Source organism: Marmota monax, unplaced genomic scaffold (genome assembly GCF_021218885.2).
Source record: "Marmota monax isolate L192 unplaced genomic scaffold, Marmota_monax_Labrador192_F-V1.1 WCK01_AAM20220418_F8-fsc00109, whole genome shotgun sequence".
Taxonomy (NCBI): Eukaryota; Metazoa; Chordata; class Mammalia; order Rodentia; family Sciuridae; genus Marmota; species Marmota monax.
Window position 1 is genome coordinate 699,958 of NW_026695229.1, and position 144,179 is coordinate 844,136.

A 144,179-nucleotide genomic window follows, 5' to 3' on the forward strand; every position below is an offset into this window, starting at 1 on the left:
ATAGCTGATATCAAATCCACAGTCCTGTTCCCTAGAAGAAAATTATCAGCAGCTTCCTGTATGCTCCTCTGGAGATCATCTTTATGCAGACATCCAGGGGTTGCTCCATGTTTTTTACACCCTGTCTCTGTCTCCACCTCTCTCTACTTCCATCTCTCTATCTCTTCCTATCTCTGTTTCCCTCTACCCCTTCCCCATCTCTAGCTCTATTCCTATCCTTAATCTGTATCCATATCTGTATATCTCTCTCTAACTCTTTATCTTTTACTAGTTTTTAAAAAACAGGTTGGGGATACCTGCTTTAGACTCTGCTCTAAAAAGAAGTAATCACATTCCTCAAGTCACCCGCTCCCACGCCAGCTCACGTTGACACGTTTCATTCCTTTTTAACACTGTCAGGAACTTTTGTGGATTTCATAGATCATGATTAATCCCCAGTACTTCATGACCATGTGCTCCTTAAAAGTATTTTGATATTACACAAAAAAGCTTCCTTGCTCTGCATAGCTCCTGTGAAATTTATCAGGTAATTTCAATGAATTGGAATCACAGTGCCACAATAGCTTTTAAATCTTGATAGAAGTTAATGCAAACACTATAAAACTTTTTAAAATATTAGTAATGTGAGGGATAAAATTTGTTATCACATCATTGTGAAATTTAGGCTTTTCTTTTAGTGGAGGTCTATTTTTATATAAATTTTATTCTTTTATAAAATTCATGCGTGAAATTGTCTGGCCTCATTTAGGAAAAAGAAATCTGAAAATTTAAAATTTTTTCTTCACCATTAATGCCCCACTTACATTTTATCTTTCTCTCTGCTGGGATGATTCTTAATATTCAAAGGTCTCTAAAATGACACACAGGGTTTCACGGCAATGCCTACAATTATTTGACTTCTCCCAGGGAGATTTATATTTCTCTCTTATTTCCTCTCTTGAATACTTCATCAACAGACTGCTCTTTTTCTTTTCTTCTTCTTCTCCTTCTCCTTCTCCTTCTTCTTCTTCTTCTTTTGTATTTTACTTACACACAGGGTCTCTTAAGCCCTTGGTAAATTGCTGAGGCTGGCTTTGAACTCCTGATCCTCCTGCCTCAGCCACCTGAGCCACTGGGTTTACAGACTTGTGCCAACACATTGCCCTCTGACTGTTTTTCTTATGCTAACTACAGCTTAACTTCTCTACTACCATTTTTGTCTTTCTCACCTACAGTTGTTTTTTCTTTCATTCATGACAGCTAGTCTGAAGAAAACATTCCCAGTCCAAATGTCTCTCACTAACACAGGAACTACCTGGGTAGATGCTCAGCCACCCTCTGTGCCAGATGTTCCCACTCTTCCCTTTATGTCCAGATGAGCAACTAACCCTGTCTTGTTCTTTATAAATACTTCCAAGTTTCTGCTTATTATAGAGAAATATCAACCTTATTTAAAACCTCTGCAAAAGAGCATCTTTACTACATGGATATCTGATTCATGGCTAAACACCCCAAAAGTGCATCAATTCTAAGAGCTGACTCTACCATCATTCTCTTCAGGGTTCACAGAATAAGATTCAGTCCCTGTCTCCTGTTTCTTGCCTGGATGACCTCAGACACATTCCTTAATATTTCTGAGCCCTGTGATCCTTTGGAGAAGATCTAATTGTATTTGCAAAGAAAATGAATATACATACCCAGGTACATCTCAAGTATACAGTGTATGTATTGTTATTACATTTCCATTTTAATAAGTGTGGAATGAAAAAGTTCAACAAAACACTAACCCAGCATTGCTCCTACCTGATCAGAGTTCAGGACTCCACCAAAGAGTCCTTTTTACATCATATCAATTCCATAAGCACTCCCCCAAAACCAACAAACAAAAGATAGGATCCTCATTCCCAGCCATGCTGCTGAAACAGTGCTAAGAGAAGGTGCGTTGGGGCAGGAGTGTCTCCAGGGACTGCGCACCAAGAGGCATGAATAATTTAGAGGAACTCTCAGAAGTCAGGAGATTACGTCAGGGAAGTGATTCCACGCTGAGTCACCACTTGGCCTTTCACACCCTACTATTTCACCTGCTCTTAGTTTTCCTTGGGGGGGAAAATCCCAAGAACTGTTAAACCCTGTGGTGTGTTTCTGAGTAATTCATCACCATGGTCAGAGTCATGGTTTGCAGGGTGGGGAGGCTTGGCTAGTCTTGATATGATATTTATCAATCAACACAATCATTACCTGGTGGCTTTGTTGAGACCTGCAGAAGACTCTTGAAAACAGAGAAAGGGTTGAGTGATTTTCTTTTTCCCGCTGAAGGTACACATTTGGGAATGTTTGACAAAAGAAAGTTATTGTTTGGAAATAGATCCATAGGCACATATTTCCTAGGCTCTCAGATTTATAGAGAACCCAAGACATCAAATTCTCAAAAGGAGCCCTCTCATGTTTTCAACAGCTGACCCTATCTAATAGAAATATTAAAATAATCATTATATTTTCTATCACTGAAACAATGAAACTCTTCAGCAGTGATAATAATAATAAAATAACATGATTAAATATGGTCAAAGTGCTTGAATAGACATTTTTCCAAAGAAGACATATAAACCATATGAACTGTACATGAGAAGATTCTCAGTATCATAAATCAGGAAAATACAAATCAAAACCAAAACAGATGTCACTTTGCACCTATTAGCGTGGCTATTACCAAAGGACAAGAGGTAAGTCTTGGTGAGAGTGTGAAAAAAGGGAACCACCTTGCACACTGTGGGAGGGAATGTAAATTCATGCAACACTATGGAAAATGGTATAGAGTTTCCTCAAAAAAATTGTTTTTACATATGGCTTAGCAATTCTACATCTGTGTACATGCACAAAGACAATGAAAAATGTTTAGAGCAGCACAATTCACAATAGCTAAACTGTGGAACCAACCCAGTTGCCCTTCAGTAGATGAATGGATAAAAAAAATGTGGCATATATACACAATGGAATATTACTCAGCAATAAAAGAGAATAAAATCATGGCATTTGCAGGTAAATGAATGGTGTTGGAGAAGATAATGCTAAGTGAAGTTAGCCAATCCCCCCAAAAACAAATGCTGAATATTTTCTCTGATATAAAGAGACTGATTCATAGTCAGGTAGGGAGGGGGAGCAAGGAGGAATAGACCAACTTTAGACAGGGCAGAGGGATGGAAGGGGAAGAGAAGGGGGCAGGGGGTGAGAAATGATGGTGGAATGTGACGGACATCATTATCCAAAGTACATGTATGAAGACACGAATTGGTGTGAATATACTTTATATACAACCAGAGGTATGAAAAATTGTGCTCTATATGTGTAAAATGAATTGTAATGCATTCTGCTGTCATATATAAAAAATAAAATAAAATAAATACAAAAGGTGAAAAAAAAAAGGAAATAGGAATCTCAAAGAAATATCTACCCCTCCATGTTTATGCAGCACAATTCACTACAGACTGGATACAGAAATAACTCAAGTCTCCACCAGTGGATGAATGGGTAAAGGAAAAGCAGTATAAACACAATGAAACACTATTCAGGCTCCATAAACAAAAGAAATTCTATTATTTGTGACCACATGAATAAACCTGAACTCATTATACTAATTTAAAAAAAACAGATACATAAAGCTACATTTAGCATAATCACACTCAAATGAAGATTAAAAGAAAAAAAAAAAGCCAAACTCATAGAAGCAGAGAGTAGTGCTATGGTTATCAGGAGATGAAGGTTGTGGGGGAAACAGAAAAATAGAAAAGCTTTACTGAGACTTTAGGATTACATTGAACCTGTAAATGAGATCAGACTGGTAGAAAATGACATCTCCATAATATCGAATCTTCCAGTAATTGTGTGTTTCCATTTATTTAGTTTGCTTGAATTTTTAGCATCAGTGCTGAATATCTTGTATTCTCACTTAATTAAAAACAATTTTATAATTTCTTTGAGACTTTTTATTTGAACCATAAACCGGAGGTGTATTAAAGCTATTGCTATATTCCAGAAATAACTTTGTTACTGGTTTATTATTAATTTTGTTGTTGATTATAGTTTAATTCCTTTGTGGTCTGAGAACTTACATTATGAGATTTCTAAGGCATTCTACCCACTGGGCCTCAGCCATTTTTTCCATTAGACACAGGAACTTGCTAAGTTGCCAAGGCTGGCCTTGAACTTGGTGGGATCCTCCCAAATTGCTGGGATTACTGATATGCACCATGATACCTGAATGAGATTCCTGTTCTTTTAGATTTTTTGAGTTATGTTTCATGATATATGAAACATCAGCCACAGGAATGCTTAGTAATGTCTGGACACAATTGATAAGGACCATCATCAGGTACAGACAGAGCAATGCTTGAGTGCAATAAAATGTCACTCAATGACATAACCAATGAACACAAACTTGGAATCGTACTCGAACCATTTGTCCTGCCACATCGGAGAGCCTAACTCCGAGGACTTTGGTGAGACTGACCACCTCACTCTCTGTCCCTAGATCAACTTCACCATTTTCCTGACATCCAACCATTGGCTGGACAGAACCACCAGACAATCAGAGGTTGGCTCTTGGGCTAATAGAAGTCGAGTGGCATCAAAGGTACTCTGGGGTTCATGATTGCCCTGGGATTGTGTGATGTGTTTCCTGTGTTTAATTAATGTGAATTGAGTTAACTGTTTGTATTTGACAATTGGTGAGATTGAATATATGTTCGCATTCAAAGACAATCCACCTCAAAGTAATTATTAAAATGCTGCTCGCAACACATGGCTTAGAATGCTATCTACCTGTGAATGTTCCATAAGAAAAGTTCACAATAGCTAAACTGTGAAACCAACCCAGATGCCCTTTAGTAGATGAATGGATAAAAAAATGTGGCATATATACACAATGGAATATTACTCAGCAATAAAAGAGAATAAAATCATGGCATTTGCAGGTAAATGGATGGCGTTGGAGAAGATAATGCTAAGCAAAGTTTAGCCAATCCCCAAAAAAACAAATGTCGAATGTTTTCTCTGATATAAGGTGACTGACTCATAGTGGGGTAGGGAGGGGGAGCATGGGAGGAATAGACAAACTCTAGATAGGGCAGAGGGGTGGGAGGGAAAGGGAGCCGGCAATGATGGTGGAATGTGATGGACATCATTATCCAAAGTACATGTATAAAGACACGAATTGGTGTGAAGATACTTTATAGAGAGAGAGAGATGAAAAATTGTATAGTATATGTGCAATAAGAATTGTAATGCATTCCGCTGTCATTTATATTTTTTAAAAAATCAATTAAAATTTTTTTAAAAAGTGAGAGAAATATATATTCTATTGCTGTTCAATAAAGTGCTCCATTAAGTCAGTAGACCAAGTCGATCAATTGTGCCATTCCAGTCTTCTTACTGCCTATTTTCCTCCTTGCTCTTTTCACTTTTGAGAGAGAAATATTGATGCCTCCAACTATAACCATAGATTTATCAGTTTGTCAGGTTTTTTTAACTTAATATATGAAACTTCATTGTTAGGTGCATACATATTTAGAATTACTGTCTTCTCAAAAAATTGATTAGTAGCCAGGTGCAGTGGTACACACCTGTAATCCCAGTGTCTTGGGAAACTGAGGCAAGAGGATTGGGAGTTCAAAGCCAGCCTCAGCAACTTAGAGAGGCCCTAAGCACCTTAGTGAAATCCTGTCTCTAAATAAAATACAACAACAACAACAACAAATAGGACTGCAGTGATTAAGCACCCCTGGGTTCAGTCCCTGGTACCATAAAGAAAAAGAAAAATTGACTAATATCCATATACAATGTCCTCTTTATCCCTGATACTAATTTTTAAAAGTCTACTTTTCTGGGTTGTTGACCTATTAATCATAGATATTTCATCTCCCACAGGTATGACAGAGAGCCTGGAGCTAGAATAACATTATCTCTTGGAACCATGTTGCTCTTGATCTTCCTGCATGCTTTGTAATACACAACCTAGTGTGTATGGGTCAGTAGAAAATGAAATAAATATTTTTGATGATTGGAAATGAGCATACCTCTTCTGTTGCTGGGATTCTGATGCAGGGGTTAATGTTCATCTATTCAAGAGCTGGGCTTGGGGTCTTTCCTTTTTATGTCTCCTAAGAAAGCTGTCTTCTTGCTATATTCCACCACAGTTCTTTTCTGTTTTCTTTTGTGCTAGCTGACATTGTGTTGGGTCAGAAGGGTCTCTTTCTCTGTGATTCTGCAGAAGGTACCATATTCCACAGGTAGTGAGGACCTGAGTCTCTGATGTGGTCTTCACAAATGTCCCTGAGTCCCACCAAGATGTAATGCTGAACTTTAATTCTGTCACCTGCAGGGGTAAAGCTTCATGTCCCTGTTGTCAGCTTCGTTTCTCTGTTCTCTGCTCCTAGCTGAATGATTTCTAGCAGTACGCATGGTCCCCAGCCTTGCCATCCTTTCCTTGTAGTCACAAGGGGACAGGAGAGATGGATGGGTCTTTGTAGAGTCTGGGGAGTGGCTGATTTCCCTCTGCCAGGATGCACCACGTAGAAGGCTACCCAGGACTCCCTGGAATTCCCATCTTTTGGAATCCCTGAAATAAAAACATATAAACAGGATAGGAAAAACTCCCCTCTGCCCGAAACCCACATGACCTCTACTGTTCTTGCTGTCTTACACTCCTCCTTGAGCAGTTCCTTTAAAGTTTCCAGTTCATCTTTGTAGTGTCTTATGTGGCATGGAGCTGCGTTTACTCCAGGTAGGTAAGTCCTCAGGTCCTGCTTCTCCCTGCAGACACCTGTCTCTTTCCATTTTTCCAGGTTAGTTATGTGCTCTATGACTTCATTACTCTCAAGGTTTCAAAAAAATGTCTTTAATTTACAGACTCTTCAGGTCTCCTCTTCTTGTAAGACTAGGAGTGGCACTCTATATCTCTCTCGACTCTCTCTACTAGAAGCCCACAACCTCTATTTTAAAAATAGTATAAAATAAGGAAGGCAGCTATTCTTCACAGTGAAAAAGTTAAGACCAAATCTTTTTTTTTCCTAGTGGTTACATTTCTAGGGGCACCACAAGATGGGTTAATGGTAAATAGTGTGTGATAGAAAAAGCATTGAACTTAGAGTCAAGGAATCTGTTTTCAAGTTTATATCTGTCACTTTCTAGAGTTGTGATGTTAGAGATTTTGCTTTGAATCTCAATGACCTCCTCTGTAAAATTATTGTGATTCTTCATTTGCATTGTAAAGAAAGTTTTCAAAGGCTTTGGAGAAGTCTCTTTTCAATTAGTTCTCCATGTTCCCCTGTGGTGCAGACAGGACAGGGATGAGAATTCTCAATTCCACCAAATAGCAATATTAGCTCAAGTGATTAGGGAATGTGCTCATCTGACCCAAGATGAGCCCGATGGAGAAGGCTTATGTATCATAGTCCAGCACTCCTTTGCTGCCTCCAAAAGAAAATATCTGAACATGTAAATGTGGTCTATGGTGGTTGCTTTGTCCTAGAGAATTCCAGAATCATCATTAACTTCTAATAAGAAGAGATGGTCTCAATCCTTCCATTCTGCTGTCCAAGGAGCTGGAGATGGGAGTCATTATGGAAGGTGGTCACACTGCCTTAGATGGGTTGCTATTTACAATATCCACATTCTCTTTTTCAGAATTTATAACCTCAGCACATTTCTTCACTTTAGTTATAACTAGAGACTAATGAGTTTCTAACTCGATTTGCATTTCATGGGGGGAAAATAGCCTATGCTTGGTTTTCAAATATAAAAATAGCAAAATTTCCATGACGATTTAGTCAAGTTAAGGTAATTAGCTGGGCCAATGAAATAAGAAGACAGTCTCATATTCTTTGAGAGATGAAAGCCTTCATTTAGTTTATGCTATTCCAAATAATCCAACGAGGTAAGATGCAAAGACTCAGAGCCAGATGGCCATTCAGAGTCCCTTTTTCCTCTGGTTTCTGCCCACCCCACACCATCATGCCTTCAGAGAACAGTGCTCCTTTCTGCTTTGGGAAGTGTTTAATAAGACAGATCATCCTATTATATTATATACATGGGAATATTAAATGGAAATTAAAAGAAGTGAAGCAGGAAGGAGAGGAAAAAAGAAAACAGCCAACAGAAGAAAAGAAAGACAAGAAATAAAAGTAAACTTGATGCAGTGGTGCAGGCCTGTGAACCCAGCTACTTGGGAGGTGAGGCAGGAGGATCACAAGTTCAAGGTTAGCCTCAGCAATTTAGAGAGACCCTGTCTCAAAATTTAAAAAATCAAAAACGGTTGGGCTTGCCTAGCATGTGTGATGCCCTGAATTCAATCCCAGAACTGGGAAAGGAAGGGAAAGGAAAGGTAGAAAGAGGAAGAGAGGGAGGGAGGAAGAAAGGAAGGTGGCTCAATTTGAGAGTGCAGTAAGAGACAAATACACATCCAGACATTATTGAGAAAATAACCCTCTCTCTAAAAACGGTAGTGTTTGTTCAGCACCAGGAGCAAGGAGCGACGTGCCTGGCCTGAGAGGCTGGGGAGGATCAGAACAAGAAGTCTCCTTTGAGACAAATCTTGACGTATGCAGCCGGCTTTTGGGAGATGAAGAAAGACATTCTGGTAATTCAGGAAGTTGCCTAAAAATCGTTGTTTTGTGCTTTCTTTGCTTTCCTTTTTTGTTTGTTTGTTTTTTTGGTTTTGTTTTGTTTTTTCATCCATGACTTCCACAAAATTAATTTTATTTGAACTGAAAGTTATCTTAACACTTTTAGGATTCTGTAATGTAAGCAATTATTCAACATGTACTTCTAAATTCAGAATACCACTGGAAACTTATTTAGCACAATAAACCAAGTGTGCATTGTTTCTTATGTTTGAAAAAAAATAATTCAAAATACCACCTTTTATAATATAATTTGTGATTAGAGAATATAGAAATATCAACTTCCATAGGAGTTTTTAAGAATAAAGTTTAAAGAAAACTTTTTTGGTACAAATACCATTTAAAAATATACCATGGCTCAGGCCTGGAGCTGTGGCTCAGTGGTAGAGCACTTACCTTGCATGTGTGAGGCCTTGGGTTCGATCTTCAGCACCACATAAAAATAAAATAAAAGTATTATGTCCACCTACAACTAAAATATAAACATATAAAAATATACAATGACTCTAACCTCCTAGCTTACTGGACAGTGCAGCATGTATACAAGAATTTAAGCAGTAGCGAATTTTTTAATTTTTTTTTTACTTTTTTAAACTTATATTAGCTAAAAATTCCAAGGCTTCCTAAAATGTACAAATCTCACCTCAACTTTATCACACTGTTTTGTTTTTATTATTTGCTATTTTACAACATAAAACCACTTTTCTACATATCTCATAACAAGTATTTCAGTTCTAGCAATAACTTGCTATTTATATAAATAAATTCTACTTTATTTTGTGAGATTAATCACTCTATGGCCTTTGCCAGGATGTTTCCTTGCATTTTAACATTTATCTACTTGGGTTTGCACTTGTCCTTTACCCTTTATAACATGGTGTTCTTTCCATTTGTTTCAACTTCTTTTTTTTTTTTTTTTGGTAGTGGAGATTGAACTCAGGTGTGCTTTACCACTCAGCTACATCCCCAACCTTGTTTTATTTTCTATTTTGAGACAGTGTCTGGCTAAACTGCTGAAGCCGGCCTCAAACTTGAAATCCTCCTGAGTGGCTGGGATTATAGGCATGCACCATCAACTCTGTCTATTTCAACTTAATACTTCTGTATTCTACAAGGATATGTGTATATTAGTCAAATAAATTGAAAAAGTATGTGTGCTGTTTATACTACCTCTATGCAGAAAATTGTTCTACTGCATGTAAGTTCTCTGTTGGCTTCTAATACTTATGATATATTTATAATATATATTAATTTAATGTATGTTTACCATATATCATAGATCTATATTAGTCAAATTTGTTTAAAACATGTGTGATGCTTTTATTGCTTTTAAATTAGAAAACATATTCCATTACATATATGTTCATGGTGGGTTTTAGTATAGATATCATGGATTGTTTTGGTCTTAATACACATGCTTTATAAATTATGTGATGAAGAGTCAGGTGTGTTGGTTTTCCTTTCTTTCTTTCTTTCTTTCTTTCTTTTTTTGTTTTTTGGTTTTACTTTTTAGATTTCCAACTGAGAGGGATAATTTTTTCTAAGATACAATTTGAAATTGCTAGAAGTTTCTAGACACTTTTCATTTCTGGGTTTGTCTTGTCACGGAGAGCAAACAGTTGGCACTAGCCAGACAGGCCCTGATCAGTAGCTCCGTGGAGCCCCAGCCTACCCCTGGCCTTTGGTCAGGGGGAATCTTCTAATCAACCAATGCCGTAACTAATCTTTTTCTATCACCTATTGATAGTGGAGCAAAACCTCAGTGCAGAAAAAGAATTCCCTATGTAATCTGAAGAACGTTCTCTTTACTCCCACCTCCTAAAATATCTTACCCCAAATGTCAAAAATTTCACCACCCCACATGTCCTGACTTTCCTAGAATGCAAGAATTCCTGGAACATATTACAGATCGTAATACTCTTTGGTGCTCATTAGTTCATTTTATTGAAGCAGAAACCTATTTAATTTGGCAGGAGACTATTATCCCCATTTTACAGACAATAAAACTGATTTATAGGTAGTTTGCCCAATGTCTTAAAAACAGCAAACACCCAGGCCTGGTTTTCTTCATGGACTCTGGTAGTTTTTATTCCCTGGTACAAATCAAGGTAAAGATGGTAAATTTTGATCTCTACACTTAAAAGACGAGAGAGAGAGAGAGAGAGAGAAGAGGAGAGGAGAGGAGAGGAGAGGAGAGGAGAGGAGAGGAGAGGAGAGGAGAGAAGAGAAGAGAAGAGAAGAGAAGAGAAGAGAAGAGAAGAGAAGAGAAGAAAAGAAGAAAGCATAGTGAACTTTGCTCTCCTAGCTACACATACAATTATTCATTCACTTGACATGCCTGTTATTCTGCATTGCACTTTATGGCTCAGATGTTTTCAATCACACAATATAAATGTGGTACTAGGGCTGGGGTAGATGAAATGGTTGGAATGTTTGCCAAAAATTCCCCAACACTTAGGAAATGGATACATCAGTTGTCTCAGAAGATGCTTGAACTGTGCATTTTACCCTTTCAACATGAACAAACCAAGCAGCACATACCTTGAGCATGTTCAGTGTGTTTCTTAACAACACCAACCATTCTATACCACCTCTTCAAAATCACCTTCACAGGGTCTTCTGCTTCTCAGCCTCTGACATGCACAACAGATTCATCTCTCTGCCTTGATACCCGTCCTTTTTCTTCACCACACAACACACATGGAGCTCAGCATTTCTTTCTCCTCCTCCAGCTCACACCTAGATGGCTTTTCTCCAGATAATGTTCTTCCCAGTCCTTCGGACTCTGCAGTCTCTCTCCAGATGAGCCTGCTGTCTTGGTTTGCTACACCTTCTGTGTACCTTGCATCTGACTTACCTAGTCTTGCTTTCCCCAAATCTCAGGAGCCATGACCCACACTGCCCAAGGACATTTCCACTCAGATCTTTATCCACAATTGGGCTCAGAGTCTATACCAATCTTGTCTTTCCATGAGGTCTCTTTTAACCTCTTTATCTTCCCATGGGTTTTTTTTGTTTTTGTTTTTGTTTTGTTTGTGGGGTTTGGTTTTTGTTGTTGTTGTTGTTTGTTTTGTTGTTGTTATTGTTTGGGGGGTTATTATTATTAGTATTATTATTATTATTTGGTAACAGAGACTGAACTCTCGGGCACTCGACCATTAAGACTCATCCCCAGCCCTATTTTATTTAGAGACAGGGTCTCACTGAGTTGCTTAGCGCCTCACTTTTACTGAGACTGGCTTTGAACTTGGAATCCTCCTGCCTCAGCCTCCAGAGCCATTGGGATTACAGGCCTGCGCCACCATGCCCACCTCCATGGGGTCTTTTTTTTATTACTAGCCTGAAGGTTCACCTCCTCCTTCTCTAGCCTCATCCAAGTCTTGAACTGAGTTGAGGTAGCAGGAGGCAACCTGAGGAAGAAACCAAGGCTGGAGTTATCTACAAGTGGCAAGTGGGGTCCACAGAAGCTCAGGGATGAGCTAGTGGCCAGAGGGTTTGGAAGATCATTGGGCAAGAAAGATGAGAGGAGAGAATGATCCCTCAGAAGAGCCATGAGAGCAGGGACCTTGAGTGAAAAGTAGGTTAACAATAAAGATTAGGTTTCACTGTGGTAAGGCATGAAATATTAGGAGATAGAAAGAATTAATGGAGAGAATTATATATATATATAAGTATATATGTACATATATATATGCTAATGAATCAATAACTTTTGCTATTAAAAGACAAGAAAGGAAAGAGAAAAACTAAGAATGAGGGGAAGGGAGAGAGAGAGAGGAGAGGAGGAAAGATAAAGAGAGAGACAGTGAGAGTACTACTATGCATAGAGTACCTTGCAGTGTGAAAATAATCTTAGCTATATTTTAACAGAAGTTTAAAGAATGGACATCTTTTGCTTTTAACCTTTATTTCAACCTTCATATCTTACTTTGATCTGTTTCTCAGTTCTATGATATATTAAACAGCAGCAGCATTTTATTGAGTGAAGGGACCAAACTCCTAATGTCCTGTTTCAAACATTTCACTTATTCCCATTTCTCCCCATTCCCTGAACAATTACATAGTTAGGATATACAACAGAGACAAAATGATTGATGAAGGATGGAGCAACCTCCAGGAAAGTTGATATTGGGAGTTGTCCTCTTGCAAGTTTCTCAGTAATAAAATAATAATAAAGAGATGGTTTCTCAGTAATTGTTCTGCATTCTGTCTAGTTTTGAATTTATCAGGCAAACATGTATTTACATTATTTGATTCTCTGACAAGTGAAAGAACACTGGGAAAAGGCAGGTGAATGTTCATATGGAGGTTCCAGGGGCTCAGGCATCTACCCTCCTGAACCACTAGCTCCACACTGTGACTTCTACTTTCAAGTGCACCTCATGAATGAACATAGCTGCTAGAGCATAGCTCCATTATACCTATCTTCCAGGACATCAGGAACCCAAAAGAAATGGAATAAAGATATAGAGAAGCAGGTTGAGTCAGCTTTCTCTTAAAATAATCTTTTCTGAAGTTTCCCCATCCTGCCTTCTCACTGGACAGAGGTGAGTCATTAAACTCATCATTGCCAAAAAGACCAGGAAATGGAAACTTTTTTTTCCCAGAAGCTACGTGTTCAGCTAGAAGTTGGAGTTCTGCCAAGAAGGAAGAGGGGAGAACGGATAATGATAAGTTGTAAGTGGTCTCTGTTACCCCATGATTCTCATACACATGTAATGGGTTTCTTTCCTTCATATTTAAAGAATTTTCTCTTTGTAATATATGTAGTCATGCAAACATGTCAATTCAAAATATGTAATCGTGTAGTTAATTTCATAGTTTCTGATATGGAGCAACATTTAGATATTTCCATTTCATTTCAAGATTCTATTCACATTATTCACATGCATTTTTTCTCTTGTTCTTTTATAAATTTTTTTTATTCTAACTTGAAGTCTTCCATCCATTGGAAGTTTATACATTGACTGGATATTGGATATGGTGTAATGCTAAAATAAAGAGCATTATTTTTCCCAGAGCCCCTCACAGCTCCTGTGAGTGTTCTCACCTCCTGCACACACACACAGTGCCCCGCCCACATCAGCCTGTCTCCACCTGTCCTCCTAGAATGGGCCTAAGTGTGTGTCCTCCAATCCTGGGCTCTGTACCATCCTGCCAGGAGATCCTCTCCCAAACCACAGCAGTCCTCTGGACAGAAATCAGATACTACTGCCCTGTGAGAACCATGCTGTTTTATTCTTCACACTGAGGGAATGAAATTATCCCTTCACCCAGCTCGAGACCCTGCAAGATGAGGGGATTGTTTCCTGTGTCCGCACTGGATTCCTGGTTACATACCCATGGTGGCACCCAGCGCATACCCATGCCCACACAAAGTGCTCCTCTCCCCTTCCCAGACCTTGGTCAAGAGCCAACATCTCTCACACCTCTCACCCAGAAGAGAAGTTTGGGCTGTTTTATGGAACTTAACAAATCTTTCAGTTGCTTTTGGTTTTTTGGTTTGGTTCTTGTAGGAGATACGTATGTATATATGTGACATTTATGTACCTGTTTTACCCTTGTCTATTCCTGTGAGAAGCATCATTTCCTTGCCTTATTTTACAATTGATTATGACTTCTACATAAGGAAGTCATTTATGTTTGTATGTTTATTTTTAACTAACCACATTTTACTGCATTCAATTATTAGTTGCAGTAGTTTTCAAATTTCCTCCACGTTTTTCCAGGAGGATCAGGATATCATCTGCAAATAATAATTATTATGTTTCTTTTCCTCTCAGAATTCAATTGATTTGGTTATTTCTGTGTGTTTTATTTCACTGCCAAGAATTTTCAGCGTGCGGATGGCAGACCCCTTCTGCTGTCTGTCTCAGTTACAGTGTGAATGCATCTGCTTAGGTAGCTAAGAAACCATGGAGGAGCAGCGTAGAGTTCTAACTTTCTAGGTATTTGTCTGGAACGTCCATGACTCCAGGAACCCTGCCTTGTATCCCAGATACACTGAACTTGCACTAGACGCAGATGAAACCACAGGCTTGGAGCCCTGAAATTCCCTTATAGCTTCTGTGGGTCATCCATCCTCCAACACCTGGATCCTCTTCCCAGTGCCACAAGGTATGTCTGAGCAGCAGTCATTCCTTGACTGACATTCTAGAAATTACGTACACATTGATTAAAAAGGAAAAAAAAAGAATGTTGTTATTCATTTACACAGGCTGACTGGGTAATAAAAATATATATATTTTTTTTATAAAATGTACGTCATGGGAAGAAAAAATGTTTCCTGGAAAGAGAAGGCAAGGGTAAAATAAGCTCCAGACATCTTAGTTGAAACCATGCTAAATTGAGCTGTGGACCTCCTCGAGGCCTTCTATTGTGGGTGTTCGTGGTGAGTCACCTCAAAGGAAATGGCGAGCATGCCCATTCCCACACACTGAGCAGCCCCACACCCCAGTGGCCTCTGCTGCTGAGAAATCAATGGTGAGACTTGAATAAGTTGGAAGAAGAAAGAAGACAGGTATTGATAAATCTGGAGTTTCAAAGCATAGCCCAGAAAGATTTCTATAATCATGCCATTTCACCTTTATGTTTATCAGAATGGTCCCACTTTGCTGACACGCAGCTAGAGGACCCAAGGAGTCAGCCTCACAAAGCTCCTGTTAGGTTTGTTCATGGGCCCAGCCTCTTCCCCTGCCTCCTGCACACCTGCAGGTTGAGCTCGAAGCTCACAGGTATTTATTTTCTCCTTAGCTAGGCTAAGAGTTCTCCAAGGGATAAAGGGATAGGGCTTTGAGATTTCTTTTCATCTTCAGCAACATACTTGATGCCTCATGCAAAGTGGTTTTATTGGCCTTCATTTTTCATATAACTAAATACGCACTTGAATTCACCTGCAATAGCCTGCTTCACCTAAGAGCTCCACAGGGGCCTGACACTGTTTCCTCAATGTTATCATTATGAACTCTTTTGTGATTTTGCTTTCTACTCTTTTTTTTTTAGGACAAATGAAAACAGAGCCATCTCCTTGCCATTGTGATATTATGAAAGTTCACAGGTCAACTTTGGTGACTCTCTATCTTACTAGGAAGAGTCCAGGGTGAGTGTAGCCACCTCCGACACAACCAAAAGCCTGCCACATCAAGAAAGCATCAATGCCTATAATCCCAGCAGCTCAGGAGGCTGAGACAGGAGGATCGTAAGTTCAAAGCCAGCCTCAGGAAAAAGCAAGGTGCTAAGCAACTCAGTGAGACCCTGTCTCTAAATAAAATTCAAAATTGGGCTGGGGATGTGGCTTAGTGGTTGAATGCCCCTGAGTTCAATCCCCAGTATCCACCCTCCCCCCAAAAAAGAAAGCATCAATGGGTGTACATTCTGGGAATGGAGTTTTGAACCACTTTCATTTTTTTTTAATATTAATGAAAGTAAAAAAAAAAAAAAAAGTTGGTGTCCAGTCCAGATATAAACTCAGCTTTGCTCATGTTATCTACACTTTCAATAGACAGTGGAATGCACATTTTGGAAATTTCATTTATTCCATCATCTCATCAAACATTATGAAAAATTGTTACCTGCCATGTGCCCAGCACAAGTCAAGCACAAGTCTCCTACTCAGGCACAAATTTATAGGGAGGTTGCAACATAATATTTTTCCCAGAGAAAACAGAAATAGAATTATTACATTGGCCTTACTGTGTGCCTGGCATTGCACTCAGAACTTCACGTATTTTATCCCACTGAATTGTTTTTGTTTTGTTTTTGGTAACAGGGATTAAACCCTGGGGCCCAGGTGTGCTTAACCACTGATCAGCATCCCCAGCTAATGTTCATTTCTTATTTTGAGACAGGATCTATCTAAGTTGCTTAAAGCCTCACTAAGTTGCTGAGACTGGCTTTGAACTTTCCATCCTCCTGCCTCAGCCTCTTGAGCTGCTGGGATTACAGGCATGCAGCACTGTGCCCAGCCCACTGAATTCTAATATTAATCCCCCTATGCAGGTGGGAATTTCAGTTTCAGAAGGTAAACAGCTAGACTATATATTCAGCTACTGGCATCAGGTCCCAGAACCTAGTCCTGAGTCCAAAGTCAGAAAATTGCAAAGATTATGTTACTGAAAGTTTGATGAAATGTTCTCTTCTTTATGATAGTCACAGAATCACCCTCACTAACTTAGGGAGGTGTAAAAATTTGAGAATGTTGACATCTTACAAAAGTATCAAGATTTCCTTAAAAGTTATTATAAGACAATAAGAATAAAAAACTTAAAAACCTAGTTTTCATTTGGTTCAATGATGTTATCATTTACAACAAAATAAAACCACATCTGAGGAAACAATGAAATGTCCACATCTAATAATAAAGCAGAAACCATTTTTAAAATGATACATTGATATTGTAGTATAGCTCAGTGGTAGAGCACTTGCCCCAGCATGTGAAAGGCCCTTGGTTTGATCCTCAGCATTGCAATAATAATAAGAATAACAACAACAATAATAATCAAATCATTTGAACACATAAGTAAAAATATTCCATGCACCAAAACCACTATAAACATTGATAAAAAATCTGTGTCATACTTAGTGAATTCTGAGCAACACACTCAGAGACGAAGGTGGATGTCCCCAATCTCCTGAAGCCTCTTCCAAAACCATGTGAGAAACAGCAACACATCTAAAGAAAAGGTGAGGTGCGTGAGCTAGCCACCTACAAATGATGAAATGTGAACAGATGGTAAAGAAAAAAATACTGACTTTCACTTGCATTCAGTGGAACACTCTGAATACTCCCCTATACCTTTCGAAAGGCAATTTGGTCATCCAGAAGACATTACTGCCTGCCAGAGCCCAGGGTGAGAATTGGAACTGAGCATCATGACGTATGACTGGCTGATACTCAGCAATGTGTCTGGTGCCTGGTACTGTCAACTGAATAAGACCCACACGAGCAGAATACAGTTGCTGCTATGTCCTCAGGCTTTGCATCTATAAATTTAACTGACAACAAATTAAAAACACCTTTTTTAAATGCCCAGAGAATTCCACAAAGCAAAACTTGAATTTTTGCTGCACATTGGCTGAATCCATGTGAATGAAGTGGTACATAGACGCTGTGTTGGATACTGCAAGTAACGTAGAGATAAGTCAAGTACGCAGGCAGATGTGCCAGGGCGATGCACACATACTATGCCATTTTATAGAAGGGATTTGAACATTGCAGATTTGGTCTCCACAGGTATCCTGGAACCAATTTCCTAAGGATGCTGAGGGGGTTGTTTTGGTTTGGCAAACACGTTTTTTTTCAGATCTACAGAATTGCCTCTCTGCCTAGAGTACCCTCGCCCTTTTCATCCATAGTGCTTCTCTGGTGTGACAATGCAGATGTTGACACAGATGGGAGGTGAGGATGTGCCTGGGGACTACCACAAAGGAAGATACCAGGGCAGCCCAGATACCACGCCTGCAAGCTATCATCAGGCAGATGACTCTGAGGCCAGGGCCACATGGGGAAATGGATGGGGCCAGTGGATCTCGCAACATCAGTCATCCCCAAGTACATTGCAGCCCCGCAGATGGACCAAGAACCATCATGGAAATTATGACAAGGGTTTGATGGTACCAAGAAAAATATAGCAAACACTATAGAAGCCAGATGTGTGCTGTCTAGACAATCAAGATCAGGACCAAAGTCCAGGTCCATGGATCAAACTATGTTCAGCACTCCAGCCCACGTTCCCAGCTGCAGAAAGAGTCACTTAGAAACAGACATTGTGTGACCGGCTTCATGCCTACACACCCATCCAGTTCTTGACACTGAGAGGTCCAACTCTGCTTCCAAAACAGATGATGACATCAAAACTCACCCTCAACCCTGCACACTGTCATGGGAGGAGTGAGTGGCATTCCTAGGAGAGGGATGAGGGGAAAAATTGGCCATTTGCACCTCTTCAGGAACAGAAGGAAGGAGGAGCTATTAAAGGAGCTCGATGTGTCCTAAATATGGACTTGGGGAGATTCTTGAGGGCTGAACCAAATAAAAATGTGATAGCTTCGGGATGTTATTGGCATTTCTGGTGCCTGGCAGGCTTGTGCATCTTGACCCAGGACACATCTGGAAAAAAATCCTTAAAAATGTGAAGTATGGGATTCCATAGCAGGATCCAGGTTTGTTGAGGATTAAGAAAGCTTGGAGGCAGCTTGTGGGGAGCAGACCAGTGCTAGTACCATGCTCTCCTCATTGTATGAATTTCCACAGGTCAATTCCTGCCTCTGTTTGTTTTCTCACTAGCCAAATGAAGATGATATTTATAACACATATATGGGAAGAGTTACATTGTATCCTATATTTTTCTCAGTTAAGACTCCTAAGAACCCTTCCTGATAGCTGTGACTGTCCACACCTCCCAAGAAAAGGAAACTGGGCTCAGAGATAAGAAAGGCTTATCTAATCTCATGATAACATAAACTGACCAAATGCCAATTTTGTGGGGATTCCTGAATTGTGGTTCTCATTCAGCCTCCTTTTTCTGTGTGTCAGAATGAGCTGAGAAAGGAGGATAGATAAAAGGTTAGCACCTCTCCTGGTTGACCCTTAGGCTAAGCATTTTTCTAGACTAAAGAATTCAACAAATATTAGATGTGGATTTTAAAAACCCAGAAAATCCAAATAAGTAGTTTCCAAAAAGTACAGATTAATGTCTCTCCCAAATAAAGAAGTCTAGGGACAATGGGCTACCTCCACAATTTTACCTGAAAACTAGTTCTTTCTCTCTTTAGAACATGCCTTTTATCTTCTAATGTGTCTTATAGTCCAAAATGGCTGCTGGAGCTTAGCCATTATATTGATATTCCACATACAAAGAAGGAGTGAAGGCAAAAAAGCATATGACCTGCTCTTTGAGAAAATTCCTGAAAGTTCCACCTAATGGTATCCATCACATTCAGCTGGAAGGAAGTAACAAAAAGTTACTATTAGCTGGGACATTGTACCTAAATAAAAAGAGGATTGTGTTCATTGAGAATAAGAGAAAAATGGAAACTCAGGTACCATTAACATTCCCACCCATGATTATAAACAGCAAACTCAAACTGTGCTCATCTCGAATGATACACTGCATTCCTAAGCTCATGCCAAATGTTCTTGTTGATATTGTCCCACATTATAATAACCAATACATCCAGCAAACTGTGAACCACAAATGAAAGACAACCCAAGTGGGTCATCTAAGGGATGAGAAACAAGTTCCTTCCCAGTTATAGAGTGGTTATGTTGTCTAAGAGGTGGTCATTTCCTGCCTGGGCCCCATCTCCTTTGTCCCTGAATGGAAATGACTCAACTAGCTGTTGGGTGGCCAATGTTCATTGCATGCTGTGCAAAGATCGCAGTTGAGATTCCAGCCTTCTTTCCAACCAAACACACACTCAGAATCATCCACAACACAGGGTTTCAGGCATCCACTGACAATGCTGGCACCAAAACACATCACATCCCTTGGCCACTCACCGCATGCCAAGCAGTACTCTCAGTACTTTACACAGATTGACTCAGGGCACACTGGACTGTATGACCACTGGGATGCGAGACTTCTCATGGACAGAAGATTTGGTTATGCCTGCCCCTAGGTTTCAACACTGGATGGACCAGCTCTATATGCCAGGGCAGTGCCATGCCACTCCATGCGAGAGCACACACTACATGCTGCCTGTAACCACAGGATGCACAGGACAGAGCAGAGAGCGTCAGTGCTCCACAGGCTTTCCCAAGTTAGCAGGCAAAGCAGACAGCCTGATATTTAAAAAAAAAATAGGAGGAAAGCATCATTTTCTGTATACATCTGCTTTAAAATTATAGCTTAAAGGCTATGCTTAAAGTAAATAAATAAATAAATAATATTGGGATTTATTTTATTAAAAAAATTAGAAATCCCAGTCTCATAAATAAGTCTAAGTCATATAAGTCCTAGTCTTATAAATAAATCAAGTCGGGTCTTGTAGCAAGAACATCTCAATGTACAAATAACAAAAGCACATTAGGATTACAAGGCATACATGTGGAAAAGGAGTCTCTGATTTCCAATATCATTCTCCCCAGCCCAGTAGTAATGAACTCTTTCCTTTTTAATTGGTGATGGTTTGATTTGGGAATCTGCATTTACATTCTTACCTTCAGTGTGGTTAAGATGAAAGTATCCAATACATTTCATAATTTATTTATAATCTATATATAATCATGGCATTTGCAGGTAAATGGATGGCGTTGGAGAAAATAATGCTAACTTAGCCAGTCCTGAATGCTGAATGCTTTCTCTGATATAAGGTAACTGACCATAATGGGGGAGGGGGTGCAGGGAAAAATAGAGGAAATCTAGATAGGCCAGAGTGGTGGGAGGGGAAGGGAGGAAGCAGGGGGGTTAGCAATGATGGTGAAATGTGATACACATCCTTATCCAAAGTACATGTATGAAGACATGAATTGGTGTGACCATACTTTATACACAAACAGATATAAAAAATTGTGCTCTATATGTGTAATAAGAATTCTAATTCTTATTACACAGATTCTACTGTCATGTATTAAAAAAATAAAATTAATAATAAAAATCCATCTTTTTGGTGTTGGGGAATAAACCCAGGACTGGATACCTAGTAGGCAAGTGCTCTACCACTGAGATATACTCCCAACCCATTAAAAAAAAATCAGTTTTGGGATTGGGGCTGGGGCTCAGTTTTATAGTGCTCACCTGGTATACATGAAGCACTGAGTTCGATCTTCAGCAATGAACAACAAAAAAATAAAGGTATTGTGTCCATTTAAAACTATATATATATATATATATATATATATATATATCAGTTTCGACACCCTTCCTCATATATCAAGTTATGGGAGCTCAACATGTTAGGAAGGGGTCAAAACTGACTTAATACCTGAAGAAGTTGAATGTAACCTTCCTTTTGCTGTAAAGATGTTAATTACCAACATAGAATAAGGTAAAAATTATAAGATGGTCCCTAAGTAGAAGACACCTTACTAGCATGTTTATCTTTCTTCCCATTCCGCTATGTCTTTAATTTCATTTTCTTGACTTAGGGCATTAGCTAGGAACTCAGGAAGATGTTAAAAAGAAGTAGTAGTAGAAGTAGTAGTAGTGGGAAAGTTTATTATCATTAAGAATGAGGTAGGGGTAATATGGCAGCCAGCGCCCAGGCAGCAGGGGAATCCCGCCAGCTGGGGAAAGTTGCTAACACTGGGCTAGAAGTCACCCAAGCCCGAGGGTGGAAAGTGAGAAGGAGCCCAGGTACCACGGGGGTTACTGGGCCACTGGTGGCAAGTCCCTGGTGCAAGCCCAGGCCAGGCCTCTGCATTTCTAGGCAGAAAGCAATGGTTGGCATGAGCCCCGCCCTTCATGGAACTCTGAGTGTTTGGATCATAATTGGCCCCCCAGCATTCCAGGAGTTTCAGAACAGAGGTGGATAGAGACAGAGGTGGTTTTCAGAGGTGGATACAGACAGAGGTGGTTTTCAGAGGTGGATACAGACAGAGGTGGTTTTCAGAGGTGGATAGAGACTGAGGTGGTTTTCAGAGGTGGATAGAGATAGAGGTGGTTTTCAGAGTGGGTCTGATGGCTCACTGAAATTGGGCAGATGTCATCCTGGTTTAGAGCCTAGGCTCCAGTTTGGGCCACTCCTTGGGCCAGGTGGGGGACAGCTTGGATTCCCTCACCGGCCATAAGTCCAACGTCACCAAGGACGAGGTTCTCGACGATTTTGAGGACGTAGAAGCAGGTTTACCTAGTTATTGGAGAAAGAACATTGAAGATACCAAATGGATGATCAGATATGACAATGAAAGACTTAAAAATTATTGTACTGACCTGGAAGAAAGGTATGCAGCATCCGAGCTACGGATCCAACATCAGTCTGCAAATTACTGAAATGAACTGGCACAGAAAGAAGTCGAAATCAGGCAACTGAAAGCAAGACAGTTTGTACTAGAGGATGAGTTGTTGCAACTGAAGTCAGCTGCCCAACCACTGCATTCAGGAGCTGGTGGTGTACCATCAACCATCTTCATTCGGTCATGACATCAGTCATGGTTCAGCTTTTCCCGGTGATGACATGGACTTCAGTGACATCATTTCAGCACAACAAGAAATCAACAGACTCTCAATTGAAGTTTCAAGACTCGAATTCGAAGTTGGCCGTTGGAGCACTATTGCTCAGGCACAGGCAACACATAATTCAGATCAAAGTGAAATCTGCCAACTACAAAATACTATTAAGCTACTTGAACAAAACCGAAATCAAGACCTTGATAATCATCAAGGTGAAATTGCAGTTTTGCAGAATGTACATCAACAGAAACTGACAGAGATGAGTCGCCGGTATCGAGAGGAACTAAATGACTCTGAAGAAAAAATTAAAAAACTTGAAAATCAGTTACAGCAAGGTGACTCGGGAGTAACAGTAACTGATGAGTCTAAAATCTGTGACTTGCAAAACATGATTCAGGTTCTACAAACTGAAAAACTAGAGTCTGCCAGGAAGATCGAAGAACTTGATGATCAACTAAAAGACATAAACAAACAATTATCTTTGGCACAAAATGGCACAGTGGTCTTGAAGAGAGAAAAAGAGCAGCTCAGTGTGGAAAAGCAACAAATAATGGAACAGTGTGAAGCCTTGAAGCTGGAATGGAGTCAATTGCAGCCTTCTGTGATGGAGCAGAAAGAGGAGGAAATTGGGAATTTGTGGAAAATCAGTGAACAAATAAAAGCCCAGTTGCAGGAAGACACACACAACACTCCAGCAGACAATTCTGATAGTTTTCAAAAAACAAAAGTTAAAAGTCTTCATATAGAAAACGGAAGTGAAAAACACCAGCTGTGTAACCATGAAACTGTAAAAGGAGGGAAAGGAATCCAACAACCGGAACTTGAAATTCAACTTGCAAATGAAAAGAGTAGATCTTTAACCAACCAGATTGATCAGCTGTGTGAAGATGAAGTTGGTCAACTCACTCAAGCAATCCAGCAACAAGCTCTTCAGGCTAAAACTTATTCAGGAAAACTTGATATGATTCCACCCCAGCTCTTGGCTGCATCATCACGTACCTCCCAGTCAGCAGAGGTCCAAGAGCTGAGACAGTCACTGCAAGAAAAAGAGGCCACCATTAGGATGCTCCAGGAAAATAACCACAGGCTGTCTGATGCAATTATTGCCGCCACAGAGAGAGAAAGCAAAGAACATGAAGAAATGGATTCTGAAATTAAACAGCTCAAGGAAGAACAAGATGTGTTAAACACTTTACTGAAGGAAAAAGACCTCTTCATCCAAGCCCAAACTGATCAGTTACTTTCTTACAATGAAAAGCTCACTGACAAAGTGAATGAAAATGAGTTGTTGAGGCAAGCAATAACCAACCTAAAAGAAAGAATATTAATTTTAGAAATGGTCATTTCTCAACTCAAAGGGGAAAATGAAAAAATGATAGAAACATCCCAAGAAAAGGAAATGGAGTATCAAGCATTACAAGAGACCAACTTGAAGTTCTCTGTGATCCTGCTAGAACAAGAGTACGAGTGCCAGTCCATGAAGGAGCAAGCTCTTGCCTTTGAGCAGCTGTTACTAGAAAAAGAAGATGGCAAGGCTGGGGACTTAAGTCAGCTTTTAAAAACAGTTGAATCCATGCAGGAGAAGACCATCCTATTTCAGCAGGAGAGAGACCAAGTCACCTTGTCTCTAAAGCACCAACAGATGGCAAACCGGACCTTAGAGCAACAGGTTCAACACTTACGTGACAAAGAATTACACTTAAAGCAGGAGGTACAAAGCCTGAGGAGCCATCTTCTAGAATCAGAAGATTCTTACAGCCGGGAAATTGGGGCTGCGGAGAAGAGAGAGAGGAACCTGAGAGAGAAAATCACACTATTGGAGGAAAAGCTGCTCTCCTCTTCTAATGCAAGTCATCAAGCCAGTGTGCAGGTAGAGTCCCTGCAGAAACAGGTGCGTTTCCTCTCCCAAGAGAGAGATGAGAACGCACTGCAGCTTTCCCTCTACCAGGAACAAGGAAAGCAGTATGCCATGTCACTCACTAACCTGAAAAAGGTTCTAGAGTTTTCCCAACAAGAAGAAAAAGCTATGTATTCCGCTGAGTTACAAAAGGAAAGACAACATACATCGGAATGGAAGGAAAAGGCAGAAAATCTAGAAAGAGAGGTATCGTTATTACAGGAACACTTGGATGAAGCCAACCGTGTGTTGGATTCAGCAACCAGACCTACACAACAGTTCCATCAAAAGGAAGAACAGATTGACCAAAGTGAGCTCCCAGGAGAAATATTGGACGATGCCCAAAAGGAATGGATGAACTCAGAAAATGGCACAGAAGGAAAAGTGGACAAAGCCCTAATGAGAAACCTGTTCATTGGGCATTTCCAGACACTGAAAAATCAGCGTCCCAAAGTGTTAAGGTTAATGGGAAGCATCCTGGGCATTCAAAAGGAGGAAATGGAGCAGTTGTTGAATGGAGATGATGGTGGTGTTACTAAGTGGATGAAGAGATGGCTTGCAGGAGGATCCCAATGTGTCCCCAACACACCTTTGACACCAAATGAGCAACCTGGGCTGAAGAGTTCTTTTTCAGAACTTTTTGTCCAATTTCTGGAAACAGAATCTCATTCATCCATTCCACCACCAAAACTTTCTGCTTGTGCCATGAAGTGTCTAGACTCCAGAGGAAGGAGAAAGGAACTTGCAAATGTACCAAGAAGTGTGAGAGACGCAGCAGAATTCAGAGCTGGTAAAAGAGAGGCTGTGAATCCATTCTTGGCACCGTGTTCTGCGGCTGTGCCACTGATTAGCCTAGATGGGCTTGGACCTGGTGGACATGGGAATCTCCTTTTGAATCCCATCGCAGACTTCATGCCCACCTTTACACCATTGCTAGTGTCACCGGACAATAGCGCCAGGGTTGTACTAAAGGACCTTTGAAGCAATTCAAAGTGATTCTCAAGCCAGAGATGAGTAAGCACTTTAAAGAAGAAATAAACACTCTGTTCTTTTTATAAAGTGGCCTTTTCAAAAAGAAGTGATGTATTTGTAGGGACAAAGAAAAAAGTTGACAAATAGAAGTACCAGGTATTTTGTTTCCCCCTCCCCATTTTTAGTGTGTGTGTGTGTTTGCTATAGCACTGTTTTAAAATAAGTTTTTCTTTGTTTACCGTAGTCCTCTTTTTCATGTGATGTTTTGTTCTGATGCTATCAGGTAATCAACAGCAATAATAACCATAGCTCCAACCCCCTTTTTTAGGATTATATTTGTTACATTTAATTATATTAAGATAAAAATGATACATTTATATAACAGACAGAATAGAAGAAAAATCCAACCCATGTGAAACCCATATGAAAAAGATACATACCTCAGAATTTGGGCTAGCTGAAAATAAAATATGATGTAGAAAAGTTGTGAATGCTTTAGTTTATAAAAGAAAACAGTGTATAACTACTAAACAAAAATTACAGTGGGAGGGCCTGAACATGAAGTTTAGTGGATAAATTCTAAGATTCTTTTAATACAAATACCATGACACCTATCCATATTACTTCATTCTATAAAAAAGTCACTTGACATTCATTTTGTTTTCTAGATGTTACATATGTCCAGAAGGAAGATGACATTTGTCAGTCAGACCCAAAGTATAATCACATGCCATCCTTTTTAACTTGTAAGAATGTATCATTAAGTATCTGGACTGTTTACATACTTTGCTGGGCCCTTCAGGAATGCTTTATAAACACATTTTTAAAAACATTTGATCAAGGAAAAAAGTGGGGTAGAGAAAAAAACATTACAAAGTTTTGAAAGATGAAAAAGTTAACAAAGGGGTAGTTAAATCCTTTCTTATTTTGGTAAATTAAGGTAAAAGATAAGTCAAAAGTTTCTAGCTTAAGTCAGGTGATATCAGAGAAGTGAAAAAGCAGATTATGTAGCAAATGCTTCTCTGACACCTATAATTTTTAAAACCATTAAGAACATTTTTATTAAAATTGATTCAAATAAAATTTAATATAGATTAAATTATTTAAAATAAATCATTATAATTTATTATGGATTAATTTCACTAATTTAATTTATTTTATTAATTTAATTATGAATTTAATTGATTTCATTAATTCATTTTATTAATTGATTTTATTTATTAATTTAATAAAATTAATTATTTGCATTTAAAATTTTATTGAATTTTTTAAAGATTAGTTTAAAAATTAATTTTAATAAATTTTAATATAAATCAAATTATTTAATATTCATTATGTAATTTAATATGAATTTTAATAAAATTAATTTTGATAAAATGTTCTCAATGTTTTTCGAAATTGCAGGTGTCAGAGAACTATTTGCTATGTAATCTACTCTTTTCTCTTTTTTGATTTCACCTTACTTGAGCTGGAAACTTTTGATTCATCTTTTATCATAATTTACAAAAATAAAAAGTGAAAACAAAATACCTAGTGGCTATATAGATCAGACAAGAAAGTGGGAAGACAGTAGAGTATATAAAACACATACACATATATATCAAGAAAAATAAAAAATGTTAAAAATACCAGAAATTGGTGGCAGAATAGAGAAAGAAAAAAATTTAAAAAGAGTAAAAAGAATGTACAACACAACTCAAATATACTATTCAGACATCCCAGTCCTCAAAATCCTAATTCATGCAATATACTTGGCTTCACACATGTTGGGGATGTGAGGGCAGGAGACAGGAGAGGGAGTGGGGGACAAAAAGCCGGAAAAAATCTTGAAGGAAGACACAGGGATTGTTTTGCTGGGGGATCAGTATCTTTCCTGCTTCCCTTCTCATCCAATAGGTGGTGCCCTCTGTTGTTAGCTGGTATCTCCACCCTCAGGTTGGTGAAGGTAATTAGAGTGTCACTGTGCCAGGTTAGTGGCTGCTGGAGAGAGGGGGAGTCAGAAACTGGGTATGTGGAGGATGGTGATGAAGGTGACCCAAGATGGAGGCTCCTGCTTTAAGCAGTGCGGTGTCAGGTTGGGTGGGGGGAGCCAGGAGATGGTGTTGGAAGATGAGTTCAGTGGCCAACAGTGTCAGCTGACTTCAGAGCCTGTGTGAAGTTCCTGGTTGCAGGCAGACTACTGCACATAGGGGACTGTGTCCACTGCTGCAGAGGCCCAAGATGGTGGTGACTGGGGGAACCCCATGTTGGTAGGTGGGGTTCACATGGGGATGGTGACTGCTGTTTCTACTCATGGGAAGCTGCCAGGTGTTCTCCATGGGAGCGGCATGTGTGCTTTCTGCTTGCCTAGGTGGCCAAAAGTTCTTTGAGGGTGCTGTTGGAGCTGCCTATGGTCTCACTTGGGTACCTGGTTGCCCTGCCTGGGTGAGTAGTTGTGACCCTGAGGTGAGTAGTTGGAGCACTGAACAAGTGCAGGGGGCAGGAATAAGCTTGCAGAGAAGCAGCAGTCTCACTACTTGCATCCCAGGTCACAGGGCAATTCAGAATGCTGCCTCCCTCTGGCCCACCATCTTGGATCCAGAAATAGAAACATTTGTATAACAAGGTGAAAACAAAACTAGTCCAAAGATGTAAAGAGGTCTGACTCCAACTAGAATGAAATTTGATTGTCAATTTTTCCATGATTAACTGAATATTTCTAATGTATTTAGGAGATAGGAAGTTTTGATTATGTGTTAATGGTTAAAACTTTATTTCCAAAAAATTAACAGGTGACACTGATTCACACAGTCTCACCTCTCTTCTTATCTAACTTATTTATATTGCCATTCTTCCATACATTGAAAAGGAAGTTCCCATAGCTGTTCATATGAGAAATGTTCAACTGCCTCCTGAGCTCTGCCCAGTTGGCATCACAGATGCTCCTCTAATTAACCCCACCATACACAATTTAAACAGATAAATTTCAAGCAACAAAATAAAGGATGCTATCAGCAGCCTACCAACCCCCCGAAAAGCCCAGGACCGGATGGATGCACTGATGAGTTATATAAGATATATAACTAAGAACTCACACCAACACTTCTCAAACCATTTCTTGAAATAGAAAAAGAGGGAACACTTCCAAACACATTCTATGATGCCAATATCACCCTGATTCCAAAACCAGACAAAGACTCATCAAAGAAAGAAAACTTCATACCAATATCTCTAATGAACATAGATGCAAAAATTCTCAATAAAATACGGGCAAATGGAATACAAAATCATATCAAAAAGATAGTGTGCCATGATCAAGTAGGGTTCATCCCAGATACACAAGATGGTTCAACATACAGAAATCAATAAATGTAATTCATCGCATCAATAGAATCAAAGACAAAAATCCTATGATCATCTCAATAGATGCAGAGAAAGCATTTGACAAAATGCATCCCTTTATGTTCAAAATACCATTTTATCATATTCTACCTATTTTGTTCTCCCTCTTTCTCCTTAAGGACTTCTTCCTTCCCCTTCCCCTACCTTTCATCCCAAGCATTACGACTTTCATTAGGTGTAATTTTCTAAATGCAAATAGGTGAATGTTTTGAGGCTGTATAAAGGGATCCTAAGTTCCTAGCCACCAACAAATACCCTGGTCCATTCGCCTGTTAATATCCCCCTTCAATAGAGCAATCTTCCAAGGTAGCCAAGACAAACCAACCTCCATACCATCTCAGCACCCTACCTAAACATAAAGTCTTAAGACCAAACTGCGGATCACTATATGCCTTCAGAATCCGTATGACTTTTATGAAAAGAATGAATTGGCTTTAAATTGCATAAAGCCCAACATCTCTAGACACAGTCTCCTATTACAAAAGAGAGATACCTAAGATATACAAAACCAAAACAAATTTATAGGAGAAAACAGAAACACAGCAGTCAAATAAAGTTGGAAAGTAAAGTGAGCACCATGAAAAAACAAGGGAAAAAAGGATTTCAAACAATGCAGGATAGCTTAAATTTACAGGAGAACCTAGAGGCATCAAAAAAATGGTCAGATAAAGAACTCAAGGCATACCTGACTCAGATGGAATGGAATCTTAAAGAAGTCATTAGACAGCAAATCCAAACAATGAAAGAATACTTTGAAAATGAATTACATAAACAGATTCAAGAAGCAAAAAGTCAACTACCATGAGATAGAGATTAAAAAAAAATCAAACAGTAATCCTAGAAATGCAGGAAACCATAAACCAAATAAAAAACTCTAATGAGAGTATTACAAGTAGACTAGATCAAGTAGAAGTCAGAACATCAGATATTGAAGACAAAGTATATTAATTTGAGAAGAGTGTAGTCAACACAGAAAGGATGGTAAGAAACCACGATCAAAACATCCAAGAGATATGGGATATCATAAAAAAAAACAAACTTAAGAGTCATTGGGATAGAGGAAGGTATAGAGGTCCAAACAAAAGGAATGTGCAATCTGTTGAATGAAATAATTTTAGAAAATTTTCCAGATATGAAAAATGGAACAGATGTCCAAATCATGAAAGCCTACAGGACCCCAAACATACAAAACCGTAATAGACCAACTCCAAGACACATTATTATGAAGTTATCCAACATACAGAACAAGGAGAGAATATTAAAAGCTACAAGAGAAAGGAGGCAGATTACATTCCGGGGTAAACCAATTACGTTAACAGTTGATTTTTCATCACAAACGCTGAAAGCGAGAAGATCCTGGAACAACCAACGTATTTCAAACGGTGAAAAATAATGGATTCCAACCAAGAATATTGTATCCAGCAAAATTAAGCTTCAGGTTTGACAATGAATAAAATCTTTCACGATAAACAAAAGTTAAAAGAATTCGCAGTCAGAAAACCAGCACTGCAAAGCATTTTGGGCAAAACACTACAAGAAGAGGAAATGAAAAACAACATCCAAAACCAACAGTACGAAGTAACTCAGTAAAGGGGGAAAAATAATCAAAGAGGAAAAACAAGTCAAATTTAAATAAATAAATAAATAAATAAATAAATAAATAAATAAATAAGCAAACATGTCTGGAAGTACAAACCATATATCAATAGTAACCCCAAACGTTAATGGCTTAAACTCACTAATTAAGCAACATAGGCTAATAACCTGGATTAAAAAACAGATCCAACAATATGCTGCCTTCAGGAGACTCATCTGATAGGAAAAGACATACACAAGACATAATGCAAATAGGTGAATGTTTCGAGGCTGGGAAAAATCATTCCACTCACATGGTCCTCGGAAGCAAGCAGGAGTGTCCATACTCATATCGAATAAAACCGACTTCAAACCTAAGTTAACCAAAAGGGATAAACAAGGACACTATATACTGTTAAAGGGAATCATTCACCAACAAGACATAACAATTATCAATATTTATGCACCAAACAACTGCGCAGCTATGTTCTTAAAACAAACTCTCCTCAAGTTCAAGAGACAAACAGACTACAACACAATAATTATGGGTGACTTCAACACACTTCTGTCACCATTGGACAGATATTTCAAACAAAAGTGAATAAAGAAAACATAGAACTCAATAACACAACCAAGAACCTAGACTTAACCGACATATATAGAATATATCAACCATCATCAAGCAAATATACTTTTTTCTCATCAGCACATGGAACCTTCTCAAAAATAGACCATATACTATGCCACTGGGCAACTCTTAGAAATTATATAGGAGTGGAGATAATACCATGCAGCCTATCCGATCATCATGGAATGAAACTGGAAATGAACGATAAAAGAAGGAAGTAAAAATCCTGCATCACTTGGAGAATTAACAATATGTTACTGAATGATCAATGGACTACAGAAGACATAAGGAGGAAATCAAAAAATTCTTAGAGATAAATGAAAACACAGACACAACATATCGTATTCTATGGGACACAATAAAAGCAGTTTTAAGAGGAAAATTTATTGCTTGGAGTTCATTCCACAAAAAAAGAAAAAAACAACAAATAAATGATCTCACACTTCATCTCAAAACCCTAGAAAAAGAAGAGCAAAACAACAGCAAATGTAGTAGAAGACAAGAAATAATTAAAATCAGAGCTGAAATTAATGAAATTGAAACAAAAGAAACAATTGAAAAAATTGACAAAACTAAAAGTTGGTTCTTTGAAAAAATAAATAAGATCGACAGACCTTTAACCAGGCTAACAATGAGAAGAAGAGAGAGAACTCAAATTACCAGTATACGGGATGAAAAAGGCTATATCAAAACAGACAACACAGAAATACAGAAGATAATCAGAAATTATTTTGAAACCTTATATTCCAATAAAATAGAGGATAGTGAAGACATAGATAAATTTCTTAAGTCATATGATTTACCCAGATTGAGTCAAGAGGATACACGCAACTTAAACAGACCAATATCAAAGGAGGAAATAGAAGAAGCTATCAAAAGACTACCAATCAAGAAAAGCCCAGGACCGGATGGGTATACAGCAGAGTTTTACAAAACCTTTAAAGAAGAACTAATACCAATACTTTTCAAGCTATTTCAGGAAATAGAAAAAGAGGGAGCTCTTCCAAATTCATTCTACGAGGCCAACATCACCCTGATTCCTAAACCAGACAAAGATACTTCAAAGAAAGAAAACTACAGACCAATATCTCTAATGAATCTAGATGCAAAAATCCTCAATAAAATTCTGGCAAATCGGATACAAAAACATATCAAAAAAAATGTGCACCATGATCAAGTAGGATTCATCCCTTGGATGCAAGGCTGGTTCAATATATGGAAATCATTAAATGTTATTCACCACATCAATAGACTTAAAGATAAGAACCATATGATTATCTCGATAGATGCAGAAAAAGCATTCGACAAAGTACAGCATCCCTTTATGTTCAAAACTCTAGAAAAACTAGGGATAACAGGAACATACCTCAATATTCTAAAAGCTATCTATGCTAAGCCTCAGGCTAGCATCATTCTGAATGGAGAAAAATTGAAGGCATTCCCTCTAAAATCTGAAACAAGACAGGGATGCCCTCTCTCACCACTTCTGTTCAACATAGTTCTCGAAACACTGGCCAGAGCAATTAGACAGACAAAAGAAATTAAAGGCATAAAAATAGGAAAAGAAGAACTTAAATTATCACTATTTGCAGATGACATGATTTATACCTAGAAGACCCAAAGGTTCTACCCAGAAACTTCTAGAGCCAGTAAATGAATTCAGCAAACTGGCAGGATATAAAATCAACACGCATAAATCAAAGGCATTCCTGTATATCAGTGACAAATCCACTGAAATGGAAATGAGAACAACCACCCCATTCACAATATCCTCAAAAAAAATGAAATACTTGGGAATCCACCTAACAAAAGAAGTGAAGGACCTATACAATGAAAACTACAGAACCCTAAAGAGAGAAATAGAAGAAGACCTTAGAAGATGGAAAGATATACCTTGTTCATGGATAGGCAGAATCAACATCATCAAAATGGCGATATTACCAATAGTACTCTACAGGTTTAATGCAATGCCAATCAAAATCCCAATGGTATTTCTTGCAGAAATAGAAAAGGCAATCATGAAATTCATCTGGAAAAATAGGAGACCCAGAATAGCAAAAGCAATCCTAAGCAGGAAGAGTGAATCAGGCAGTATAGCGACACCAGATTTTAAACTATACTACAGAGCAATAGTAACAAAAACAGCATGGTACTGGTACCAAAATAGGCAGGTAGACCAATGGTACAGAATAGAGGACATAGAAACCAATCCACAAAATTACAACTACCTTATATTAGACAAAGTTGATAAAAGCATGCAATGGAGAAAGGATAGCATCTTCAACAAATGGTGCTGGGAGAACTGGAAAGCCATATGCAACAAAATGATATTGAATCCCTCTCTCTCACCATTCACAAAAGTTAACTCAAAATGGATTAAGGAGCTAGGAATCAAACCAGAAACTGCGTCTAATAGAAGAAAAAGTTGGCTCTAATCTCCACCTCGTGCGGGCGGGCTCGAAATACCTTAATAGGACACCTGTAGCTCAAGAGTTAAAATCAAGAATCAACAAATGGGACTTACTCAAACTAAAGAGTTTTTTTTCTCAGCAAGAGAACAATAAGAGAGGTAAATAGGGAGCCTACATCCTGGGAACAAATTTTTACCCCTCACACCTCAGATAGAGCCCTAATCTCCAGAGTATACAAATGACTCAAAAAATTGAACAATAAGAAAACAAAGAACCCAATAAACAAATGGGTCAAGGATTTGAACAGACACTTCTCAGAGGAGGACATACAATCAATCAGCAAATACATGAAAAAATGCTCACCATCGCTAGCAATCAGAGAAATGCAAATTAAAACCACCCTAAGGTACCATCTCACCCCAGTAAGAAAGGCAGCAATTATGAAGTCAAATAACAAGTGCTGGTGAGGATGTGGGGAAAAGGGTACACTGGTGCATTGCTGGTGGGACTGTAAACTGGTGCGACCAATTTGGAAAGCAGTATGGAGATTCCTCGGAAAGTTGGGAATGGAACCACCATTCTACCCAGCTATTCCCCTTCTCGGACTATTCCCAAAAGACCTAAAAAGAGCATAGGGATACAGCGTTATCAATGTTCATAGCAGCACAATTCACAATAGCTAGACTGTTGAACCAACCTAGATGCCCTTCAACAGATGAATGGATTGAAAAATGTGGCATATATACACAATGGAATATTACTCAGCAATAAAAAACAACAAAATCATGGCATTTGCAGGGAAATAGATGGCATTAGAGCAGATTATGCTAAGTGAAGCTAGCCAATCCCTTAAAAACAAATGCCGAATGTCTTCTTTGATATAAGGGGCGCAACTCAAAACAGAGCAGGGAGGAAGAGCATGAGAAGAAGATTACCATCAAACAGGGACGAGAGGTGGGAGGGAATGGGAGAGAGAGAGGGAATTGCATGGAAGAGGGAAGGAGACCCGCACTGTTATACAAAAATACATATAAGAGGATGTGAGGCAAAGGGGAGGAAAAAAAATAAGAGAGAGTGAGAGAAATGAGTTATGGTAGATGGGGTAGAGGGAGGGGAGGGGAGGAGAGGGGAGGGGGGTAGAAAGGGGATAGGAAGGGCAGCAGAATACAACAGACACTTGTTTGGCAGTAGGTATAAACGTGGCTGTATAATCAACATGATTCTGCAGTGTGTACACGGGGGAATAATAAGAATTCATATCCCATTTGAAACAAATGTATGATATATGATATGTCAAGATCAATGTAATGTTTTGAGCAACCAATAAATTTCTGATGCTTAAAAAAATACTAGAAAAACTAGAGATATCAGGAACATACCTCAACATTGTAAAGGTTAACTATGCTAAGCCCCATGACAACATCTTTCTAAATGGAGAAAAATTGAAAGCATTCCTTCTAAAAACTGGGACAAGACAGCGATCCCCTCTTTCACCACTTCTATTGAACAGAGTTCTTGAAATTTTAGCCAGAGCAATCAGACAGATGAAAGAAATTAAAGGGATACACATAGGAGAAAAAGAACTCAAATTATCACTGTTTGCGCACAATATGATTCTGTACCTAGAAGACCCAAAACATTCCACCAGAAATCTTCTAGAACTAATAAATGAACTCACCAAAGAAGCTGGATATAAAATCAACACCCACAAATCAAAGGTATTTCTGTATATCAGTGACAAATCCTCAGAAAGAGAAACTAGGAAAAACACCCCGTTTATAATAGCCTAAAAAAAATATTTGGGAATCAACTTAATGAAAAAGGTGAAAGACTTCTACAATGAAAACTACAGCACGCTAAAGAAAGAAAGAAGACCTTAGAAGATGGAAAGAACTCCCATGTTCTTGAATAGGCACAATTAATATTATCAAAATGACCATACTACCAAAAGCACTGTACAGGTTCAATGCATTCCAATCAAAATCCCAATGGCATTCCTCATAGAAACAGAAAAAGCAATCATGAAATTCATCTGGAAAAATAGGAGACCCAGAGTAGCCAAAGTAATCCTTAGCAAGAAGGGGGAAGCTGGTGGTATTACTATTCCAGACCTTAAACTATATTACAGAGAAATAGTAACAAAAACAGCATGGTATTAACAAAAAAATAGACCTGTAGACCAATGTTACAGAACAGAGGACACAGAGACTAACCCACATAATTACAGTTATCTTATATTAGACAAAGGCACCAAAAACATACATTGGAGAAAAGACAGCCTCTTCAACAAATGGTGTTGGGAAAACTGGAAATCCACATGTAACAAAATAAAATTAAACCTCTATCTCTCACTGTGTGCAAAACTCTACTCAAAGTGCATCAGGGATCTAGGAATTAAACCAGAGACCTTGTGCCTAGTGGAAGAAAAAGTAGGCCCAAATCTCCATTATGTAGGATTAGGCCCCAACTTCCTTAATAAGACTCCTATTGTGCAAGAATCAATAAATGGGATAGATTCAAACTAAAAAGCTTCTTATCAGCAAAAGAAACAATCAGTGAGGTGAACAGAGAGCCTATAGAATGGGAGCAAATCTCTATGACAAGCACATCAGATAGAGCACTAATCACTAGGATATATAAAGCACTAAAAACCTTAACACCATAAAAACAAATAACTCAGTCAATAAATGGGCCAAAGAACTGAACACTTCTCAGAAGAGAATATACAATCAATTAATAAATATATGAAAAAAGTCAACATCCCTATCAATTAGAGAAACGCAAATCAAAACTACTCTAAGATATCACCTCACTTCAGTCAGAATGGCAACTATTATGCATACAGACAACAATAGTGTTGGTGAGGATGTTGGGGAAAAGGTACACTTATACATTGCTGGTGGAACTGCAAATTGGTGCAGCCAATCTGGAAAGCAGTATGGAGATTCATTGGAAAACTTGAAATGGAACCACCATTTGACCCACTCCTCGGTCTATATCCAAAGAACTTAAAAACAGCATACTATAGGGGTGCAGCCACATCAATGTTTATAGAAGCACAATGAGCAATAGGTAATGCCCTTCAGTAGATGAATGGATAGGGAAACTTTGGTATATATACACAATGAAACACTACTCAGCATTAAAAGAGAATAAAATCATGGAATTTTCAGGTAAAGGGATGGAGTTGGAGAATGCTAATTGAAGCAAGCCAATCCCAAAAAACCAAAGGTCGAATCTTTTCTTTGATATGAGGTTGCTAACTCTTAACAGCGATGGAGGGAGGATGGGAGGAATGGAGAGACTTTAGATAGGACAAAGGGGAGGGAGGGGAAGTGAGGGGGGATGGGGGTAGGAATGAAGGTGGAATGAGTTAAACATCATTACCCTAAGCACATATTTGAAGACACAAATGGTGTGAAAATACTTTGTGTACAGTGACTTGAAAAATTGTTCTCTATAAGTGTAATATGAAATGAACTGCATTCTGCTGTCATGTATAACAAATTAGAATAAATAAATAATTTAATTTAAAAAAGAGTAGAACTAGAGTATATAACTTCCAAACAAATGGAAGAAGAAAAAAATGGAATTATTTAAAGTGCTTAATCATTTAAAGAGCACTTGATTCCAAAACCCAATAGTACTTGAAAGAAATATTAATAAACAATCTTAGTCCATTTTTGGTTGCTATGACAACATACCTAAAACTGGGCAATTTGTGAAGAACACAATTTCATCTGGCTCATGGTTATGCAGGCTGGGATGTTTAATATCAAGTCAACATCTGGTAAGGACCTCTTGCTACATCATGACGTGGCCAAGGGCATCACCTAGCAAGACAGCAAGTGAGCTCCTCAACTGTCTTCCTCTTCTTACAAAACCACTAATGCCATCATGGGGCCCCATCTACATGACCTCATTTAACCCTAGTCACCTCTCAAAGGCTCTACCTTCAGATGCTATTGACATACAAATTTGGGAATTGAGATTCCAACTCATGAACTTTGGAAGAACACATTCAAACCACAGCACAAATTACATTCAGCAATATTTAAAATAATAGAAAAAACAAATTATACTGAATTAAACTGAGTTTGTCCAATTAACAAATTAATGGATGAGAGAGAAACCATATCAGATGATTAGAAATTACATAATCATTTGATTATCTCTGAATGAATGCTATATGAACATTTATGATGAAAAATTCAATTTTTAAAAAAGGAAATGGCTGCACCCATTCAGTGGACCTATAAAAATCATTCTGTGAGCTTAAGCCATAAAACTAAAACCCTAGAAGTCTTTCCCTTGAGACTGGGAACAAGAGGAGAGTGGCCAAGAGATTTAAGCAGTGCCCTGGGAAGGGGTGGAGAGTGTCACAGTAAGAAATGTAAACCAAGAAAAGGAGTAAGAAAGGGAAGGACTGGAAAGCAAAAAAGAGTGCTCTTACATTTTGGAAACCATGCAATTGTTTAGAGAGACAACTCCAAAAAGTCTATCAAGTGCCATACACAGAAGTTACAATTATTTTAAAGATAAAACTGAAAAAGTAAAAAGTTAAAGCTATTAGAAAAGTGATGTAATTATTCTTTTTAATACAGTATAAGGTTTTCAACATACACAAAAATGCAGGACAGGAAATATCACTAGATTTTCATATATAAAAATCAAAGAGATGGCCAGGCATGGTGGGACATGCCTGTAATTCTGGTGACTCTGGAGGTTGAAGCAGGAGTATTGAAAATTTGAGGCCAACCTAAGTGACTCAGTGAGACCCCCATCTCAAAGAATAAAAATGTCTGAGGATGCTACTCAGTGGTAGAGCACCCCCTGGGTTCAATCCACAGGACCTAAAAAAAAAAAAAAATCAATGATTAAATACACTTTTAGAAAACGTTGAAAGTCAAGCAACATATTAGTAGATAAAATTCCCAATCTACATACCCAATAATGGATCAGTAATCAAAACTTATATTATTATCTTCCAAATCAGAAAGAAATTGATCCTAAAAATAGAAAAAAAAGAGGAAAAACTTATGAAGAATAACTAAAAATCTTCTCACCCATGCATCTCTTCCTTTGGCTGTTTCTGAGTTGTATCTTTTACAATAAAACTGTCATCATAAGTACAGTGCTCTTTTGAGTTCTATGACTTACTCCGGGGAATTGTCAAAACTAGTAGGGTTGTGGGAACCTCCTAATGTATAGCCCTTCTTAAGTGTGGATGTACTAAGACTCGTGGCTGGCATTTAAAGTGGGAGCAACCCTGAGGAACTGAGTCCCTTAACTTGTGGAGTATGTGGACTAAATTACAGTTAGGTTCCAAACTGAATTAAATTAAGGTACACCCAACTTGGGGAGGGGGGAATGGAAAAGCAGCCTTAGGAGATTAATCCACCCATCATCTTTTTAAGTTAGACCACTTCTCCTGAATTTTGAACCATCAAGTGCTCTTTATCACATTTAGGGATACATATCCAATCTTATTCTCTAGCCCTTTATCTTACAGTTGCCCGAGATTTTATGTGTTCCTGTCTTCATTCTTGAGCACAATTATACCTTCCCATGGACTCACCTTTGACGGGAAAGATCCATGGTCTCCACTTAAAAGCCTCACTAGACCCTTCCACTTGTATTGCCCAAACACACCTCAAATTCAAATCCGTAGTCCCTCCCTCTCCCCTCTCCCCCCTCCCCGAATACCTTCTTCAGCTTTAGCATTTTTAGAAAGCTGCTAGAAAATGTAGAAGAGGAACATGGGGTTGGCCTCATCCAAATTCACTTAAGTGAGAGGACAACCCCATATTAAGGTCTTAAATGGTCACTATGAACATAACATGGTTTGCTCCTGAAAACACGGCCATGGGACCAGCAGTGACACTCCCTGCATGCCTATCAGAAACTCAGCACCTCCGGCCCCACCCCAGACTTTCTGAAAGACTTTCAGAATTGCACAAGGTCCCTGTGATTCACCTTGATATTATAAGGGGAAGAATCTTATTGATGGTGAAATAGGCAGAATGCTTGGACCAAGGTAGCCCACAGGACAGGCTCAGTGTTGGAGACATGAGCACACTCTAACCTCTGCATCTTACACTTGCAGGTGAGAATAGGAATTTCCATTCCCAGAAAAGCTCAAACCCTTGGAAATATACTCCTGATGAAAGCATTAAAGCTATAGACTGACCTAGACATAAGTATCCACTGGGCTACTTAAAAAGAATTTCCCTTTTTGCTATATCCCCCTTCATGCACTTCCTAACTGATATCACAAGACCTGGAATAAACCTCCAGGTTTTTTATTTTTTTTATTTATTATTTTTTTCTTTTTTTCTTTTTTTTCTCCTTTTTTTCTCTTCTTTTTCTTTTTTTTCTTTTTCTTTTTTTCTCTTTTTTTTTCTCCACCATCCCCCATCCCCTCCTCTTCCCTCCCCTCGCCAAGTTTTTTAAAAACAACCAACTAGAAGATCTTAGGTAAGTGTAACACTTTGGACAGTTGTGATTTAAAAAAAAATTTTTTTTAAGAAAATTTAGCAATTTCAGAGTGAGGCTTACAAATGATTACTGAAACAGCATGGATTTGCCATGATTTGCCAGGTGTTCATAACCTAAGATGCAGCCAAAGAGATGCAGGTTCAAATCACATGGGAGCCAGTCATGGTATGATGGGGGCTATGCTATTGCAAGTTTTTGTGCCTCAGGTTTCTGAAAATATGGGAAAAAAAGAGAAGGAATTTGAAGAGCACATCTTTGACATTAGAATGCAGTTTACTCCTTTTAATTTTCTTCTTCAGAATTTCTAAATTTCCAGTTTCTCTACATCCTTGCCTGCATTTGATGTGCTATTTGTACTTAGCCATTCCTACGGGCATGGAAATACATCCCATATCCATATCCCATAGCCCTCCTATGTCTTTTCCAAAAGTTTCATAGTGTTGCATTTTACATCAAAGTTCATGACTCATTTGTAGTTATTTTTATGTAAGTAATGAGACTTAACTGAAGTTCATTTTTTTTTGGGGGGGGGGGGGGCTATAACTATCTTATTGCTCAAACACCATTTGCAAAACCTATGCTTCCTCTGTTGAATTGCTTTTGTGTCTCTGTCAAAAGTCACCTTGATCCAATTTGAGTTAATATTTGTGAAAGGCATAGGTCTAGGTCTAACTTCTGGGTGTTTTGTTTTGCTTTTGGGTTTTAATTTTATTTGAGTGTTTGCTTTTTGCATGTGGACATCCATTTGCATGTGTTCCAGGATCATTTATTAAAAAGACTATCATTTCCTCTTGAATTATGTTTGCTCTTTGTCAAATGCGACCTGGCTAATTGTCTGCATTTCCGGGCTTGCTGTTCTGTCATTGATGTGTTTGTCTGTTGTTTTGCCAGTATTCCATTGTCTTGACTGCTGTAGTTATGTAGCAAATCAACATCAGGTATCAATTCCTCCTGCTTTCTTCTTTTTTTCTAGATTGCTTTAGCTATTATAAGGCCAATATCTTTCCAAGCAAATTTTAGAAGTGGGTTGTCTAGTCTTCAGAAAGCTTCCTGGGATTCTTGATAGAAATTACATTAAAGCTATAAATCAATTTGAGGAGAAATTAAATCCGTACCATTTTGAGTCTTTTAATCTATAAAAATGATATTCGTCCCCATGTATTTGGGCCTTCTTTAACTTCTCTCATAGTATTTTGTAATTTTTAGCATACAGGTTCTGTATATGTTAAGTGTACATATAATTTTATCTTATTAGGATAAATTTAAGTAGTACCATGTTTTTGTGACACTTCTATTTTAATCTATATTAATAGAGTTGATTTTATAGCCTACAACATGATACATGTTGATCATGTAGCCTACAACTTTGCTGAATTCACTTATTTCTAAGAGTGGTATTATAGGTTTCCTGAGATTTTTATGTGGACATTCATGTCCTCAGCAACAGGGACACTTGGATTTTTCTCTTTTTGATTAATGGCTTTACTTTACATATATTATTACACAGGCTCAATTTTCCAGTACTGTGTTGATGAGAGTGGCAAGGGTGGACACCTTTGTCTTCATCTGAATCTTAAGGAAAAATAAGAAACTTATTCACCATTTAGTATACTATTAGCTAGGGGGTGTTTTATAGTTGTTCTTTATTAAATTGAGGAAATAGCCTTCCCCCTGCTCCTATTTTATTTATGAACATTTTTATCCTGAGTGAGTATTAAACTATGTCAAGTGCCTTTTCTGCATCAGTTGATCATTCTCTTCTTTAGCTTGATCATATGATAGACTGCATCTGGTTTTCAAATGTTTCGCCTGCCACACTGAAAATAACTACCACTTGTTATATAATACTCTTAATACATTGTTCAGTTTGGAGTGTTAATATGTCATTAACAGTATTATATTCATGAGAGATAAAGGTATATGGCTTTCTCTCCTTTCCACTACCCCCACTTTTCAATATCTAGTTTTACTATCAGGCTAATACTGGTCTCATTAAATGAGTTGAAAGTGTTTTATCATATTCTATGTTCTGGAAGAGATTTTGCAAAATTTATTTTAATTTTTCTTTAATGGCTGGTAAAATTCTGTAGTGAAACTATCTGGTTCTGGAGAACACATTGAAGGGAGATTTGAATTACAAATTCACTTTCTCTAATGGCTACAGGCCTATATGGATTTTCTCTTATGTTTTGGTTGTGTTTGGTAGTTTTGGCTTGTCAAGTAATTGGTTCTCTGTTCAAAGCTGTGGAATATACAATCGTCAGATCATTCGCAGGTTTCCCCGTCATTTTATGAATGGCCAGAGAATCTGAAGTGTTCTACCCTATTTAATTATTTTTTATGAGTACCAGGGATTGAACTCAGGAGCACTCAGCCACTGAGCCACATCCCCAGCCCTATTTTGTGTTTTATTTGGAGACAGGGTCTCACTGAGTTGCTTAGCACCCCACTTTCACTGAGGCTGGCTTTGAACTTCTGCCTTAACCTCCCGAGTCACTGGTATTACAGGCGTGTATCTTTCACCCAGCTCCATTTCATTTTTATATCGGTGATTATTGCTGACTTAATGTGTTCTCTTTGTTTTGCCAGTGTTCCTAGAAATATCAACTTTATGATATTATTTTTGTTTCAAGAAGCAGAACTTTTTAAAACCATTTTTCTCTAATGTTTTCTATTTTCAGTTTCATCTATTTTTGCTTTTTATTTCCTCCTCTCTGGATATTTTGGGCTATTTTGCTATTATCATCCCAGTTTCCTGAAGCAGGCTTGGATTATTTCTGTGGGACTTTCAACTATTTCTGGTTAAACATTTACTTCTCAGTTTTACTCATCCCAGCCACCACAGAGCTTGATGTCTTGTGTTTTCCTTTTCATTTAGTAATACGTATATTTTTACTTCTTTGGAGACCTTTTCATTGACTTGTGAATTTAGAACTGTCTTGTTAATTCCAAGTTTTTTTCAGTTGCTTCTTGTTACTGATTGCTAAACTGATTCCATTATGCTCATAGAATACTCTCAGATCATCTCAAATCCTTGCATTTGTTCAGGTTTGCTCAATCCCCTGAGATATTGTCCATCCTAGTTAATGTTCTGTGAGGAGGAAGGAAATGTTCTGCTCTCGTGCTGATCACATCAATCCTGTAGGCCAAGGTTTGCTCATTTTCTTATTCATAGTTCTATCAATTGCTGAGAGGAACGTGTTGAAGTTGCCGACAGTTACGGTTTGGATGTGAGGTGTCCCCCAAAAGCTCACATGTGAGACAATGCAAGAAGATTCAGAGGAGAAATGATTCAGTTGTAAGAATCTTAGACTAATCAGTGAATTAATCCCTGCCGGGATCAAATGAGTGGTAACTGGAGGCAGGTGGGGTATGGCTGGAGGAAGTGGTTAATTTGGGTCATGGCTATGGAGTATATATTTTTGTATCTGAAGTGTGGAGCCTCTCTCTTTGCTTCTTGATCACTACTATGTGAACAGTGTGAGCTGCTTCCCTCTGCCACACACTCCACCATGATGTTCATTCAGCCTCATCTCAAGCCTTGAGAAATGGAGCCAGCCTTCTATGGACTAAGATCTCTGAAATTGTGAGCCCTCAAATAAACTTTTCCTCTTCTACAGTTGTTCTGGGCAGATCCTTTAGTCACAGCAGCAAAAAAGCTAACTAAAACACTGATTGTAGCTGATGATGTGTCTGTTTCCCTACTTAATTCTATTAGTTTTTGCTTAGAGTATTTTGAGACTTTGTCATTTGATGCATAATATTTAAGACTATTTTGTCTCCCTGATGTCTTGATCGCTTCATCATTACCTAATATACCTCTTTGCCTTTAGTGATTTTCTTTGCTTTAAACTCTACTTTTAAAAATATTAAAACAACTATTCCTGCTTTTTCAAAAACATTGTCATTTGCATGGCACATTTTTACCCATTCTTTTCTTCTCAGTCTATTTATGTTACTGAATTCGAAAGGAGTTTCTTATAAATGACATGATTATAATTTGGTCATTTTATTGTTGTAATGATTTCCCCCTGTTCATCTCTATCTTAGATTGATGTATTTTCTCCATTTATATTTAAAATAATTACTGATATGTTAACACTTAAGTCTGCCATCTTATAATCAGTTTTCCATTTGTTTGTTCTGTGTTTTTTTTTTTTCCTCTGTTTCTTGCTCTCTGTCTTCTCTTGGGTTTTTTGAATACATTATAGAGATATATACCTTGATTTGTGTGTGATTGTATCTCTCCTATAGCTTTCAAAATAGTTGCTCTGAATGTGACAATATACCTAAGTGGTTTATAGCAGTCTCCTTTCTTGAATCTTTCCTCATTTCAAATGAAGTATGGAAACCTTATTTTCATTTAATCCTTTCACCTTCCCCACTTTTTTTTATCAGTACATACTAATTATACAGAATGATAGGTTTCATATTGGAACATGCATATAACATAATTTAATCATTTTCACTCTCCAAGAGCTCCCCTTAAAATTCCTTATCTCCCTTCCCCTGCTCTTTGTTCTACTTTATCGATTTTCTTTTTCCTTCACAATGTCCTTTCTTTCTTTCCTCCACTAGCTTCTGCTTAATATAATGCTCTCTGATTCCACTCATTTAAATGACAAATTCTCATTTCTCTTTATGGCATAATAAAACTCCTTTGCGTTTACATATCACAATATCTTTATCCACCCATCTCCTCACAGACACCTAAGCTGATTTCATAACCAGGTATTATGAGTTGTGCTGTGACAAACATGGCTATGCATGTGTCTCTAAAGTATACTGACTTTAATTCTTTTGGATAAATGCTAAGGAGTGGTATAGCTTGATCCATATGGTAGTTCTATTTAGGTCTTTTGAGGAGCCTTCATATTGATTTCCACAGTGGCTGTACTAATCTACATTTGTACCATCAATATAAAAGAGTTCCTTTCTCCTACTGAAAGGAGATCTATAGAGTAAAGGAACGAGATCAGGGGGGAAAAGGATGGGAGCAAAAAGGGAAATATTGGGGAATGATAATGGCCAAATTATACTGTTATACCCTGTGCATATACAAATATGTAACAATGAATCCAACCATTATGTACAAACTATAATGCACCATAATAACATAAGGAAGAAAACAGAGTTTCTTTTTGCCTGCATCCTCATCAGTATTTATTGCTATTCGTATTCCTGATGATTGACATCTATACCACATCTGGAGTGAGATGTATTTCAATGTTCTTTTAATTTGCATTTCCTGATGGCTAACGATGTTGAACATTTTTTCCTATAGTTATTCACCCTTTCTACTTCTTCTTTGGAGAAATACCTGTTCAGTTCACTTGCCCATTTATTGAATGGCTAATTTTAAATTTTGTTGCTGTTTATTTGATGTTGAGCTTTTTTAGTTATATATTATATTATATATTTATATATTATATTTGCATATATTTTCATATATATACATATTATACTTACATATTTGGGATACTAATCCTCTGTTGGAAGTGTAACTGACAAAGATTTTCTCCCATTCTGAAGATGGTCTCTTCACTCTACTCTTTCCTTTGCTGTGCAGAAGCTTTTTAATTTGATTCTGATCCATTTATTAAGCCTTACTATTATTTCCTGAGCTATTCAGGAAGTCATTGCCTGTACCTGTGTGTTAAAGTGTTTCTTTAATGTTTTCTTCTGGAGTTTCAGTGTTTCTGATCTTATGCATACACATTTGGTACATTTTGAGTTGGCTTTTCCCTAAGGAGAGAGAGAAGAATCTAGCTTCATTCTTTTACATATAGATAGACTGACTTTTCTCCACCCAAAATTTCTGGCATCTTTGTCAAAAATCAGAAGACAATAACTCTGTGGGTTTGTCTCTATCTTTTGTGCTATTGGTCCATGCATCTGTTTTTATCTCAATACTATGTTATTTTTGTCACTATGGCTCTTTTGTATAATTTGAAGTTGGGTATTGTGATTCCTTATGCTTTGCTCATTTTGTTGAGCATGCTTTAGCTATTCTGGTTCTTTTGTTATTCCATATGAATTTGACGATTTTTATTCTTTGAGAAATATCATTGATATTTTGATGTGAATTATACTGAATCTGTAGACCACTTTTGGTAATATGGCCATTTTAACAATATTAATTTTATCCATGAACATGGGAGGTCTTTTCCTCTTTTTAGTTCTTCTTCATTTTTTTTTACTTTATTTTATTTAGCATTCTGTAATTTTTCTTGTGAAGGTAATTTATCTGCTTAGATTTACTCCTAGGTGTTTTAATTTATTTATTACTTTATTTTGAAACTATTGTGAATGGAATTTTTCTGATTTCTTTATCAGTGAATTAATTATTGGTGTATAGAAAATTATTGAGTTGTGTATGTTGTTTTGTATTCTGCTCTTTCTGAATTTGTCTCTCAGTTCTCGAAGTCTTCTAATAGAACATTCAGGGTCTTCTAATTATAGGATCCTATTATCTGAAAATTCAAATAATTTGACTTCTTCCTTTCCCCGTTTGTATCCTAATTGTTCTGACTAAATGTCAACTTCTGAATTGAATAAGAGTGGTAATAGTGGACATCCTTGTCTTTTTCCTGATTTCAGGAGAAATGCCTTCAGTTTTCCCACATTCTGTACAATGTTGGTTGGGAGTTTGACATATATAGCCTTTATGATCTTAAGATAAGTTCCTTCTATCCATAGTTTCTTCAGGGTTTTTAATCATAAAGAAATGTTGAATTCTGTTGAGGAGTTCCTAGATGTACAATTCTCAAAAGTAAAATGCAGACTGCTGTTTACTCTGCCAGATGTGAAAAAACAGACATTGTCCATTGGCTATGAGAGTGCTGGGTCATAGGGAGAGGACAAGATGGCTTTAGAAAAATGGGCAAAGTACTTTCAACAAGTCAGTCGCAAAATTAAATCCAAACGCCTCACAATCACTCATAATTACACAGCTGAACCAAGACAAAATAAGGTGCCTCTCCTCTCAGATCACAGACACCAGCATGTTTGGTGATGCACTTGATATTGAAAGTTAAAGGAAAGCAGGAATTTTAGATATAAACACTCAGTCTGGGAGAGAGTACGCCAAACACCTTCGTGTAGACACTTTGGCAGTGTTGGAAATTCTATCAGACATTAAATCCTAGCCATGTGGAAAACAGTCCCAGCAAACCCTTCTTTCTGAGACATTCCACCATGAATGGCATAAGCTGCAGATGTTCACCTGTACACCCACACTCATGCATGGAGGACACATTCATACTTGGAGGCAGTGTGCTGGGTGATGACTGGAAAGCATCCTAAATATTCAGCAGTAGGCTATAAATACTAGTTAAATAAATTAGATTTCATTGAAACCATGAAACATAATATAGTTGTTAAAATGTTTTCTAAGTGATGAAAGATCTCCTACAGATATAAAGTGAAAAAACTAAATGGAAACAATCTGCAAACCTCTTGCTACCACTGACATTCAAATAAGAAGTGGAATGGCAAATTCAGTCCAGTCTGGATGTACATGGAGAAAATGAGATGGCAATGGTGGTGAAAGAAGAAATATTTACCCCAGGCTATTATTTCGTAGTTAATAAGTTTTCTAGTCTAAATAATCATACTTCTTAATAATAATGTGTTTTTAAAGTGGATTTTTGCAGGTAGAACATCAAACTTCATCAGAGAAAATGAAATAAGAAACACATGTCCCAAGGAACAGTTCCTTCTCCCAAATTAATTTTTTTTTTAAAACAAGGTACAATGGTTGGCTGTTAGAGGATTTGCAGAAACTAGGAGTTATCAGTATCATTTTATATATGAACTATTTAGAAATGAACATAATCTGTAAGTAAAGTCAGCCAGATCTAACCTTCTGCTTTTATCTGTTTTCTTTTCAATACATAAAATTAAGACAGTTTTTTGAGCAGATGAAGATTTAAATTTTTTGTTTTTTTGGAAGTGTGTATGTCTATGGCAATTATGTCACCAGACTAAGATGAGATACAATTTGATTCTATTCACTGTGGAGGAATTCTTATTTTCTAATTCCAGCCCAAATTTTATACTCAGTCTCTGGATTAAATAGGTATGACTATAAATAAACACTGAAACAATAATAAACACAAAGGGAAAAGGAAACCAAGTCATCACTTTCTTATTCTTACAGTGAATCTGTGGTGGTGGTGTGTAGCATAAGATTTATGGACCTACTTGTGAGGATCACATAGACTAAGTCTGCCCTGATGACTATGGCTGATTTAGTGCTCCCTAAAACCACTAGTGATCACACATCAATTTTTAGTATGAAGGATTGAAAATAACACTGAAAATAACCCACCAGTTTTTTTTTTGTTTTTGTTTTTTAATTGTTTTTAAGCAGATGGACAGGTGTGTGGGACTGAGTCTGGATCAGAATGGGCTTAGATTCTCAAATGACACATTTAATAAAAAAGTAACCAATTTATTAATTCAACCTGACAATCTTAACTTTTATTTATTTATTATTATTTTCTATTATAAATAGTAAATAATATAATAAATATAATATAATACAATAAATATAATATAACAAATATAATATAGAATATAACATATAATATATTTATTATTATTATTTTAGAAAATCAAGGCACAATTATGGCATTTGCCTGTAAACGGATGGAACTGGAGACCATCATGCTAAGTGAAATAAGCCAGTTCCAAAAAACAAAAAAGCATGATTTACTCTCTACTATGTGGATGCTAACTCATAATAAGCAGCAAGAAGAGATGAATAGAAGTTCACTGGATTGACAAAGGGGAATGAAAGGAAGTGAGCAGCAGGGATGGGAATAGAAAAAGCAGAAGAAGGAATTGAACATTACTATCCTATGTTCTTATACGAATACTCAACCAGTGTAACTCCACATCATGCATAACTACAAGAATAGGAAATTATACTACATGCATATAGGATATGTCAAAATACATTCTACTGTCACATATAACTAAAAAGAACAAATAAAAAATTTAAAAACAAAGAACTTAAAAAATAAAGAAAATCAAGGCACGGAGCTCAGGGTGTCCTTGTCAGATCGAATTCAGTATACGAGGAAAAAGGCATCCAGGAGATGAAAAGAGGCTATGATCAGTCATCCCCAAGGATCCCTGTTTCATCACCCTCCCACACCCATAAGAAGCAAAATCCCTTGTGCAGCCTCTTGGAGAGATGTGGCACAGGTGAGCTGTGCACATTCGCCCAGGCGTGCTGGCTGTGATCAGGAGACTTCCGCCTGGGATAATGCCATTCTCCATTCTCCATGAGGCTTGTGAGGTGTGCCCCACAAAGTCAGCTGCGGGTTCCCTGCTCAGGGAAGAGAAGACTGAGTCAGGGTGGCCTGGCGCCTCTATGAGGGTGGGTCCCTCCTCTGGCCTGAAGCAGGCGAGCAGCTTTGTAGATTAAATCAACATTTTGCACCACACCCTGATGTGAGAGAGCTAGAAAGACCATTTCCAGAGGGTGTTCTGGATTGATGGGCTGAGTGCATCCTGAGAATCATCTCAGGGGCCATCAGTGCCTCCCACTTGACACGAAGGCCTGGACTTTGGACATCTGGGAGATACTCTTCTCTTCTTAACTAAGGATCCTTGGAAACCAAAGCTTCTTCTTGATTTCTTATTTATAAAGGGAAGGAAGATCCCCATACGGCATTGTCAGTATGTGGCAAATACCAGTCCCTTTCTCATTTCAAGGTTTTGAAATCCTGGTTCTCAGACATTAAGTGCACGAAGGCAATGTTAAATCTTTACCACAGGGAAAGGTGTGGACAAGGAATCTTGCCCCTGGTCAGTGGAACCTCAGGATCCAGAGGCTGAAAGTTTGGATGACCACGTGCTTCTTCTTCATTACAAATAGAAGGTGTGCCCTTGTCTGGAAGAGAAACCTTGGTGTGAAATCCCCTCTAGTCCTAGAGTTGGAAGGAATTAGAGGACCATGCTTACTCTACATGAGAGGAGCAAGAGGCACAATGATTCAAAACAAGGGTGTCTGCAGTAGCCTAGGAGCCCATACCTTACTTTCTAACCCTCACCTCTGAAGCTACCTGAGAAATGACCTTGGAAGACAGATGCACCAAGATGGCATGTGGGAATAAAGATGACTATAAGGTTTTGAACAACACAGACTTTAGGCAAAATGGGATACTACAAACATTGGATCAATGTCATAGCAAGGGCTGGGCTGTGGAGCGTTCCCCATTCTAAATGCAGGCAATAAAAGATGCATTGCTCCTGGAAAACTTGAAAACAAGCATAATAGCCAGACTTGTCCTTATCAGGATAATTAGACTAGTCCTTATCAGGATTTTCTAGCAACTCTAAATAACACCATGGATAAAATGTTCCTTTCTCCCTAAAGTATATATTTGGTTTATGACCAAATATATGGCTCCTAGCTACATATAGCTGTAAGATTCTGTCACACAGCTCATTTCTAGAGTAAATTTGAAAGGTCTAGAACTCTGTTAGGTTCAATTTGAGTGTAGTTTGTGTGTCCAGTCCCTGGGGTACAATACCTTCTTAAGGTTTAAGCAGTACCTTCTGTATCAGCTATCATGGCACAGTGATTTTGACCCCTTCATTCCATGCGACCATCTGGAGGTCATATGGAATTTAAATCTCAAAAGAGTGAGATGGAGCACAGTCGGGAAGGTGTGACTTTTTTAAGTAGTCAGAGCATATTTCAGTTACAATATTAAATATTTTACTGGATTTGAAGAGTGTACTTTTTAATGGCACTTATTCTTTAAACTTAACTTTTTTCATTAGAGTGGAACTAGAAAATAATCATTGTTACTAAATCTTTTGTAACTATTACTAAAAATAATGTGGCCATAAACCAGAGAGAAATGTTAAAAAATAATTGCCTTTGCTGGGCACAGTGGTACACACCTGTAATCCCAGTGGCTCAGGGAGGCTGAGGCAAGGAGGATTGCAGGTTCAAAGCCAGCCTCTGTAACTTAGTGAGGCCCTAAGAAACTTAGATAGACAATATCTCAAAATAAAAATAAAAAGGGTTAGGTATGTGGTTCAGTAGTTAAACGACCCTGGGTTCAATTCCCTGTATCAAAAAAAAAATTTAAAAATAAAACAAAATAATTGGCTTTGATTGTCTAACATGTAGGGTATGCCTTACATGATTGGCTACATCGTTGGCAATGTACTTAAAGATTTTTTTTCTCTAATGAAACTAAGGCACAGGATAGATGAATAAATATCCTCATTCAGTAAAAGAGTCCATAATAGGGCTTTTTGGTGCTTTGATTATACAAAATGTTTTCTGCTACCCATATATAAGTCCTTAAAACACACTGAATATAAAATTATTAAATTTGATGTAGTCTATTTTCCAGCAGTAGATTTGGAAACTCATTACCTGAGTTCATATCCCAGTTCCATCATTTATATTGTGTGACCTGAAGCAAGTTTGTTAAACTCTCAAAGTCTCAATTTTCTAAACTCTAAAATAAACATTGTTTAAAATGAATATTCCAGAGATGGTGGTTAGGCCATAGCAGTGACTTCAGACAGGGGACAAGTCTAATCAGATCTTCCAAGTAATCCTGTCCAAGGCAATGGCTGACAACCACAGTGAGACGTATCCTGTAGAAAAGCAAAGACTAGGCAAATTCCTCCTGTAGGTTTTCATGTTGCAATTTCAACCTTCTGAGGCAGGCAGGCAGGGAGAAGGCGTGTCTTCTACTTCTTTTTCCTTCGTCTTCTTCTTCTTCTTCTTCTTCTTTTTTTTTTTTTTTTTTTTTTTTTTGGCAAACAGAAATAGCTGAATATAAATGATTCTAATGCCCCAGTTGAGAAACGTTTAAGAGATGGCTTTTTGCTATCATGTTCATACAAGTCAAATGTCACTACAGAAATAATTAGAGTTTTATTTTGCTGTTCTAACAACATCTAAATGTTTAATCCTGTGCTGCCTTGCACGCACACAGAAAGGAGGCGACAGGAAGAAAGGCAGGACTGTTAGAAATGATTTCTGCTCCATCATGGGTTTGGTCCACTAGTAAAGACTATGTATGTGTCCCTCCTAAATCAGACATTTGCAGCTGGGTTCTCAATACACTGAGAGGCTGTCTGGAGTCCTTCCCTCAGGTGTTGGTCTTCTAAAGAAGCAGGCACCACATGACAAGGCTGTTTGAACTTGGAGTAGGGGGGGAACTGTCCACCCACTGGGGGTAAACATACCCAAGCTGGTTCACATATTAAAAATGCATATTATAGTTTTGGTTTTTTTAAAAATGTGGCTTTTTTCCTTCTGAAATTATATTTTGATACTTGGGGGGGTATGTTTTTTTTGTAGTTGTTGTTTTCTTAATGACAGTGTATGCTCTACTTAAAATCTTCTTGTCACACACAAAAGACAGCACAAGATGTACCATAGGACTCTGCCTGCCCTGGGCTGCTCTCTGACCTATTTTGATCTTCCATCAGCTGCCCCCATGGCCAACCTACTTATCAGATTTGATGAAAGTAGAATCCAATTTAATGCAGGGACTTGTTCATAATGACTCAGTAAAATGAGAACCAAAATCCTCTAGTCTGAAACTTAACTATAAAACCTTTGTCCACAATGACTCAGTAAAATGAAAACCAAAATCCTCCAGTCTGAAATCCTAACTCTAAAACCTAGAACTTAAAACTTCTAGAAGATAAAAACTCCTTTGATCTTGGGATAAGTAATGGTTTCTTAAATATAGCAACAAAAGCATAATTCATTTTTAAAAACGATAGAATGAACCTTAGCAACATTTAAAAAAAGAACTTCAGCTTTTTTTAATGATCTAAAAGAATCAAAGAATGAATGTGCTAAAAAATATTTGAGTTGAAACATTATAACTTAGGCAAGCGCGCTACCGCTTGAGCCACATCCCCAGCCCCAAAATTGCATGGAAATGGAAGGAGACCCTCATGGTTATACAAAATTACATACAAGAGGAAGTGAGGGGAAAGGTGAAAAAAAAAAACAAGGGGGAGAAATGAATTACAGTAGATGGGGTAGAGAGAGAAGATGGGAGGGGAGGGGATGGGGGATAGTAGAGGATAGGAAAGGCAACAGAATACAACAGACACTAGTATAGCAATATGTAAAACAGTAGATGTGTAACCAATGTGATGCTGCAATCTGTATACTGGATAAAAATGGGAGTTCATAACCCACTTGAATCAAAGTGTGAAATATGATTTGTCAAGAACTATGTAATGTTTTGAACAACCAACAATAAAAATTAAAGAAAAAATAAATAAATAATTATAACTTAGGAACAATCTCTGGTTTATTACAAGTCAATTGTATCTCAACAAAGCTTTTTATAAGAATTTTTAGTCCTTTAAGAGTCAGCACAGTGGTATATATATATAGAATTTATGAAACATTGCTACTTTTTCAAATATTAAGTCCCTACCTCCTCCAAAGAAAGCAAACAACTACCCCCAACACACACACACACACTAATGAGCTAATATCAGAGTACCACAAACTCAAGATTGATTGGAGCCAGAGGATTCAAGAAACTAAGCAGTGTTGCTAGCAATATGGAAAAGGACAAGGTTGACCAGAAAACCAAGTCAAGACTCTCAGGTAAGACAAAGTGTTCTCTGCCTCTCCAAGAAACATAAATAAATCTACACTGAAGAATATTTCTCTGATCTGCAATTTAGGCCCAAAGTGATCCCACTGTCAAGATTAACCTATGGGGTAGTAGCCCAAGTTCAAAATATCCAGGAGAGGATATATCACTAGTATTGAATGTCAATAGAAACAGCAAATAATGAATAAGATTTAGACTATAGAGTTGAGAGATCTTCTGATAAACATAGAATAATACCTTATAAATGTCTAAAGAAATAAATGGCATGAGTAAAAGTGATCAATTAACATGAGACTATTAAAAAAATAAGAACAGATAGTAATGAAAGTGGTTTCAGTCCATGGAACAACTTACAAAAAATAATATACAGATCAATATATAATGCACCAGTGTTTCTGGGCCTGTGGTGAGGAAGGGCATCATGGTGGAGAGGGTATAGTGGATCAGAGCTGCTCATCTCGTGGCAGATGGGAAGCAGAGATAGAGAGATAAAAGGAGATGCCAAGGACAAGATATATCTTTCTGGGCTAGGGTTGTGGCTCAGTGGTAGAGCACTTGCCTAGCATGTGTGAGGCTCTAGGTTTAATTCTTAGCACCACATATAAATAAATTAAAGATCCATTGACAAATAAAAACAATTTTTAAAAAGTTATATCTTTCAAGGACTTGCCCCCAGTGATCTCACTTTCTCCCACTAAGCTCACCCCCTAGGTTCCACCACCTCCCAGTAACATCACAGACTGGTGACCAAGCATTTTACATCTGGTCTTTGGAGACTATTTCAGACCCAAAAGATAAATGAAACATACAAAATGGACAAAATGAAATATACAAAATAGACATGAATGATAGAAAGAGAAAGTCTCTTGGTTTGGCCATATTTACCAAAACTATGGTGACAGATAACCCTAAGCAACCAAAAGTGAAGTATGGCTCTCTCTACATCCATTCTGAGCTTTTTGAGGCTGTGTTCAGCTGTTGTCCTTTTCTGGGACCCAACTGCTGCAGATGCCACAACTTGGAGCATTGCTTATCACTCTGGTAGAAGAAAACTTCAAGAAGGTTCATTGCAGTGATTTGATATCCATGCTGAAAGGGCTCACACCACTAATGTCTACGGTCCTTGACTAGAACTAGGTACATGGCAATCATACCAGAGTTCAGAAGCAGACAGTTGAACAGGCTGGGTGGACTGTGTGGATGACTGTCATAGTTTAAGGCAAATCTGATCAGCATCCAAGAGTGTCGAGAAGAGAAAATGAAGAAAAGTCATGATCAAAAGTCAAGATTGGAAATTTTATAGAACTGCAAAACAAATATATAAACACACACACATGCATATATATGCATATATATGTATATATTTATATTTATATATAGTTATATAGATCAATACATACCATATAAGATGAAAAATAAGAAAAGCTACTAAGCACACTGTTTAAAGCAAAAAAAAAAAAAAATCCAGTAAGGAGATATAGAGGATGTCAGAAAAAAAAATTAAAGTTGAGATAATTACAGGTTTCTTACCAGCGCCAAGGGAAAAAAAGAAGCAAATGATACAAGTGAGAGAAAGTAACTACAACCGAGTATATGTACAAAGAAAAATATAAAATATTTTAAAAAAGAAAGACATTTAAATATAGTCAAAAGTGGAAAGAGTTTATGAGAAAAACATGACACTCAAGGACCCTCTAATGTGGGTACTTCATGTGGAAGGAAAATAATCTCAGAAGCAAAGTTGAAAGGCAAGAAGGGATGGTGAGCAAATAAAATGCTGCCCTACATGCAAAATCAAACAATTAGCATCCATGTAAAACAGAATTACCTGCTAATTTGTGTTGGAAAAAGCACAGAAGCAAATACTCTATAGTAATAGTATTTGACACAGAAAGGTTGGATTTGTTCTCAAAGTTGCTCATATTCTTTTATTGTTCAAAGGAATCTTTTTGGACCTTAGAAAATCTCCTCCCGCCCAGAACCTTCCCCAGCCAGGAAAGGCTCCCTTGGCTGTCTAGACTGTGTACATCCTCTTTGCCTTGAGCCAGGTAAGTTGAAACTGATCTGGACTCCACAGATGCTAGTTCTCACCTTCCCCTAGGTGGATATCACCTATCTGAGGTGAAAAATTCTTTATTCCCACTTGGAATCTCAGGGACGGAAGTGACCCCGATGAACCCTGCAGTGCTGGCACCTGCCCTGCAGGTCTTTACTCTCATCTTCAGCTTTTCCTTCTCCTGAGGGGTCTGCCCTTTTTGGTGCCACCTCCACTTTCTCTTCCACCGGGGCTTTCCACAGCTCTTTGTCAAAGGGACAAGTTTGTTAAATTTTATTGTATAAAATTTCTTTATGTATGTACACACCTAGTTTAGGTAATTGCAAAGTAAAAGATTATATTTATCACTCTGTTCCTTTTTCGTCTAAGGTTTCTATTTTATATTCTCCTTTATTGTTTGCTTTTATTCTTTGCTCATCTTTCTGTTTTTGTCTCAACCTGCCCAGCCTGTTTCTAGTTCATTCATTTTAACCACTTAGTATATTATCGTCTATGATTTCCCCTATTTTTTAGTAGTAAAAGAACACATGTGGACGCACACACACCTCAGAGATTGCCTTGTTTCAACATTTTCTGCATTTTGCCTTGTCTGTGTGACAATATCTTATAGACTTCAAAAGGAACTTTGAAACTTTCTTATTCTTGATGGGAAAAAACAACAACAACAACAACAAAACCTGGTATTGGATATGGCTAAGAATACACACACATACATGTACACAACTGGCTTTGGTCCAAGAAAAGGGTAATCTGTGTAATCTCATTTACAGTCCTTCTCCCACCTCTCCAATATCATCTTAGGGGTATTGTTAGTTATTATTTCATATGGAAGAATATAAAACTTATGTGGGCACAGACCTCAGTAGGCCAAAAACATATGTGCCATGAAGATAAAAATAGTCTGATTTTAACAATGCCTTATTATAACTCCTTAAATGTTCATAGAAGATTATGGCTGAGAAAGCCCTCCTGATAAATATCACAGATGTCACACACATGATTTCAGGGATAAGGGAAGTGAAATGTAGCAGATATAAAGCAACACACCTAAGGTCGCACTGTGGAACTGGGAAGTTGGCTCAGAAATATCTTACCCCTGAGCTGAAAACTCTTTACCGCAAACTACAATATTTACAAAATATCTTCTCATTAAGTGGATTAATAAAGAATAAAACTGTTCCTGGACTCTTAGTTACTTAAGTCACTTCGCCCAACTTCCCCTGGAGTTTACTGAATGAGTAAGTCTGTGAATTGAATAGATATTTGTATGCATAGATGATTTAATATACCTTCATGTGTCTACATTTATATGAAAAATTCTGATGGATTTTTCCTTTTTAAATGGAATGCCTTATTAAAAAAAAAACATTCATTGTAAAATCTTATTAAACTCTGTTGAAAGATTCATTTGGTTTTTCACCCTGATGTAAACAATAAAATGCAAACTCATATTCTGCCCTCTGGCTATTGAATCACCAGCAAAGACAACTGAATGGTCACAATCAATTACGTTATGTTTTAAAAAGTCAGACAAACTGTTAATGAAAAAATAAATTAGGACAACCTCAATGCATCTGAAAACCACCCCATTTACCTCTCTAAGATAAAGGCTTTGTTCCTATGTGAAGGCGGTGCTCTCACCATCCAGCCCCATTCACTCACTCAGGAAACCCCAGTCAGGCTGAGAGCAGAGAATTTCCCCTATTCACTGCAGACAAGTGATCTTTTTCACTAAGCCACAGGTGCAAGCAGAAGAGAGGACTGTGACAAAGCCAAGAAAGCCATGTCATGAAAGAAGTGAATGAAACATAGAAACTTCCTTAGTTTTGTGTTCCTATTTAAGAAAGAAAAAAAAAAAAACCAGTAAATGAGGCTAGATTTCTTTTGTGGACTGTGCTTACCAAAAGAGGACCAGCTTGACTTCATTCACATGAGTTATTTGCAGCTTTCAATCCCAGCACCTCCCCCTCCCCCCTCTTCAAGTTCTTGCAGAGCAGCAACTTTCAGTAAAGTCTTTTCTGAGGTTCACCCTGGATATATACAATTTATTGCAATGAACCACAAACCTTTCCTAAAATCTTGAAAGAATAGGCCCCGCACCACTGCACAGCCTCAGCTCTATCCTTTTCCACTTGAAATATGGAGGTTTCATCGCTTTTGTTCCTCTGTAGTTATGGCTGTCATGAAATTTTTCACATGCATACAAGAATATGGCAAATAATGCATCCTCAATAAATCATGGTACTATTTTTGAACCCAATGAACAAGAATCACGATTATTGTATTTCATTTGTATTATTGTATTTCATTTATTATTGTATTTCATTTCATTATGCTTGCGATCAACACCTGCGAAGCATAGCCTAAGAAAAAGAAAAGGACACATTTATTCCAGAAACCCCATGAGGAGACAAACTCATTTAGCCCCTGCTCTGCACTCACCCTAATGGCAGGCCCTTTATAATTTCATTAATCCTCTCAACAAGCCTGTAGGAGGTAACTTATTTCTCCTTAAATAAACATAACTGACTCAGAAAGATTCAAAAACTTCCCCAAGATGGTAAAACTAATATGTGGTAGAGCTGAGTTTCAAATCCAGGATTTGTCAACATTTTTTTTTTTGCAATCCACAGTGCATTTCACACTGAAATAAAAATAAAGCATGCTTTCTCCCTTCCCTGATCCAATCAGACTGCTCAAGCATTTTTATTAGTGACTCAGACCTGACAGCAAACCTGGTGAGGAAATATGTCACTGTGGGCATTCTGTGGGTGAGGGGACTGGATGCCTCAGCTGGGGTGCAAGACAGAGCTCAGTCTGTCTGCCTCTCTGAAGTGTTCATTTGATCTTGTTTAAAACCATCTTTCCAACTGCCATGTAATCATTTTTATAATATTGGGCAATTATCTCACCAAAAGTCTTTCAACTTTCGACATGCAACTGGATATTAAGAGAAATTTTAAAAATATTTTCTGCTACAAATATAAGGTAATTACTAGCATATTGACATATGTAGCATATTCTATGAAATAACTCTCTCAGGCAAAAGATATTAGATCAAATATTTGTAAATTAAAGTAACCATAAAACATGTTTTTTTAATAAATAAAAAAACTAAATAAAATCAGTAGAGGGGAAAAAAGGAAATCATACAGAATGTTCAATTAGACCCACACAGTGAAAAGAAGGAAACAAGAAACAGAAAGTAAAACAACAAAGATAAAATAACTACCAAGACAGAGTCAATCTATTAGAACAATATACCTTAGATGTGAATGGTGTGATTAAATACGCCAATTAAAAGATGACCAGATTAGATATAAAAAGCAAGACCCAGGTTCATGGCATTCACAAGAAATTCATTTTAAATATGAAGATCTAAATAAGTTGAAGTAAAAGAATAAAGAAATATACATCATGCAATTGAAAAAAAAACTGAAGTAGCTAAACCAATGTTATACAAAATAAGGAGGATTTATCAGGATAAAGATGTGCATTTTCCAATAATAAATAATATCCACAAAAACAGAGCAATCTTAAATATACATAGAATAGGTAAAAGAAGTTCAAAATAGATGAGGCAAAAACTGATAATTCTGAAATGAGATATTTTATATCTGTAAACTTCTACTCTTTTCACTCAATATTAGATAAAATGCATGGGCAAAGAATCAGCAATGAATTAACAGCCAACTTGACCTAATTAAATTTATAGATTACTCTGCTTAACAACAGCAGAATACATTTATGTTCAAACATTTATGGAACATTCACCAAGATAGACCACATTTGAGTTGTAAAACAATCCTCAACAAATCTAAAAATATAGACATTGTATAATTAGAACGAATAAAAGTAAACTAGAAATTAATAATATCAAGAACAAGTACCTAAAAAACCCTTTCATATTCTGCAATTAAAAAGTACACTTCTAGCCAGACACCGTGGTGTATGCTGGCAATCCCAGCAGTTTGGGAGGCTGAGGCAGGAGAATCCTCAGTTCAAAGCCAGCCTCAGCAAATGTGAGTTGCTAAGCAACTCAGGGAGACTCTGTCTCTAAGTAAAATACAAAATAAGACAGGGAATGTGGCTCAATGGTCAAGTGCCCCTCAGTTCAATCCCCAGTGCTTAAAAAAAAAATCACTTCTAGATGACCTATGAGCCAAAGAAGAAGAGCCAAGGGCAATTCTTTTCTTTTTTTTTTTTTGGTTGGGGGGTGTAATTTTCTTTATTTGACACATATGCAAATAATTATCAACTTTTGTTTTCAGCAGTATGAAGCGCTGCTGCAAACAAAAATAATGGATAAGATACTGTCTTTGCCTTCCAGGTACTCAGATGCCTGCAGGATGAGATGGGTGATGGTTAAGGGCTCACACTTATTGACCATCTTCTAAGTGCCTGATATTATTCTTAGTAGTTTTTAAAATTTCTCTATTAATTATCCTAACAGCCAAGGACAAATTTTAAACTACCAATAGCATTCTGAAAATCTCTTCCAGAAAGTAAATGAAACGGGAATGCTTTCCAACATGTTTTCTTAATCCAGAAATATTCTAACACTAATATCAGAAAACTGCATTACAAGAAAAATAAAAATAGAGAACAATATCCCTAATGGTTAGTAAAATCAATTCAACAATATATAAGATATTTTATACATACATTATTTTATATGAATTAATTTAAGGAATGCAAGACTGTATCAGCAATTAAAAATCAATGAATGTATTTTGCCAAGCAATAGTCTAAATAAAAAAAAAAATTCTATAAATGCAGAAAATCATCTTATTTATGATAAAATTTGTCTACAAATTAAAAATGTAATAAGCCCTTGTAACAATTCTGGTCATCTAATTTTTAAAAAGTCTATGGCTAAAACTAGTGATTTGAATTCTTTCCTCCTGGGTTTGGGAACAAGGCAGGGGCATTCTCTCCCCACTACTGCTCAGTGACACTATGGAAAGCCTGGTCAGCACAATATGATCAAAACACAAGAACAAAACAAGTAAACAAGCAAATGAGAAGAAATCCCAACTGCATTACAAAATATTGCAGATCAGGCACAAAGAAATAAAACTCTATATTCTTATATGACATGAATGTCCATGAAAAGAATGCACAAGAGTATATCTAGAAAACTTCCAGAATGATTAAATGAGTTTAGAAATATAGTCGAAAACAATGTCAAAATGCAAAATTCAATTGTATTTCATATTGTAAATATACACAACTAAAATTTGAAATTCCAAAAGCATACTATTTATAATAGCACAAAAGCTTAAAATACTTACATGTGAACCTCACAAAATATGTGAAAAATATGTTGGAAACTGCAAAATACTGATGAAATAAATTTTTTTTTGTAAAGATACAATTAAGCTTGGTGCAGTGGTGCATTTCTGTAATTCCAGTTAATTGGAAGGCTGAGGTAGCAGGATTGCAGAGTTCTAGACCAGCCTCTGCAACTTTAGGAGGCCCTAAGCAATTTAGTGAGACCCTATCTCAAAATTTAAAAAATTAAAGCTGCAGATGTGGCTGAGTGGTAAAGCATTCCTGGGCCCAATCACCAGTAATCCCCCCCTCTGCCAAATAATCGATGCAGAGATTTACTGTACTCACATTTGAAAAGATACGTTATTGTTAACATTCTAATTCTTACTACCTTGACCTATAGATTCAATGCAAACACAATTAAAATCCCAGTAAGTTTCTTCTTTTGTAGATAGCAATGAGCTTATTTTAAAATGCGTGGGAAGTGCAAAGAAAGTAAAATAATCAAAACCGTTCTTAAAAGAAAGAAAAGTTGGAGGATTTACAGTACTCAAATCCAGGGATATCTTCCACACCACAGTACTCAAGGCAACTATGTACTGGTTAAAAGATGGAAATGTAGATAAACGAAATAGCAGAATTGAGATCAGAAAGGGAATTTTGACAAAGGTGTAAAGACAATATAATGAAGAATTGTCTTTTAAAAACAGGATAATGAACTTCATTATACAGAAGATGAACTCTGGCAGACACCTAACACTTTACATAAAAATCAACACAAAATATGTCATAGATTTAAATGTAAAACTACAAGATTCAGAAGAGCAAATAGGGGAAAATTTATATGATTCTGAATTTCAACTTGGGTGTTTTCAGATGTGATATCAAAGGCATGCCCCGCCCCCCCCAATCAACCAGTCATTATGAAACCAAAAGCATATTTTTGCAAAATATACTTTTAAGAGAATGAAAAGATAGGCCACAAAAACAAAAATATTTGAAAATTACATGTTTTATAAAAAAACTTGTTTCCAGAATATATGAAGAACATTTGAACTCAATAGTAAGGAGACAAATAAACCAAATTTAAAAATGGGTAAAAAATCTGAACAAACACTTCACTAGCATCTGAGCATATACACAATATCATTAATTATTAGGGAAATGCATATAAAGCCACCATTAATTAACACCATTAAAATGACTCATAATGAAAAATACAGATAACACCAAATGATCATAAGCATATAGAACAATATGAATTCTTATTTATTGTTGTAATGAGTTAAAAATCATACAGCCATTTGGGAAACTAGTCTGGGAATTTCTTATAGAGGTAAATTTATGCATACCATCTGATCCAATAATCTCAGATTATTTATTTAAGAGGAATGAAAAGTTACGTTCATGCAAAAATCTGTGTACAACTGTTTATAGCAGCTTTACTCATAATACCAAAGTGTAGCAACAACTCAGATATTCTTCCTGAGATGAATGAGTACGTAAGATGTGCTGACTCACACAGGAATACTTCTAGCCATAATAATAAAAATAACACTGTTGATTGATGCAATAAGACAGATGAATGCATCCTAAATGCATTTTTCTAACAGAAAGAAGTTGGATATAAAGGCTAAATGCTATATGAGTGGGCTTATAGACCCTTCTGGAAAAATCTATAGCGACAGAATACAGAGGAGTGAACACAAGGAATTGGAAGGGATGGAAGAGAGGTGTAAGACACGGGGATGGCATGAGGAGATTTAGGGTGATAAGACTTATCTGGATGCTATCTTGTTAGCTGACTCATTACTTTTTTGACAAAATCCTTAAACTCTATGCCACAAAGATTTGTGCAACTGTATGATTGACATATATATATATATATATATATATATATATATATATATATATATATACCAGATCAACAGGGAAACAAAGATTACATGGCCTATCTATTGGATAGATAGTGGAAAGAAACTGACCTAAGCCCCTTTTGGATTATGGTGTTTGGCAACATATTGTGAGGCTAAAAACAAAAAGAACTGTATTTAAGTAGTTTTCTCTAGTTGTTTCCCTCTGTGATGTTTGTTAACAATTCTAAACCAACTTTATTGGTAGAATAGGATAAAGAGAGCCATGTTTTCACTGCCAGACCAAGAAGTCACTAATAAGCAGGGGGGAAAATGAGGAGAAGTTGTGGTACAGTGTTGGAGTCAGGTGTATCAGCATAAATGCACAGACAGCCTCACATGAAGGAATAAATCTACAGCCAGGTGCTTCTTAAGGACATTTTGATCAACTAAGGTTCTACATAGGACAGTGGTCCCAGAAGATTATAATGGAGCTGAAATATTGCCATCGTCTGGTGACATCACAGCTGTCATAACTTCGCAATGCAAGCATGGCTCATATGTCTGTGATGATGCTGGTGTAAACCTATCTGCTGCACTAACACTCATAAAAGGTATAGTGCATATATGATCATGAACAGTACATAATACTTATAATAAATAACTATGTGACTGATTTATGTATTTATGATCTTATAGTTTTGTTATTTTAGAATATGCTCCCATTTATTTCAAAACAAGTCTACTGTAAAAGAACATGCTGTAACAATGGTAATAACCTCATTCATCTTCTGTGTACTGTGTAATTGGATTGCATCAAGAGATCATGTTTAATGATTGACATACACCATCCAGGTTTGTGTGAGTAGACTCTGGGCTGTTTGAACAATGACGAAGCCTCCTGGACGATGGCCTTTCTCAAAATGTATCCCCATCCCTAAGAGGTACATGACTGTATACAGAGAAAAGTTCATGAAAATGTGAATGTACACGATGTTAGTCTTCACTCAAGTACATCTTAGCTCTGTTGACTGAAAACCCTAGAAGCAATGGTTCCCCCAACCAGTGGCAAGCACATCTAGTGCCACACCTGTGCTTTCAAACCCCATCCTCGTTCTCCAATGAACCAAGATCCTTGGAGCAATGGCTGATTCCAGAGCTGATGCAGAGAAAATATAAGATGACCTTGAAGCATCATGTAGTACCAGAAAGTAAGGAAGTGTTTAGATATACAAGAGCATGTCAAAAGGCACTAGTCAACCTGAAAGATTTTCCTAAATGCCAAAGCCAGAGCAATGTAAACAACAAATAAATAGTGACCGCACACAATTGAAAGCCAGGAAATAAAATAAATACCCACGAGTCCAAACTGGTGTAAAAAGTGATAAAAGAAATAAATGGAAAGAAAAAAGGAAAAGGAGAGAGAGAAGAGGAAGAATACACACATCTTCCTTTTAGAAGAATTACAATTAATAAAAGTAGAAGGAATGAATGAAATAGGAAATTGCCATTCAAACATCATAATAAACAAGGCACAGTGAGCATACCTGTCATTACAGCAAGGAGAGGTTGAGGCAGGAGGATCACAAGTTCAAGACCAGCCCCAACAACTTAGCAAGGCCCTCAGCAATTGAGTAAGATCCTGACTCAAAATAAAAACCAAAAGTGCCAAGGATGTGATTCAGTGGTAAAGTGCCTCAATAGGGTTAAATCCCCACTACAAAAATAATATATATCATATTAGTAATTGCTAGAAGAAAGAACTACTGATGATGCTAAAATGAGTAGATGGTACTTTAAGGAGAAATAGGATATTTGTACAACCCACAACCTAGAAGTATCCATGCCACACAAACACAAAAAGTATTAATTACTGTTGGGTTTTTAACATATTTTAACATAAAATTTAAATGTTAAAAAATTTAATAAATTCTTTGAAACTCCTCTGCCTCCTAGGTGTTAGATTAGTTCCCACCACTGGCATGGGGATTGAACATAGTGGTTCTAAGAATGGAGAACAGAAAGGGAACAGCAGTCATGTGATGGTGCAGGAATCTGCAGACAGGCCTTGGCCACCTGACCCTGGTTCACTTATGGCAGTAACTCTAGGTAACATCATGCTCTTGACATGAAGTGCCGCAGTCTGGCTGGGCACAAAATCACGAGCCACTCAAGCAGGAACAAAGTTTATTTTTTGAAACTGCCGCCAATGTCCGGTACCTCCCGGGAAGATTTTTTTTCCACCCACGCGGCCTACGCGGCCTCCTCCCGCACCCGCAGAGAGCGCTCCTCATATGTGATATATGGACATACGCACATACAGACATACAACACAAAACAGAAGTGTGCACACGTAACATATAACACATAAGACAATAGTAAAGGCCTTGTAGCTTTACCTAGGTGAAATCTCCATTGCAATGTTCAAAAACTCCACAGTCAAAAAATAAAACTGATCAGAAAAAACATTAACCTAGGTCTGTATGAGCTCAAAAATAAAATAGAACTTTATGATGTGGGAAAAAGCAATAATAAAATAGATATTGAAAAAAGCATCCTGGTTAATCACTGTCGCAGATGTAAGAATAGCCAAGCTGGAGATCTGGATATCAGCTGTTATGGATTTGAGTCGAATCATCTTCCTTTTGGTCTGTAGAAATTGTTTTAGTTAGTCTCTCTGGAATCCAAATCGGCTGCTGTTCTTCCTGTGGAAAAACACAAACAGAGCCCCGACTCCAGACTATCACTGGGTCAGGACCTTTCCATTGTCCTGTTAGAATATCTTTCCAAAGTACCTTAGGCTTATGTACATTTTTTGGATACAAATGTCTTTCCGCAGCACTAAGCCCTGATGAATCCAAATTTAAAAAGTTTAGAGTAAAAAGGGTTATTTTAAGTTTATCTTTGGGGGATATATACCCCTTTCCAATGAAGTGATGAGAAGGGCACCTCCTCTCTATGGTCTTCCTCCCAGATCCACAGCCTGGATCTATTCATGAGAAAACACTACACACATGGAAAATAGGACCATTCCCCAACACACCTGATTGGTAGTCTTCAGTAGTATGAAAGCTATGGAAGACGAGGACAAATAAGAAGCGACCTCAGACCTAAGGAGACTATCAAGACTCGAAACGAATCACAACAGGGATCCTGTAATTAGAACATGATACAGAGAAAAGGCATTAGTGGAAAAGTTGGTGAAAGCAGACTTAAGCCTGCAGTTCAATTACTGATATTGTGCCAGTATTAGTTTTGATAAAACTAATACTGGCACAATACTATTCCATGGTAATGAGAGTTGCTAAACTTACAGTAAGCTATATGACAGATAGTACTTTCTGATTAATACCTGATTCTAGGGCCAATGCAGAAAAAAATACGAAAGGAGCTTGAAGTATCATGTAGTATAAGAAAATGTTCAAACACACAAGGGTATATCAAAAGGCATTGGTCAACCTGAAAGGTTTTCCTAAAGGCCAAAGCTACAGTAATTGTTTTATTCAGCTTTTTTTTTTTCCTGCTATGATTAAAAGACTTGACCAGAACAATTGTACAGAAGGAAAGTTTATTTAAGGGTTCATGGTTTCAGAGATCAGTACATAGACAGCTATCTCCATCCCTTGGGGCTCAAGTGAGGCAGAATATCAAGGCGGAGAAGTGTGGTGGAGTGAAACAGCTCACATGATGATCAGTAAGAAGAATGAGAAACTTACCAGATACTAAGTATAGGCCACAAAGGCACACCTCCAATGTCCCACCTCTTTTAACCACACCCTACCGACCTACAGTTACCGGTTAATCTCATCAGAGGATAATTCACTGATTGGGTTAAGGATCTTATAATTCAATTATTTCTCCTCTAAACCTGCTTGCATTTTCTCATACATGAGATTTTGGGGGAAATCTTACGTTCAAATCATAACAGCAACTGAAACAACAAAATATATAGTGACAGTACACAATTGAAACCCAAGGAACAAAATAAATACAAGAGTACTTTTTGTGGTCCTGGGGCTTGAACCCAGGAATGCTATACCACTGAGCGATATCCCTAACCCCTTTTATCTTTTTAATTTTGAGGCAGGGTCTCACTAAGTTGCCCAGGGTGGCCATTAATTTCTGACAATCCAGTTAAGGAAACTTTCTTTCTTTCTCTCTTTCTTTTTAGTTAAGGAAACTTTCAATGAAGCTACTAACAATATTGAATATTTATTATATCAGAAAGAATAAGTGTTGAAAGAAAGTAAAAAAATTACATTTAATTCACAATTATGTGCAGGTGAGACTTGAAAATAAATTTGATAAATATTCTACACATGCTACATTTTTCATCATCTTATCTGAAACCTCTGCTGTTAAGGGGGTGTGAGCTGTGTACAAATTGAGACGTGAACAGTCACCCAACATACACAACTATGTGGTTGCCTGTGCTAGGTGTGTTACCATGGGAGTTTACTCATTAAGAGGATTCATGGTGTATTTTCAGGAATTTGTGAGTAGGTCAGAGCATCTGATTTTAAGACAAGTCTCTGCACTCCAAGCCATGTTAAATGATCTGAGGTCATTTACTAACTACTTTGAGCCTGCATTTGCACATCTGTAAAATGGAAAGAACTGTGCTTACCTAACCTGATTATGGTGAGAGTTGATTGGGAAAGAAATGAAGTATTTAGTAAATTACAAAGCCTCTCACATGTACAATGGTTTTAGAAAATTATCCTGATTTTTTAAGTATGACCACTTTGTATATTTGCCTTGTGTGCAATGCATTCAAAGCCAAGGGTTTAGCTCTGACACTCCCAGCAAAGTAGAACATGATAATCGGGCCAGCCCACTCTACTGGAGGAGTGGGTAGGGATTCAGGTAATGTGGCAGGGGGCATATGCCTTCAAAGCTGCTCAAGGTTGGATTTCTTTGGGCCAACAAAGGGTGTCTGGCCTCAAAACAGCATACTCAGAAGTTTCTTTAAGGCTGGAACATCTGTCCTTTGGGAGATGACAGGATGGTGAACAGATTTACTGAGTGTCTTTTAAAGTTTGAAACCTAGAGAACTACCCCTAGCAGACCCCTCTAAGACTCCAAGAGGGAACTAGCAGTGGGTTCATTGATTTAAATACTTGTTGATTTTGCAAAATTTACAAAAGTAATCTATTTTAACTGCATTTGTTTAGGAATGTGGTTTCATTTCACCCTGAGACGACTTCTGCACATTCCCATAACAGCAGTAGCATTGATAGAACTTGGGCATCTGGGAGTTTAGGAATAGGGGGCAGAGGAAATATGTAAGTTGAATTTAGTGTGAGAGATTTGTGTGGTTCTTAATCATTTACACATACAAATAGGTCACTTCTAGTTGTCCCAAGGTAGAAATGATTTTAGGAATCAACTGAAAGTCCATGAGGCCTCCACCAGATGTCTGGACCCAAAGATCAAAGGAAAAAAGACAGTGAAATGAACATCTCCTAAGATGTTCCTTCTACCCAATGTCTGTGCCACATAGAAGAGAAAGAAGCTCTTAAATGTCAAAAAAGGGATGCAGGCAAGTAGACATTATGGAAATAGTCTAGACATAAGTGTTAGTTCCTGAACATCAGAAAAAAGACACTTCATTTAAGTAATTCTCTCCTTCTGAGAACAGACTCAGTTATGCAGCATATGTGATGATAAACATACATTTCTTATTTTTTTTAATAGAAGTGCTGTATTTCTCTATTATAATTCCCAAACCTGTATGGTTACCACATCATGTATGCCTGAGAGAGGCCAAGGTTTTATACAACCTAGAATATCAAAATATGCTAAGAATACTTGGCACATCTCATTTAAATGAAATCTGGAAGTTGTGAGTAGGACCACAGACCAAACTGCCCCCTTACACTGCAATAAAGAGAAAGCCAGAGTCAGAACTCCAGCACTAAACCCTACATTGACTCATGGTAAGTCAGGGTATCCAGTGTAAGAGTAATATGATAGTGTTTTTATGTGGCTCAAAACAACAAAACAGCAGATTACAGTGTAATTTAACTATGAATATGTAATCTGGGATTAATTTTTATACTTTTTAATTATCCATCATATCAAAATTCAGATATGATTAGAAAGATTCATTCTTACTAAAAGAAAATTAGCTCAAAGAAGTGTTAATGACATTTTTTAGGTTTTCAGAATTCGTTGTGTCTTCTTCCCTAATTCTAAATAAATACCCCAGTTTTCGCCTGATTTTGAATTTGCAGTTTTGTATTTGTAATTGTGTGCTCATATTTTAAAAGTAGATTTCTCTGGATTGCAAAAACTCCAGGCTACCCAAAACGTGAAGGGCCCATGAGCTTCACAAAGCAAGGACAAATTCAAGTCATCCTAACAGGACTGGATCAATTGAGATAGAATCAGGAGTCCCACATGATGATATGCAACAAAGCACAGTCTCAGAGAGGAAAGAACTGTATAGAGAAAGAACAAAGGGTTTGTAGAGGGATCCTTGCATCTGCAGATCTACCCCTGTGTGTGAGGAAAGTACCCAGGACAGAAAGGAACACCTCTAAAACTCACATGAGAAGTTTGTTTACCTACACAACAGAGTAAAAATATCCACAGGGTATTGGTTACAGCAAGCAAAAACATCATTAGTAGTTCAAATTTAGTTCTAGCCCTAGGTCTTGTCCCAAATGACAAAGTTTTTAAGTAAGACCTAAAATAATCAAATCATTTTCAATAATTTATTACATCCTAGAGCAAAGCTCAAAAATTATTGCAACAACAAAACATGTCTAGCATCCAGCACCATATAATATCAAACTTACAGTTTTGCATCTAATAAAATTGTCAGTTATGTAAGAAAGGAATATATCCCTTAATGATGAAATCAATGCAGGAATGACCAACATATAATAAAATAGTAGACAAAGACATTAGCACAATTATAACTTTTTCCCACATATTTAAAAACCTATGATATGCAACAAAGCACAGTCCCAGGAACTGTGTGTCTAATAGAACATGCATGTCAGATAGAGCACTAATTGCTAGGATATATAAAGAACTCAAAAAAACTTAACACCAAAAAACAAACAACCCAATCAATAAATGAACTAAGGAGCTGAACAGACACTTCTCAGAAGATATACATTCTATCAAAAAATATGAAAAAATGTTCAACATCTCTAGTAATTAGAGAAATGCAAATCAAAACTACTGCCAGTCGAATGGAAGTTATCAAGAATACAAACAACCATAAGTGTTAGCAAGGATGTGGTGGAAAAGACACACTCATACATTACTGGTGGGACTGTAATCTAGAAAGCAGTATGGAGATTCCTGAGAAAACTTGGAATGGAACCACTATTTGACCCATCTATCCCACTCCTCAGTCTATACCCAAAGGACTTAAAATTAGCATACTCTATTAATGAGGCCACATCAATGTTTATAGAAGCTCAGTTCACAATAGCTTAACTGTGAAAGCCACCTAGATGCTCTTCAATAGATTAATGGATAAAGAAACCATGGTATATATACCCAATGGAATATTACTCAGCATTAAAAGAGAATAAAATTGTGGCATTTTCAGGTAAATGGATGGAGTTGGAAAATATCATGCTAAGTGAATAAGCCAATCCCAAAAAACAAAAGGTGGAATGTTCTATCTGATAAGTAGATGGTGATCCATAACAGGCAGGGGGAGGCATGGGAAAAAATGGAAGAACTTTGATTGGGCAAAGGGGAGGATGTGGAGGGGAGAGGCCATGGGAGCAGAAAAGATGGTAGAATGAGATGGCCATCATTACCCTAGGTACATGTGTGACTGCACATATGGTGTGAAGCTGCATCGTGTACAACCAGAGAAATAAGAAGTTGTGCCGCAATTGTGTACAATGAATCAAAATGCATTCTGCTGTCATATATACCTACTTAAAATAAATAAAATAATTAATAAAAGAGAAGAACAGAGAAAAAACTATAGGAAAGATTGATCATAGTAAATACAGACATGAAAGACATTTAAAAGTCACAAATAAAACTTCTGGAGGTGAACACTAAAATGTTGTGGATGGAAAGTACAATAGATGGGGTTCATTGCAGAGTAGACCATGTAGAAGAAAGGGGTAATAAAACCGAACACAGAGCTAGAGAAACTACATAGTGTCTTCATAGATTTTCGACCTGTTTTTGGATGGTAGATGCCTTGAGTTCATATTCAGATAGAAAAGTTCACATATTTGGAGACTAACATCCTTAGATTCAAATGGCAGCCCTGTCACTTGCCATCTATAACCAGGGACTTGTTCCTTAACTCTATGACCATCCCCTTTGCATTTTTTAGTAATGATAAAGGCCTCTGACTTATGGTTCTTAAGAAGATTTGGACTGTGAATGCTCTTTATAAACTAAAAATTCATAAAATGTGATGTCTTATCATGATGAACTTGGAAGCCTGTGTTACATAACGATGAAGAATGTACTGCTTGGGGTCAAGGTCAGCTATTTATGAGCTGTGTGGAAAACACAAGCCAACTCACCTTTTTGAGCTTCAATTTTTTCACTTGTGCATATTTTCATAAGCATTGTTGAAAATGCTTATGTTTAAAAATAATCTAAATTATCTTTTTTGTAAAGCTGTTCATCTGCAGAAGATATGTACTCATGGGAGAGGGTCAGGATATGAGAAAAAAAAAGGAAAGAATGGGGAGGGCAAGTCATTACATCCCCAGATCCAACTAGACTAAACAAAAATAGACTTTCCTTAATTTGCCTCCACTCCCTGCCCTGTGATCCAGAAATAAATACAATAAATTAACTAAAGGAAAAAGTCAGAAGTGTAATCAAGGCAATCCCACGCCATCAGAAGTTAATGGGGTCAATTTTCCTGTGCAAAACCCTGTGACCCAAAATAAACATGTTTAGAAAATTGTTGAGAAACTGCAAGATTTTTTATTGCAGACTTTCTGTTTCAATCACCAGATTACTTAAAATAGGTCAATTTCTTGACATTTATTTGAGATGATAGGTTTTGGCACCATTGATGGGAAGACCCTACATGCTGTCCTGTAACATACCCAGCAGGGTCCACAGGGTGCTGGTGCCATTGGGTGTTTACTGGAAGTTGAGATAGTTGAAATATGCAAATTTCCCTATTTTTCACGTCATGAACATTTCAATACTAGCTTACAAAGTTTCATATTGTTCTCTTGGATAACAATGAGAAAAATTATTTTGGATATATTTTCATTAAAAACAAATGATCTAGGGCTGGGGTTGTGGCTCAGTGTCAGAGCGCTTGCCTAGCATGTGTGAGGCACTGGGTTCGATTCTTAGCACCGTATGTGAATAAAAAATAAAGGTCCATTAAAAACTACAAATAAAAAAATAAAATAAAATGCCTTTAAAAACAAAACAACAACAACAACAAATGACCTGGTGGCACTGTGATTACCAGCACAGACTGAGCCACATGGCCTGGATTCTGGTCTCAGTGTGAAGCTCTTCAGTGTGTAACAATAGTGAAGGTGCCATGGCTCACTATTGTCACCCATAAAATGAGGAAAATAATAGCAACTATCTCATAGGCTGCTATGAGGACTAAAATTATCTAGCGTGTAGGCAAATGTTTGTCACAAAGATAATTATTCAAATACTGTGCAGAATGACATAAATAAATGTACAATGGTTTAAAGACAGCTTTCACACATGTTAATTATGCAGGAAACTGGCATACAAGTTTTCTCACTCTTATTCTAAATAATGCAATTGTCTTATTCATAGGAAAAAAAGGCCCCATTAAAAATAGTCATAAAAATAAAATACTTAACAATCAATTTTTAAATGTGCAAAGTTCATTATACTTATTTTATAAAAGTGTAATAAGTATACTCTAAGAAAAAGGGAAAATGTGTGATATTCTTATATAGAAGGCCCTGTGTCATAAAAAGGTCAATTCTCTCTAGCTCATTACATTTAACACACTCTTGGTAACAATAACAACAGGAACAACAACAAAACCTAAAATCATGTTTGAAAATTCATGTGGAAAACAAAGTCAGAGAAATAGAATTCTAAAAAATAAAAGTGAGCTACAAAGAGGTGCCAGGATAAACACGCAGTAAAATATACTGTAATGGGATAATTTTAAGAAATTAACATTCACACGATGAACAGTTCTACAGACTAATAGAAGTCTAGAGGTATAACCAGACACATATGAAAATTCATTCAGTATGTAGCAAATCAGCATTTTAGACCTGTGGGGATAAGTGTTGACTTCTTGGATGTGGGTCATACAGACATTGGCATACAAAGACATGACAGCAGTCAGGTGCCTCACACATCCTGGGCCTATAGCATGGCTACCAATGGAAACTCCCCACCAGGGCCCACATCTACCTTGGCTTTCACCCTCATTTTCTCTTGTACTTTGAGGCCCCTGAGCCTGTATGTCTAAGGGATGCCTTTCTTCACATCCTCCTCTGGGTGAGACTTTGGCCCCATGGGGCCTGTCAGCCAAGCACTCTGCTATGGGGACCTGGTGCAGTGGTTAGACCACTAACTCTCCAGTAAATACCCAAAGCATGCTTGGACAGGGGCCTCTGGGGACCCAGCTCATGGATGTGGCCATAATAGGGCAGCACAGCACTTGGGTCCCCAGGGAGTCCTGGTTGTGAGGGGTGTCTCATGGGTTGGTCCTTTTTTTTTTTGAGCATGGTCAGGGTATCTGAGTAAAGGAAATGTCGTCATATATTTTCACTTGGTCTCTGATGAATCTGGACGTCTAATTTAGACTTAAAAATTTGGGTAAACTGTTTCCCAAGATTCCATATGCCATTCCAGATGTAGGTATTGGGACCTGTACTCAATTATCCAGAAGAAATGATACTAAAATGATCTTTTAGTTATGTAAAAGCAAGATTCAGACCAGAATAGAAAACTGAGATCTTGAGCTAACATGATCCTAAGAGTAACAATGTTGTTCCCTGCCTTTGTAAATATTCTTAAACTGTCAAGTCCCTGAGGAGTATTTCTCCCAAAATGTATTTCAATAGATGTCTTAGTCTATTCTGGATGCCATAATATAAAACTGCAGACTGGGCAGATTAAACGACAAACACTTATTTCTCACAGTTCTGGTGGCTCAAGTCTAAGATTAGGAGCCCACATGGTCAGGTATGGGAAAGGACCATCTTCCCAGTTTGTGCATGGATTCTTCTCCCTGAGTCCTCACATGGGATTAGGGCAGGGGAAAGAGAGAGCTAGCTAGCTCTTGTTTCTTTTCCTTTTCTAATAAGGCCACTAATGCCATTATAAGGGCTCTACTTCTTGACGTCATCTAATGCTAATTACCTCCCAAAGGACCTACTGTTGGATGTTATCACATCAGAAGTGAGGGCTTTAAGAGAGGCATAAGGAGAACACATTCAGTTCATAACAGCAGGATGGTCTGAGTATACGTATAAATGCCCCTGTGCACAGGAGATAGGAGGCAGAGACAAGAAGACAAGATAGAAGGGAAACATCTCCTCTGTAAAATTTCACTAAAAAGATCAAAGAGAGATATTATATTGCATCTTGGCCTTTTATATTTTATTTTATTATTTTACTTTCATTTACTTTTATGGTACCAGATTGAATCCAGGGCCCCATACATGCTAAGCAACGAAAGACAAGCATATTTCTTTTTGGTACTGGGAATTCAACCCATGGGGGCTTAACCAATGAGCCACATCGCCAACCCTTTTTATTTATTTTATTTATTTATTTATGATACAGGCCTCGATAAATTGCTGAGGCTGATCCTAAACTCACAATTTTCCTGCCTCAGCCTCTTAAGTCATGGGATTGTAGGCAGGTGTCACCATGCCAGGTATAGGCAAGTTTTCTACCTCTGAGCTACATCCCGAACTATTATTGCATTTTGAAAGTTGAAACAAGAGCAGTCCTTGAGTGGAATGGGGACTTCCTCTGAGTTCTAGGGCATGACACAGAGCTTAGGAGTGGGTCTGCTTTGGGGAACCTCACAATTTAGGTACCTGTATTTTGAGTAGGGGAAGATGGGCTTCTATGGTATTTTATCCAAGGAAGGGAGGAAGGAAAACTGATTTCTTCTCCCCAAAACAGGTCAGATCTGGGCTTACAAATGTCCCCAAGAGAACACTGTGTTGCTGAGATGCTGTCTCATCTTGGCTCCTCAGCAGGAATCTGCCTCCAAATCCTCCCTGGCCATGGCCATTCATTACCTGCTGCTGTCCCTAGTGGCACATGGCATGCACTTCCTTGAGGATGGCGGTAAGAGAGGGCAACAGTATCCTGTCAGCAAAAGGACATATCACCTGGAACACCTTTAAGACCACAAAGAAGCCACAATCAAATGTCTGAATACTCATTGCCACAGCCCCAATCCCTAAATTGAAGATCACATTATATCAAATAAGAAAAAATCCCATCTCTTTGTCTCTATTACATTTGTTTTTATTCACAGGAGGATGCTGGCTTATCATGCTGGAGGCATATAATGTTCTCTTGAATCTCAGGGATACAAGTGAACAGAAGAAGTTCTTTCCTCAAATGTCTGGCTCTTCAAAGCCTTCGTGCCTGGAAGGATTTGGATGGAAAAGTGGAAAATAGACTGATCTGAGACATTCTAATTACAGAACCATCAAGTATTGTAATTTTCAGACTTCCTGGGATTATGCACGGTCTAACTCAGTAATGAATTGCTTAAAGCCCCAAAAGTTGGGAGAAAAGTTTTTGTTTTGTAACTTAAGGAATGAGAAGGCATTAAATTTTATTTATTGTGAAGAGTTTGGGCAAAGTGACAGTTTAGAAAAATTACAAGTGAAGGAAAAATCTAAAGCTAGAAAGACTTAAGAAATTCAGAGTATCCCAGGTAAAGACCATGCTGTGCTCAGGGAAAATGGACAGTAATGTTGAGTTGGCGTTCCTGAATGATGAACTGACAGCACTGAATGAAGAATTGAATACATTGTAAAATAGAGAGTTCAGAGAGATTGTGATTTGGCATTCACTATAATCTAGATCTATGGAAGGTGGCCAATAAATATACATCAAAATGAATAAAATATTGAAAATAAATGCACTTCTACAAGTAACATCTTCGAAATAATGAGGCCAGTGTCAAATCAGGGGCAGAATACTTGTGTCTTATGCCCAAGAAACTAGAAAATTAACAATATTTAATTGTGTGACTTGGATTTGAATTTTTGTGGGGTTCTTATGAGTTGTGGAAGTCATTTAATCTTTCTAGTCATCTGACTGTTTTATGTGAAATTAACAATGGCACCTGCCTCATAGGTTGTTAGGATTCTGTAACCCAACAGATGCATAGGGAGAGTTGGCATAGGGCTCAACAATATTCTCATCCTGATCATCATCAACTACTGTGTCATCATTGGTGTCTGTATCATTATGCTCCACCTGACTGCTCAGGTCATCCCTTGTTGGGAATTCAGTCCAGATAAAATCTTAACAATACAGACATGGATACTTAATGTGGCTCTAGGTTTTAAACTTTGAAAATAGCGTGCAATTGGGGGGAAAAAGTTTTAAAGTATTTTAAGAAAAATAAATAATAACACCTTCGGAAGAATTTTCTAAGTGGGAATTCCATTCATCTAAAATCAAGCCAGAAAGCAAATTCTTCCAGTTGCTTTTGGTCTTACCATTTCCAAATCATTCTAGCCCAAAATCTTAATTGCCAAAACCCACATCAAAGCAGGCCTAGGGAAAACGGATGCCTGCAGGAAATAGGAGGCAGCTCTGGGTCAACTCTTTCCAGGGCTGTCAGTCCTTCTTGTTAACATTCACAGCATATTTCTTAGAGCAGACATTCAGTTAGAATATGGAATCCAGACAATGGAAAATGTAATAAATTCGCACTCCCTGTCATTGCTCAAGGGTTGCAAGATTGTCCAGGACTTCCTTAGATATGATCTGGATGTGTTATATTAGAAGCTTTCTCTTTAAGGGCTCCAAGAGAAAAGGCCTCTTCCCTATGAGATCAACACTGTCAGGCTGGAACCAAATATGATCATCTACATGACATTTTCACTCCAATTACAATGCAAGAAGATCAGCAGAATTATTTTTGTTTAAAATGGCCATGGAGAGATTTCAGTATAAACACACAGTTGTCACTAGGTATCCAGAGGGGTTGATTCCAGGACTCCCCACAGATACCCAAACCCAGAGATGCTCAAGTCTCTCATATGAAATGATGTTATATTTACAGCCTTCATGCACCTTAAATCATCTCTCATGTACTGATAATCATCCTTATTTATACTTTAGATCATCTCTAAATTATTTATAATACCCAATATGACAAAAATTGATAGGTAAATAGTTGTTATACTGTATTGTTTAAGGAATAATGATTAAAAAATATGTATAGGCCATTTCCGGTGGTGCACAAATGTAATCCCAGCAGCTCAGGGGCTGAAGCAGGAAGATGGTGAGTTCAAAGCCAGCCTCAGCAACTTAGCAAGGCCTTAAGCAACTCAGCAAGACCCTATCTCTAATAATACATATAAACATAAATTTTACATATATATATATATATATATATTTTATGGCTGAAAATGTGTCTCAATGGTTAAGTGCCCTTGGGTTCAATCCTCCATATTAAGAAGAAGAAGAAGAAGAAGAAGAAGAAGAAGAAGAAGAAGAAGAAGAAGAAGAAGAAGAAGAAGAAGAAGGAGAAGGAGAAGAAATATGTATATGTTCAGTAGAAATGCATTTTTTTTTCAAATACTTTCAATCTGTGGTTGAGTGCATGTACCCATAGATATAGGCAGCTGCCTGTAATAACCTCAATTTATAACGAAGGACACAAAAGAGAAATAATCTATACCTTAAGCTAAACAATTTTACAAATTGTATACATAATGCTTCCTTAAGTGTTCTCTGAGCCTGTTGGCTTCCTGGGTTTTGTCTGCACTGAATTCAACCTAAATCCAGTAGTTACCTCTCATCTGCAGTTTTGCTCTCTGAGGTATCAGCTACCAACAGTCAACCATGGCCTAAAAACATCACATGGAAGATTCCACAAATAAACAATTCATGAGTTTTAAACAATAATAATTATTTTATATTGTTATAATTACTTTATTGTTAGTTATTATTGTTGACTTCTTACTCAGGCCAATTCCTAAGTTAAATTTTACCATAGATATGGATATTTAGAAAAAACATTGTATATCTAGAGTTCTGTCCTATCTATGGTTTCAGGCATCCACTGGGGCTCTTGGAAATTATCACCTGCAAATGGATGATGGTAGCCAAGCTCAGGGTGCCAGAGATGTGAAGGATCTTACCCTTGGCTTCTGTTTTTGGGGTTACTTATGGTGCCACACAATAAACCTCAAGACCGATAGAATCTCAAAATACTATAGAAGAAACTAAAGCTTCAAGAAATGGAATTACTTTTACACACAATGGTAGAATAAAGATAAAATTAGTAAATCTATAAAATAAAATAACCCCTTGAGTTTATACCACCATTCACACATTTATTCATTCCTTCATTAAAAATTGTTGCCAGCATCTGATTACATGAATAGTCTTTTCCAGGGCTCAAAAGACACAGAGATAAACCACTGTATAAGTATGCAGGTCTAATAGAGGACTAATGCGTGCCATGTAAGTGCTTAGAGGGGAGAGTGGTTATGTCTTCTCAATCTGTCATGGAAGTGGCCATGGCCATGAGTATGGGAGAATTCCCTGCTGCTTGCTCCTTTGAGTAACTAGATTCTGAGTCACAGGCTGTAGCTGATGGGTTTGATTCACAGAACCTGGACCTTGAGTCAGCACCCATCCTGCTTGAGACATCATCCTCTATCATGAAACACACCAGATTTCTCAACTTTTCTTCCACAAATTTATAAGCTGTGAAAGTGTCTTAACTTACCCCAGGAAGTGGCAAAAAAGGGAAAAAAAAAAAAAAGTGTTCCACTTTTGTCCTTGTCATTACTATTACCAGGATTGCCGGAAGACTGAACATTTTTAGTGGGAATAGGTTTAGGTACAGGCCACATCTCCCCAGCCATGGTGGTTCTTTGCTGCATGACCAAGCTGCAAAGGCAGGCTCCTGGGAGCCCTGACCAGCATTCCTTTCAGCCAGTCCTGTTGCATACCAGAGCTGCCCTTCCTCCTTTCTCTTCTTGAGCAGTTCAGCCCCTTTAAACATTTTATTTATAGTGTGCTGTGGGTGGGGTTTGAGGACTTCAAAGGGGAAGTGAACCTCAGTTGTAGCAGTTGATTTTTAATTCTTCCCTAATCTCAATGGAAACCCCTCTTTACAACCTCCTGTATGCTGACCCCTCTCTCGAAATGGTATAAGACCTCCCTCCTCCTCCCAGGTGTTCCTTACCATCTTGGGACACCTGGCAACTGCCCCATGCTCTGTTCCCACTGTACTAGAACCCCTGTGGAACAAGTCTAATGTCCTGTGTTTAAATCACCCTCTCTTGTTCACTTCTATGATGTCCTTGATACCTGGCAGACCACTTGCCATCAACCAAGTGATTAGCAAACACTTGTTGAGATGGATATGCTTGTTCAGTTTAATAGCCACTAAAGCAAAATGTTTTCTGCCTTTTGTAGCTTGCCGTATACACCAGACAGACATGCTTTACCTCAGTGTTTCTTAGCAACAGCACAAGGGGAAACAGGGAAAGGTGCAGAGTTGTTGTGAGAACTTTCAACAGCTAAGCCTGACCTAGTTACAAGATTAAGGAGGCTTCATTTTAAGTCCAGATCTAAGGAGTGAGTAGGTATTAAGTGAAGGATAAGATAGGAGAAAGAGTGGCAAATACTGTGCTGAGGTTTATGCAAAACCAGGGGCTGTTCCCCTGCTGCATCCAACACCTGAAAGAATGTGGACTCACTCAGGTGTGCTCTGTCTAAAACTGGATGTTTACAGCCTTCATATATAAATAAATACATACACATACTTAGATGTTAAGTGAAACAAGTTTGTGCAATGTATGAAGGGGAAGGATTTACATTTCAGGTACAAGCTAAAATCACTAGTGACTTCATATCTTTAAATGTTTACTGCAGTTTAGTTCACAAAGGGGAAAACAAACCTCAGTTTTTTCAATATTGAGAACTCTTATATTAAATTTGAAAAAGTTACTTCATTTTTGGATAAAAATTTTAAAAATAGAACTCTATTTTGATTTCTCATGCCTTTGCTATGACATTTAAGTAGCATTGAAAAGAAAGAAGTAGCAGGAATTTCAAAATAGTGAGAAAAGAAAAGGGAGATTTTCAGAATGCAGTATATTTCATGTTAAAAACAAAATCACCTGATTACCTAATTCTTTATTTCAAAAATTTTTTTTTAGTTGTTGATGGACCTTTATTTTGTTCATTTATTTATATGCGGTGCTGAGAATCGAACCCAGTGCCTCATACATGTAAGGCAAGCACTCACTCGACCACTGAGCCACAACCCCAGGCCCTCACCTGATTCTTTATAAAGCATTATGTAACAATGAATTCATTCAGATTTTTCTGAATTTTAGTGAAATTGGATAAGCATAATTATAAAGGCAGAACTATTTTTGATATATGTTTAATTGTCAAGAAATATCGCTTTTTTGAAAGTTAGGTAAGTATAAGTACTTAAATTTGTCTTAGGAAGAGCTCAGAATGGTGAGACTGATAAGTAGACAATAGATTGTACAATTAGGTAACAGACATGGCATGAAAAGGTGTAAGCACTGGAGTGTGTATAGGAACAAAAAGTATAATTTTTATATAACTGCTTTCAGCTGCTAATGAGAAATGATGCTTTAAAAATGCAACCATAATACTTCCAACATATATTTGCTGGAGCTGTACCTTTAGGAGTCATCTGCATAGAAATGTAGGAGTAAACTCAAATTATATAAGTAGCTCAGACTATTTAATTAGCACAGAGATAGTAAGAATAAAAAATGTACCAAGAACAGGACTGACTGTGGGAGTAATCATCTGAAAGCAATATAGTGTGCTTTTACATGTTTTAAATTTATAAAGTTGATAAGAAAGTCCTCAGTATTTACAAAGATAAAAATACTATAAAGATAGTGAAATCTAGCAAACCACCCCTCCACCTGTTAACCAAGGCCAATATCAACAGTGATAAATCATATTGACAGATGTGTGCTTGTGTGGTGAGCCGTGTTAGTAGACTGTTGCCACCATTAGAAGATGGCGCCGGTCTCCTTTGTGGATCTTGGTAAACAACTCCTTATTAGGGAGAGTTGGCGCGCTGTCCCTCAATACCCTATGAGAAAACCCCACGTGGCAGCTTTTGATTGGACTTGAGTAAGCTTTATTAGGCTGTGTGTGGGTGCGTGGGAAGAGGAGAGCGCTTGAGAGAAGACTAAAGTTAAGGCCTGAATAAACCGCTGAAAGAAGAATCCTGTGTCGTGTCTTCCTTGCTGGCGAGGGGGTCGCGACATGCTTGGAATTATGTGATGACAGTAGTACTTTACCTCTGTAGTCTTCCTCCCAAATACCCATACCCTAGTCTAATCATAAGAAAAACACCAGGCAAATGCAAATTGAAGGGCATTCTGTAAAATAACCTGACCATCTTCCTAACAACTGTGCCCTATTGCACATTAGGCTAACCTAGCAATAATAGTATATATTTCAGAAAAAGAGAGGCTTTTGAATGATGTCACCACAAAAAAAATGATAAATGCTTAAGGAATAGGCATGCTAATAATCCTGAACTGGTTATTACTATATACTGTATAACTTTCTCAGGATATCATATTATATCCCATAAAATATTTATAATTATTTTGTGTTAATTGAAAATAAAATAAAAATAAATGAAAGCATCACTAAAGAACACAAATGTTATGCAAAACAGTCACAATCAAGAGTAACCAAAAGAAAATGATGGTCAAAAGTAATGTGGTATCTTGGATAGGATCCTGAAATATGAAAAGGGAGTTAGGGAAAAATGACAAAATTCTGAATGGAGATATGAATCTTAATTAATGCTAATTTAATTGGTTCATTTAACATACCAGAAAGGTTAATAATTTTTAAGTTAAAAAAAAAGATAATGCACTAAATTTTTGTACAAGGTCATAGTGTTTTAATATATAACCATAAGTGAGGAGCAGAAGTGTATCATTAGGCTATATTGTAGGCATTGTTAGTTTACTGGACATGCTAGCCTAAAAGATCAGATTTTATGGGGATGCTTTAATACACATTAAAGATGCCATATCCACAGTAGCAATGAGGCCATAAAATAGGCACAGATTAATGCTATGAATCTCAGAGGAAACAGTAGTGAAAAATCCTTATAACACAAGTACCCTTTAAGCAGCATGGTAAGAATTGACATATAGCAGGAAGCAGTTAGCAATGCATTAGGAGGAGGCATTACATGATCAAACCAGAGAGGAAGAACCATCTAAGCGGACAACCCAAGATAAAGGCAAGCCGAGAGAGTGTCTGAATAGAAAAGTAAGGGAGAGGCTGAGTCATGAGATGAAAAGCACGTTCAGATGTAGGATCATAGTGCCAGGTATTCCCAAGATTGGGCTTATTGAAGTCATGGGCCACAGTAGATATTCCAGAAGTTGGCATATCCTGTAGTGATATCGTGAATTTAGAACCACATATCTGCATACTATAAAATAGATCGATGTCCTCAAGTCAGAAAAATAGCAACAATCATTCTCCTTCTCCTCTGGACGAAGCCTCTTCCAGCTTGAAATATGATGAGAATCAGAGACAAATGCCTGGGAAGGTCATAGCAAGCAGAGCCAGAACTCTGACATTGAGGACAACTAGAATGCAGGGAGAGGCAGATTTGAGGCCAGAAATGGGAGGAGAAAGGATCTGCCCTCATGATGCACAGTTAGTTTAACTGGGCAGCTGGGTGGAATTTGTGATTTCTAGGCTGGTAAAGAAGCAAACTGGAAACCAGGCCACAAGTTGCTGGATAATCAATTAAATAAATGTGGGCAACAGAATCCAGACTCTTCTCCAGTTGTCCCCAGCCTGAGTGTTCTTAGGTTGAAGTGAGAAACCTAGTGAAAACATTGAACCAGTTTAAATTTTTCTCTTGAGATAATCATGAGTTCAAATGCATATGTAAGAAGTACTTTTAAAAAACCATAAGCCCCTTTCCCCCAGTTGCCCAGACAGTTCTTAAGAATGATCCAAGTTGCTTTTCAGTTGGCTCTCATTTCTTATGTTCCCATCAGCAAGGTGAAAATGATCCAGCTTCTTCACATCCTCTCTTGCATTTGATGTTTTCACTATTTATTTTAGTCGTTGTTATGGGTATGTGGTAATATTGTGATTTTAATTTACATTTCCATGAAGGTTAATGATTTTGGACATTTTTTCAAGTGCTTATTTGCTTAGGTATATCCTCTTTGATAGATGTTTCATCTTGTTTTTCTGTTTTTTAATTGGATTGTTTTTATTTTGCTGTTTTTCTATTGGCTTTTGAGAGTTCTTTGTGTATTCTGGACTCTAATCCTCTCTGAGGACTATGTAGTTTGCAAATATTGTTTTCCAGTCTGTCTCTTGTCCCATCATAACAGATTGTTCTGCAGTGCAAAAGTTTTAGTTTTGATGAGGCCCAACTGATCAGTTAGATTTTGTGGACCATGTTTTTGATATCAATATATTAACTTTGTTTAGCCTTAAATTCAAATATTCTCTCCTATATTTTTCTAGAAGAATTATAGTAATGGGTTTATATTAAGTCTGTGTCCCATTTGGATATAATTTTTGCATGAGGTAAAAGCTTGTGTTACAGATTTTTTTTTTTCCTTACAGATTTTCAATTGCTCTGGCACCATTTTTTGAAAAGACTATCCTTCCTCCATTGATTTCCTTTTTAACTTTTACTAATAATCATTAAGACATATTTGTGTGGGATTATTTCTGGGTTCTATAATGTGCTTATTTGATCTATGTGTATCATTTGGCCAATAGTAAGTATTTTTTTTGTAATTGTAGATGGACAGAATGCCTTTATTTTATTTATTTTTATGTGGTTCCATGCATCAAACCCAGTGTCTCACATATGCTAGGCAAGCACACTACATTGAGCCACAACTCCAGCCCAATAGTAACTATTTTTAATCAGTACAGTTTTATGATAAAAAACAGTAATTTTTATTTCATCTTTTTCAAAATAATTTTAGCCATTTTATTACTTTTGTCTTTCATATAAATATTAGATTAAACTTATTTGAGTCTACAAAAATAGTTGCTGAAATTCTGGTTTAAAATTAAGTCTTTAGTGTATTGGTAAGCTTCATTTCTCTCTGACTGCTTTCAGGATTGTTTTAGGTTTTGACTGCTTTCAAATTTTTTTTTTCAAGATTTTCTGTGCTATAAATTTTATGATAGGTTCTTTGTGTACGTAGTGTATGTGTGTGTTTCTTTGAGTTTATCTGACTTAGGTTTTGTTTTGTTTTGTTTACCAGGGATTGAACCCACGGGTACTTAATCATCCCCAGCACTTTTTATTTATTTTTTTTTATTTTGAGACAGGGTCTCAATAAGTTGCTTAGGGCCTCACTAAATTGCTGAGGTTGGTTTTGAATTTGCAGTCCTTCTGCCTTCTTGTTATGATTTGGATGTGAAGTGTCGCCCAAAAGCTCATGTGTGAAACAATGCAAGAATGTTTAGAGGAGAAATAATGAGAGCCTTAACCCAACCAGTGGCTTAATCCCCTGATGGCGAAGCCAGAATTAGTCAGGTACTCGATATAGACAAGTAAATCAAGTCAGGACAATCAGGGAGGCCAATTTAAGTCTGGGAAGTTGGAGACCACCCCCTGAGGGACTGAAATGCCTTCCTCCACCCTTATCTAGATAACCTGCCCTGCTCCAACCTGTTGCTAAGGTAACCTGTCCCAGGGATTGTCCTTCCCAACAGGCAGTTATAAAAGTTGTTAATTACATCCCCTTCCTGTCCAGATTTCTCCACCCTGGTCCCTCCAGTCCACCTGCTTCTCAACTTTGGGCCACCCCACCAAGCATCTTTGGGACCTAATCACATAAGGAAGAAGAAGAGAGATAAGGGGGAAGCAAGCAGGAGGACAAAGGAAGCCTAGGACATATGAAAAGGCAGAACACCCTCACTTCCTGGGATACAAGGATACCAGATATGATCCCCTTCTTCCTCCCAGGAGAAATCAATGTTACACCTTTTTAAGTAAACCCTGTTTTATATGCTTGCCTTGGTGTGCTTCTCTAATGCTATACTTCAACATGTGAGGAAGCAGGACTCCTCACTGGTAACTGGCAGTATCAATGAGATTAACTGAGTGGTAACTGAAGGTGGGTAGGGTGTCTCTGGAGGTGGTGGGTCCTGGAGGTCTGCCTTTTGGGGTATGCTAGATATAAAAATATCTAGCAGTGAAGTCTCTCTCTCTGCTCTCTGATCATGCCGTGAGCTGCTTCCCTCTGCCGCACTCTTCCACCATGATGTATTACCTCACCTGGAGCCTGAGGAATAAAGCTGGGGGTCTACGGACTAAGATCTCTGGAATCATGGGCCCTCAGATAAGCAAGCATTTCCTCCATCACAGTTGTTGTGGTTGGGTCTTTTAGTCACAGCAGTGAAAAAGCAGACTTAAACACACCCACTTAGAGTTTTCTCAGCTTCTTGAATCTCTAGGCTTGTGTTTTTCCCCAAATTTGGTAAGTTTACAGTCATTATTTCTTTAAATATTTTCTCAGCACCGGGTCACTTTTCTTCATCTGAGATGTACATGAAACAAATGCTAATTGTGTTATTTTCCCTCAGGTCATCATACCTCATTTTTTTTTTTTTTTACTTATTTAGGTCTGTTTCTCTGATTACATAATTTCAATTGAGCTCTCCTAAAATTTGCTGATTGTATTTGCTGTCATCTCTACTCTATTATTAAAGAACTTAGACTTTAAAAAAATAGTTTTTATTTTTTAACTCTACTATTTTAACTTGTCTTTTAAAATAACTTGTATCTTTTGAAATGGTTCCTTTTGTTTGTTTCAAAGAATTTTTAATTTCTTGTTGAATAATTTACATAATGATCTCATTAAAATTTATGTCAGATAACTTTAACATCTGATTCATTTAAGCAATGGTACTAATTTTCTCATCCATGTTGTATTTTTTCTATCTCTTGTTATGCAGAGTGATTTTCTATTGTATCATGGATACTTTGCCATTATTTTAGGAGACTCTGAATCCCATTTTTTGTATGTTTATTTATTCATTTATTTTAGTCTGTAATTTGAACAGTGTAAATCTGACAAAACTGACTCCAAGTCAACTCCTGTGATAACTTTAGCCAAATCAAAGGTCAAATTGGCTATAGATTTTTGGAAACATTAAAACTGAAGCTTCAAGAGATATTCAATGTTGGAGGAACAGACAAAGATTCTGAAATTATATGACCATGTTTTCTTCTGGAAATTTAAGCCCTCAAAATTGTTGTTTTTTTCTTTGTATTCTCCTGAGTAAGTAAGTTGCCTACTCTGTATTCCCTGTACACTCTGTACCTTCACAGCGAATTGTCTACTATAATAGTAACTTTTGTCTATCAAACTTTGCCTTCCAGGGTAACTTTATTCTGTCAGTTGAAAGTGATGATCAATGTGACCATATGTTTGCAACTGCCAATGTCTAATTTTCAACCAGGGTAAAAGTAACTGTTCTTTCAAATCCAACCTGGTCAAATAATGTGTTCTGAATACCCATTTTTTTTTTTTTTGGTGGGGGTATTGGGGATTGAGCTCAGGGGCACTCAACCACTGAACCACATTCACAGCCCTATTTTGTATTTTATTTAGAGACAGGGTCTCACTGAGTTGCTTAGTGCCTTGCCATTGCTGAGGCTGGCTTTGAACTCACAAGCCTCCTGTCTCAGCCTCCAGAGCTGCTGGAATTACAGGTGTGCCACCGTGCTCGGTCTAAATGACCATTTTTAAGGCTCTTATTGCTTCCACATTCCTTCTAAAATCAAATGTCACATTAGTAAATGTTTATTCAGAGAAATAGAAGCCTCATAAATATTTTCAGTACAGGTATTTAACATAGCATTTAAAGTCTCTTATAGCTATTGGGAACCCTGTAGGAGATAGAACAAAAAGCCATTTTCCAAAAACCTAATGTGCAAGGATTATAGGAAAAAATAATATCAGTGACCCAGCTGCTCACAGTGCCAAGGTAGATGAGACTTTTAGAGTCATTGAAAGCCTCAAAAAATGACCTCAGCTGCTGCCTGAAGCTGGTGCTGGAGGAAAGGCTTCTCCTCTCTTTTACTTACCAAATGGTAGGGGAGTGCTTTGAATCACTGATATGTAACAGGAAACTCAAAAAGAACAAGATGCTGAAAAGCTGGGATCCAACATTTATCCCTACTATGTAGAATAAAAAGTACAATGTGAAGAAATTAGTGCTGCCTTTCAACACAGCACCTGGCAACAGGGACTGTGGTGCTTCTGGACCCAGACTCTTCTTCACCTTCTTATGAATGTGTCCTTGCTGATTCTCCCCCCCCTCCCATGGCAGGAAATTTCCCCCATTTCACATTTGACAATTTCTCCCATGCATTTATTCATGTTCTACATTTGAAATGCAAATGTTTTTCTTTGCTTTTTTTTTTCTTCTCCCTCTTTCTGGGACTCCAAAGTACATGCTTCTATTCATTATTTACATATGTAAAATATTGAGGAAGGACTCTGGTTATTATTGTTCCCTTGGGTAAATTTGTCCTGCACTTCTTTTCAACCCAATCCTTTTCAAAGTAGAGCCCCGATCAACTTACTTCTTCAAAATTCTGTAAATTGTCCTCTGATTGTAGCATCCCTTATTTGATATCAAGGCTCCAATCTGACCACACTTTCTGTCCAGACACATTTTTTCTTTCATTGCTTCTAATACTCTAAATCAAGTATAAATGGGTCCATTATGCAATTCTCTTTAAAAGGTTGACCTTGTTCCTAATGATACAGACTTTACTCATTTCTTCCTCTTCAAGGGCACTTTAAATCATACTTAACTGGTGTGGAGCTTGAACCTGCCTTGAAGAAACTCAAATTCCAGTGGGAAATATAAATAAGCAGACAAGTAATTACTCAGTGTCACAGTGCAGCGATGGAGCCACACACAGTGTGATGGGGATATAGGAGGATGTAAGCTATTCTCTTGTTATGAGAAATAAGTAAGGCTTCCTTGCCATAGGGATGCCTCATCTGCCTGTGATGAATGTGTAGGAGCGAGTGAGGCCAGAGAGAGGAGGAGGATTTTTAAGGATGCATGTTAAGATAATAGGAAAATGAAAATTTAACTATTTTCAAATACCTACAAATAGACCATGAGAGGAAAAAAAAAAATAAAGAAGCTCTTATCTAAATATAGAAAGATGAAGGTAGAAGGACAAAGAACAATTATACTATTGATGATTGTGGAGTCATACTTCAAAGTCTGGGCTGCATCTCAAAGATAATAGATGGCTTTGAGAAAAACTAAATCAGGAAGGTAACAGAATATAATTTGAATTTTATGAAGTAACACAAATAATCCTGCAAAAGATGAAATTGAAATAGACTGAGCCTGGACACTTTAGGAGGTTATTCTTATAACACACTGCAGAAATGATGAGAGGTGTTAAATGAAAATTATTCAGTGACACTTGTGGAAGCATAGTAGGAAACCTTCATTTAGGATTATTGTGGGAATCTATAGGTATGGACCTGGGTAGGAATTGGTGGAAGGAAAATTATTAGGAGGAAATATCAGGGATCAGGAGAATTCTGGCAAAAGTGACCAGCAGGTCTGATATTACCTGGAGTATGGTGAAAGATGAGAAATCTGATCAGATATAAGGACTAATATGACATATGATTGGGGGAATCTTATTAAATGTCCTAAGGGATACTTTGCTAAAGCAGGATTTTTTAAGGCAGTGCACAGATGGGCCTCTAAGGGTTCAGGAGCCTGCCTGAAGTTTGGTCAAGGATTTGAAAGGATGATAAAAAGGAAGAGACTGTATCAAAATCTCTGGGAGGTAAAATAGATGGGACCTATGGTAAAGATGGGGAGTCGGAACTATGCACCTGGGGAGATGATAAATCATGCATGCAGCTCTGAAACAATTCATGGTTATTAGTAGGAGTTCTTGAGGAGAAGCTGAACTCGGGTTGGGGCATGTGGAGCCTGAGGCTTTTGTGAGAGCTCCAAGGGGAGACAGATACCCAGTAGCAAGTTGAATATGGGTATGGAGCAAAAGAGAAGTGTAATGTGCAGGTGTTGATATGAGACTTAATAGACTAGTATCTAACACACGTGCATAGACTATTAGCATATTCCTTTAAAATTTTATATTTTAAATCAGTGGAAAAGGAATGAACTAAACAGAGAAGAAAGACAGGAAGAAGAAAGAGAAGAAGCAATGTAAAATAAATTTGGAGGAAGCCAAAGCAGAGGAGTCTTTCAGGAAGATGGGAATCAATGGACAGTCAAATATACAGAAGAGCCTGAAAGATAAAGAACATGAAAGTCTCATTGAATTCCATGATCACAAGGCCATTCAGGTGAGAAGAATTCCTGTCAACTGATAAAGACAGAGTCCTCACTAACAGTGCCACCTGCATGCCTTTGTTAATTACACATTTATTAGAGAGGCCAGAACAGTCATGCCTCATTTTTTTAAGCCTAAACTAGATACACTCTAACAAATCTTATAATCCTCAGGTAATTCAGTGCCTGTTAAAACAAACTTTAAAGAAAGAGGAATCAAAATTCAGTCTTCCAAATAAAATTTATTAGATGTGTGATACAATAGGGAACCGTGAGTTATAATCAGGAGAGGGGAAAAAAAACTGTCAGTTAATGGATACCATAATAAAACCACAAATGCCAGAATTACTGGAATTAGTAGGCAAAGTCTATGATACAGCTCTGAAAAATATTCAAGGAATAAAAGGATGAACATAATAAGAAGAGAAATTAAAGATATAAAAAGGCGACACAACTTATAGAAATAAAAATGCAATATTTGAAAAAAAGAACATAACTTGGTGGGATTAACAGCAGATTAGTAGAGCATAAGAATAGAGGAAAAAAAGACTAAAAAACATTAAATATCCAGACACCTTGAGTCATGAGTAATGCTAAATGGCCTAACATACTTATATTTGGAATCCCAGAAAGAGGGAGAAAAAATTTTTGAAATATTTGTCTTTTTTTTCCCAAGTTTAATAAAAACAGTATTTCCCCACATATAAGAAACTAAGTGAACCGCAAGTAAGATAAATATCTGGACAGCCATAACAAAATACACCATGATAAAATTGCAGAAATCCCAAGGTAAAGAAAATATCTTAAAAGCAAGCAGAAAAAAAATCAGCATTACATCCAGGTAACCAAAAATGAAGACCAAACTTGCTTCTTACAGAAACATTATAAATATAAAGAAAATGCAATAATATTTATGAAGTGCTAAAAGAAATAAAGAAATCAACCAAGAATTCTATATCCAATGAAATCAGTCTTCATAAATAAAATTTAAATGCATTCTCAAAAAAATAAATGCTGAGAAAATGTATAACTTCAGTATCACTCTTACTTAATAGTGTACCAGACAGCAAGCCTAGCTATCCTTATGAAATAAAGATAAAAAAAAAATGTATACAAAATAAATAAAATTTTGCAGATGGCATAATTGCATATGTAGAAATTCTATGGAATCTATTAAGGGCTATTAAAAATAATAAGTGACTTAATCAAGATTGCAGGATTCCAGGATAATAGAAAAATTGATTGTATTTTAATAAAATAGCACCAATTAAAAAATTTTAAAACCATTATTAGCATGAAAATATAAAGTACATTGGGAATATTTTGAATAAAATATGTATAGACTTTCACATTATAAATTATGCTTTCTGAGAAAAATAAAGATTAAGAGTTAGATAAATTTAAATGCATATAAAGTTCATCATTTGGAAGACTCAGTAAGCTAAGAATCTTGTCCCTAAATAGGTCTATTTATTCAATGTATTTCCAAAAAAAAAAAAAAAAGTCCCAGCAGGAGCAGGGCACGTAATACTGAGAGGCTGAAGCAGGAGGATCTCAGTTCAAAGCCAGCCTCAGCCTGTTATTCCCGGAGACTGAAGCAGCAGAATCTCAGTTCAAAGCCAGCCTCAGCAAAGATGTGGTGCTTAGCAACTCAGTGAGCTCCTGTATCTAAATAAAATACAAAATAAGGCTGGGGATGTGACTCAGTAGTTGAGTGCCCCTGAGTTCAATCTCCAGTACCTGCCCCTCCCCGCAAAAAAACACATTCCAGAAGGATAGTGGTATGAATTGTTTAGGTAACATCACATTTTCTAGAATTGTAAAGGTTCCAGAATAGCCAGGACAGCATTTTGTAAAAGAGAATAATTTGGACAGTTTACGCTACATAATTTTGGATTTCATAATAATGAAGCTACAGTATAATGTTGGCATAAGGGTAGACGCACAGATCGATGTAATTAAGTAAAGCTTCCAGAAATGGACAAAAATGCAGCTGCTTACTACATTTTGACAATTTCCAGGCCTTCGTTTGTGGGATTTCCCCACACTACATGCACATTCCTAAATTTGAGCAAGAGGCCCAACACATGACTGGAGTTCCATGAATATTTCCTGAAATTGCTTGAATTATAAAATTAGATAAGAAATGGAAAGCTTGTTCTTACAGAACATTGATTGGTGAGTAAGGTGGGAACAGGAGGGAACATGAAATCCTGAAGGAATGTCCCCATAGAACATGGGGTGGGTGAGGGCATGGTGCTCAGAGCAGCAGTCAGCCTCAGGGCCACAGCTTACCCAGGGCCAAACAGGAAAGTCTCCATTTCCTTCTTCTTCTCTCCTTGTAGTATTCTCTCTCCTTCCCCCAAGCTGCTGACTGAGGATGGCCAGGCCAGGAAATTTCTTGGAGAAAGCATGTGCACACCTGCTTGTATAGGGAGACAATGGACATTGAGATTCTCAGTCACATTTCTTTCTTGTCATTTCCAGAGAGGGCTTAGCAGTTTATAAAAAGAAAAAAGAAAAGAAAAAAAGAAATGGGTGGAGAAAAAAGAAATCTAGATTATAAATGACTAAATTTCTCCTTGCTCTCTTTTCAGGTGGATAAGTTTGAAGTTTTAGATAACGGCTTTGGGAACTGAAGTAAGAGAAACACTAATGTCCAATTCTGAGCCTCTCTACAGTTTAACTCACATCTGTGAGCTGCAACCTGTCAGAACCTTCTAGATGTTAAATTAGCAATTGCTGATCCAGGAAGGATGCCAGGATTCCCATGGGGCAGGTGTTCCTGGTTCTGAGGAGGAGCTAATCTTATCCCTCTCCGAAGTCTTGTTATAATAGGCAATTACCTTTACAGCTTCCCCCACATCCGCTATTGAAATTGGAAACCTGAATGCACAGGAGAGAGAGCACGTAGGACCCTAGTGGGGTGCATTACCATTTACTGCTGTCCTCACATGCTAAATATTACATAACTCATGTTGCACATGGTTTATATTAGACTACATGGTTTATATTAAACCTCACTTGGGTTTTAATTTTTCTCTACTGAGATGTGATATTTGTACATCTTTATAGATTACATTATGATAACAGAATACATGTATAGAATGTGTATGATCAAATCAGGGTAATACGCATAGCCATCTCCTAAAACATTATTTCTATGTTTTGAAAATTAACTTGCGCATTCTTCTGGTTTGAAATATATCTTCGACTGTTGAAAACGATAGTTAACATACTGTGCTGTGAAAAACCAGAACTAAATCCTCTGTGACTGTGCCTTGGTGTCTCTTATCTTATGCCTTTCTCTCCCCTCTCTCCTCTTCCATTCCCAGTTTCTAGAGACAACTATTTCACTCTAGTCTTCTATGTGATCAGTTTTTTAGTTTTCACAAGTGAGGGAGATCATGAAGTGTTTCTTTCTGTTCCTGCCTTATTTCACTTAACATAATTATCCAGTGCCAATCTATGTTGCTTCAAATAACAGGATTTTGTTTTTTATTATGGATGAATAATATTCCATTGTGTGTGTACCTATATATGTGCATATATATATATATATATATATATATATACACATGTGTATATATGTGCATGTATATATATATATGCACATATATATTATGAATATATACATATATATATTATGAAGTTTCATATTGATGTGTAAGAGTGTGATAATGATGCTTGAGAAATTGGTTGCCATTTTTGAGAAGATAAGATGTAATATTGTAGGTTTTTTTTCCCAATTAAAAGGATGGAGTACTGAAGTCAGGTGAATCTGAACATTCTAAGATGTTGATACGGAAATATGTTTCACTCATTAGGGAATGCTATTCAGGGTGACGGACATCATGTTTTGAATGTGCATCAGAATCAGGTTAGATTTTGTCACAAGGATTCTGCAGGGACAACAACTGTTGAGTTTTCATGCCACATGGTAATGACCTGCATATCCCTCTCTCCCACCACCATTCCCATTCCCCATCTCATCCCTACCCACACTGATCTGTTTTCTCTCACTGGACTCATCTGTATTTTCAACACTCTAATTAATAAAATCAAACAGTAGGCACTCTATTTTGACTGGCTTCTTTACTAAGCACAATTATTTTGAGAGCCATCTATATTGTTGCACAGGTCAATATTTTATTTCTTTTATTGCGAGTTTACTCAATTATATAGATAAGTTGTGACTTGTTTATCCATTCACCTGTTGATGACTTTTGGATTGTTGCCCCATAGTTTGAAGTGATTACAAATGAAGCTGCTGTGAACATTCATGTGCAGGTCTTCATACAGGTATATACTCTATTTTCCTTGGGAGAAACCAAGAAGTGAATGTCTGGGTCTTATGAGAGGGTCAGATATTGGGTTTAGGTAGCATCTTAAGAAATAACCAACCTGCTTTCTGAAGTGGTGGCACCACTTTCTTTCCAGTGTATGAAAGTTCTGGTTGCTCCTTAATCTTGTCAGCTCTAAGTAAGGACAGTCTTGTAAGGTCAGATCCTCTGATTGGTGTGTACTGGTATCTTATTTTGATTTTGGTTTGCCTTGTCCTGAAGACTAATGGCACAGGCACTTTTCATATGCGTATCATCCATATTTCTTCTTAAGTTCATTTTTTGCCATTTAAATTGTGTTTTATGTTTTTTTGTTGAGTCCTTTATCAAATATGTATATATTTGCACATTCCTTTATTTTATATATATATATATTTGCACATACTTTCTCCAAGTTTGTGATTTCTTTTTCATTTTTCAACAGTGTCTTCCATAAAGCAGAAATTTTTAACTTTAAAGAAGTCCTGCTTATCAAACATTTTCTTTTACAACTTGTGTTTGGTGTCATTTGTAAGCAATATGAGCCTAACCTAAAGTTACAAAGATTTTTTCCTTTTTCCTTCCTTAAGGCTTTTCTTATTTATTTAATTCTGAAACAAAATCTCACTATGTTGCCCAGTCTGGCTTCAAACTCCTGGGCTCAACCGATCCTTCTGCATTAACCTCCAAGGTAGCTGGAACTACAACTACTAAAGTTCTATAGTTGTGTATTTCACATTAAAGTCTCTAATTCATTTTAAGTTAATTTTTACATATCATGTGAAAGAAACTTTTTTCACGTGCATGGATACCCACTTCTTCCTGTATATTTGTTGAAAAATTTATGATTTCTCAATTTATTTCTAGACTCTACTCTGTTTTGTTGATGTATTTTTCCAGCATGATGTGATACTACATACTTTTGACTTCTATAGATTTAAAATGAAGCTGGAAGCAAGAGAACATAAATCCTCTGACAGGTCCTTTGCGCTTTTATATGAGTTTTAGAATCAGCTATTCAATTTGGAACGGCTTTGAAGCAATAAATTCATTTTCAGACAATGGACAAATTAAGGTTATTAAATTAAAAAATAAATGAGCATAGTACAGTTCTCTATTCAGTTAGTTCTCTTTTAATTTCTTTTTTTTTTTTTTTTTTTAATTTTTTATTGTGGGTTGTTCAAAACATTACAAATTTCTTGACATATCATATTCCACACTTTGATTCTAGCGGGTTATGAACTCCCACCTTCACCCCATACACAGATTGCAGATTCACATCAGTTACACATCCATTGATTTACAAATTGCCATACTAGTGTCTGTTGTGCTCCGCTGCCTTTCCCATCATCCACCCTCCCCCCTCCCCACCTCTCCCCTCCCCTCCCCTCCTCTCTCTCTACCCCCTCCACTGTATAACCCTGAGGGTCTCCTTCTATTACCGTGCAATTTACCTTCTCTCTCCCTTTCCCTCCCACCTCACATCCCTGTTAAATGTTAATCTTCTTCTCCTGTTCTTCGTCCCTACTCTGTTCTTAGTTACTTTCCTTATATCAAAGAAGACATTTGGCATTTGTTTTTTAGGGATTGGCTAGCTTCACTTAGCATAATCTGCTCTAATGCCATCCATTTCCCTGTAAATTCTATGATTTTGTCATTTTTTAATGCAGAGTAATACTCCATTGTGTATAAATGCCACATTTTTTTTATCCATTCGTCTATTGAAGGGCATCTAGGTTGGTTCCACAGTCTTGCTATTGTGAACTGTGCTGCTATGAACATCGATGTAGCAGTGTCCCTGTAGCATGCTCTTTTTAGGTCTTTAGGGAATAGACCAAGAAGGGGAATAGCTGGGTCAAATGGTGGCTCCATTCCCAGCTTTCCAAGAAATCTCCATACTGCTTTCCAAATTGGCTGCACCAATCTGCAGTCCCACCAGCAATGTACAAGTGTACCCTTTTCCCCACATCCTCGCCAGCACTTGTTGTTGTTTGACTTCCTAATGGCTGCCAATCTTACTGGAGTGAGATGGTATCTTAGGGTGGTTTTGATTTGCATTTCTCTGACAGCTAGAGATGTTGAGCATTTTTTCATGTACTTGTTGATTGACTGTATGTCCTCCTCTGTGAAGTGTCTGTTCAGGTCCTTGGCCCATTTGTTGATTGGGTTGTTTGTTCTCTTATTGTCTAATTTTTGGAGTTCTTTGTATACTCTGGATATTAGGGCTCTATCTGAAGTGTGAGGAGTAAAGATTTGTTCCCAGGATGTAGGCTCCCTATTTACCTCTCTTATTGTTTCTTTTGCTGAGAAAAAACTTCTTAGTTTGAGTAAGTCCCATTTGTTGATTCTAGTTATTAACTTTTGTGCTATGGGTGTCCTATTGAGGAATTTGGAGCCCGACCCCACCGACTGTAGATCGTAGCCAACTTTTTCTTCTATCAGACGGCGCGTCTCTGATTTGATATCAAGTTCCTTGATCCATTTTGAATTCACTTTTGTGCATGGCGAGAGAAAGGGATTCAGTTTCATTTTGTTGCATATGGATTTCCAGTTTTCCCAGCACCATTTGTTGAAGATGCTATCCTTCCTCCATTGCATGCTTTTAGCCCCTTTATCAAATATAAGATAGTTGTAGTTTTGTGGATTGGTTTCTGTGTCCTCTATTCTGTACCATTGGTCCACACGCCTGTTTTGGTACCAGTACCATGCTGTTTTTGTTACTATTGCTCTGTAGTATAGTTTGAAGTCTGGTATCGCTATACCGCCTGATTCACACTTCTTGCTTAGCATTGTTTTTGCTATTCTGGGTCTTTTATTTTTCCATATGAATTTCATGATTGCTTTCTCTATTTCTACAAGAAATGCCATTGGGATTTTGATTGGCATTGCATTAAACCTATAGAGAACTTTTGGTAATATCGCCATTTTGATGATGTTAGTTCTGCCTATCCATGAACAGGGTATATTTTTCCATCTTCTAAGATCTTCTTCTATTTCTCTCTTTAGGGTTCTGTAGTTTTCATTGTATAAGTCTTTCACCTCTTTTGTTAGGTTGATTCCCAAGTATTTTATTTTTTTTGAAGATATTTTGAATGGAGTGGTTGTCCTCATTTCCATTTCAGAGGATTTGTCGCTGATATACAGGAATGCCTTTGATTTATGCGTGTTGATTTTAAATCCTGCCACTTTGCTGAATTCATTTATTAGCTCTAATAGTTTCTTTGTAGAGCCTTTTGGGTCTGCTAGATATAGAATCATATCATCTGCAAATAGTGATAATTTAATTTCTTCTTTTCCTATTTTTATGCCTTTAATTTCTTTCGTCTGTCTAATTGCTCTGGCCAGTGTTTCGAGAACTATGTTGAAGAGAAGTGGAGAGAGAGGGCATCCCTGTCTTGTTCCAGACTTTAGAGGGAATGCCTTCAGTTTTTCTCCATTCAGAATAATGCTAGCCTGAGGCTTAGCATAGATTGCTTTTACAATATTGAGGTATGTTCCTGTTATCCCTAGTTTTTCTAGAGTTTTGAACATAAAGGGATGCTGTACTTTGTCAAATGCTTTTTCCGCATCTATCGAGATGATCATATGGTTCTTATTTTTAAGTCTATTGATGTGGTGAATAACATTTATTGATTTCCGTATATTGAACCAGCCTTGCATCCCAGGGATGAATCCTACTTGATCATGGTGTACAATTTTTTTGATATGTTTTTGTATCCGATTCGCCAGAATTTTATTGAGGATTTTTGCATCTAGGTTCATTAGAGATATTGGTCTGTAGTTTTCTTTCTTTGAAGTGTCTTTGTCTGGTTTAGGTATCAGGGTGATGTTGGCCTCATAGAATGAATTTGGAAGTTCTCCCTCCTTTTCTATTTCCTGAAGTAGCTTGAAAAGTATTGGTATTAGTTCTTCTTTAAAGGTTTTGTAAAATTCTGCTGTATACCCATCGGGACCTGGGCTTTTCTTAGTTGGTAGTCTTTTGATGGTTTCTTCTATCTCCTCAATTGATATTGGTCTGTTTAGGTTTTCTATATCCTCCTGACTCAATCTGGGCAGATCATATGACTTAAGAAATTTATCTATGCCTTCACTATCTTCTAATTTATTGGAGTATAAGGATTCAAAATAGTTTTTGATTATCTTCTGTATTTCTGAAGTGTCTGTTGTGATATTGCCTTTTTCATCCCGTATGCTAGTAATTTGAGTTCTCTCTCTTCTTCTCTTCACTAGCATCGCTAAGGGTCTGTCGATTTTGTTTATTTTTTCAAAGAACCAACTTTTAGTTTTGTCAATTTTTTCAATTGTTTCTTTTGTTTCGATTTCATTAATTTCAGCTCTGATTTTCATTATTTCTTGCCTTCTACTTCTTTTGCTGTTGTTTTGCTCTTCTTTTTCTAGCATTTTGAGATGAAGTATGAGATCATTTATTTGTTGGTTTTTTCTTTTTTTAAGGAATGAACTCCAAGCAATGAATTTTCCTCTTAGAACTGCTTTCAATGTGTCCCATAGATTCCGATATGTTGTGTCTGTGTTTTCATTTATCTCTAAGAATTTTTTAATTTCCTCCTTGATGTCTTCTATAACCCATTGATCATTCAGTAACCTATTGTTCATTCTCCAATTGATGTATGCTTTTTCCTTCCTTCTTTTATCGTTGATTTTCAGTTTCATTCCATTATGATCAGATAAGATGCATGGTAATATCTCTACTCCTTTATATTGTCTAAGAGTTGCCCTGTGACATAATATATGATCTATTTTTGAGAAGGATCCATGTGCTGCTGAGAAAAAAGTGTAACTGCTTGATGTTGGGTGGTATACTCTATATATGTCAATTAGGTCTAGGTTATTAATAGTGTTATTGAGTTCTATAGTTTCCTTATTCAACTTTTGTTTGGAAGATCTGTCCAGTGGCGAGAGAGGTGTGTTGAAGTCTCCCATGATTATGGTGTGGTGGTCTATTAGACTCTTGAACTTGAGAAGAGTTTGTTTGACGAACATAGCTGCACCATTGTTTGGGGCATAAATATTTATGATTGTTATGTCTTGTTGGTGTATGGTTCCCTTAAGCAGTATGTAGTGTCCCTCTTTATCTCTTTTGATTAACTTTGGCTTGAAATCTATTTTATTTGATATGAGTATGGACACGCCTGCTTGTTTCCGAAGTCCATATGAGTGATATGATTTTTCCCAACCTTTCACCTTCAGCCTATGTATGTCTTTTCCTATCAAATGCGTCTCCTGTAGGCAGCATATTGTTGGGTCTTGTTTTGTGATCCATTCTACTAGCCTGTGTCTCTTAATTGGTGAGTTTAAGCCATTAACATTTAGGGTTATTATTGAGATATGGGTTGTTCTTCCAGCCATATTTGTTTATTTCTGTTACTAAACATTGTTTGTTTTCCTCTTTGATTGTTTCCCCCCCCCCTTTACTGTCCTACCTCCCACTGTTGGTTTTCATTGTTATTTTCCATTTCCTCTTCCTGTAATACTTTGGCTAGGATGTTTTGAAGAGATGGTTTTCTAGCTGCGAATTCTTTAAACTTTTGTTTATCGTGGAAGGTTTTAATTTCATTCTCCATACTGAAGCTTAATTTCGCTGGATACACAATTCTTGGTTGGAACCCATTATCTTTCAGTGTTTGAAATATGTTATTCCAGGATCTTCTAGCTTTCAGAGTCTGTGTTGAAAGATCAGCTGTTATCCTGATTGGCTTGCCCCTAAATGTAATCTGCTTCCTTTCTCTTGTAGCTTTTAAAATTCTCTCCTTATTCTGTATGTTGGGCATCTTCATTATAATGTGTCTAGGTGTGGATCTCTTATGATTTTGCACATTCGGCGTCCTGTAGGCTTCTAGGATTTGGGATTCTGTCTCATTCTTCAAGTCTGGGAAGTTTTCTTGTATTATTTCATTGAATAGACAGCTCATTCCTTTGGTTTGGAGCTCTGTACCTTCCTGTATCCCAATGACTCTTAAGTTTGGTCTCTTAATGTTATCCCATATTTCTTGGATGTTCTGCTCATGGTTTCTTAACAGTCTTGCTGAGCTGTCTATGTTCTTTTCCAGTTGAAATACTTTGTCTTCATTGTCTGATGTTCTATCTTCTAAGTGTTCTACTCTGTTGGTAGTATTCTCCATTGAGTTTTTAAGTTGGTTTATTGCTTCCTGCATTTCTAGGATTTCTGATTGCTTGTTTTTTATAACCTCTATCTCCCTGTATAGTTGATCCTTTGCTTCCTGGATTTGTTTGCGTAATTCGTTGTCGAAGTGATCTTTCATTGTCTGATTTTGCTGTTTAATGTCTTCCTTGATACTCCAGATCATCTGAAGCATGTATATCCTGAATTCTTTATCTGACATTCCATCTGCTGCAGCTGTTACCTCTTCTAAAGTTGCGTTGACCTGCATTGCTTGTGGTCCTTTCTTTCCTTGTCTTTTCATACTGCTTGCGTATCTTTCCTGCAGGTGCGGGCGGCGGCTCTGCTCTCTCCTTATTCCAATTGGGGTGTCGTGGCTACCACGCCGGCAGGTCACTGGGCCTGTTCTGGGAGCTGGTGGCGGCTCTGTTCTGCCCCTACTCCAATTGGGGTGACGTGTCTGTCGTACCAGCAGGCCACTGGGCCTGTCCTGCTGGTCGGTCGCAGATCTGCCCACCTTTCGGGCACGAGTGGAGGCTCTGCTTTGCCCCTACTCCAATTGGGGTGTCGTGACTACCCCGCCTGCAGGATGCTGGGTCTGTTCCTGGCAAGGGAGGCGACTCTGCTCTGTCACTACTCCAATTAGGGTGGTGTTTGTACCCCGCCGGCAGGCTCCTGGGCCTGATCCGCCGGTCTGTTGTAGGTCTGCCTACCTTGAAGGCGCGGGCGGCGGATCTGCCCTGCCCCTCCTACCACGCCTGCGGACCCCTGGGCCTGATCTGCAGGTTGATCACTGGTCTGCTCACCCTGCGGGCACGGGTGGCGGTTCCGCTCCACCCCCACTCCAATTGGGGTCACGTGACCACCACACCGGCAGGGCCTGATCCGGGCGTGGGATAAGGATCTGCTCTGCCCCTACTCGAGTTGGGGTGACGTGTGTACCACACTGGCAGGCCACTGGGCCTGACCCGCCAGGCTGTCACAGGTCTGTTTACCTTGCAAGCGCGAAGGGCGGCTCTGCCCTGCCCCTCCTACCACGCCCATGTACTACTGGGTCGTGGGTCTGCCCACCTGGCGGGTGTGGGTGGCGGCTCCGCTCCGCCCCCTCTCCAATTGGGGTCACGCGGTCACCACGCTGGCGAGCCGCTGGGCCTGCTCCGGGGGCTGGCGGCGGCCCGGCTCCTTCCCTCTGGCTCGAGGACAAATTGAGGAGACTCGGGTGACTGAGCCTCACCCCCCTTACCAGGAGACCAACTGCTTATGTCACCGCTGGTATTGATGAAGATCTCTCCTCCACCGCTTTCTGCTGACATCAGATCTCTGCCATGTTGGTATCCTATGCGAATGGCAGCATTTCGTTCCCCTTGCCAGGCAACCCAAGCAATGGGTGAGTCCTGACCTGCCCTCAGCAGGACCCGGACCGAGACACAGTTTCCGCGGGCTCCTAGCCCCGGTCCAGGGAAGTTCCGGGAGCCGGAACTCGGCCGCTCCGTGCTCGGTGTAAGCTCCTATAAGTGTAGGCTCCAAGAAGCAGCCCCCGCGGGCTCAGTTCCGGGAGCCGGAATTCGGCCGCTTAGTGTTTGGTGTATGCTCTGATAGTAGCAGGGTCCAAGAAGCAGCCTCCGCGGGCTCCGCAGCCCTGAGCCAGGGCGGTTCCGGGACGGTTCCGGGAGCCGGAACTCGGCCGCTCTGTGCTCGGTGTAAGCTCCTATAAGTGTAAGCTCCAAGAAGCAGTCCCCGCGGGCTCAGTTCCGGGAGCTGGAATTCGGCTTCTTGGTGTTTCGTGTTTGCTCTGATATTAGCAGGGTCCAAGAAGCAGCCTCCGCAGGCTCCGCAGCCCGGAGCCAGGGCGGTTCCGGGACGGTTCCGGGAGCCGGGACTCGGCCGCCCCGCGCTCCGTGTTCACTCCGATAAGATCAGATTTTAAGAAGCCCCCAGGCGCTGAACCCTAGCAATCTGTCTGCAAGCCGCAGGCGAATTGCAGCCTGAAATTACCTGTTCTATGGCTGAATGAGCTGCGGTCAGTCAAAAACAGGTGTGGTGACGTCAGTTTACCAACATGGTGGCTGCTGGCCTCCTCTGTGGTCTGACCGGTGTGGAGAACCGAGATGGACCGCTTCCTTCCCCGTCTCGAACCCAGAATTCAGCCCTGAGTGCGGTGCTTGCGCGTCTGGCAGAAACTGCAGCGCTGTAACCCTGCGTCTCTATCCCAGCGCGCCTTGCAGACTCTAGCCGCGGGGCGATTTGCTGAATAAGCAGTTTTACCCTCCGTGCGACAAACCTCTCGCGTTTGAGTCCCCGTAGCCGATCCTCATGCGATGGAAATCCTTCCTCCAGGTTCCGGCGCACCCCACTATTGCCCTCTTTTAATTTCTTGAGTACTGTATTTTGGTTCTCATTGTGTAGATTCATAGTGAGAAGGCCTCCATGTGAGCTTCGTGAAAAATCCATGTGCAGCTAAGAAGAATGTGTGTTTTTCGGCTTTTACGTGAACTGTTCTATACATGTTGAGTAGATCAATTTGTGGGTAGTATTCTGGCATTCTTCTAATTTTAATGACTTCCTTCTTCTTCAATAATTTTGTAAATTGTCTTGAAATTTCAACATCTATTTCTTCTTATGGTTCTATGAATTTTTGCTTAGTGCAAAAAAAATAGGATTGCTGAAATGACACCATTGTCAATATGAAATGATCTTTTTTATTTTATATCTCTAGTAATCTTCAAATAGTCACTCTCTTACCTAACTTTTGTCTTTACATTTGAAGAAGGAGTGGGTCTTACATAACAAGCCTGTGGTTGAGTCTTATTTTTAATTCAGTATGACAATCACTGCCTTTAAAATTTTTATTTTTATGTTAAACTATAGATTTATAGGAAGTCATGAAAAATATTGCAGAAATCCCATGTATCCATTATCTAGTGTCCCCCAAATGTAACATCTTGTAAAACTATAGTGAAATATTAAACCAGGATATTTGACATTGACATAGCCAAGGTAGAGATCATTTGCACCCCCAAGCAAGTCCCTCATGGTGCCCTTTTATTGTCATCCCCACTTCCCTATTATACCCCACTCCTTTCTAAATCCCTAATATCCTCTACATCTGTTCTCCATTTCCAAAATTTTGTCATTTCTAGAATGCTATATAATTGGAAGCACATAGCAAATAAACTTTTGCAATTGGCATTCAGCATAATTATCCTCTAGAGATTCCTTCAATTGGTAGTGTGCATCCGTATTCATTCATTTACATAGCTAAGCACTATTCCATGGAATGAATGGATCGAGATGTAACCATTCACTAATTGAAGGACATCTGGATTGTTTTGGGTTTAGGGCTATTACTAACAAAATGATAAAAACATTTATGTACAGGTTTTTGGTGAACTTAAGCTTTTATTACTCTGGGATAAATGCCCAAGAGTACAAATACTGATTCATATGGTTTTTGCATATTTAGTTTCATAATAAAGTACCAAACTATCTTCTAGAGTAGATGTACAATTTTACATTATCATCAGAAATACTGTAATCCAGTTTCTCTGAATCCTCACTAGCAGTTGATGTTATTACTATTTCTCAAATTTTACCCATTTTAAAAGGCATATAGTGATACCTCATTGTGATTTTAACTGACATCTGCCTGAAGGTTTATAATGTTGAACATCTTTTTATGTATTTATTTACCGTCTATGTACTTTCTGTTGGTGATATGTTTCTTCATATTTTTCCCATTTTCTAATAGGGCTGGGTTTTTTTCCATATACTATTTACATATGAGAGTTCTTTATATATTCTAGATACTAGTCCTTCATCAGATATGAAGTGCAAATATTTTCTCCCAGTCTGTAGTTTGGCTTTCATTGTCTTAATAGTTTTTGCAGAACAAATTTTTTTAATTTTGATGAAACCAAATTTATCTATTTTTCCATTAATGAGTCATGCTTTTAATTTCAAGTATAAGATATATGCTGTACCCCTTTTTGCTAAAAGTATTATAGTTTTATGTTTATATTTAAGTCTGTGATCTCTTTTGATATGACTTTTGTACAAAGGTGTGTGAATTAGATTGAGGTTCCTTCTTTTGTCTTATGGATTTCCATTGGCTCTAGCACCATTTGTTAAAAAGGTTATCTTTCCGCCATTGAATCACTTTTGCACCTTTGTAAAAAAATCATCAGGGCATATTTGTGAAGTTCTATTTCTGGGTTCTCTACACTATTCCCTTGAACTATACACATATGCTGCCAATCAATACCAAATAGTCTTGATTGCCATAGTTATATAGTAAGTCCTGAAACCAAGTATATTGAATCCTCCTACTCTTTTATGTTTGCTTTTTTTTTCAAAGTTGTTTTATCTATTTCCATTTTCTGCCTTTCAATTGAGTTGTCCAGACTATTTATATTTGACATGATTTTCAATATGATTTGGCATAGACCTATGATCTTGCTACTTGCTTTCTGGCTATCTCCTGTTTTCTTTCTTACTGTTCACTATTTTTTTTAACCTTCTTTTGTATTAATTGAGAGTTTGTAGTGCCTCTGGCTATTAGAACAGATTTAGATTTACAGAAAAATTTAAAAAGGTAAGGTAGAGTTAAATTAAAGATAAAGAGTTTTTATATGCTCTATACCCACTTCCTCCCATTAATATCTTACATTATAATATTAGTGGGATATATTTCTCATAACCACTGACCAAATATAGATACATTACTATTAGCTAAGTCCACCATTCATTTGAATTTTTAGTTTCTATAAAGTGTATTTCTTTTTCTTTTCTCAGATATAAGATCTGATATGACACTGCCTTAGGTTGGCATATCTTAGACTACTTTTGTTCTGAGAGTTTCTCAAAATTTCCTTCTTTTAAAGACCCGAATAGCTTTGAGGAATTCTTTTAAATATTCTGTGGAAGTCTCACATACTAGAATTTTCCCAATGTTTTTCTTATGATTAGAATGGGGTTGGGATTTTGAGACATTCACAAAGGCAAAGTGCCATTTTCATCTCATCATATCAAGAACACATCCTATTCACATGACTTATTCCTCTTGGTGTTGACCTCAATCCCCTGAATAAGTTTGTTTTTTTTTCAGGTATCTGTAAGTGCAAGGTTTCCTTCTCTCCCTCTCCATATTGTATGGAATAAAGTCTCTATGCATGGGACACACTAAGGAGTAGGCATCTAAGTGCCTCCTTTTTACCAAGGTTAGAGTATCTACATAAATTATTTGGAGTTTTTCTTCTTGGGACATTTGTATCTTTCCTTCATTTTATTTATTTATTTACTTACTTATTTACTTATCTGTTTGTTTATTTACATAAGCATAGATATGTTCACAGGTATGCATTTTATACTTTAGGCTATTATCCTATACTCATTTATTGTCCTGTTACTCAGAATCTTCTAGCTTTGCCTATTGATTTCTGATTGATTCTGTTGTGGTTTAAGAAATACATGTTTCTATTCTCTTTTAAACTTGTTCAAGAGTGTTTTAGCCCAGAATTTGGATTTATCTTGTTGAATTTTCCATGTGTGTTTTAAAGTAATGAGTATTTTGCTATTGTTGGATATTCTGTAGATATCCATTAGATCAAATTGATTGATAGTACAGTTCTAATCAACTGTATACTTATTTTATGCCTGTTTGGTATATCAATTTCTGAAAGAAGAGTGGTAAAATCACCAACCATAATAGTGGGTTTGCTATTTCTCCTTGTAGTACTGCCAATTCTTGCCTCACGTATTTTGACTTTGTTGTTAACCTACATATTAAGGACTTTTATCTTCTTGGAGAATATTTTTATCATTGTATAATGTTTCTCTATAATCCCAACAAGTTTCTCTTTGTTCTGAAATCTGCTTTTTTGAAATTAATTTGGCTTATATAGCTTTGTTTTTATTAGTGTGAGAATGGCATACTTTTTCTCCATTTCTTTATAGTTAGCTTGTGTCTTTCTACAAAAAGTGGATTTGGTTTAGAGCAGCTATTGTTTGTTCTTGTTTTTATTCACTATGACACTCTCATCTTCTAACTGGTATCTTAAGATCATTTGCATTAAAAGTGATAATTTATATAGTTGGTTCAGTATCTACCATTTTTGTACCACTTTCTAGTCTTTATACTTCTTTTTTCTTTCTTTTTCTTTCTTCCCTAATTTTTGTGCCCTCTCTGTTCTTGGGTATTTTATATAATACAATTTCCCCCTGTCAGCATATAAGTTATATTTCTTCTGGAAATGTTATGAGTGGTTGCCCTAAAGGTTGCCATACACATTTACTGCTAAACTAAGTCCACTCTCAAATGACACTGTGACATTTCATAGGTAGTTCAGGTCCTTATAACAGTGTAATCCCAATCATTGCTTCCTGTCCCTTTTAACTTCGTTGTCATTCCTTTCACTTATGTGTACTATACTATAATCAGCCTGTGCCCTGTTACTGTCATTGCTTTGAGCAGTTATTATATTAGTTAAGAATAGAAATTATACATAATTTTATTTTGCATTTATCCCTCCTTTGAGACTTTCTTTACATAGATCCAAGTTTCTAAGCAATATCATATTTCATCTCCCTTTTTATAAGAAATCTTGGAGGCTAGATCTACTAACAATGAATTCCCTAAATTTTTGTTTGTCTGGGAATGTCTTTATCTTTCACTGTTGAAGGCTCACTTCATGGGATGCATAATTCTAGGTTGCTAGTTTGTTTTTTTGTTTGTTTGTTTTTTAACTTTAAATAAACCACTCCATCTCCTTCTTATTTTCATGGTTTCTAATGGGAAGTCCAATATCATTCTCATTTTTGTTTATCTGCTGGGTGATTTTAACCCCATTTGGCTACTTTCAAGATTCTCTCTTTGTCTTTGGTTTTCTGAAGTTGATTTCAGTAAGCTTAGATGCAGATGTTCTGCTGTGTGTTATTTTGTATTCTCTTAACTTTTTATATTATGATTTGATGTCTATCATTAACTTTGGAAAATTCACCCCCATTATTATTTCAAATATTCCTTCTGCTCCTTTCCCTCTTCTCACTTTTCTTCTGGTATTCCAATAGCACACATAGAACCTCATCTATAATACCTTCTGAAATTGTCCCAGAGTTCTTGGATATTTTACTCTGTTTTATTTTTTAAATTTCATTCTCTGTATTTAAGTTTGGAATATTTCTATTGACACATCTTCAGACTCTGATGGTTTCCTTGCCGTGTTCAATTTATTGATGAGCTCATTAAAAACTTCATTTCTGTTGTGGTGTTTTGATTCTAGCATTTCTGTTTGATTCTTTCTTAGAGTTTCCACATGTCTGCTTACATCAGTCATCTGCTTTTGTTTGTTGCCTATTTTTCCTTTAGAGTCTCCAACATGGTCATAGGTATTTTAAATTCCCTGTCTGATATTCCAAAATCTCCATGTGAGTTTGATTCTGATGCATGTTTGTCTCTTCAGATGGCTTTTATTTTCCTTTTGCTTTTTAACTATACCTTATAAATCTTTTTGTTAAAAGCCAGACATCATGTAACAGGAAATAGGAACTGAAATTAGTAGTACCATAGCATGAGGTTTAAGTTATTCTGGTGATAAAGTGGGCAGAGTTTAAAATTTGCTGTCCTTTTAGGGGTCAGAGGCTGCAATTTTTCATTTCCTTGTTTCTATCTTTCCTATTTTTCTAGGGTTTTTCTTAAACTTTTCTTCTTCTTTTATTTTTTTTATTTATATATGACAGCGATGTATTACAATTCTTATTACACATATAGAGCACAATTTTTCATATCTCTGGTTTTATACAAAGTATATTCACACCAATTCCTGTCTTCATACATGTAACTCTTCAATGGAGTCTAAACCTTGAAGCTTTCTGGGTTGCATTCCTTTGTTATCACCTTCTGTAACTCTGTGGTTAAGTGTCAGTCTTCTAATGCTTTTGTGTTCCTGAAAAAGGACCTGAGTTTTTTTTTCAATGAAATGGCTAATCTATGCCCAAATGAAAATAAAAGAAATATTCCAGGTAATACTCCAAATTAAGCCATCGTTGAATTATGTCTGAAAGCATCATTGATGTCTGAAAACTAAGGTCACTCGTAGTCTTAAAACCTTTTTGTTTTCTTAAGTTTTGCATTAATTATTAGCAAATATTAATTTTAAAAATAATAGGTTTCTTCATAACCTTTAACACATGCATATGATGTTCTTTGATCATATCCACCCTCTCTATTAAAGTTATTTTTAAAGAGAACACTATTTCAAATTAGAATAAGAGATATGGCTGTTATCCATTTTCTCTTAACAGAATACTTTCCTGTTTTGCAGGGCATAAGGTGTGAGTAGCAATGTCAGTGGTAATACAAAGGGAATAGGTAGAAAGCTGTGCTTAATAACTCAAACCCTAGCCAATATTCAGTGAGTAGCCTGGCAGAGCAAATGGTCCCCACAACAATAATTATTAGTGCTGCTTCCTAGTAATGGACACTTGGAATCAAAGTTTGCACCCTAACTAGTTGAGTGAAGCCTATGCATCCCCACCCCCACCCCTGTACCAGGCTCCCCTTTGTCCTCTCACCCAGAAGTTATTAATTTCCTGAGAGTGACAATCATAATCCTATGGCATAATTTTATGCAAACCTGAAAATTCGACCAACAAAAGTAGCTGGAATTTCCCTCTTTTGGGGAAACAGTGGCATGGTGATGGGACCTCCCTGGGAGGCAGGTGCCTCTCTGTTGTTGTGGTTGAATCAGACAGACAAACACAGTGTTTTCTTATCTGCTATGTTCTTTTACACCTCATTCCAAGAAAATTAATAATTCTACTAAAAAATATTAGTATATGTGATTTTAGTTCCAGGTAAAGGAAACGGAGGGTTAAGTTAAACCAAGAAAAGGTGTTGTCCTTGAACAGCTATTTGGCAACAACTTGAAGAACTTTCATAATGATTTGAATAATTGAGCTCACTCTCCTTGATACAAGATATTTGGGCTGATAAAAATGGATTGTGTAACACTAATTTGCTCAGCCCTGAGTAATGTGTCATGTTTTCTCCACCCTTCTTAAAAAAAAAAAAAAGTAAATAAAAATTTAAAAAGAAAGAGAACCAGAAAACCAGAATAGGAGATTTGCAAAAGGCAAAAAGAAATCATAATGAGCATACTAATTATGATCTTAAATGCTTAAATGGATACAAATGAGTCTTATCTGAAAATGCAATGCTGTACAGTTTTACACAAGCACCATCCTTGAACAACTATTGTGCTCAAAATTCACCCAAACATCTTCATATGGTTCATGAGGATTATCGATGGCTTGCTTTCTCTTGGGCCTTTCATGAAATCTAAGGTGGAGACGAGGGTGTGGGGACCGTGAAGGCCATCTGATTAAAGGAGAGTTCAGCTTTTTGTTGGAACAACATTCTCCATCTTGAGCCACATAAGTGATGATAGGATTTACTTTGAGGACTGTGTTAAATCTTGATATAATTTAGAAACAAGAAGAAAGAGGAAATGTTTCAAAACCAATAATATTATCTGCAACTCCCAGAAGAAGCAATATAGGTGATGATGATATAAGTAGGTGCTTCATTTCTAGTAGCCAGTATCCTAAGATACTAAACCCATAGTTCAGCAGAGGTACTACTTTTCAATTAATGTCAAACTTTTGACCTACTGACTTCCTTTCTTCTTTATTTATGTTCAGGAATGGAAAAAATAATATATATATATATATAAAATTATTAAATAATATTTAAAACAATATTTAATTTTAATTCTAAAATTTACTGCTCTCCAAGATCGGGTTATTGGGCTCTGAAATTTACACGGATGATAAAAATGAGAGTACTTTCACGAAAACACTGCTTTAAAAACCTCCGTGCTTCCCACCAAAGCAGAGGTATAAATGGAGTGTCAGTTGCCCTCAAATCATGGGAAAATTCTCACAGAAGACAATAGGGAAGCTTTCATATGGCTACCAGCTGTCCACTTTGCCCAGGACTGAGGGGCTTCCTAAGACATGGGACTGGGAGTTTTGAACTAGGGAAAGTCTCAGAAACTCAGGACACAGGAGGAGCTTGTCCTCTTCAGATTTGACACTGGACTTGAGGAGGGGCTCATTGCACTATCCCCTGACTCTGATAATCCTTACATGTGAGGATCCTGGCTTTATTTATTCCTCAAATCTCCTGGACTTTGACTTGAATCTCTTTTCTCTTGTAATGCATCCTGTCTCCTTCTGATGACCACCTTCCCACTTTACTGAGAGCACTAAACCTTGAGAGAGGAACATCCATGGCACCTTCACCACCTCCTACAGCGAGTCTGAGTCACAGGCTCTGTGCTTCCCAGGAGGTCAAGGAGGAGCTCAGCGTTCTCCTCCACTGTTCCCCCTCCCCTCACCAAAGACACGTATCTGAGGTTCTCTCCTCTCTCCTATGGCACCAGTTTTAATGTTCTCTTCTAGATAGTTCTCATCAGCATAAAAACATGTTATCTTGCCCATCTTAAAACACACACGCACGCACACAATCCCATTTTTCCATGCTAGGCTCTCCCCAGTTCTCTCTGATTCCTATTAAGGAACTTTTCAAAATTTTCTGTCCTTACCATTCCTTCTAATTTTTTTGTTAGCACTAAACTCAGGCTTTATTCCTTACCTTATCCTAACACCAAAATTACTCCTGCATCCACCATTAATGATATCTATTTCGCTGTATACAATGATCAAATCTCGCATTTTATTTCTGTGCCATATTTGACACATGTAATCATTTTCTCCTCCTGAAAATATTTTCTTGATTGGTTTCTAAGAAGGCATACCAATCTTACTAAAATGTCTGCAGGTCATAGCACCTATTTTATAGAAGGATTGATAGTAGATATTTTGAATATTTTTAGAGCATAAAATAAGTTTTCTGGTGTTAACCCACAGACTCACTGTGGATGCCTCACTGCATGATCCTTTCCTTTCTGTTTTGCTTAACTTTGAAGACCAAAGTGCTACTTAATATTTTGGACTGAGCACATTAACTTCTGAATCAAGCATCTCTTGCAAACTAAAATTACCATGAAACTCCTATTGCTTTCAAGGAACCAGAAAATCCTTAGAGCTTATGTCAGTTTAGCTGACCATGTTGCCCAGATATTTGGTCAAACATTAGTCTTGATATTGTTGTAAATATATTTTTTAGATGGAATTAAAATTGGTGGACTTTGAGTAAACAGATGACCCTCCATAATATGAATGGATCTTATCCAATCCATTGAGTCAGTTGAAAGCCTTCAGAGCAAAATCTGAGGTTTCCCAAAAAAGGAATTATAGTTTAGGGCTGCAACATAAAAACACTTCCCTGGGTTTGCAGCCTGTTGCCCTGCCTGGCAGATTTCAAACTTGCCAGCCTCCACAACTGCATACGCCAATTCCTCAGAATAAATCCTCACCCACTCCCTCAATGTTTTTGTTTCTCTGGAGAACTTCAACTACCAGAGGTAGTATATCTGTGTGTGTGTTTGTGTATGCGCATGTGCGTGTGTGTGCTTTTTAAAATGTACCTGGAAATAATCTCTGGAAATCTAGGGTTAAGAGAATTCCATCTCCAGAAGTCTGAATTTCTTTGGAAATTAATAATCTCCCAGCTTAAAATTTTAGAGAGGAAGGATACTGAAAAATCAGCAGTCAAAGACATTGAAAAGCAATAGGATTGGGAAAAAGGAAGGTCTGGGATGAAATGCAGCCTCAGCACAAGAAGCTCTGGGACTGGAGTGATCTTTAGAGGTATTTTCATGCTCAGCTGAGGCTCAACCTTGCTTGCCTCCCCTAGTCTATGACAGTCCTTCAGTCTTCCCTGGTTATCCATGACCTTGGTGTTTGTTTTTATACGGTTCAGCTATCTTATAGAATGTTTTCAGTTTGGATTTGTCTTATGTTTTCTCATAATTAGACTAGGGCTGTGGATTGGGAGAAGAAAACAGAGAGATCCGCTTTCTCATCACATCCTAGGGGCACATGGCATCAGCATGTCTTGTCACTGTTGGTGATGTCTATTTTCATGTGGTGAAGGTGGTGTCTGCCAGTATTCTGCCCTATAAGATTAATGTGAGATGGTGGAATGAGATGGACATCATTACCCTAGGGACATGTATGATTGCATGAGTGGTGCATCTCTACACTGTGTACAACCAGAGAATTGAAATGTTGTGCTCCATTTTGCGTACGGTGAATTGAAATGCATTCTGTTGTCATGTACAACTAAGTAGCACAAATTAAAAAAATAAATATAATAAAATTTTTTAAAAAACAATTAATGTGTTTCTTCTCCTCCTTCACTTTCTCTCTCTCTCTCTCTCTCTCTCTCTCTCTCTCTCTCTCTCTCTCTCTCTCTCTCGTCAGTTATGCTCTGTGTTCCATGTAGGTTCTGAGGCTTTTGATCAGAACAAAACCTTCTCCAAGTAGATTACCTCCATGTTACTCATACTTTCCCACAGGGAGACAGATGGGTATATAAATTGGAGAAAAGAAAAGAAATTCAGACTTCTGGGGATGGAATTCTCCTAACCCTAGATTTCCAGTGGAATCTGGGTTTATAGTGGCTCCCTCCCATCATGGTCATGTCCCATGGACAGATCCCCAAAGGTTCCTACTGCTTTTGCAATCTGTGTTGGTGAAAATCAACTGTTCCCTGCATCTGTATAGCTGATATGTTGTCATTGCACTTTAAATTTAAAAAGCAACCTTCAAAAACAAAAAATTGGAAAATTAACATTGGTGACCAGGGCTGCATGGAGTGTGAAATCTAGACCGAGGCTGGGGGTTTCCAGTGAGGTCAGAGATGGGGGAGAAAACAAGGAAGGTGAGAATGTTTCCAATGAAGAGGCACAAATTAGTAGCAGAACCAGTGTCTTCATGCATAATAGGTAGGGGATTTATATTATATAGAAAGGATCAAGGATCAGATCAGTAGTCATGGGAAGTCAATTCCTCCCACTTCACTCTCCTTAGACATGCCTTCTCCAAGGTTCAATTCATGGCTCCTTGTTCAATTCATGACTCCTTCCCCAAGAACCTCCCACCCAGCTGTCTCCCTCAGTTCCTGTACACCACATGGTCTTCCCTGTCTAAGTCCTACCCTCACTAATCTCTTCTCTATGGAGCATCTGGAACATTCTTTTTAAAACAGTGTCTGACGTTCTGTCTTTCTCCTGTCTCAGACACCCACTCCACTGCCCACTGGACACAGTGCCATCATTCTGACAAGCACCCAAGTCCCCCACACCCAGCTTCCCAGCCCTCTCTGTCCTGTCTCTCTATTCTCTGACAACCTGGCTTTCCTCCCACCAAAGCCTCTCACCGTCTCTTCATGCCTGCCCACTGGGCTGCCATCTGCAACCTCTGATCTCTCCTGATGCTTTTCTCAGACTCCTGCCTGGATTCCTCAGAGGGCTCCTACTGCTGGTGACTCATATCTCTGGGGCTCATCAACTGTGGGACAGAGTGGATAAGTCACTCCACGTCTCTGAGTTTGTTTCTTATCTAAAAATACAGCTGTCCCTCATATCTGTGGCTCCTGCGTCAGATTCAACCAACCATGATAGAAAATATTTGAAAAATAGTGTGTCTGTACTGAACATGCACAGATGTTTTTTCTTGCCATTATGCCCTAAACAATGCAGGGTTGTTTACATAGCATTTACATATGTGAGGCATTACACTATTTACATAGTGTTTACATTGTGTGAGGTATTATAAATAATATAGAGATGATTTAACACATCTATAGGAGGGTATGTGTAGTTTCTGTTCAAATACTCTTGCCATTTTATACAAAGGACTTTTTGAACCCTCTCAGATTTTGGTATCTGAGGCACAGGAACCAATCCCCCAGGGAAACTGAGAGATAACCATATAAGGAAAATAACAGTATGTCCTTTTGATAGTGGAGAAAATAATGTACGCACAGTGCTTAGCGGAGAACCTAGTACGTACCCAACTGGGGAAGTTGGTTCTTACAGTAGTGTCGCCGTTAGTTTCTGTGGCTGATTCCCCTACTAGACTTTGAAGGGGAATCAGTCACAGAACAAGGCAACAACTCTGCCAGGATCATCTTTAAATTCTGATTAAAGACCACACAGTTCCTGAGACATAGTTGCCAGCAATGAATACATAAAAAAGGAAGGTGGAGGGAAAGAAAGGAGTTAATTAGATTCTTTTCACAACACTGTCCAACCAAAGTTCCTCATATGCCTCGTACAGATCGCTTGAAATCAATTTTATGTAAAAATGTGAATCACTGCAAAAGTGTTGATCAACACTGAAAATTTTTAGATAGATCTGACCTAAAATATTATGGAATTTAGGGGAAAGAATCAAAATAAGAATAATTGCTAAACTCTGTTTTCTTTTAACAATGTCTTTCCATAAACATTTATTTAAAAAAAAAATAATGAGGCAGTGGAAGAACTTCTGAATGGAAAAAGCTCTGCTAAGCCAGAAATGCCAAAAGATTTCTAAATTCTAGACCTTCTCTCAAGAAATGTCTTAATCGCTGTGAACAAAACTCTTGGAAAATGCCTAATGTCCATCCAGACAAATTCCTTGATGCTAAGCATGACTTCAGGCTCCTGTCTGAACTTCTGTCTAGGTTCCCCGTGGAGAACATACACAGGGCAGCTGTGCGGCAATCCCAGAGATGCCAACAAACTGAAAAAGGAGCTGGCCTCAGTGTCACCACGCCCTGTGGTGCCAGGTCAGGAAAATGGGTTCCAAGAGAAACTGTGTCACAGGCTTTCTCCTTTGCTAAATGGCATTTTTGCTCTGTGGGAGGTTTCACTCCATAATGCAATTAAATAGCAATCAAATAATACACTTAAATGTAATGCATTTATGCATATTTTATTTTTTTTTTTGCTGAATCCCACCCTATTGATACTCAGGAAGCACTTACTAACAGCATCAGACCACCCACAGTACCCTCACCCATGGACAATTCTTCCCTACTATTAACTCAGTCAAATATCGCCCACCTCTCCACCTTGAAAAGGGTTTATGCTGACTACCTCTCAATTGTGTCCTTCATTCTTCCACCCCGTCCTACAAGGTTTCCTCCTTTCCAGTGAAAAATGCTCTCATCAGGGTGATTAACAAATTCCACCTCATCAGAAGTAATGAGAAAGTTTCAGTCTCCATCCTCCCAGGTCCCGGCAGCATTTGTCATAACAAAAGCATCAAAGCGCTCTCTCCGATTGGCTATCATGACATCACAGCCTCTGGCTTTTCCCAGTTTCCTTCCTTTCTCCCTCTTCCCAGTTCCTGAATGCTCAGTCTCACCTCCTCCCACTCTCAACTACACTCGCTTCTTTGACACCAGCAGCTTGTGCTGAAGGCTTCCTAAACCTTCTACCTCCTGGAACACTTCTCCTGCACAGGATTAGCCCACACAAGCCTGCTGATCATTTCACAGCTGACAAATAGCTATTGAGCCTTGACATCTGTAAAACCCAATGCCTGTCACTCCAAGCCCTTCATAGGTGTTCCTATCCTCATATCCCCATAGCAGAACAGCTTCCTCCTGGGGGATCTGTGGACAACTTTGAATCCTTCAACTCCTTCTTTATTCTGTTGTCTCACACACTGGCCACTGCATGCACCAGCCTCCAAGTGGGATCTGTCTATGCTTCCTGAATTCCCACATGTGATAGGGCCTGTGTTTCCATTCTCATCTTCAGAATCACGCAATTTTCAATGGCTTTTTATCATCATTAGAATAAAATAGATTGGGTCATTTGTATCTTTTAAAGAACTTCTCCATTTTGACACCTAAAGTGTCAAATGTATTGATGAAGTGTTTTCCTAACATTCCCTTGTTTTTCTCTTTTAACATTTGCAGGATCTCTGTTGGTGGGCTCTCTCTCTCTCTCTCTCTCTCTCTCTCTCTCTCTCTCTCTCTCTCTCTCTCTCTCTTTCTCTCCCTCCCTCCCTCCCTCCCTCCCTTTCTTCTCCTAGCTGATGAACAATATTTATAATTGTGTTCATCTATTCAAACAATTAGCTTCTCTGAAATTCCCTAGTATCAAGCTGTTAGATGAGAAGCTTTCTTACTGAAGGCAGGGAGATAATAATTCTGCTTTAAGTGTTCTCCATAAGTGTGGGAAACCAACCTCACACGTGACTGAGTCAAATCAAACTCCCCAGCCAGGTGCTGAGGCTCTCAGTCACAGAAATGTGGCAGAGCTTTCCCCACCCTTCTTGGGTTCGAGGGTCGGTGTCTTATGCATGACTGTGTCTTGCTACAGCCCCATGGGTGAAGCTATGCCCACTTGTTCCTTTGTAATATAACCCCTTGCCCTGTTTAGGATAGAATCTTCCATGGAAGTGCCTTATATGTGTCCCCTTCTCTTACTGTGCCCTTGGGTGTGGCCTACCCAAATGTCAATCAACCTGCTGACAGTGGACATCATGAAGACAGACTCAGCCCCCTGAAACCTGACCCCTTGCCTCATTTGAAAAGCTTCTCCTCAATAAAAGGGGTCAGCACCTGCTCTTGCTCTCTCTCTTCCTGTGGACCCTTAAGGTCAGAGCAGCCGTCACAGCAACCCCAAAGAAAAAGGTATCTGTGTCTCTTGTGTGGTTATTTTGTGCAGCCCAGTTAGCCTAGTTCAACTAGAGTAACCCCTGAGCCTTTTAGTCGTGAGAACACAAACCCGACACATAAGGTGATCCAGAGACCTGTGAATCCTTTGTGCTGTACATGATCAGACAACTGGTCATTCTCTTTGCCTACTACACATTCTCCCAGATTTGTGCATGAAATAACTGTGAATATATGATAAAATAATATTGAAAACAAACTTGCAACCAACAAAATATTATTAAACATGGATGGTCCCCAACTTAGGATAGTCAGACTTAAGATTTTTGACTTCACAATGGTACAAGAGTGATATGCAATAGAACCCCTAATTCAGGTTTTGAATTTTCAGGTTTTCCTGCCTATATGTAGTCTGATACTTTCTCCCTATTCTGGGCAGTGAGAGTGAGCCTTAGCTACCCATCAGTCATGTGATCACAAGGGTGAACAACCAATGCTCCATAGTGTGTTGTGTCTAGACTGTGACGTTCAGTAGTTTAGACAAACAAATGCATTTTAGACTTAGCATGCTTCCAACTTCAAATGGTATTGTCGGGATATAACTCAAACTAAGTTGAAAAGCATGGGTACCCAGGGTGAGCTGCTTCTCATGCGGAAATCTCCTTTCTTTGCACATTTCCTAAGCCTTCCCAAAGACACGTCAAATGTCACTGCATCCACGACTTCACAGATTCTTGCAATCAATAATGATATTTTTCTTCTTGGAACTGGCAGCAACTCCCCCATTATATGACTCTGAATGGCACTTCCATATTCTGCTGTTCTATTTTTGTATTCCTCATAGACACAACACATCCTGAAGGCAGGTCATTCTCACAGGTGCAGGTTGGCTGGCCCAGCCCACAGCCAGCCCTTCAGGGGAAAGAAGAAGGAAGGAAGGACGGAAGGAAGGAAGGAAGGAAGGAAGGAAGGAAGGAAGGAAGGGAGGGAGAAAGGAAGAGAGGAAGGAGACAAATGAGAGAAAGAAAGAGAAAGGAAGGAAGAAAAGATAAAGGGAGGGGAAGAAGGGAAGACAAGAAGGAAGAAAGGAAAGAATTCAGTCATCTGATTTTCCGGCTGTGATTCTCAACTCTGTCATTTGCAATCTCTGTGACCTGGTGCATGTTCCTTGTATTCTTTGTGCCTCAATCTCCTCATCTCTTAAAGTCATCTGTATCCTGCTTCTGGAAAACTTGTTCGGAGATTGTGTTTTAAGATTAGAAAATGCCCGTGCTAGTCTGGCATGAAGTTGGAATTCAACAGGAGAGCTCCATTTTTTGACCACACATTAAGTTCAAGCAGTTTTGCCAAAAACACTACTCTCCTATATCAGGCTGCTAAAGTCAGGGTGAGAGCAGTGAGCACATCACTTAAATCCGCAGTCTGGAGTTAAAGTCCTGGGTTTGCATCATGAGTTGGTGTTCTTCTTTCTGAAATGATTGTTTTAAGTAAGACTAAGAATGTGAAGACATCTTTGCTGTGCTCCCAACCCTCTCCTCTCTAGCCCTCTAAGCACTTGTGTCTTGCAGGCCCCTGTCTCCACACACTCATGTTCCACCTGCTCCCACCTGCCCCAGCCTCCTCCTCTGCAGCCCAGCAGGCTTCCAGCAAATATTGTGGTAGCACACATAGCAAATGTCCTTGGACTTGGACTTGGACTTGGGAGTGTTTTTGAGGCATCCCTCTACTGAAATTGATGGGAATCACATGGAGAGCAGGAAGGAGCACTAATAGTCACTCAGACCCTCAGGGGCTCCAGAACTTTCATTTGCCCCTTCAATATATGAGTTGTAATACTTCATTTTCCCTACTACTAGCAACACCTAATTACTTTCTCTGTTCTTTATTTTTTTTTTTTTGGCAGGGGGTACCAGGGATTGAACTCAGAGATACTTAACCACATCCCCATTCCTCTTTATTTTTTTTTATTTTGAGACAGGGTCTTACTAAGTTGTTTTTGGCCTCATTAAGTTTCTGAGGCTAATTTTGAAATTGCAATCTTCCTGCCTCACTCAACCTCCTGGGCCACTGGGATTATAGGTATGTGTCACCACATCTGCCTATTTTTTGTCCAACCACAAGCTTTCTAATTTTCTAGCCCTCATGCCACAGAGGGCTACAGAAGGACAGAGAGACAGACAGAGATAGAGACACAGAGAGAAATGGTGTGGGGGGAAGACTAGTTGACAGTTTCCATCATTTGTACATAGGCAGTAGACCCCCTCAGACCCATCATTGGCTCTGTGGTAGCCTGGTTCATCCTGGCTATCTGATTACCACCTGTGTGTTCATTCAATAATCTTTATGGTTACATGGTGTAGAATCCTTGATTAAAGTGAAGGCCAGGAAGTCTTATCATAAACCTGTCTGGACACCAATATCCTCATGTCATCTGCTCAGTCGATGTGCTCCAGGTATGCAATGAGGGACAGGAATGCACCACACTGGCTCTGCCTCCACCTGAGGCCCATAAGGACAGGAGCTGGACATGCTTGACACTGAGTCAGTGCACATACCCAGTAACAAACATGTCTGAACATGCTAGAGGGAGCACGCAATTTTCACTTTGGGTCTCCATTCATTATGGTTAAATTGGTGAATAATTTGTCATGACTTTATCCATTTATTTCTTCTAGGTGCCAAGGATACTGTGTAAAACAGTAGAAAAGACTAGAAGCCCTGTCCTCTTGGAGAACGCATCTGGGGAAGACAGAGAATAAATGTAATTGAAATAAAATACAGCTAGAATAGGAGATGAGGTAAGTTCTAGGTAGAAAATAAGCAAGGAAGGGTCCAAAATATATTGCTGAAAGGATATGCTTTAATATTATTTTTTATTGATACCTATAATGTATTGATATTATTTTAAAATTGTATTGTGGTAAAAATGCTCAACCCTCATAACATTTTAAGTGCACAGTGTAGTATCCATGACTCTGAGTCCCACTGTGCAATTGCATAGCAGGTCTCTAGACTTCAGCCAGCCCACTTGAGCTTTATGCCTACTGATGAACAATTTCCCATTTCCTCCTCCCTCTGACCTTGGTAATTACCACTCCACTTCTTGATTCTATGAATTTGACTATTTTACTACCTCATATATGGAATCATGCATTTTTCTTTCTTATGGGACTTATTTTTCTTAGTATGTTGTCCCTAGGCTCCCTCATGTTGTCATATATGTCATATAATATCCTTGTGTTTTTGTTTTGTTTTGTTTTGTTTAATCTTTTTTTGATTTTATTTTAAAAATTTTTTTAGATATCCTTGTTTTTTAACGTTGAGTGATAAACTGTATGTAACCACTTTGCAGCACTATTACAATGGCCATGATGTGGAAACAATGAAAATGTGGGAGGGTAAATGGTTAACAAATAAGACACTTTCAGTAAAGTCCTGTTGGAAGTTCAGCAGTCTGCTAGAGGTCCAACTGAAGATCTGCAATCTAGGGACTTCTGGAGCTCCAGAGAGTGGGCGGGAGTTGGGCCAGTGAAAGAGCAGAGGATAGACCCTGGGGAGAGGCAGGTGCCACAGAGATGACCTGTCCTATTGGGCCCAGTTTCTACTGTGAGCTGAACTCTGAACTTCCCAAGAGAGAAGTAACCAGGTGAGGATCACTGTGTCCCAGAACAATGATGCAAGAGTTTGGGAACTGGAAGCTTGGACTTGCTAAAGCAGTCAAAAGTGCATTGTAACCTGGGAAATGATAACTGTTTCTGGTAATGCATAGTTTAAACCATATCGTTGAGGAGTAATCACTACGTGGCTCTTACACCTAAGGTGACACACGATGCATCTCAGCCTGAATATAGATTTAGGACACTCCTGCCCACACTAGACGTGGTACATCAGGCCCCCAGGCAAAACTTGGCAATGCTCATTTTCTCCCTTTCCACCAGACTTCCCACATCTGCTCAGCCCTGCCCATCTCCAGAGGCCCTGGCTATGCAAACATCTCTCCAGGGAAAAGTCACCTCATCTAGGGAGATTCCCACAAATTCCGAGACGAGACTCACAAAATCTCCCTTTTGAGGTTTCCCCTTTGCAGCTCCCGCTGTGCACTGCCACTATCAGTGCCAGATGTCCCTTCATCTAGAGACCCCAGAGGGGCAGGTCTTAGTCCTTAAAGAAGGGAAGCATTTTCTGGAACATTATCAGACTAACTGGCTGTTCTTGTAGCCCTCCTCTCTGCACAGCACCCAGGAGACCATGTATTGTTTAGAGAGCTCCCATTGCACCCAACAGTTTTATTTAAGTGCAATGGAAAAAAAAAATTGAGCTCCTTCCCAGCCCATACAGAACTGTAAGAAGAGATCAAAGAGCAGTCAGAAACGAGGCATTTCAGGAGGGTGGCGGATACGCTACAACCTCCTAACCCCATTTCATCCTCTCATCCTGTGGGCTGACGGTGAAGGATGAAGAAATCCCCACAGAGCTAGGATTCGTGGAATGGGCCATACTGCATGTTTTCTAAGTGTCAAATATACAGCCCTCCCACTCCCCATTGTTTCCAGCTATTTCAGTAGTAGCAATGAAATTCATTTTTTGAGGCTTAGATCATCTATATAGTGTTAAAATTGTGAGAGGATATTCCAAGAATAGTGAATTGGAAGGTTCTAATTAATCGTGGGATCACTGTTCTATATTAAAACCTGGCATTTTTTAGGGGAAAAAACAAATGATAATTGCAACAGATGAATGAAACATGTTCATTAAGTATGAGGCAATGGAAATGTTGATGCAGTGGTTACAGAAGGGCGACTTCCTTAGAGAGCAGCAAGAAACTCAGATTTACAGACAAAAAAGCCATTGTTTCCCACACATGGAAATCTTGCAAAGTTAAAGTCAGATAAAAAGATCAGGACCCCAGTTTTCTAAAAGGATGAAAAACCTTAGCAGTACAAATCTATGCAATATTTTAACAAATATATAGCAAACAATATTCATCTTCCTATGAAATATATAAGGCAATAACAAATTCCAATAATAGTAAGAAAGGGATGCTCCAAAGACAGAGAGGATAATAAAAGCAAAGCCACCAATAGAACACATCATGGGACCCATCGAGAGAACTGCAGAAGTGACTTTTTATGGGAGTCTAAAAAACCTGGAGACAGAGACTGGAAATTTATGATTAAGAAATCAAATTGTTAAGTAAAGCCAGACCCACCTGGAACATGACAGCCATGCCCCATTGCAAATCCATCTTGCCATCTCAGTATTGTCTTTCAGAAAATAATCACACTATATTTTATCCTAAATCCAAGTCAAGAACATCTCTTTTATTTGGTATGAAGATTTAATCTCTCAGACCTGAAGCTTCATGATGGGCATAGCTATGGCACCTTAGATTCAGCAAATGGATACTTTTTCTTCTCTTCCTAAATGTCTTTGCTTTAATCATCTAATATTTAATTTATACAATTCTCTTCTCTAGCAGGATTGAATTGAAGAACTATCTCTTGCTTCAGTCTCCAAGATACATCTCAGTTAGGTGGATGGGGCACCTCAGTGGGATGGCTGTGAATCTGCCAAGGCAGGCAGACCTAATTGGCACAACCCTGGCCTCACCACTCAGGATGTGACCCAGATGGTTTTCTGGCCTCTGGGCACTTCAATTCTCCCATACATGGAATAGAGGTGATAATAATATGTTGTTTATGAGGATTCAGTGAATTCACATTTGCACAACATTAGAAGAGGGGAAATATTTGCTACAATGATGATATGGTTTTTATCATTGGGTGGAAAGTAGATGATGAATTCTTATTCTAGTCCACAGATCAGAGGTTATACTAAAAATCTGCATGCCATGGGGAGAAAGGTTCAAGTAGAGGCAGGAGGACAAATGTAAAGTTGGCGATCCCCAGATCAGACAAGAATCGACTCTCCACCAACATCTCCTATTTCATTCATTAGATTATTGAATGCATTGGAGAGAATCCTGTCCTTATGATGAATGAAGCTCATTCAGAGGAAAAGGACAGAGGTTCAGGGAGTCTCAGCCTGGACATTCCCACTGCCTGTGGGGTTTCTAGGAAGCCAGCATTGGATAGGGAGGACTGAGCCAAGCTAGGTGCTTAGAACTGATTGTGCTGGTTCAGGGTTATGGGGGGGGAACAAACCCAGGTAGTCCTCTTCCCATTTGGGGAATGCATGATAACAAAGAAAAAAATGTGTACACAGGTTAGCCCTTGTGGGCCCTGAGAACTAACAGTGGATGAAAGTGTCACAGGAGAACCCAACAGAGAACCTGCTCAGGCCAGGATACATGGCAGACACAAGAAGGAACAGAGGTGAGAGGCTTTGACTCCTAGTTCCACTGATGTGTCAGGTGGTGAAGATTCTAGAGCCTTAGGAATTTCTGCTCAACCCTAGCATAATTCACCAACCCACCCATTTGGTGACTGTCTATAAGATGCATTTCTGAATAAACGACTGCTGGAAGCTTCACACTGCAAATTACCCTGGGACACGTGAGCAGGTGGAGGGAATGATGTGAGCTGAGATCTGCAGGCTGGAGTCTTCCTTGTGCCACAGAGCTCCTGGAGCTGGCACCCATGAATGGGCCTTTGTTCCTGCCAAGGCTCTGGTCCCAGCCACACATCAGCTGCCACACATTGGCTTGGCAAAGCCAGAAAGTTGGGGTGCACAGCCTGCCTGTGAATCAGTCCTCATTACCTGCAGGGACAAAAACTTCCCTTCTTCAATCCCCTTATGTAAGATGCTGAGCTGGCTCAGGGAGCCCCAGACATTCACAGGAAGGTCTGATAACAAGAGCCACTCAGTCAATGGTCTCTTGGCTGCAGAACAATGCTGCTGGAATTGTATTGGTTAGAGAAGGTATTTGAATGTGCCTTGGAATCCCATTCCCTGCTCCTGACATCCTTTCTCTGCTATGGATGAAACAGGTTGCCTTTTCTGGTGAAGTCCCAGCAGCCTTTGTCTGGCAGCTTTGTCTTTGGGCTTCCCTTGCCCTCTTTTGTGAGGCCCTAAAGGCCACTCTCACATACAACCAGTGAAAATGGAGGCCTGGCCATGAAAGGAGGCCATAGAGCCTGTGTCTGGGGCCAAGGATTTCTACTCCCTGCCTTTCTCCCTGTGTGTGTGTGTGTGTGTGTGTGTGTGTTTCTCTTTTTCTTCCCCATCCCCATTCCAATGAAAGAATCTCTGCCAGATTTATTAGAACCTCTTTTTAAACAAAAGCCAAGACCCCCTGCTCCTGCCTGGAAGCACAGTGCATTCTTGCTGTGAAAAGTTTGGGTTCTGTGACATCCTGGGTGAGGGCCTTGCTGAAAAGGATTAGCATCAGATGGTGATAGCAAGCTCAATGAAAGATGTATTGGAGTCTTCCCCACATCACTTTCTGAATCCAGGAACTGGGATGGGATTTCCCCAGCCCATGAACCTCAGTGTCTGTGTTTATGGAGTGAGTGAGTGTGCAAACTATACAAAGGCATTGTGTGACCTTGGAGAGATCTTAAATTGAAAGGCATGATGAGAATATCACTGTTGATTTCTCCAGGCAATAACATTTCTATACCATTAGCAGCATAGGTCAAGAACACCCCGATATCAAATTAACCCTGCTCAGGAATCTGGTATCAGGGGAGGAGTGCTGAGTTCAGAAAGTATCCAACTATGTAATCAAAATGATCCCAGACAGGAAAAAATTTATCCTAGAATATTGGTCAAGCACAATCTTTGGGGCAACCTATCTCAGAATAAGGGGTAGACTGTGTACAGAGAGCTAAGGGCACACAGAGTAGTGGACACATCCAGGGCCTTGTGTTACAGAGTGGGAATTGGGAAGGAAGGGCTTTCCAGAGGAGGAGGGCCTGGCTCAGCTTTGGACACAAGCTGATAGAAACTGTCCTCATGGGGAGGATAAGAATGTGGATGGGAAAAGTGAGATAGTCAGGGACCACCATAAGGACAAAAGACAAATGTACTGCCTGGCCTTGCAAAAGGTCTCATCTTGACTCACAGTTCATCAGATACCAGTGTGTCATTTATCCACCCTCAAACAGTCTTGTGGGCTTTAAAAAACCAGGTGCATAACTCTTCCAATGCTACAAGTGTAAAGCTGTTGAGGAGCAGCCAAAATGGCAAATTCCTAAGGTTCTTCACTAGCTACTTGCTTTTTCACTGGACTCACCCTTACCACAGGGCAAGGATGCTTGAGTTAGGGCTCCTTCACAGGTCAAAGTTCACCTGAAGCCAACTGACATTCCTAAACCCTGCAAGTGGTCCACAAAACTAGCTCCTTCCTTTTGTTCCTGGGAGCCAACACGACGCTTTCTTGTTGGAGCTGCCTCTCCCTTCCCAAGTGGAAGCCACAGCAAAGGCTTCATCTGTTCATTCATACAAGGTGTGAGTTGATTCATTTCTTCCATCATCGGCTCAAAGTTCCCAGTGTTGAGAAGAAACATACGAGCCCAGTGCGTGACCATCTGAAGTCTGGGGAATGAGGAGCAAGGCCCTTGGGGCATATAATGGCCCTTGATCTGGGGACACATCACATCAATGGGGTCTTCCCAGAGACATCCTGTCTCCCCACCACATTTAGACACAGCATTTCATCCACCAACGTGTAGGAATTTGCCTGTGCTACTATAGGGGCAGAATCCATTCTGACTATTAATCACTATCCTGCTTTATTTTCATGTTCTTGCTGTGTAGATGATAGTGGGAAAATGATTGCGGAAGAAGAGATTTATTGATTTTGCTTTCTGAACCTATCATTGGATTTCCTTCTGATACACGCCATGTCCATGTGTTTGGCGGGAACTGTGTAAGAACGAGTATGATCCCAGCTGTCCCATCCCATCCCCCAGGTTAGTGCTTAGCATGGGTTGAATATGTGACCTGGCTTGGCTTATAAGGTCTAAGGGGAAACTTTGGGGTTTCTGCCAAATAGCTAGTTCCCTGTTAAAAAGAGAAGGTGCTATGTTGGCAAAGTTCCCTTCCTGTCCCCATGAATCACCCTTGAAGCTGAAAAGAGATTTTTGTGGGTGCTTCAGACCTGGGAGGCCCCCATGATATCCCTGAAGTAGAATCAAGCAGCTTGGCTCTCTAACCATCAGGTCCTGTGATTTCGGCAGTCAAAAGCATCTCAAATAACATACCCATGAGTGATTTTTATAACATCCTCTTCTTGCAAAGCAGAGAAACTTCAACATCCGCCTGTTGAACTCCCAAGACAGACTTCTTAGGCACCGTATCCCTGCAGGTTTCCATGACAGCTCCCTCACAGCACAGGATAATATTTTCTTACCCTCCAAAGCAATGCTCATGGCTCCTGAGAGCCCCTTAGTGGGTTTTTGTGAGTTTGGGTGTTTATGCACCTCCACCCAACCATGAATAGCTCTGAGACAGGAAGGAGCAGATTTTTCTCAAACCACCCCCTGAGCCTGGGTGTGGCACAGGGTTATGCTTAGTAAACGCTGCTAGATCTCTGTTCCTGGAAATGAAGCTCAGTTCCCCAAGAAATGACAGACCTCTGACAGTGACATTTGATTTTGATGATGGAGGTTCTACAGAGTGCACCCTACAAAGCAGCTTGTGCTGATTAGAGAGAGACTTAGTGTGAGGTCCTGAGCAACTCTTCGGCGAGGGGGGTGTAGGGGGAAAGGGAGGTGCTGGCACTAGCAGCTCCCTAAGCCCCCACTTCTCAGTCTGCTTCCCACTCTGCCTGCATTGACTGAGCAACAGACAGAAACATATCTCCCTTCACCCCAACAAAACTGTTTGCTTCAGATGCCAAACACTGGATGGAATTTCCTCTCCTTAGACCAAGGAACCAAAGATGGAAATGCAAACCTATACTGCCTGAGAAATAGAAAAATCCTCTCAACTCCATCCAGTGTTTGCTGAAACTGATACCACCTTCCCCAACTCATTTATTTTTATTTCCATAGCATTTCCTGGCAACAGCCAGGAATTTATAGCAAAATTCTGGGAAGCCAAGAGGGTGGATTCCCTTGGATCCTGGTATGTCTGGGGCTAACTCTCGGGCAGACACATCCATCAGAGACCCTGGCTCTCTTGTCAGCCACAGGGTCATTAGGGCACTTGACTCCCTTTACCAACCTTATCATGCCTTTCAGAAGTAAAACTTTGAACAAATACTCCATAAATAATATGCTAAATAAGCAAATTCTTGAATTTGAGAAAGGTTGTGTGCACTTAAACATTGAGAGTGAATTGAAAAAGATAACCCAAGTACCTGGCTGATGGGCACAGCTTCCAGAGAGAGAATGCCCACACAGCACCTGGAAGACCCACTGGGTGGTGAGAGAACCAGAATTTGCAGCAGGGAAGTCTGAGGATGAGGCAGGTCCTAAAGGACAAATGGTTCACCAAGCACAAAGGCTGGGGCAGGAAGAGAGAAAGGGGAAGCTTGTTCATGGCTCGTGAAGAACTGAGGCTGCTGAGGTAAGGTGAACCTCCTGCTTCCTAGAAAGGAAGGGTCTGTCATGAGAGGCAGGGAGGGTCCCCAGTTGGTCCTTGCACATGAGTGGAATGAGCAGCCCTGTGCAGGAAGAGCCTCCTGGGGAGTCTTGCATCTGCACTCAGTCCCTGTTACTGCCTGAACTGGGTCCCCCCAATTCACATATAGACATCACCTTTAGGACCTCAAGATATAATTGTTTGGGGAGATAGGGCCTCTGAAGAGGAGATTAAGGTCAAGTGATATCATTAGATTGGCCCCGATCCAATCTGACTGGATCAAACCTATCCTAATAAGAAGAGATCAGATCATAGACATATAGAGGGATGACCATGTGAGTGCACAAGGAAAAGATTCCATCTGTACACCAAAGAAAAAGGCCTCAGGAGAAAGCAGCCCTGCCCATACCAGATCTTGGACTTCCAGCCTCTAGCACTGTAAGAAAATACATTTCAGTTGGTTAAACCACCCAGGAAATGGCACTTCCCTCTGGCAGTCCAAGCCCACTAACACAGGCCCTTCTCAATGAGTTCAGATGAGCCTGCTTCCCCCACCCACTCCAGCCAGCAAGGGAAATGCTCATGACACCCCTAGCTACAGTCTTCTAAGCAACCATTAATGAGGTAGAATTTCTGTATTTCCCAAGGACCCCGTGACTTGTATAAAGCCGAATTTAAATCCACGTGCCCTCATGGGAGCCCTGAGCTCCAGGGCATGCATTCAACATCCATGTTTAACCGAAGAGAATTCAGGCCATGATCAAGTACAGAATGAGAACAGTGCTAAAGCAGAATGCAGTGGCTCATGCCTGCAATCCTAGTGACTCAGGAAGCTTGAGGCAGGTGAATCAGAAGTTCAAGGCCAGCCTTAGCAACGTAAAGAAACCCTGTCTGAGCAGAAAAAATAAAAAAGGGCAGGAATGTAGCTCAGTGGTAAAGCTTCCCTGGATTCAATCCCCAGTACAAAGAAGAGAAAGAGGAAAAGGAGGAGGGCAGGGAGAAGAAGAAGGAGGAGAAGGAGGAGGAGGGAAAGGGGGGAGGAGGAGGAGAAGGATAATAAGAGGAGAAATGATTATCATAGAAACACACATGGATCACATGAACTAAACAGGTGCCTATTCTTCTGTTACAATGCTGGTTTGCCACCTGCAGGCTGGTTTCCCACTTCCGGGCTGTCCTGGGAGAAGATTCTGAGCCCAAGGAGTTGGGGCCAGCACTACCCCGGGGCCACATCCATGTGTCTGTTCTACACCTTCCTTTACAAATGCATCTTCCCACTACTTCACTTGGTCCAGATGCTCATTAGGATGATGCTAGGACCAGAATGAGAACCCAGGTACATAGACACAGGGTTTGCATTCATGGAGCTTCAAAGGCCACAGAGCAACAGGGTGGTTTTGTGATGCAGAAGAGTGGAGGTTGCTGTGCCTTCTTATTTGAAAAGGGCCAGTCACACCTCCTGAGAGAAACTTACCTTCTCAGTCCTGAAAACATGAGGAGGGTTTGGCAAGGCAAAAGCAAGGAGGGATGAGCACGCAGGTGCAGCCCACGTGTCAATGGCAGGTGAGACCAAGCAGGACCAGAGATGCTCACAACCTGCTCAGCTGGAAGATAAATAGAGTTACCTTCTAGAAGATCCAGTGTGACTCCCCCCACCACACACACACACACACACACACACACACACACCAGGGGACTGTGCTATCCCACCTCTGTGTACTTCTCCCCACTACTTTTGCTGCTACCCACTCACTGTGGGGACTAAGGCTTTATGGCCACCCGAAGCAATCTGCGTTCTCACTCACCAGAATTACACAGATATGTGGAGTCTGCCAGCCCAACTTGCCCATGATTCATTAGGGGTTTGATCTGTGACATCATCTGCCTTCTATAAATGTTTGAAGATTATTTTTAGTCCTTGCATCTGTATTAAGGATGATGGGGTTTGAAGACCACTGCCACTGTCTTGGAGCAAAATGAGTTAAAATCAACATGCCAAATGCTTAGGAAGGCATGAGCCCCAGAAACCTGGGGAGCATTTCTGTTGTGGCCTGTGGCCCTGCATCCTGTTCAATAGGAGCATACAGTATAAGGCAGTGCAAGGCTGCTAATATATGGGCACCCTATTGCCACCTGCCTGCAGAGCAGGTGATTTCCTCAACTGGTTCCATTCCTACAGATGAAGGCTTCCTGAGGGCAAATTCTACATCTTGTCCATTTAATCCTGCCCTGTCTTTATTTACAAAGCAAGCATTCCAGAGATTGCATGAAGTCAACAGCTCACAGTTCCTTTCTGCTCCATTTTTATTTGCTCATCCCAAAGAAAAAAGCCAGGTCTGGAAAGGCCTGGGGCAGATAATCAAACCTCAGCTACCTTGAGCCTCAGTTTCCTTAGCCACTACACAAGCAAGTGAAAAAAAAGTACTTCAGTTTCCTTCTGGCTCAAACTCTATTCATTTCTAAGTAATTTAACAAAAATGTTAGTCTTCTTGTGGTGGCTTACAATGTTCATCCAGGAAAATGGGTTGAGAAACTTGGACTTGATTTTAATGATGGAATTGGTTATTATCTTACCTAATTACTACCTTTTCAAAAGTACATATTTTTCTGTAGTTTACAACCTTCTTTCCTTGTCATTGTCTGGTTTATCTCCCCCAATAACATGTGATGGAACCTGTGATTGTCCCTCATTCCTGATGAGATTGCTGAGGCTCAGAGACCTGTTAAGTCTGCAGGGCTGTGCAGCCAATAAGAAAGATAGATACTCGCTCCATTTTAGCCCCCAATGTGAGTCCTTGCATTCTGTTAAGAACAAGGTGCACCTTTCCTAAATACCATACAGGTAAGATCAGCATTTTGCATTTTACAGTTTTGCAATGCTCTTTGTAGGGTCACTGTTTAAGTTGTGACAGGCCCAGTGCCTATTAATAGTAGTAGTAATGTGTGTGCTAGCACTCAGGTATGGTTTCCAAGGGAGTAGGAAGAGAAAACAAAGAATGCAGGAAGGTGGGGAGAGAGGTTAAGAACTCAAAACCCTGAGTTGTTTCTCAGACACACCAGGGCAACTGCTTCAGGTAGAACAGAGGCAGCTTGGGAAGTTAAAATATTTGAAGGAGAAAATAGCTGTGAAGCCCAGGTCTCTCTTTTTTAGTGAAGACCAAAAGGTATCATTTATATCTGGAATGTCCCCCCAAAGCCCATGTGTTAAATGCTTGGTCCCAGCCTGTGGTGCTATTGGGAAAAGGTGAAACCTTTGAGAGGTGGGGCTTAGTAGGAAGTTCACGTCATTAAGGCATGCCTTGGAGGGGATTGTGGGACCTTGGTATCTTCTGCTGTCTTTCTTTCATGTCCCAGTCATGAGGTGAATGGGATTCCTCCACCACACACTCTAGTCATGAAGTGCTACCTGGCCACACCTAGAACCTTCAGAACTGTTCTACAAAATAAATCTGTCTTCTTTAAAGTTGATTATCTCAGGTATTTTGGTATAGTAATGGAAAGCTAACTATCAATGGTGCTATTAGACCAGATGACCTCTTGATCTAATAGTCTGTGATCAGAGATCAAAAAGAGCAATTGTGGCATCAGGTTTCCTTCAGGGAAGCACAGAATCCTTCAATTCCCCCAGGAAGGTGAAGGTAAAAGGATAGAGTTACTGTCCCCAGAAGGGTGAGGAAACTCATTGTGCCCAGGGCTCGCCTCCCCCACCATGCGGGGCATCTTGTTCTTACCTTTCCGTCCTTGTTCACAGCTTGTGCCTAACTTTCCATTCAAAAAATGTCACCTCCTCTGAGCAGATTTCCTTTCAACCATTCACTCACTCATGCACCCACTTATTAGTAAGCACCTCCTGTATGCCAGACGATACTCCAGGAAATAGGCAGACAGGCAAAGAAGAAGAAGCTTTTGTGAGACCAAGATATCATTTCAGGGTTAGGGATTACCTTGAGGAAAAAGGCATACAATTATGAATAAAAACTAGGCTGAGCATTCTGGAAAGGATGTGTCTATGAGGGACCAATAATCTCGAGCATAATTAACCCACCAAAACCAAGGGACACATACATGTGAGGGAAGAATCCAGATGGAGGAACAGCAAGACATTCCAGAATGGGGTGACCAAGGTGACCACCATGGAGGATACAAGAGAAAAGAACGGACAGAGGGAGCTGAGGCTACAGAGGATCCCCTGTAGGAAGGTGAAGTGATAAATAGTCCTTGGGGACCATCATGAGGCCCTTTGAGTAAAATGGAGTGATCAGGGAAGTAACATACCTGACTCAGGTGTGACAGCTCCATCTTGTCTTTTCACTGGGTTAAAGGATAATCTTAGGCCCACTGAAATTTTGATGAGTCTGTTTGAGCAGTCAGTGATTCATGCATCAGATAGTGCCAGACCACAAGCTGTTCAGTGCTCCATTGAAGGGGTGCATGGGGGAGCTTTAATAAGATGTTCCAGGGAAAAAGACAAAGAAAATATTTGATAAGTTAAAGTGGAAAGGTTATATGGTTAGGTAGAGTACACATACATTTCCCTTTACTGTTTCTGTTGACTTTTGTGTTGCTAATATAGGAATTCCAAGTGGAACTGGGTGCTATAGTGAATATCTATAATTCTAGCAGCTCAGGAGGCTAAGGCAGGAAGATCTCAAGTTTGAAGTCAGCCTCAACAACGTAATGAGGCCATAAGCAATTTAGTGAGACATTGTCTCAAAATTAAAAAGTTAGGGCTAGGGATGTAGTTCAGTGGTAAATCACCCTTGGGTTCAATCCCCCATACCTAGATAGATAGATAAAGAATTCAGGGCACTGGAACTGCCTCTGAATAATTGCCTCCCACCCATCACTTGACCATGAAGTTCCTTGAAGAACCAAAACCGAAATTTATTAAATATCTGTTCTCTTGCCATTACTCCCTGGCCCTGGCAAAATGCTGGCAGGAGCTCATAGAAGGTTTCTGTAAAGTAGAAAATGTAAGAATATAGTTCTGAATTCATTCTCTCTCTCTCTCTCTCTCTCTCTCTCTCTCTCTCTCTCTCTCTCTTTGAAAATATAAATAGAAATTTAGAATGTGTCCCTCCAGGCAGCTTCATGCCATGCAAATCCTTGGGGAATTTAAAGGTGTTATCTTCACTCTCTCGAGAGGAGCGGCACAGAACACTGACAGCATTCCACTTGCTCAGGCATCTACCAAGAAAATAACACTCGTCAGCCGTATTTAGCAATCAAGGATTTCATTTGGCATATTTCTGGATAAATGGTAAATTCTAATGACACAGCAAAAAATTCAGGGCTTAGGAGGGAATGGAACAAGGTCACTCTCCTGACAGAGGTACCTGGAAGAAGATGACAGTGGAGGGTCTATTCAAAGATGGGCCACAGTTCAGGGGTGGGGCTCAAGGAGGGAAGCAGTTGGAAATAAAGCTCCCTGGCACAATTACATGAATGGAGGATGTGCATATGTCTTCTCTAATTTCCACGTTTAATAAGATAGCTCTCTGATTTGTGACTGTTTTTCATAAACAAAAAGATGTGACTAAAAACATAAAGGGTCAAGGATAGGTCAGATTAGAACAGCCACAGCACTGTAGGTCCTAGCCCTAGAGCTCCCCACCTCCTATGACCTTGAAGGCCCTCCACAGGCAGCTCAGTCAGAAAAAGAAAGGACAGTGGAATGATTTTTCTATGTACATATATGAAAACATCACAGTGAATCTCACCACCATATACATCCACAAGAATGGATCCTAAATAAAATACGATATATTCCATGCTTGTATAATTATATCCAAATAGATTCTACAGTCATGATAACTAAATGAAACCAATAAGTGATTTTAAAAAAAGAAGAAGAAGAGCCCATCATACTGCAAGGGTTAATAGAAGAATGGGCAAAGGAGAGAAAGTTCCTGTTCATAGTTTGTTAAGATAAAGACAGCCAGAATGTGTAATGAGAAGGGAGTCTGGGACATGGGACATGTGTCTTTGCATGCGTGTATATACATGTAATGTGCATGCAAGTACATGTGTGATCATGTGCAGTGTGTGTGTACATGCAGGTGTGCACATGTGTGCATAATACATGTGTATGTGTGCATTTGAGGAAAAGGAAGCCAGAACCTACTATTTTCAGGGGATGGGAGTACCAGGGATTGAGCTCAGGTGCACTCAACCACTGAGCCACATCCCCAGCCCTTTTCTGTATTTTATTTAGAGACAGGCTCTCACTGAGTTGCTTAGTGCCTCACCATTGCTGAGGCTGGTTTGAACTCAGGATCCTCCTGTCTCAGCCTCCCAAGCTTCTGGGATTACAAGTGTGTGCCACAGCGCCTGGCTCAGAGCCTGCTTTTCTAATAACAGCAAAGGGCAGCAGAAGAGGAATATATCTGGGAAAGAGAAGAATGCACCAAACTTATAAAATGAACGTATGTGTTCTTTTTTGCCTATCCTAACCTAAATTCATCCACATGATAGAAAATGATTCTAAAAGAATAACTTTATATCAGAAAGAGAAAGCAAGGGACAGCTATATCTTAGGAGTAGAGAATAGGAGGGATGATTGGAGGACAGCAAACAGATAATTGACAGGGAAACCTTGGACTCAGGGGTACCCAGGAGGAGCTGCTACATCAGGGAGAGTCATCTTCCAGGAAAAGCAGAGCATTCAGTTAAACAAAATGGTGACGTTTAACAAAATTGTCCTTTCTCCTCATGACAGAACTACCATTCCAAGGAGCTCTAGAAATGGTACCGGGCTCAGAAGTAAGGCATGACTGACTGTCAGCATCCCTGAGGGGCAAGGCCAGGCCACCTGCAGATCATCCAGAGTGCTCAGTCCCACTGGGCCAAGCAGCTCGCACTCCATAAGGACTGTGCCCTGGGGATCCTCCTTACAGAAGAGCCACACACACAAGTCACCACACGTTTGACAGAAACCAACTGGGTGACTACATCCACAGAAATAAGAATACATTTGAAATTTGAATTAAGATTAATATCTTCAAAGGGATCTGAGACGACAGATTATTATAAAGAAAGTTAAGTGTTCTGCAAATTAAAGAGATGCCTAAAAAAAAAAAAAAAAAAAAAACAATACAAGGGCCAAAATGAAGCTTAAAAAAAAAAAGAAAAGAAAACAAAAAGCTTATTAGTGAACCAAAAGATCAAGGGAGAGTGTTTTTCCAAAAATCAGAACATATGGGCAAAGAAGTGGAAACTACAGCAACAATAGCAAAAGCAAACAAAAAAACAAAAACAAAAAGGGAAATTAGATTCAGAAGTTTCAATACCAAAAGTGTCCCAGAGTAGAGGAATGGAGAGCCCAGCATTGCACAGGGCCTGCTCAGCACCAGGGAGGACTAATTCTGAAGACTGATGCCCCAGTAGACATGCCAGGATGTGCAACCCAGGTGCCCTGCCTGGAAGGAGCCCATACTCAGCTACAGGGGTGCAAGTGGTCTGCACCTGAACTGGGGTCTCAGCAGCAGGGAACCCTCCCTAACCTTCGTTCTGGCCTTCCTGGAGTGGCATGCACCGGTTAGAGAGCAAGCATGCCAAGTGTCCACTGCCACCAAGCCCAGACTCCCACTGCCTGGGGCATAAAGCAGTTTGAGGCTTCCTATGGCCAGTCCTTCCTCCTCACCCAACACAGGTATTGATTTCAGGTGAACACTTGGCCTGAGATGGATACTTGAACACAGGGTGAGTGCCTGACGTCAAGGATACACAGAAACTTTCAGAAGCTTCTAACTTACTCACATAAAGTAAGCTGATCAAAAAAGAATTAGAATAAAACTGGCTCAAACATCCACAGCACCACATCTTCAAAGCAAATGATTAAGAACTTACTGTTCTTTACGTTGACTACCAGCATTCATTTATGAAGGGAGTAGAGAGGCAGGGGCCAGAGGGGTAAAGGAGAGGAAGTTTTTACTTGCAAGAATTCACAAAAGCTACCATATAAAGACCCTCTTTTAAAAGAATGATTCAAGAATATAATTCAGCAAAATAAAATTTTAAAAATCTAAAAAAATAGATAACTTAGGCTTGAAGAAGCAATAATGCTCAGATGGAGAGAACCTGTTATTGCTACATAATTGCTATTGTAAATGGAAAAAAAAAAGAATCTGAAAGGAAATCCTCAGATAACTTCAATATGGAAATGTGAAGCTCCCAAAACCAAGAGGGATGGGGATAAAGAAGGAATTAGGGAAAGGGAGGAGGGATGGAAGAAACAGCAAATAAAAGAAAGGGGGACTGGGAGCATAGCTCAGTGGCAAAACAGTTACCTAGGATACCAGGGCCCTAGGTTTCATCCCTAGCTCTGGGAAGGAAGGAAGGAAGGAAGGAAGGAAGGAAGGAAGGAAGGAAGGAAGGAAGGAAGGAAGGAAGGAAGGAAGGAAAGGGGGAGGGAGGGAAGGAAGAAAGAAAGGAAGACCCACCACCACCACCCAAAGGAAAGAAGGAAGGAATAAAGGTAAAGAAAACTGCAAGAGAAAAAAGAAATGAGCATGTCCACCCACAAGACATGGAATAAAAAGAAAGTAGGAAGGAGACAGAAGAAGGTAAGAGTGAGGGATGGAGGACTTGCCCTCCTCCATGACCTTCAAGCCATGGCCAAGGTGACTCAAAAATTCAAGCAGGACTTGGGGAATGGGCAGGCTGGCGTGCAAAGGGCAATGTGCTGTGAGGAGAGTGAGGAGCAGAGGTGATCTACTCTGATACACTGTACCCTAGGGCTAGCGAAGAGGCCAAGGGTGAAATGAGGAACTGATGAAGGGGGACCACCCAGCAACCAGGTGGAATGCCCTCCCAGAGTAGGGTGGACCTGGCATATTCCTCTTCCATTCACCTGTCCTCTTGTTCAGTCGAATTTAGGTAAAATCTCCCCTGACCAGAGGGAAGCTGCACTCCCAACACTATCTGCCCCACCTCAGCCACTGACTGGCCCACATTAACCATTCGTAGGCCTGAAATAATTATGAGGGGCTGAAGTCCCTCAGAAGAGAGCCTACTACAGGCTTTCTGTCATTCTCATCTGGCAAATGAAGGTCTTCAGAACTGAATCACTGTGTACCTGTGCACACACTGGCATGAGGGCATCCTCTCATCCTCTCTTCCCAGGTGTTTCTCTTTGCTAAGTGAGGCCTAAACTATCCCAGTCTATCAGATAGATCAATTCAGTGAACTATCACACAGCACCCTATAACCTGCTTCTCTGCTGCCTTATGGTGACCATGCTGGCTTCATGGTAAGTCAGAGAACACCAAATCTCCTAAAGAACAAGCCAAAAATACCTCTTTGCTTTTGATACAAAGATTTCAGGGGCAGGAAACTCTAGGAAGACTGGGATAACTATGAACTTGCTTTAAAAAATCATTTCTCAACCGACTTTGGATCAGAACAATTCTTATCCTTAGAATAATAGGTGATGTGTGTTTAGGGTTCTTAACATTCCCTTGTGTTATTATTAAATTATACTAAGACCCTAAAGTGCATGGATGCTTAGAGGAGAAGTAGAGAGAAGAGGCTGAACAGTCTCAATATCTACAGTTAGGAGGCTCTAAACCCTGAAAGAGCCATCATTACAGTTCAGGTTCAAAGGCAGGCAAAGCCTGATATCCTCACTCAGCTCTCAGGCAGGAGGAGTTCCTCTTGCTCAATCTTTACTATTTTTTTTTTGTTTGTTTGGTCTTCTGCTGATTGGAGGAGGCCCAAACTCCTGGGTAGGGCCATCTGCTTTACTCAATCCACTGATTCAGAAGTTAATCTCATCCAGAAACACCCTCACAGACTCACCCAGAATAATGTTTGACCAAATGTCTGGACAGCCCAGGTCCAATCATGTTGACACATGAAATTAGCTATCACACCTACCCACTGGAGAATTTTTCTATATCCATAAGCAGAATCTAGATGTCTCACAACAACATGGAATATCCACAAGTGTCTAAAACAGAGAATGCTCCTTATCTGAGGATGACCCAGATTTCACTCAAGTCAAGGTAAGCAGGTACCTGATAAGACACAGTCAACCTGTGAGCTGGTCCAGAAAGAAACAGAAATTAATGTGAGTTCCTGTCTCCAGGAACAATCAAGTGAAAATCTGGGAGGAAAATCTGACTGAATCAACTTGAAAAAATGATAGATGGGTAAAGATGCCAAAGAGAAAATATCTAAGTTAATGCTTCTCCAACAAGAGCACTAAGATAGACGGAGACACTAGAGAGAGTGGGCTTGGAGGGATTGGCTGAAGTAGCCCCAAGAGGCAGCATGCTGGAAGTCATGTTTCACTTCAAAAATTTATGGTGGCAGTAGAAACTAATGAGAGCAAGGACTCTCATTAGTTAGCTGGATGCTAACTCCAGCTCTAACACACAGTAGATTATGTGAGACCTTGGGAAGTGTCAGCAACTGTGCCTCCATTATTCATCTGGGAAACAGGGCTAATAATAATACCTACAAGGAAGTCCTACTGGTTAGGACTTCATAGCTGGGTAGTAGTGATGTGCTTGGGACAGTGATTTCATGACTGCCTAGCTGTGATGTGCTCAGGACAGTGACTGGCACGCTGTGTACAGTTCACCTTCTTGTTCCATGGGTTCCACATTCCTGGATTCAATCAACTTCAAATAAAAAATATTAGAGAAAAAATTGTGTCTGTAGTATATAGAATCTTTTTTCCCTGTCACTATTTCCTAAACAACGTAGTACAATAACTATTTGTTATGGTTTGGACCATAGATTTCCTCCAAAACTTGTGTGTTTAAGGCTTGGTCCCCAGCTGATGGTGCTATTTGGAGGTGGAGGAAACTTCAGGAGGTAGAACCCACTTGGAGGAAGTAGGTCACTGAGGGGGGTGGGGGATGCACCTGAGGCGGGTATTGATGACCCCTTCTTGTCTCTGCTTCCCAACCATCAGGAGATGGGTTACTTTGCTCCATCTTGGATTCCCTACCATGATATTATGCCTCATCACACAAAATCATAACCCCCAAGATGATATTAGTAGACTTTGGGGAAAGGACTAGGTCATGAGGATGAAGTCTCATGAATGGGGCTAGTGCCCTTATATAAGAGACCTCAGAAAGGGCCCTCGGTCCTTCCACCATGTAAGGACACAAATAAAGCACTATCTATGAATGAGAAAGGGGCCTTCGACAGTCACTGAATCTGCCAGTGCCTTAATCTTAGACTTTAAGCCTCCAGAACCATGAGCCTGCCAATCATGAACTTGAACCTACGAAAATGTGAGCCAAAATAAATCGTAACTCCTTTTAAATTGTTTATCACGGGTATTTTGCCACAATGACACAAAGCTGACTAACACACTATTTATACAACATTTGCATTGTGTTAGGCATTATGAGTAATCTAGAGATAACTTAAAGTGTACAGGCAGATTACATAAGTTATATGCAAATGCTACACCACTTTAAGAGACATTAGCATCTTCAAATTTTAGTCTCTGCAGAAGGTCCTAAAACCAAATTCCCATGGACACCAAGGAACAACTATATTTGTTAAAAGACCCAAAACACAATTTTTTTCATTACAAAATATTATTATTATAAAATAATTTTTCATATTATCATAAAATAATATAAAAGGTAATTTCTTATAAGTGAAATCATTCACAAATCATCCACATCCAATACCAAATTTCCTCACCCCAAACTTTGAGGATACTTCTGAGCCTCTATTCAGGTTCATCCCAGGAATTCTCTCAAGATTGTGTTTGCTATGGATGAGAAATGGGTTCTGTCACATTTGCACAGCAAAATTCTAGGCAAGTTTATGAGCAATAAACTTTAATAAGCAATTCTTAAAAAACTAAACAAAACTAAACAGAATAGAGCTTTGGAGCTTTTAGTGTGCTAATGAACATTGAAATTCTCCAAAAGATGATAAGTTCTGCAATGTTGCATTGATTTATTTTATGATGAGCCCCAATTTTATCCCACAACATGTAAAAGATCTCTATGATACCATCATACCATGAATGTTGCTCTGGGTGTTTGAGGCATTCAGAAGGGTCAGGTATGCAAAGACAGCTGGCAGGGACAAGGAGTTTGGGTAAGACTTTCTCCAGCTAAATGTTCAAAAACTTTTTATTTAAAAAGTTTGCTAGACACACAGAGAGGAACACTGGGGATGATGCAGTCCTGCCTGTCACTCAGAACACACTGACCCACTCAGGCATCCCTAGAAGGATGGAGTTGGCTCTGCACCACCTGCCCAGGCTTTGCTACCAGGTGGGCTCTCCTGGCCTTTGGCGGGGGACCCTATTTCTCCTATGACTGCAGTGACTTCCCAGTCTGGCTCCAGCAGTCTCTCAAATCCATAGCTTTCCCTGTTCCACATCCTGCGCTGCTTTTTGGGATCCCAGCTCAGCCTCGAGACCTCCCAGTCTTCCACAGTACCATTTCCACCTGGGGAAATGACTCTTCTAATACTCATCAGAAAGTCTTTCAGCATGCTTTTTTTTTTTCCTATTTCTTTGATGAGATTATAAACTCTTCAGAACACAGATCACAATTGCTCATTCAGTGTTCCCCAGGAAAAGTCCTGCTGTTGATAGTGATCTATGAAGGCTAAAGGTTGGTAATGAGTTAGTGAATTGTGCATAGACAGGAAACTGGCAGATACAGTCCTCCTTGCCTCTTGGGCAAGTCAGAATTTACATCCCTATGTCAGTGTACAGGATAGTTGCAAACTGAGCGGCTTGATGACCCTTCTGGGAAACATATCTTCTGTGGTTTAAATGTTTATGTCTCCCCAAAATTCATATTTTGAAATCATAATCCCCAAGATGATATTAGTAGATTTTTGGGAAAAGACTAGGTCATGAGGATGAAGTCTCATGAATGGGAATAGTGCCTTATGTAAGAGATCCCAGAAAGGGCCCTCGGCCCTTCCACCATGTAAGGACACTAAGAAAGCACTATCTATGAGTGAGGAAGGGGCTTTCAACAGACACTGAATCTCCCAGTGCCTTGATCTCAGACTTCAAGCCTCCAGAGCCATGAGAAATAAGTTCCTGTGGTTTAAGCCACCCAGTCTGTGGTCTTTGTTATAGCAGCATGAGCTGACTAAGATAATATCCCTGTTCATAACCTCAAACCAAACCTTGGAGATTAATTGCAGAAGTAACTGCTCACATTAGTCCATTCATTTTGTATTATGCAAACAAGATTAATTATGTTTAGGATGCCCATTTAAATTGTTAAACCAAACCCATATTTCAAAAGGAAAGAACAGTAGAATTAGAAGAAGATTTTCATTAAGTGATTACCCATATATTAGACAGTGTTCTCCTGCTGGAATCCCTCATCCCACAGCCATCCTATCCTTCTTACTTTCTGCAGTTTAATCCTGCAAAAATCCAAACCCCAAACCTTGGGCTAGTGAGTTGTCTGATGTGTGGTTGTTTGAAACCTCTACGAATTTAGCACTATCACAATCTAAGAACTTGATGGTTTTGTGGGCAGATATTCTTCATGCACTCCTTTCTTTTGGGGGACATTCTGGATTGAAGTTTTATGTCCAGCATCAAAAATGGTATTTTCCATTCAACTTGGTGAATAAATAAAAATCAGTTTCAACATGTATATTTAAAAAAAAAAAAAACACTGTGAACTTTTTCTCTGAACACCACAAATGAAATTGGAATGAATTGCAATGTGGCCACATACACCTGACATCAGTTGGTAGCAAACCTTCCCATCTGTACTCAAAAGAACAGCATTCCAAGGAAAGAGGTCTTTAGCATTAGTGTTCTGATCTAAAAGAATATAGAAATGACCCTTCTCTGTAGTTATGAATCTAGACTGCTCCTTTCCCAAGTTAAACACATTTTTTAAAAGACAGATATGCCTATATTCAATAGAAAATAATGGAAAAATTCTGCTGAAATTGCTGGCCTTTACTCATCTACCTTGGTAAAGTGAATTTATAGAAGTTCCTGACAGTAGATGTACCCATGGTCAAGAGTGTGTCCACAGTTGTCCTCAGCCAACCGTGGCCATTCCTGAAAACCACAGTCCACTCCATGGGAGAACAGGTGCTATTTTGCAGCTCTGCTATTACAAGCAAGCATCACTAAACAGTGCTTAAATTTTTAGTAAGGCGAGCTAAATAAGTTCTGTAGATCTAATGTACAACAATGTGAGCTTAATTAACAACATGATATTATACACCGGAAGCTTGCTAAGATCTTCTGTGCTTACTAAGGAGAAAATAAAATAACTCTGTGAAGTGACAAAAATATTAATTAGCTGGGTTATGATGAATATTTCATAATATTTACATATATAAAATCATAAAATTAACACACCTAAATAAATCCTGTTGACATTTGTCAACTATGCCTCAATAAAACTGGGGGAAAATAAGATAAAATAAAATACTAAAAATGTCTAAAGGGCACTTTAAGCTTTCTATGCTTTTACAATTTATATACTGCAGTCCTGAGAGCAGCATTATATTGGATTAATTTTATATTACTTATGGTAAATAGTATACTATCCAAAGCATACTGAACCTCATTAATTCATCTAAGAAGAAAGAGAGAGACAGAGATAGAAAGAAACAGAGAAGGAGAGATGGAGAAAGAGGAAAAGGGAAGAGATAGGAAAGTTTTTGAGTTTTGTAGACCAAGAAGTAAAACTCAGGAATAACTCGATATTTTTGTATTTAGTAATTTAACATCATGATTACTCTTAGCTGAAGAACAGATTGTCTTTGTTCATTCTAAAAGGTATTTTAATTGAGCTAACATACAATGTCATCTTTCAATACTTCCAACATAGAAACATAACCCTTCTGAAAATGAAAAAAATAGCAGGGAAACTGTCCATTATACACAGGCATTTGTAAACACTAATAAAAAATGCTCGTCAAAACTCTTTTGGTACAGAAATATGTCATACAGTAAAGAACAGACATAATATTTTATCCTGCCGTCCACATTTTTTTCTTTCTGAAAATATCAGTTTCTGCTACCATTGTTGGTTTTGTTTGTATTTTGTGGTGTTGTTTTGTTATCACTGAGTGAAATGGTAAGCTCTTCCTATGTGTGAGGGGGTTTTTATAATTCTATCTTCAGTACTCACATATTTCTGCAAGATTTAAGTTGTTATTCTTCATTTTCTGATGAACAAAGCCAAGTTCAGGGAGGCGGCCTTGGAATCCTTCAGCACACAAGGACCGACAGGGGCTCACATAACCAGAGGCAAAGTTTTGCCCTTCCAAGCTCCTGTGCTGCTATTGTTTGTTGAGGAACACTGATCAAAATGGCAGTTAAAACACAAAAGATACCAGAAAAATAAGATCTTTTGGGGTCACTGACTAGGCCCAGACTGGTCACCTGATGGAAAGAGAAGCATGAAACTAGGAAGATCAGTTGCTCTACTTGCGTCAGTGGGATGGCAAAGCATTCTCATCAGACAGTTGGAACAATTCACCCCTGAGTGCATTATGTAGAACAGAGGGACTTCTATCAACATGATCCACTCCAAAGATATTATCAGCACATCATCTGGGAGGAAGGGGGAATTGAAGGCTGATGCCAAAGTTTAGGCAAGCAAGGATGCATTGACAAAGGATGAGGAGGAATTTCATCAATCTATCACTGAAATTTTGCAACTGGATCCTGATCTTTGATTGGAGAAGTACCCAGAAGATCAATGATATGATCAAAATTGTAGAGGACAGTGGTTAATAGTTAAGTCAGGACAGGAATTGGGAGAGAGGAAAGAAGGAGAAATATTCTCTTTAGACAACTGTGCCTGCAGTGTGGTTATGAGAAACAGAAAGAAGAGAGAAAGAATGTGATGTTGATATCAAGGGTAAAGACAGAGGAAAATCTTAATTATGAATAAATAGCTTAAAGGGGGTTGGTTCACTTATAAACTTATTCATTCATTCATTCATTCAACAAATGTACAGAAACCATGGAAGAGGCCCACATCACCCCTTTTCTACCTGGAAATTATGGTTTAGTGGTAGATGGAGGCTAGAAGTGGGGAGGGCAACAATTTGGAGGTAAGGCCATTGATGGGATATAAGAAGAGTACAGATGTGATCCAGGAGCCAGAGAAAGCTCCTGGAGCTCAGTCATGGCTTTCTGAACCTTAGCTCAGTGGTCCTACTATGTTAGTTTTTGCAATTGCACATTTACAAGTTTACAGCTCACTCCCAGCACACTCCCATTAGCTGAGGGAAGGGTGAACCACAGGTTTTGGGGCAGTGAGTACCAGCCATGTTTATTCTGAGGAGTGAATTTAGAGTCTAGATGGCATCTGGGAGACACAAGTTTTGTATATTGATATGTGGTTCACAATGACCTTGAGGATTCCTTAGAACTTTGAACTCCAGGTGGGAATGAGCCTGACTCTGAGCAGACCCAGATGTGGAAGTCACAATGCTTTATTCTCTCAGAGTTTGTAGTGTGACCACATGCTACATTATAATCTTCCAGACAGCTTAAAAAGAACCCACAGTCAGACCCCACCTTCAGACGTTGTGGTTCAGCAGCTCTGGAGTGAGATCAGTGGGTGGATCAGGGTGCACAAAAACTGGTAGAAAGGCACAACCGAAGCTGCTGACATTAAATGAATTTAAATAAGAATTCTTTCCAAGTTAATGCAAGCTTTTGGTGCTGTTCACAAAAGGTTGATTAAAACACTTTTAACATGCATTAAGAAGCTAGCTGGGAATGAATATAAAGTAATATTTTGAGAAAGATCATGAGGGACATTTCTGAGAGCCTGCTGGCACTTTTATTACCATACTTCTGTGTGGCAATTGCATATTGACACTTGCTGCTGGAAATTCAAGTGGAACTCAGGCCAAGCACTGCATTCCTCTCTGAAATAGAACTACCCCCACAAGGCAGAGACTCTGGTCAGTGAGCTTAGCATCAGAATTCCCTACATGTGGTGCTCCACGTGGTCCTAAGGAGAACCAGCTTCTGGAAGGAGGGAATGGGAGGAAAATGGTAGGATCTAGTTTTGCATATTTGAATCAGCACTGACCACCTCCTGAGCTTCATAATTCCCTAGGATCAGTGCTGCATGGACAGAGCAGGAAGCCCTCCAGAGAGCTAGAAGAAGAAGGGCCAACCCAACCCTGGGCTTGCCA